Below are 122,672 nucleotides of genomic sequence, written 5' to 3' on the forward strand. Positions count from 1 at the left end.
ATTCTTCAATCCATGCACGATCCACGAGACGGCCAAGAAGAACGAGAAGAACATCTTCTGCCTCGACTGCTGCTCAAGCTTCTGCCCCCAGTGCCTCCCTCTTCACCGCCTTCACCGCCTCCTCCAGGTTTTCTTTAATCCAATTTTCTTGGAAAAAAAATTAGATTTTGAAGCAGAAAAGGATACAGAGGCACGATTCTTCTCTTTTCTATATCGTTTTTTTTCGATTTTTTTTTTGTGGTAGATTCGGAGATATGTGTACCACGATGTTGTTCGAGTCGACGATCTGGAGAAGTTGATCGACGGTTCTTCCGTTCAAGTAAGTGAACAGGATTTGCTCTTTTCTTTTTTTTAAAAAAAAAAGAAGAAAAAGAGAGAAGTTTGGAATTACCTTACGCAAGTGGACGAGAATTATTACTTTTTAAAAGAACGAATTGTTGGAGTCATATGAACCTCTTTGGATTAATTTACTGGATCGTACTGTTGGATTAAATGGGTTATTTTTGTGCTGAATCGCTCGTGGAATTGGTGGCAGTCGTACACGACGAACGGCGCAAAGGTGGTGTTCTTGAACCAGCGGGCGCAGAGCCGGCCTTTTCGCGGCTCCGGCAACGCCTGCCTCTCCTGCGACCGCCCCCTCCAGGACCCTTACCTCTACTGCTCCCTCTCCTGCAAGGTATTCGATCGAATCCGATTCCATTTTGCGAACAATCTAGAGCCATGCAATGCCTTCAATTATTCTTAACGATTCTTGAAAGGTTAGAACCGAAAATTCTCGCTTCCTTCTGATGATTGCCATTCTTGTTGGTCTGAGAGCAGGTGAAGCTGTTGTTGAGGAGCGAGGGAGGGCTGGCGAGGGAGCTCCGGGAGTGCGAATTCCTGCCGCTGCCGAGCTCGTGCGAGCTGGACGAGGGCCAGCTCACGCCCGACTCCATCCTGGAGTCCGCGTCCGCCACCTCCTCCGGCTCCTCCGCCGGGGGCGGCAGCGGAGCGGGGGCCCGGGCCACCCGGAGCACCGCCGGGACTGAGTCCCTCTCCCAGGGGCGGCGGAGCGCCGCGGGCCGCCCGTCCTGTCCGGAGGTGGCGAACCGGAGGAAAGGTGTCCCGACCCGGTCGCCGCTGTTCTGAACCGGAGGTGGGCCCGGTTCCGTGAGGTTCGCTTCGGATGCAACAATTTGGGGACTAAATTTTGGGATATCTTGAGATTTAAAAAGGGAAAAGAATATCTTCCCAATTTTGTAAAGGAGCTTACTCCCCATAATCTTCTCATCTGCAATTTGAAAAAAAAAAGAAGAAAAATTATGCGTATGATGTTCTACCTCCAATCCAGTTCAATTTTTTTTGAAAAAAAAAAAAACTGTCTCTCGTAACAATTTAGTTCAAAAATTCAAACTTTTTATGAAGCGTCTTTCTTTCTATCTCCATTACTCAATCTCTATAATGGGAATTTTTGTTAAGAGAGAGTTGTTTGGGTTGCTCCGGTTTCTTGGAAGAGGAAATGGTGGTCAAAAGGAAAACAGACAAAAATCTAGGGAGGAAAGAAGGTAAAAGAAAAAAAAATTGAGGAAAAGAAGATGTCCGCTTTTTTTTTTCAGCACCTGTTGTGAATGATGTGTACATAACCATACTTTTTTTGTGTGCATGGATTCACGAGCTGGTAGATTTTTATTTTTTGGGAGAAAAGTGGAATACGATCTGTCTCTTGGAAGGGGGAACATGATCTTATGTATTTTAATCAGAAAATATTAGATGTAGTATTTTAATCTGGTTAAGGGTTGCGATTAAAGTAGCAAACAAAATGATGAAAGAACAAGCCACCCTGCTATGCTTGATAGCCTGCTTCTCATATATATATATATATATATATATATATATATATATATATATGCGTGCGTGCTTGCGTCTATATATATCTGTGCGTGCGTGCTTGCGTCTATATATATCTGTGTGTGTGTGTATATATATATATATATATGTGTGTGTGTATATATATATATATGTGTGTGTGTATATATATATATATGTATGTATATATGTATGTATGTATATATATGTATGTGTATGTATATATGGTGTATATATGTATGTATATGTATGTGTATATGTATGTGTATATATGTATGTATATATATGTATGTGTATATATGTATATGTATGTATGTATGTATGTATGTATGTATTATTCGCTCATGCCTTGCATGTGTAAGATTTGAGGCACCGAGATGATTGAGGAGTGGGATTTGAAAGCTATGATTTTTTTAAGTAGAAGTTCAAGTTTAGTTTTATTTTTAAAGAAAGGAAGATGACGATTAATTGCAAATCATATCTCCGTGCCTATGTGATAATTGTGAATAGAAAATCATCGGCAAAATTAAGAGTTTTGATATCATTAGACATTATTTCTTAAATTTTTGAATGTGTATGAGAAACTGTTAAGAGTATGGGCGGATGCTGCTAGCTAGAAGAAACTCTGTAGATTTTTTTGTGCTTGACAAAATAAAATTTTGGATGAAAAAGAAAGATAATGAATTTTTGTCCAAGGAATTGTTGTTACTTCTAATACATAAGCTATTGTCAAATTATTATTTGAAATACAATTTTTAAATAAAGTTATAATGTATGTGTATTTATGTGTGTGTGTATATATGCATATGTACATAGAAAAAAAACAACAGCATGATATGGAGGTAAAGCATGTTAGATGCCAAGAGCAAGAGCATATTAAAGATTAAACAGAAAAAAAAGTCTTGGATCTCTATGATATCATATTCTATGGTAGTGTAAACTATTTGATGAAAAAATGATTGGCACCTTTCAAGCAAGAACCTAGATATTTTTATTGGTTGTATCTTCATCTCAGCTCCATATCAAACCACATATTAAGGATTCATAATTTTAAAAATTTTGAATTCTAAATTTAAAATTTAAAATTTTTAGAATTATGGATTCTCGATGTGGGGCTGAGATGAAGATACTGCCAATATGTATAGACTGCAAGCCAATTAATTTTGATATATAGAAAGGTTTAGTATCATTTTGACTATACATTTTTTTTTATACAACATATTTTTGTCTTTGAATACTTTTAATGGTGTTAAACCATTACCAATTACGTGGATCCTCAATGTGGATGCTCGATTATTAATTACCAATATACAAGGACTAGATATTCTCTCCTTTCGAGAGAAGAATATTCCATCTCTCTCTTTGTGTGTGTGTGTGTATACGTAATTTCTCAACTAAAATATTCAAATTATTTTATATTTTGTTGCATCAACATTATTTCATATCAAATTGTAGGTACGGTGAGCTTCACATTTTTCTTAAGCACGGTGAGCTCCATTCAGCTTCTAAATGACAGCATTTTACCCACGCTGCCTTCCTGCTTACCCCCCCGGAAATTAGGACCCTTTTCGGTCTGTCTTCGTACTGAAACATACCGCTAACATCCATTGTTCGTGCATCATGCAACATGGGGTGACTGGGTGGGATTGACATGTATGTCCCCCCCTTACCCAATCATCCATTGTGAAATAGCATAGAAAATTAGGTGATTGCAAAGAGAATTATGGAAAAAAAGAATATGTGAGAAAAAATATATTGTGAAGAACTTTTTCTACCTTCCTTATCAGATAGTTATCATGTATATTTATAGTTGAAAATGTACAAGAGATTACAACTAAGATGATACAAAAATAGAAAGAAATAATAAATAGATCTTGAGGATCAATCTCAAATTCATGCTATTTGAAATTCAAAAATTAAAATTTCTAGAATTATCGATCCTTGATATATGGCTCAATATAGGGTTGAGATGAAGATACTGGTAATACCCCCCTCCTCGATAAGCTAAGGTGGCTACCACTAAGAGCTTGGAATGCAACTGTTGAAAGCATTGGGGAACAAGACCTTTAGTGAATATATCAGCGAGTTAGTCGTTGCAGAAGATAAATTGGACATGAAGCTGACGACAAGCTACTCGCTCTTGAACAAAATGAAAATAAATTTCAATATATTTGGCCCAAGCATGAAACACGAGATTGGCAATCAGAGATATGGCAAATAAATTATCACACCAAAGTTTAGGAGCTTAAGAAAGTAATATACCCAATTCCTGTAGTAAAGATGGAATCCAAATTAATTCAGCAGTAGCATTGGTAAGCCTTTTGTAATCAAATTCGATACTTGAACGTGCCATAGTGCGTTGCTTTTAGCACTACAGGAAAAATATTGAAGTCACTTATAGAATGCCGGTCATCAGGATCAATGGGCCAATTGGCGACAGAATAGGCATGAAGAGAAGAAAATGGGCTTTTGGTTAAATAAATATCATAGTCAATAGTATGTTTCAAGTAGCGAAGAATAAGCTTGACTACAAGCCTATGGAAACGGGCCTATTCATGAACCGACATATTTAGTTGATTGCAAATGCAATGTCAAGACGTATAAGAGTAAGATACTAAAGCACACCCACCACATTCCGATATTGAGTTGGATCAAAAAGTAACAAACCATCAGACTGAGGAAGTTGAGACCTAGTAGATATAGGTGTCAAGTCAGGCTTAAAACTATTCATGTTTGTACTGAGAAGAAGATCAGAAATATACTTTGATTGAGTCAAATGAAGTCCAGAAGTAATAGTCTTAATCTCATAGACCAAAAAGTAGTAAAAAAGGCTTAGATCCTTTATGGCGAATTCAGTTTATAAAAAAGCAATAAGGTCATCCAATGGAATAGTAAGAGTACCGATAAGAATAATATCATTAACATAAACAAGAAAAAAATGCTACATATTCTTTGGTGCACTTAATAAAAAGTGAGACATCAGCTTTAGATCCATGAAAGCTAAGAGAACGTAAGTGAGAGCTCAACTGCTGAAACCAAGCACGTGGCGCCTTAAGACCATAAAGAGAACATTGTAGCTTGCAAACATAAATGGGATAGTCTAGGTTAGTGAAATCAGGAGGTTGTTTCATATAAATATTTTTGGTGAGATGCCCATAGAGAAATGCGTTTTTGACATTCAATTGCCAAATGGGTCAATCTTCGGAAACTACAAAAGGAAAAACAGTGAGAATTGTGACAAGCTTAATAACTAGGTTGAACATCCTATCATAATCAACACCCTCTTATTGATTAAAGTCTTTAGCAACCAGGTGGGCTTTATAGCGCTCGATAGAGCAATTAGATCATCTTTTGATTTTGAATACCCATTTGCAATTACTAACATGCTGCGAAGGAGAGGATGCAACTAAAAGCCAGGTACTGTTAGAAAGCAAGGCATTGCACTCATCAATCAACGCTTTGTGCCGTTGAGGATCACGTTGAGTTTAAGTGAAGCAGGTAGACTTGGAGGGATAGTGGAAGCCACATATGCCAAAAGGATATTTTGTGCTAAAGTGACGTAGCTTGAGCGTGCCATTTTTGGAGTGGGTGACCATGTGATGACCACCAATGTAAGAAGAAGACGTCATCGGTTCAGGAGAAATACGTTCAAAAGTGGCTATAGAATGTTGGTCACATATCGTGGCTAGATCATTGTTATGTGTTTGTAAAGAACTGTGCTGAGTTTGAGGACATGGGGCTAAAGATGCGGGTGGATCAATGTAGGTTAATATTAATGAATCATTGGGCTAGGGTGTAAGTCATGCTAAAAAAGAGGCATTATGAGGGCTACTGGTTGACTTGGAAGTGTCACTAGAAAAGTTATGTGCATAAGAAAACACCGTCTCATCAAAGATAATATTACGAGATGTGAAAATGAGCCCAGAAGAAGGATGATGGCACCGGTACTAATGGCAACCTGTAGGATAATCCGACCACATGAACCATCATTGTATCAGATATGTTGTTGAGGAGCCACGCTAGAACGATTTGATCATGGAGAAGCCATGACTCATAAGCCGGATTAGAGATTGGCTTCTTTATTATTCCATCATTTGAAGTTAAGACAATCGTTGGAGGTGGAGACGAGGTCATGCCATCTATAAGAACCCATAGTCGGTTGGTTGTTAAGAGAGGTTGGATACGTGCCTTCTAGGTAATCAAATTATCTCTGTTAAGTTGAACAGCAACTAAAGGTAGAGTGGTAGGAGTAGGTATGGAGTTGGAGGAGGATGCCATGGAGGTAACAAATGTTGAAGGCTCTGATACCATGTATAAAAATAAGCATATATGGGAAAGAAAATATTGTGAAGAACTTTTTTTTATCTCCCTTATGAGGTAGTCATCATGTATATTTATAGTTGAGAATATACAACAACTAAGATGATACAAAAATAGAAAGAAATAATTAATGGATCTTTAAGATCAATTCTAATTTATGCTATTTGAAATTCAGAATTTAGAATTCAAAATTTTTAAAATCATGGATCCTTAATATGTGGCTAAGATGAAGATACTAATAATAATACACACACACACACACACACATATATGTCATGATCAATAAGGTGGATTCTCAATTTTAATCATTTTTTAGATGTTTTAGCATAATGGCACGATAAAAATTGTCTATTTTTGTACCAACTTAAGTGATATATTGGATACCTCATAAATTAGTGACTTTAATTTCTGTACAATATTATCAATACATATTAGAATCAATGGTGTGAATTTTTGATTTGGTTATTTGATTATTGATTTTGGACATGGTAGGATAGACACTCCTAGTGGATTGTAGATTTGCAGCCTATCCGATATATATTTATATATTATATGTTTATATTTAATCGAAGAAGTTAGAAATATATTTCAATCATGACACCAATAGTTATTAATAGTTCCTCGTAAAAAATGTATAATCAAGGCTATATTGATTGTTGACCTATGCTTTGCAACCATTTGGCTAAACAAGTTTGCTAGATTTGCTTGTCAATGAAAAGATCAAGAATTAAATATAAGCTATTGTTGAGGAAAGAAAATGCTACAAAGATACATTTTGTTTGCACTATATTTTCTGTCGATCAAAAGCTCAGGAAAAGTCCCATCTTCTATATCTTCCTTTATCTTGTATGGAAAAGCACTGCAAAAGAAGCACAAGTATGATCATCAGGACATAATATTTTTTTGATAAATAAAATAAAAATTTCCTTCGAATCCAATGAGATTGGCACGCAATCACTAAGGATCTGGAATAACTGAGTAAGTTCCAATTGCATACTAAGTAGAATGCTGCATGTGCTATGTCCTTGAGTTCTTTGTTTGAAATCCGTTGCACGGAGGATTTTGTAGGTTTGGCCATCGGTGCAGTTAAAGTTATTTAAACTCATGTAGTTGGGTTCTACTTGTCCGGCCAATAAAATCAGAAAACAAAATACTACATAAAGACTCTGACACCGGCCTGTGATCTGCCCAAGTAAAGCCTCTTGAGTGGTGAGCTGTATAGGAAGCAATTCAATCTGCGGCACAGAGGCCATCCAATCTGCCGCACCTTTCAGGCCATTTTCACGGGACATTTTATTAGCTTGTTAGTAGTTGAAATACTTGCTTAGGTTCACCATAATCAGCATTCCAGATACATTTATTAGATTGGTTACGAATTATTCTGAAACCTGCTTACTATAAGAGATCAAGTATCCATAGCTTTTTCTCGTATAACAAGAAAGGTAATAATAGTTCACTTCATTTCTAATTCAGTTTGTTTGCTTAATTGATATAACGAACAAGGACAAAATCTGTGACCGTACATCCTAAGACAGGTGGTGGTGGTGGTGGTGGTCATCGCCGTCGTCATCGTAGATGAGAAGATCCGGATCGCCATCCTCGAGCGCCCGCACCCGGTGGCGGACCGTCCTTAGCACCCCGTCGATGGCCAGATCCACGGCGTCCTTCCTCGCCCGCAGCCCCGCCGAGCTGCCGTGCCGCCGGTACATCACCCTGGGCGCCAGCTCCAGTACACGCTCCCGCATCCGCCGCACCTCCGCCGGCGGTATCGACTCCAGCACGTCGCCGATCCGGACCCCGCCGAACACCACCTCTTCCTTCGGGATGAACACCGAGAACTCCTCGAACCGGTCCTTGGGCAGGTGCCACCCGTACTGCGCCCGCGCCCCGATCTCCTCGAAGAACACCGGGATGCACCCCGCCAGGATCCCGTCGAAGGTCGACCGCCGGGTCGGCGTGTCGCCGGGCGGCTGGAGGCAGAAGCTGGACCGGAGCATCGGCCGCATGAACCGGATCGGGTCGTGGGCGCAGGACCCATCGGAGCAGTCCACCACCTCGCAGAGGTCGGTCCGGTTCTCGCACTCGGCCCGGATGCTCCCCCGGATGTTGGGGGCGCCCCCGCCGCCACCGCCGGCGAAGAGCATGAGGGTGGTGCGGCGGGCGCGGCGGGCGCGGGCGAGCCAGGCGTCGAGGCGGGCGAGGGTGGCCGGGTGGAAGGAGGTGGGATGGGGTACGGCGCGCTCCTGCCAGGGCCAGGGGCGGGCCTCGAGGGCGAGCACCGTGACGTTGAGGAAGTCGGGGAGGTGGAGGAAGGAGGTGCCCCACAGCGGGGGGTCGGCGTCGGGTTCCTGGGAGTAGTCCCAGGCGGGGCGGGCGAGGACGAGGAAGTGGTCGTGGCCGCCGCGGCGTGCCGAGACGGCGGGGCTGTCGCGGCGAAGCAAGTCGGCGAGGTCGCGGCCGTGGAGGGCGCTGGAGTTGAAGAGCGCCGGGTTGTAGAGGAAGGGGAGGGAGTCGAGGGAGGCGTAATAGGGGAGGAAGACGGCATCGGCGCGGGCGGGGTCGGGGGTGAGGCACGGGTACTCGAGGAGGCGGCGGTGGAAGAAGGGCTCGAGCATGTGGGGGTCGGTGCGGTACCAGCTCCGGGAGCGGTTGTGGGTGCGGGGGCCGAGGCCGTGGTTGGCGAGATAGGGGCAGAAGTCGCCGTCGTCGTAGAGGGGGAAGGCGTTGCAGGATCGGAGGAGGTCGGTGTTGAACCGCGGCGGGAGGTCGCGGATGTGGATCCACCGCCCCTCGCACTCCGCCCGCCGCCGCTGCCGCTGCGCTTCTGCTCCCTCTTCTCCTGCAAGGACTTCCTCCCCCTTTTCTAATAACGGAAGGCCGCCGCCGGTTTTGGGGGAGAATCGGGATTTGGCTTGGTAAGGGACGAGGAGGAGAATAGAGAGGACGAGAAGGGTGGGGCGAGCCATGGATGCGAACGGGACAGAGGGGAAGGGAGGAAAGCAGAATCTTGTTATTTCTTTTCGGCCGCCGTTCCTAAAATTGGAAGTGGACGATTTAGGATCTCTCTTCTCCGGTTCTTGTTTCGATCAATTGATTTATTTACTAACCTGTTTCCCTTTCCGTTTACAGTTTTGTAGGAAGAAGGCATAAGAGGTGGGAAGGGAACGGTTGATGGGGGCGGGTTGGGGTGGTTTATTTTGGGAACGGGTTTAGACTGTGGAGGGTGGACTGGCCCAGAGGAATTGGGTTGGTTCGTGGAGTGCGGCGAGGGGAAGTTGGGTTTGCACGAACTCCGCCGGTTGCGGTGGGGTTTGGGCGAGTGGCGTAGCGAGAAAGGTGAGCGGCCAATCTCCCACACATCACATGCTTGGCTTTGGTTGCTCTCCAACCGGAATTTGGGCGGGTACGGAGCGAACCAGTTACCCGATTTGGGAGCACCAAGGAGAAGAACCCTTTATTCGGAACTAGTGGGTGGGCCTCCTCAGTCAACTGAAAGGGCTGAGGATATTGGTGGTTCCCCACGTTGGGTCTTCTGGGGATTTACTCTAGTCTTATATTTTTCACGCAAAGTATACTTTTTTTTTCTTTTTTTTAGAGAGCAATGTTGAGCTTTTGAAGGGCCAAAAAGCACTTTTTTTTCCCTCCAAAAATACTTTTAGATAAAATAGAGGTGTTTGCTAAATTTTCAGTAAGCTATTTTAGCTTTTTCAGAAAACTAGAATGGCTTTTTGAACCGAAAAAGTACTTTTAGAAATTGTAGAAAAGTTGTTTTAAGTTATAATATTTTTTTTGAACCAAAATACCCATTATAAAATATACTAATTATATAAAATGTCTTTTTATAATAATATTTGTTATGGGGGAATTGAGCCGCCATGCCCCACGTGATCGGCACGCGTATCCAGGAAAGCTACAGCTGCCCTATGATCCAGCACTCCGACCCCGAGTCGGACCTCCTCGGCTCCGCAGCCCGACCCCGGGTCGGCTGCCCTATGATCCAGCACTCCGACCCCGAGTCGGACCTCCTCGGCTCCGCAGCCCGACCCCGGGTCGGCTGCCCTATGATCCAGCATTCCGACCCCGAGTCGGAGATCTTTTGATAACGACAGGCTATTCTCCAGAGGCACGCCGCGGCCTCCTGCTCCACTACTCCCTGCAACGGCTGTACCCGATGCTGCCCACGATCTCCTGTATCAACCGTACAAAGCGGAGCTCCACTACGCCCTGCCATGACCGTACCCAGCGCTGCTCCACGACGCCCCGTAACGGCCATGTCGGTGGCCATTCTATCGTGCCCCACGACGACAAACCCCCCTGAGAGACCTCCCAGCCAGGTATATATGCGGCTGGGGGGAGAAGGGGGGGGTAAGCAATACCTCCCAGAGCACTCTCTCCCACTTGTGATTATCATCTCTCCTCCTCCAATCTCCTCTGACTTGACCGTCGGAGGGCCATCACCACCCTGGTGGTGGTGCAAGGCTTGTTTGCAGGTTCCTTGGCGGAAGGTGGAGCGCAACCAGCACCAACCAAGACAACTCAGGCGGAACCCCGTTCACACCGTCGTGTCAATCGTTCTCGGTTTGGACCACCAGCAACAGTTGGCGCTAGAAGGAGGGCCGAATCTCAGAACGATCGTAATGGCACGGCGAGGTGGTCGCGGAGCTTCCAATGCTTCCGGTCGCGGAGCCTCTCGCGCCTCTAGCCGGGAGGCTGCTGCGTCCCCAACACACTCTCAGCAGCATTCCACCGCTTCTCCTCCCATTCAGACGGTCGAACCTGCTCAGTTCGACCAGCTAGCCCAGCAGGTTCGCACCCTCGCGGAGGCAGTGCAGAATCTGCAGGGTGTGATCTCTCGGGTGCCGCAGCGGGCTCAGGAGCCGCTGCTCCCCGAGCACTCGCCTCTTCCTCACAACCCGCGCTCCTTCCTCTCCCATGGAGAGGAGCGCCGGCGCGGGGAGGATTCTCGAGTGCGGTCCATTCTGCCAGGACCTTCTCATCGGAGCTGCGCGGGGTACGAGAGGCGGACCCGGGCGCGTTCTCAGACACCCCAGTCCTCGAGGGGCCCGCACTCCAGTCGGTCCCCCTCGCGCCGCTCCTTGTCTCCCACCCACCGGTCGCGCTCCCTGGACCGGCGGGTGGACGATCTCCACAGACAGCTCCAGGTCCTGAAGGGCCACTCCAAAGATCCCTTCGCCGACTTGGAAATCTCCTCCCAGCCGGCGCTTGCCTCAAGGATCCTGCGAACCCTAAACCCGCCGGGGTTCAAAATGCCGGCGATCGAACCCTACGACGGGGCGGCGGACCCACGGGACCACGTGGAGAGTTTCAGGACTCTTATGCTCCTCCATGGAGCATCGGATCCTCTCCTTTGCAAGGCCTTCCCGGCGACCCTCCGCGGCCCGGCAAGGGCGTGGTTCGCCGGCCTGGAGGCTAATTCCATCCAGTCCTTCCACCAGTTCACCCGTCTCTTCATCAGCCATTTCGCCGTCAGTAGCCGGCGAAGACTGGTCTCCGACTCCCTCTTCGATGTCCGGCAGAACGAGGGAGAGAGCCTGCGGGATTATCTCACCCGCTTCAACAAGGCAACACTGGAGGTCCGGAATTTGAGCCAGGAGGTGGCTCTCTCAGCCCTGAAGCGAGGCTTCCGGAAGGGCAGACTCACCTTCTCCCTGGACAAACGCCTGCCGCGGAGCTTCCCGGAGCTGTTGTCTCGGGCAAACCAGTATGCAGACGCCGAGGAGGCAGCCTCCCACCGGAACAAGGAGGCCGCCGAGGCCCCTCTAAAGCCCGGGAAGAAAAGGCGAAAAGAGGCACCCCAGAGGAGGAGCCCGACGCCTCAACGCCGGCGCAGAAGCCCGTCACCAGCAAGGAACCACGACGCCACACGCCCTCGTTCTCCGCACCGATGCTTCAACCGGTACACCCCACTCCTGGCCCCCCGGGCCCAGATCCTCATGGAGGTCAAGGGGCGGGAGGACCTCCCGGTCCCGAGGCAGATGAAGAAGATCCCTGGGAGGAAGCCTTCTCGGGCGTACTGTGAGTACCACCGAGACCACGGCCACGATACCGAAGACTGCTTCCAGCTTCGGGACGAGATCGAGGCTCTCATTCGCCGAGGGCGTCTCGGTCGATATGTAAACGACCGACGTCCCCCCGCAGACCCGCGTCCAGCCGACCCGGCCCCTCAGGAGCCTCGGGAGCAGAATCGACCCGTTGCGGGAGTGATCCACACCATCACTGGGGGCTGCTCTCGGCCCGTGAGGAACGCAGGGGGCTCGGCGGAAGTATCAGGAGTGGCCGTCGCGAAGAGGCAGCGGGTCGGAAATGTAATCACTTTTTGTGATGAAGATGTAAAGGGGGTTCAGACTCCCCACGATGACGCCATGGTGATCTCTCTCACTATGGCGGACTATGATGTAAGGCGTGTTCTTGTGGATAGTGGAAGCTCAGCTGATATTTTGTATTACGAGGCCTTCCAAAAGATGGGCTTTTCCCGACAATTGTTGCACAAAACATCCACCCCCCTCATAGGATCCACTGGAGACGCTATCTCGGCCGAAGGTGTCATCGAGCTGCCTGTGACTGCGGGCATTGCACCCGCAGAAGCCACGGTGCGGCTCGGGTTCTTGGTCGTCCGTGTCCCCTCGGCCTACAACGCTATCCTCGGACGACCCGGACTGAACGCCCTTCGCGCGGTGGTTTCTACCTACCATTTGCTCATGCGGTTCCCCACAGCGGCCGGGATTGGAGAGGTCCGAGGTGACCAGCCGACCGCACGGCAGTGTTTCCTAGCAACTCTCAAAGGGAAGAAGCCCATGGAGGCCCTAAGCGTCGAGTCACTTGACGCCAGAGACGAAGTGGCCTTGCGGCACGGGGAGCCGGCCGAGGGCGTAATCGAAGTTCCCCTCGAAGAAGGCCGCCCGGACCGCACGGTCCGGGTCGGTGCCAACCTCGACTTGGAAGCTCGGCTCCGGCAACGCTTGGAGGAGAGGAGAAACACGGTCGCGGCTGGGCACAGAGAAACCCCGATGGGCGGCGAGCGACAAGTGGCCGACCAACGAGTGGAATGTCCCGAGGCTCGGCCCTCGGATGCCTGGCTAACCCGATGATCATCCCGGGAGCAGACTAGCCGGAAGCCCCGACCGGTCGCCTCGGCTTGCGCCAGCCTTGGCCGACCAACGAGCGGAATTTCCCTGAGGCTTGACAACCCTCAGATGCCTGGCTAACCCGATGATCATCCCGGGAGCAGACTAGCCGGAAGCCCCGACCGGTCGCCTCGGCTTGCGCCAGCCAAGGCCGACCAACGAGTGGAATTTTCCTGAGGCTTGACAACCCTCAGATGCCTGGCTAACCCGATGATCATCCCGGGAGCAGACTAGCCGGAAGCCCCGACCGGTCGCCTCGGCTTGCGCCAGCCTAGGCCGACCAACGAGTGGAATCTCCCGAGGCTCGGCCCTCGGATGCCTGGCTAACCCGATGATCATCCCGGGAGCAGACTAGCCGGAAGCCCCGACCGGTCGCCTCGGCTTGCGCCAGCCTTGGCCGACCAACGAGCGGAATTTCCCTGAGGCTTGACAACCCTCAGATGCCTGGCTAACCCGATGATCATCCCGGGAGCAGACTAGCCGGAAGCCCCGACCGGTCGCCTCGGCTTGCGCCAGCCTTGGCCGACCAACGAGCGGAATTTCCCTGAGGCTTGACAACCCTCAGATGCCTGGCTAACCCGATGATCATCCCGGGAGCAGACTAGCCGGAAGCCCCGACCGGTCGCCTCGGCTTGCGCCAGCCTAGGCCGACCAACGAGTGGAATCTCCCGAGGCTCGGCCCTCGGATGCCTGGCTAACCCGATGATCATCCCGGGAGCAGACTAGCCGGAAGCCCCGACCGGTCGCCTCAGCTTGCGCCAGCCTTGGCCGACCAACGAGCGGAATTTCCCTGAGGCTTGACAACCCTCAGATGCCTGGCTAACCCGATGATCATCCCGGGAGCAGACTAGCCGGAAGCCCCGACCGGTCGCTTCGGCTTGCGCCAGCCTTGGCCGACCAGCGAGCGGAAGAATTTCCTGATGCCTAACCCTCGGATGCCTGGCTTAGCGCCGGAAGAATTTCCTGAGGCCTAACCCTCGGATGCCTGGCTTAGCGCCGGAAGAATTTCCTGAGGCCTAACCCTCGGATGCCTGGCTTAGCGCCGGAAGAGTTTCCTGAGGCCTAACCCTCGGATGCCTGGCCTAGCGCCGGAAGAGTTTCCTGAGGCCTAACCCTCGGATGCCTGGCTTAGCGCCGGAAGAATTTCCTGAGGCCTAATCCTCGGATGCCTGGCTTAGCGCCGGAAGAATTTCCTGAGGCCTAACCCTCGGATGCCTGGCTTAGCGCCGGAAGAGTTTCCTGAGGTTTAACCCTCGGATGCCTGGCTTAGCGCCGGAAGAGTTTCCTGAGGCCTAACCCTCGGATGCCTGGCCTAGCGCCGGAAGAGTTTCCTGAGGCCTAACCCTCGGATGCCTGGCTTAGCGCCGGAAGAATTTCCTGAGGCCTAACCCTCGGATGCCTGGCTTAGCGCCGGAAGAATTTCCTGAGGCCTAACCCTCGGATGCCTGGCTTAGCGCCGGAAGAGTTTCCTGAGGTTTAACCCTCGGATGCCTGGCCTAGCGCCGGAAGAACTTCGGGAATCAAAAGTCAGCAAGAAGCAACCAAGAGCTAAAAAAAAAAAAAAAAAAAAGAGGACGAGGGCGAGATGAAGAAATATTCAACGTGCATTAATTTTCAGGGCCGAGGCCCATACAATTGGGCAAAACGCCGACATACAAAAATAAAAAAGACAATGAAAGGTACAAGAGGTCAGCTTGGAGGAACTCCCGGGTCGGGAACGCCGGGCTCGTCCGCGGGAGGTAGGGAAGCAGCAGGAGAACCAGCAGGCGATGGCGCCGGAGAGGAGTCCAGGAGGGAGATCTCGCTCAGGTCAACTTCGGGATACTTAGCCGACACCCTTGCCAAGCCCTCCTCGAAGCCCAAGGTGAAGGCTTCGGCCCCCGCGTCCGACGCGACATGGACAAACTCGTCAGACTGGCGATAGGTCCGCACTGCCTCCGACATATCATGGGCGAACTCGGCGGACTGGCGATAAGCCTCTACCGCCTGACGCCCGATTTCCGCCCTCTTCTTGGCCAGCTCCGCCTCAGCTCGCTCCATAATCTGAGCCTTGGCCTCCAAGACCTTCGCCACAATCCGGCCTTCGGCCTCAGAGGAGACCCTCAGCAGATCAGCCTGAGCCTCTTTATGCTTCGCCTCGGTAGCAACCCGAGCGGCCTCGGCTTCCTTCAGGCGCGAACGGAGCTCTTGGACGTCCGTGCATGACTTCTCCAGGGCCGACTCCAGTTCGCCTAGTTTGGCTTCAAAAGAGCGGATTCGGTCGCAGGCGTTGTCGGCAGACCGCTGGGCCTTCTCCCACCGCTCTCGATAGTCCACGATCTTCCGGGACTGCTTTTCAGCCCGTTCCTCCGCCTTCTTGACCCTGCTTTCGAGGCCCGAGGCGGCTTTGAGTTGCTCCCGAGCCTCTGACAGTTGCTCCTCCAGGGCGGCGAAGCCGAGTGCCCGCTCTTCGGCCTCCCGGAGCCTCGCCTCGAGGTCCCCGGTCGTCCTGCCTGCCGCAGCCCGGCCTCCCTCTTCCATTGCTTTCAGCCGGTCCTCGGCCTTCGCCAAAAGCCCCGCCTGTTCCTTGTAGCACTCCTCCAGACGGATCATGTACTGGGCGAGCTAAGAAATAGGAAAAATAAGGGAGTCAGGCGGAGAACAACAGAGCCAATAAATGGTGAAAGACGGCCAGAAGAACACTCACCGACATGAGACAGACGCAGCTGGCGGCCCCAACGTCAGAGACATCCAACTCCCGGACCCGCCGACGGTCCTTCTCCAGCAACACTGTTTCGATGAGATTTCGGGCGCCATCGGTAGTGAAGGCAGACCCCGATTTCTCCCCGGAGCCGGATGGTGGTTCTACAGCCTTACCCTTATCCATCGCCTGGGGAAGAGTCCGGCTGATCGCGCTCGGGGCGGGGGTCGCCCCAGGAATTGATAGGGTCCCGCTCGGCCGGGGCCTCGGCGCGTCCCTCCTCGAGTCATCAGGAGCCGACCGAGTCGAAGGCCGGGTCGGGGACCGATCACGTCCGACCCGTCCGTCTTGAGCAGGCTCAGGTGGCACCTCCGGAGTAGCGGCAACAATGGTAGCGCAAAGGAGAAACTCGAAAATGTCCGTAAAGAAGAAGACGGACGGGGGAGGGCCCCCGATTAAATAGGCGAAAGGGCAAGTGACACCTCGATGACGCCAGAAGACGCCTGGCCGCCGAAGGGTCGCTCGCACCCCAAAGGCGAATCGACACCATTAAGGAAGGATGTCCGCCGAAATCCTCAGGTTGCCAGGTCAGCAGCAACCGCCATACACCATAAAGAAGGCGGGAAGCTTGAAGCGCGCGCGCCTCTCCGAAGGATGGCGGCAATCTCGAAACATCACTCCCTTCACCTGTTCCCCTTCTGGTTCCAGGCTCGGAAGTGGGGGGCTACTGTTATGGGGGAATTGAGCCGCCATGCCCCACGTGATCGGTACGCGTATCCAGGAAAGCTACAGCTGCCCTATGATCCAGCACTCCGACCCCGAGTCGGACCTCCTCGGCTCCGCAGCCCGACCCCGGGTCGGCTGCCCTATGATCCAGCACTCCGACCCCGAGTCGGACCTCCTCGGCTCCGCAGCCCGACCCCGGGTCGGCTGCCCTATGATCCAGCACTCCGACCCCGAGTCGGACCTCCTCGGCTTCGCAGCCCGACCCCGGGTCGGCTGCCCTATGATCCAGCATTCCGACCCCGAGTCGGAGATCTTTTGATAACGACAGGCTATTCTCCAGAGGCACGCCGCGGCCTCCTGCTCCACTACTCCCTGCAACGGCTGTACCCGATGCTGCCCACGATCTCCTGTATCAACCGTACAAAGCGGAGCTCCACTACGCCCTGCCATGACCGTACCCAGCGCTGCTCCACGACGCCCCGTAACGGCCATGTCGGTGGCCATTCTATCGTGCCCCACGACGACAAACCCCCCTGAGAGACCTCCCAGCCAGGTATATATGCGGCTGGGGGGAGAAGGGGGGGGTAAGCAATACCTCCCAGAGCACTCTCTCCCACTTGTGATTATCATCTCTCCTCCTCCAATCTCCTCTGACTTGACCGTCGGAGGGCCATCACCACCCTGGTGGTGGTGCAAGGCTTGTTTGCAGGTTCCTTGGCGGAAGGTGGAGCGCAACCAGCACCAACCAAGACAACTCAGGCGGAACCCCGTTCACACCGTCGTGTCAATCGTTCTCGGTTTGGACCACCAGCAACAATATTTTATATCTTGTATTATACTATAAATATTATATTATATTACATTATATTATAATACATTGATATGTTATGTTAAATAATTTAATATTATATTAAATTATTATACTATAGTATACAATATTATATTACTATATTAAATAATATTATATTGTATTATATTAATATTATACTATATCATATATTTTTGTATTAATGCATCTTATATATTTTATTATGTTCTATTGTATAATTCTATGTAATGTCTTATGGTAATTTTGTTGTACCAAAAGCACTTTCTCGGTTTGTTTACCAAACACATATTAAAGTTTCACAGTACTTTAAAAATGTGATTACCAAACTGCAAACAACTTTTTATAAAAGCTCTACTTCTAAAAGCTTCCATGTAGGCTCTACTTCTAGTACCTTGGTTTTGTTTTCTATTTTTGTTGTCAAAAACCCAAGGAGGAGGAAAATTAAACTGAACATAAAAGTGATAGAAATTCATATAATGGTGTAAGTAGCTGGTTTCTACATCAATCTCCATCCAATTTTTCCCTAATTTGCAAGGAAACAAAAACATAAAAACAGCAATAATACCAAACTGGTCTCAAATTCACCACTTTCCACAAATAAGTCAGTTGCGCATATGATTAACGATTTGTTATTCTATCTCATTCTCCACTTGTGCTCCATCTAAGATTACATAATTACATCTTAATATTATTTCGAAATATTTCAATTGATTTACTTTGTATCCTGAGAGTTTATCTCCTCTCTGCCATACTAGTAGACCTGTTCAAAAGCTGGGAGGCCCACATGAGCCCGGACCCTTTCGAACGGGCCTGAATCTGGTTTTTGATCTCGGTGGGCCGAACCGGGCCTAACATTTAGGAGCCCGGTTTTGGTTCTTACCTTTTTTTTGTTAACTTGATCCCAGTTTTCCTCTAAAAGCCCACTCTTCCCAACTTCAGCATGGTTTTGATATTTATTTTTTTTGGTAACTAGAGCCATATTTTGATTAAGGAAAGGAGGTCACGGCGGGTAGGATTATCATCAGGCTCCTCCTCCAGTTCATGCTTGCCGTCGCCGCCGCTGGCGAGGCCCACCGCACCATCCCCATCCCCTTGTCTATGGGCTCCGCCCTTGCCGCCGCCCTTTGTGATTCGGGCATCTACATGAATCTCATTGAGGTCGACACCAGCCATGACTTCCACTCCCCCAAGCTGCTCCACCCTGGCAACGTCCTCTTCGGCCACGACTACCACGCCGCCGCCGACAACCACCGCATCTGCCAAGCTGTCACGCTCTTCGTCAAGGACATGGGCCTCCAGTTCCGGCCCCACGGCCAGCACTGGGTCCTCTCTCCCAAGCCGCTCCACCATCGGGTCTTGAATAGCAAAAGAAAACCAGCAAGTCCGAAGCCCAGAAGCGCGAAGCCCTTGGACTTGGAAGTAGGATGGAAGGCCGGGCCGAACCGGGCTTAGGCCTAACTAAATGGGCGTTATTTGTTGAGCTAAGCCCGGCCTGGCCCACCCGTTGATCAGGCCTGCACGCTGGCCGCTCGCTGGACGCAGCACATATATATATTGGCGCAAGAACTTAATGGCTATATAAGCCCAACGTACACAGCAAGTTGGGCTCCCTCCAAACTCGTTTTGAATACGAGAGACCCTCCCCCTTCCCTTCTTGCCTCGCCACCTTCCAGGCAAGATGATGAGATCCGCGGGTGAGCTCCTCTCCTGCCATCTCTTCTCCAATCCAAGAAACGAGACCAACCTCAACCCTAACCCTAATTCCAGATTCCTCTCCCCTACCGGTCGCATTGGCCGCAAGAAGAGCTCCCGCCCCCTCAGGGACTTCTACGCCGAGTGGGTCGACGCCCTCCGGTCGACCCTCCTCCCCCTCCTCCGCCACTCCATGTCCACCGCTCCCCTCGACCACCCCGTTGCCCACCGCGGCCTCCTCGGCGGCGGAGCCATGGTCTCCTCCTCCGACCTCCTCTCCACCCACGTCCACGCCCTCCACGCCCACTTCCAGGCCTACTTCCAGGCCCTCGATCTCGCCGCCCGCCATGACGTCTCCCAGCTCCTCTCGCCCGACTGGCGCAACCCCCTCGAGACCCCCTTCCTCTGGCTCGGCGACTTCCACCCCGCCGTCCTTACCACCCTCCTCCGCTCCTTCCTCCACCCTCCCTCCGACGAGCCCCGCCGCCCCCTCCCGTTCGCCCTCGCCTGGACGTGCCCTTCCCGCGACCTCACCGCCCGGATCGACCAGATCGAGCGCGGCCTCCGCCTCATCGTCCCCGCCCTCGCCAGCCGCCTCCGGGAAGCCCAGGCCAGCTTCCTGGAGGCCGCTGCCGCCGAGTGGGCCGCCAGCAGGGGCAAGGAGGAAGGATCGTTGCCGCCGGCCAAGGCAGTGGATGGAGCTACCGGGGCTCAGTTGGAGGAGCTGGCGAGCGTGTTCTTGGACGCCAACAGGCTCCGGCGGAGCATCCTGGCGGAGATAGTCGAGGTCCTAGATGTGTATCAGGCCGCCCTCTATCTGGAAGCGCTGGCCCAGTTCGTGGTGGGGTTCCGGGACCCTGAGCTGCTGCATCATTTCGATCAGTGCCGGATGCCTCCGTCGCCCCCTGGCTCTTCTTGATTCTAAGGATTCTTGCATGTCTTTGGTCGCTTCTGATCTTGAATGGCTTTCTTTTTGAGTCATTTCTCATACGAGCGAGAATTTGGGTCCTTTTTGTTGCAAATTCTTTGTTCTTTCATTGTTTATTCTGTATATCCATTTCTATCACTGTATTCAAATTTTTATACAAAGGAAATCGAAATGTTATTTGTTGGGGGAAATACAATAAGAGGACGAAACCAATCGGACTGAGGCACGAGAATCTCGCTCTCTTTAAGGAGATTCAAGCTCTCTGCGGTTGGCAAAGCCTTTAGTAACAGGTGAGGGTCAAACTTTATATAGGACCTTGAAAAGCGATTACTATTGCTAAGAGGACAAATTTAGTAACAAAAAGAAAGGTTTCTGAAGACTCAGCAGTGGTCTTGTAAGTTCTCTACACCATCTTTGTGAAATTCTTTCTGATTTTATTTGATATTTTTGCAATATTTGAAGGTTGAATGTTGAGTAGTATGTTGTGAAACATGGTTTGAAGTTTTTGACCAAGTTGATGTGAATTTGAGGCATCTTTATTTAGTCCATTGCATGGTATTATATACTTGAAGATATGTGCTTCAACTTTATGTACACCATTGAGAAAATCTTTTGCAATAAGTCTTATATGTACATGCACTTAAAACCATTTGCCCATTGAGCATAAATATCCAGATGATGTGACTGATTGCTTATAATTAGTCAAACACATTAGGTAATAACAATCCTGCTGTCATATTACCTTTGCTAACACGTTTACGATGATAATAAGGGAGAGTAGGCCCTGTAGTGAAAAAAAGTGAAACATCAGCAAGAGATAACAATCATGGTCATCACTTACTGACAGATAATAGAAAAATTTCAACTTCAAATGGTATTTTCCCTCTATTGCATATTTCATTTATTATGTGATTTTGACCAAAATTTGTTATCTCACACACCTTCAGAAAATCCAACTTCTGCTTAATCTACATTTTCATCTTACTGATGAGCTCGAAGATGCCATTATCTATAGTGATTATGTGGAAAAGGGATGCATGTGTTTTCTCAAGCTTCAACAATCCAAGGAGGAATGTAATTGTTTAATTGTCCAAGTATGCAATTCTGATGAATTTGTTTAGTAGGTAGAAATATTACTAAATTGTATATTTTGGATTAGAAGGAAAGCAAACATTGTCCAAGTACTTTCTTTTTAAGCCATCATGCGCATGCTAAGTGATAGTTACAACTAGTTTTGTCTAGAAAATAGAACCTCTACCTAGGAACCTCCATCATGAATCACAAAACAAAAATTGTTATTAGAGCATTAGGGTTAGCAATATCTAAAGGTTCAGAAAGAGAGTCTAGAGTGAAGATTTACCAATGAATGTTTGTAAAAATTAGTTCAGCGACAGAAATCATATTTATCAGGGTTCGGTTATTCTGATCTTGCTTTATATAATTATACTTTATATGCAGAGAATCTAGGAAAATGAATTACTAGTTTGAGTAAATTCTAGTCTAAATGAAGTTTAGTACAGATGTTCTGTAATTTTGGTCTAGCTCAATTATTTTGGGCAAGGGGGAACTTGAACAAATTACATTGAATAAAATCTTGCAGGATTTTATATAATTATATTTTATATGCAGAGAATCTAGGAAAATGAATTACTAGTTTGAGTAAATTCTAGTCTAAATGAAGTTTAGTACAGATGTCCTGTAATTTTGTTCTAGCTCAATTATTTTGGGCAAGGGGGAATTTGGAACAAATTACGTTGAATAAAATCTTGCAGGATTTTATATAATTATATTTTATATGCAGAGAACCTAGGAAAATGAATTACTAGTTTGAGTAAATTCTAGTCTAAATGAAGTTTAGTACAGATGTTCTGTAATTTTGGTCTAGCTCAATTATTTTGGGCAAGGGGAACTTGAACAAATTATGTTGAATAAAATCTTGCAGGATTTTATATAATTATATTTTATATGCAGAGAATCTAGGAAAATGAATTAATAGTTTGAGTAAATTCTAGTCTAAATGAAGTTTAATGTAGATGTTCTGTAATTTTGGTCTAGCTCAATTATTTTTGGCAACAGGGAACTTGAACAAATTAAGTTGGATAAAATCTTGCAGGATTTGGAGGACAGTGGGGAACCTGAATCTGAATTATCTTTGGTTGGGGCTCAAAAGGATTTGTCACCCTTCCCTAGACCTAGTTTGCTTTGTACAAGACTGCAAGGCTGGGGTTCTATAGCAGCATATTATTCATGCCATTATTTTAAGCCATACTAAGCTCTTGCTCTGCCACCATAATGAAGCTACTTGTGTCCGAAAGGTGTAATCTCCAGGATCAGTTAATCTAAGATGCTTGTTTCTGTACTGGACTGAAACCATAATCTTGTCTGGCTCAATTAATTTAGGCAAGGGAAACTAACAAACTGTCTTAAATGAAATCTTGCAGGATTTGGAGGCGAATAGCCAACCCCAACTAGTTTGGGATTAATGCTTAGTTAAGTTGAGTTGAGGATTTGGAGGTCAACGGGGAACCTGAATCTGTTGGTGGACTGAAGTTGGAAGGTTGGAATGGCTTTTTATGGGCATAGGTTTGGTAATAAAGGGTAAATCAACTAAATTCTGTTTCTCATGGCTTACTGTTTCAGGAATCTAGAAACAGTGAGGAATGGAATAGACTGTATGAACCCGTCTCTTAAGTATATTTTCTGTCATTATGGCGAGGGCTCAAGGGGGCTTCCACTAATCTTGCTACAACTTGGGTTGTGTGCTAGAGGAATCAAAGCAACCACTCTGTTAGTGCCACTCTATCAGAGAAATTGCCATATGATATTTGTCAATGTAAATTTATGAAGAATGGGCAAGTAGTTTAGCTGAGACGTGCTTGCTTAGTTAAACTAATTAATGACATGCTGATCTTGGCACATTACCCTTCTCTTACTTATTGGCTACCATAGAGAAGGTCCTAATCTTCTAATGCTAAATGGAGAAGCTGTCCTTTTTTAATTGAGCTGTACAATATTGTAAACTCAGATAAGTCTATCATTATTATATTATGAGAAGTGTCATCTATGCTACCCTGATTTTTTTTTACCAGGCTACGAATTCTCCACGAACAGGAAATGACACTTGTAATTAAGCTTACAACAGAATACTGTGCGAAAGAATCCCAATACTGACCCATGCCAAATCTCATGAATCTGCTATAGTGCTATCTGCTTCTGTTAATATGCTAATCATCTTGAAAACTAATTAATATCTGACAAAAAGATTAAATTTACTCAAAGAACTGGAATAATTATGAGACATTGATGGTATAACTTTTGGTTGATTGATTCTTAGTTAATCATTATCGTGCTTTGGCCAAATATGCGTTTTTTTGCCGATATTTATGATAGTGCCCTGGTCTTTGAATATCAATATACATGCTTTGGCTAAATCTTTTTCACTGATATTTATGATGGTGTCCCGGTCTTTGAATATCAGTGGAAACTCAATATTTTGCATAACTGATACCCGATTCATAACTCGAGCATGCAGCCGATCCTGGATACAGAACTATAGAAAGTGTGCAGTGAGGGATCTTTATAGGTAGCCATACTATATATATGGATTGATTTTAATATTTTAAAAGTTCAATATTGTAACAAAACTGTAAGTTCTTTAAAAGGTAGTCATTTTTAATTTGGGAGATTTAACTTTGAATTTAATGGATAGAAAGATTCATTCAATCAATTCACTGGGGTTCTCTGTCAAAGAGTTGATAAACAGTGATGGCACTAGTTTTTATAGCACAATGGGGGCATTAGAGTGTTGCCATCAATAATGTGTTGGTTGTTAGAGTTTGGCACTAATAGGAAGAATACTGCACATACATTCAATGAAAGTGGGCCTAATTTTACCTTGCTAGAAGGTGATTGAAATGATTGAAAAGATTGGAAAATTGACAAGACCCTGTAGGGCCCAAAGTGTGCTGCTGCCTCCTTTGATATTATAGTTTAGAATCTTTCCAAATTTGATCAGAAGGGAACCAACTAATTGAACTATGACTTCCATCTGCCTTTCTGTGACTCTCTTTTGCTTGTCAAATTTGGGAGATCAATGCAGTTGTGGGACTTGGGTCCAATCATGGCCATGAATTTGCTATCTGTTACTTGCGGTGGCCCTAACAATTATGAGTGTCCGAGCAGTCTGTCTATCAACCAAACAACTGCTTCTTGAAAGCCAATGAAGCAGTAAATCTCGTCTATATAAAGCAAACTCTAGGGCGTGGAGACAAAGCATCTCCTTCCCCTACCTTTTCAACTCCACTTGCATGGGTTATTGCTCTCCAACAAACATATTCTACAGGGAGAGTGTTAAAATCATATGATTGACTAGAATCTTGATTTATTTGTAATTGATTGTGCCAAACTTAGTTAGGCTTTACTAAATTTCACCTCGATTGATTTGTAGTTGATTGTGCCAAACTTAGTCAGCCTTACTAAATTTCGTCAGCCTCCTAGTTCTATATAAACCTCCTAGTTCAATATAAAGGCTACTCCTATATATCATAATTAATGGGCAGAAGTACAATTATGTTCTCTCTTTTTTCTTTTTCAATAGAGCGGACATGCACTTCTCTTCCCTCTTTTATTTACTCCCTCTTTTTTAATTCAGATGTTCTTCTTTCTAAATTAAACGACAGAAAAAAGGACAAGGCATCATAACAAATGGAAAAATATCAAATTTACTTGAACCAAATTGATTTTTGATGTCACAGTTGTCCATCAGATACTCCCTTTCCTTGGATAAAGCACATGAGACAATACATGGCAAATGCTCCTGTAAGCAACCCATATGACATTGGTTTCCAGGTGCAGTGATATGTCTACCCATTTAGTTTTCTGAAAGAAGAATGGCTCTGTCTTTGGTCCATAGGTGATGCTGCCAGGATTGTTTGTTTTAGATAGCTGGCTTGTCATGGCATCCAGTGATGGCAGTTGTCCCTTTATTGTCAGCTGATTTGAACATCTTATGACCCTTTGTTTTGTTTTTTTTTTTCCTTTTGTTCTTATCTTGTGCTAATATTTGAAGCTATCTTTTTTTTTTCAAGAAAAAAAAATAAAGTCATTTTAAATTTGCAAATATATCTAAGCCAAGTAAAGGCAGATGGCTCCCAGAAAAATAATGATAAAAATACCAGGCAATATCTTGCGCTGCTTTGTTGGGGACTTGCAATCTCATAATCTTTGCTTTCTTGTTGCAACCTATGTCGACATTGGCACTTCTAACTACCTGATTTTAGGTATCTTAGTGCAGAAGATCTGATATCAGATCTTTGATTGAAGTATTTTTGGTACCTGGGATCTAAATCAAATGTCCTGAGCTACCACATTAGGAACATAGCATCATTGGGTATCTCCCTGAACCATGTGATGTCTGTTAGAACCTGGCACTTCCAGGGAAAGCATTTGGACATGCACTCAAAACAAAATTTGACTATGTTTACCTTAGCCAGAAGATGATTGAAAAGATCTAAAACAACACCGAACATTAAGTGAAAGATTACAAAGTGATCCATGATGTTGCTGCCCCTTCTGATATTTTGGAAAGAAATCTATGGATTATCATTTTTATTGCACATAAACTGCTGCTGGGTCCACACATTGCACCTGTACTTTTTCAACACCATTTGTACGTATCATTTGTTTCCAGCGAACACTCTTTCCAGTGAGAGCAGATGTGCACTACTTTTATTGTATATTCATCAAATTTACTCTATCTAAATTCATCCTTGGTATCATAGCCATCTATCAGATACTCCCTTGGATAAAATAAGTACTTATTGAAGCTATCTTTGCTTCTTCTTTTTTTTGAAAAAAAATATTTTTTGAAATAATATATTCGGAAAGCTATTTTCAGTGTTTTGAACATGATCCTTTACTATTTCCTTCTACTTTCTTGTAAAATTGAAAGCTATCTTGATTTTTTTAAAAAAAAATATATATTTAGAAAAAGTATATCTTAGCCAGCCATGGGCAAATGCCTCAAAATAAAAAACTCATAAATATCAGGCAACGTCCTGTGCTTGTTTATCGAGGGCTAGCGACGGACTTTGTTGAAGGAAAATATGATGATGATTAATTTGCGATGATAGTTCGTGCCACAAAAGCCCCTTTATGGAATGTTATGTCATGTAATAAGTCGGAACCACCATACACTTTAGAGCACGACCTATATAAGTGCTTGTGAGTTATGATGCAGACCATAGACATGATGAAGCTGTTGATGTAGTTTGGTAGATCAAAGGCTTGATCTATTGAGAAAAAAAGAATATTCATCTTGGGACACTACCTAATATGGAGTTGGGTAAGGTCTAATGTGACATTTGGATTGCAAGCCAAGGAGATGTCTCATTTAGAGGAGGGCATATTTGGTATAGAAATAGTTTATGCAATTAGGTTACATATTCTAGAACGAGTTTAAGGAAATCATGTCCATTGGTAAAAATTTTGATTGGTTATTCATTCAGTCTCCATTTGTCAAAAGAGATGAAATCTTAAAGAGCTCTGGTTGATCTACTTGAACTTTATTTGCCATTGATGAGCATTTGGGTGTACTGGCAAGTAATGTGAGGGTGCTATCAGATATACTGCAAAGGACTTTCAATTTTTAAAGAGATAGATGGACGCTGAAAATCAGAGAATTATCATGATCCTGCATAATATTCAGTGATAGATCACCTTTGGATTGAGTTTGGAGCCTGATGCTATTAAACTTAGTATAAACAACTTCTTGTCGTCATTTGATGCCAAAGTAAACACTAAGATTTTTATGCTTTTACGATGACTTAAAAATTTGCTTAGTGACACTCAACATGTTGCCTTCTGTACAGTCCAGGTACGACTCTGTAACAATTACTTCAAGCCCTATGCGCTATTTATCAATCAGGTAAACTTGCATTCTTCCATAAACTAGGACTAATCATGAATCAAACGTATTAGCAAAGTTAGCTATTCCGATTTCGATTCCAATCCCTTATGATTTTAATTTTAATTTTGATCGCGAACCAAGTGCACTCTCAGAAAATTTTATTATAACTCAAAGTCTATTGACAATAACATGGGACCAAACAGCAATTGCAAATTAGGTACAACCCGGAGTTGGGCCCTGTGAGGGTGTGCCATGCCTCCCTGCTATCGCTTCGACTGTGGAGGGAACGCCATGGTCGTTAAGATGGCCCCGGTGTTAGGTCTCCGTCCGGGTTGAGAGAAATGGAGCGGCCTTTAAAAGACAGTTGGAGGCTTTTGTGGCAACACCTGATTGGACATGCAACAGTGCAAATCTAGACATGCAACAGTGCAAATCTAACTCAATCACAACTCACAAGGGCTTCATGCCATCAGGACAGCATCTCGGACAAGCTTGGAGGAGTTGAGAAAATTCTCTTGCAATATTTCTGGGCCCTAACCGCCAATCTCGGCCGCGGTGTGGTCTCCATATGAGCCACTGTAGCATTAGGTGGTGGCCTCCCGGTAGCCACCCAATTATTTCCATCATCTCACATGGATCAAGGACTCAATTATGGAACTGAGGTTATGGGATTTGTTAGGAAGTAGTTATCAGATACTTCTTAGACAGGTGCATCTACATGCAGCCTTGGTGGCAGCATCTCCTTCAAAGGCAAACTATTTTCTGGATCTTTATTTTTTTTTCTTCTTCTTTTCCATGAACTACAGCAAAACATGGGAATGTGGTAGTGATGGGGCATGCGGTATAAATTCGGATTGGCTAGAATTAGAATTGGAAAGAGACTTGAATAGTAAAGAAGAGTTTAGATTGAGTTTTGGAGGAATGGGCATCTCCATTTCTGTCGGGATCGGAATCAGAATGGGAGGCACTTATTTCTATTTCTATTTTCATTCAAGAGCCTTTGATTTCATTTTGAGAGGAGATTGGCCGCGTATATGAGCCAGAGAATAACGCTGGATATCACGTGTATTTGGGATATAAAAAAGAAGTGCAGTCCCCCAGACTAGCTGTAGGAAATAAGGGGATCCAATGTTGGAGGCCGGTTCTAATGTCACAGTGTACTTGAAGCAGTCCCCACCTATAATAATGAGTAGTCTTCCGCGCACTTTGTACTACAGTGATTTGCCATCAAAATTATGTCATCAAGATATGCCAGCCCAAAAACAAGAAGGCCTTCAAGGCATGGCCTTTCTAGTTTTGTCTCTCTTCCTGTTTCTGTTTTAAAATTTTTCTACAGGATGAGCAAAGCCCTAACAAGCAGGAGGCTGTAGGAGCCAACCATTAAAATTGACAAAAAACATGTGAAGACGAATGCGACCATTCTCACTGTGGGACGCAACGTCACATGCCGGTGTTCTTCACCTGTACGTTGGAGTTGATATTGATATGATTTGTAGGCACATCAAGTATGGCCGTTTACACTATCTAGTACTTCTTCTGGACCTCTATATTCATAATATCTTTTAATATTTCTTTGTTTTTGTTTGCGGACAAATCTTTGAGAAACGTACGTTATCTTGGAAGTGACGGCATATCTTAATGTTTCAGTCATGTCTCGTCATGGTAGGGAAGGTTTGTAGGCCCGCACGAACTATTTTTCGTGTGGGTCTTACCACGCCTTTCGGTAATTTTTCGCTTGTCCTTCTTCTCATACGAGGACGGAAAACAACTCCATCTCTGAAACTAGAAGCATAGGATGCTCTACTGGTCATCTCTCTTTATGGTACAAATTATTACGTTATGCGTCATAAGGCTTGCAGATCCTAACTATGTTAGCTAACATGTCTTGTAAGTGCTGTACTTTTCTTTTGTCCATATTGGTATGGTGAAGCATTAGTATACTGGTGATTTGTCCATACTATCACTTATTGTTGCTGAGAAAAAATCTCTGTTATTTTGACCTCCGAAATATCTAGATACTATAAAGTAAAAAAAAAAAAAAAAATCGGACAAGTGCACTACGGTTCGTCTGCCAATTATTGTGTGATGGGTGCATGGCAGCAGCCATTTCTTAAAATTAATCTCACTTAGTTGTTTACCATCCTATTGTCTCAAATGAGGTCGGTTCAGTCGCTAAAGAAAAACCACCAGGCTAACTTTCCTAACTCTTCTGTTACAAATCACCACTATACTAATGCTTGCCCACATTTTGTTAGACAAGTGCGCATGTTAATTAAAATAATACACACTTCCATGGGGCAAGGTGCATCTTTTCTGCTTGTATGCCATGGGTAATTGGTGTTTAAATTAAGATTTTCATGCACTAATGGTAATGTGTTCGATTACCTCCCGCTGATCCAACTCCATGTCTCAATAACAAGACAACTAGTGGCAGCCTAACACCCTACACCTTTAATATTATGCATGTCAAAACCTTGTTGTTCCCATGCGCACGGTGAGTCCCCCATGAGTGCAATGTGCGCACTTATCTGCACACTTATTGATTCGACCTACCGGTCAGATGTGCACCGAATTATTGGCGCACTCAAACTAGTTCCAGATATCAGTTGATATGTTCAATCGCAACATTTCGAAACAATCATCGGGCCACCATGGTTGTTGCTGCATCATTGGTGACAAGTCTACAAGGCCTTGTGAAGCTTAAGGTCATTGATTCAATCATGGCCATTAAGGTCTGATGATGCTCTCGGTGGCAATTTTACAGACACTTGCATGAGGCTTCCATGAAGTGGTTGCAGGCCTTCCTTTGTGGACTTGACCTCAAGTGATTCCTGAAGGCGACTCAGAGAATCTCCGCCCTGCATAATTTGTGGTAATTGTCACCAGACGTGACCGTAAGCGGAATCAATTCTGTCTTCCAAGTTCCAACTTGCGATCATTGAAGCGTGTGGAATTGGAAGGGACGCGACGACTTTTGGTAGGAGTCCAACTGGCGTTGGTCCACCTCAGCTCCGAGCCAAGCGGGAGCTGCGCGCTGCCACGTCATCTCGACAGCTAAGTCTGGGTGGTGGCGGGGCCCAGCGTGGTAGTTAGTTAGTTGGACGCGCCCGCGGAACGGCGAGGTGGGCCCATCGCGCCACGTAGCCTGCCGTACACGGTGGTCGAGTCCCAGATTGGGCGTGCACGAGGACAATTGGAGACAGGACGAGTGGCCAGTGGGGCCCGGCGGGTCTTGTCGATCCTCGGTCCACGACAAGCTGGCCTCGTGGATCCGAGGTGGATCCGAGGTCGCCTCCCTCCGCCCGTCGCCAATTGTCGGGCGTTTATATGATGACACCCTTGTTTAATCTCATAAAATGCAGCTGTTTGGTGACTTTAATCACCAGTTCTCTTCTTTCTTTTTTTCCCATCTTTTTCTTTATCAGTTGTTTCATGTGGTTTCAAGAGTGGCGGCGGATGTTACGTCACATGATGGACAGGGCTGGCTGGAGTTTTGCATGTGTGTCCGTTGAAAGTTAGTAGCGATTCAAACGCATTCTGTTGATTAATATACTATTTTTTAGTGAGATCTTGGTCTAAAACCAAACTAATGCTATGGGTTACGTGGAAGTAAGTATCACCATGGCTTGGACATCCGCTAAGTGGTCATTTCATGATGTAATTGTGGATTTACTGCTTCTTCTGTTTTTCAGTTATTAAGAGTTTGGATAATTCTATGCATCAAAAAAAATTTAATTTGCTTAATTTTATATAACCGAATAATAAAATTAATACGAATCTCAATGATATTAGGCTTGAATACAATTTACTTATAGCAAAGCCATTCATAAACTTTTAGATCAAAATTGCTTTTGCAATATCTTTATATCTAAACCATGTGGTGCCTCAGCACATGCATATCATATAGAACAATATATCTATATTAATTAATCCACCTTGACAATAGAGACACATGAATGCCAAGTCAAAGAGTGCATGAACAACATCCCACTCCGAAAAAATTAAAAGCTACATTTGTTAAAATATTAGCAACCCTTCAAGTTGCATTCACATAGAGGATCAAGTCAATAAATGCCTTTTAAAAGGACTTGCCTTGTAGGTTTACATTTTGCCATAATCAAAGTTGAAAAGGAATATTAAAGTTTTGTTAATGATATAGTACAGTAGTACTTCACCATACATTCATAATATATAGAACAATGCAAGCATGAGAATGGCAAAGTCAAAGGGCATGCGAGTAGCATTCTACTCCATAAAAATTGGACATTGACAAACATTACCAACTCTTCGTATTGCTTGCACATGGAGGAATAAATTAAAGTATGCAATGTAAAAGGATGACATTTATGTATTGCCATATCAGGAGTTTATAATAGGCATTCAGGTTTTATTATATATCAACATTGTCTGGATTTTATGTCCATGTTAGATAAACTTATCATCAAAAAACCATGAGAATAGCAAACAAAATATTTTTACAAGTGCAAAAAGAATATTTCGACCCTTTTGCCAGGAGTAGCAACAAAGATAATGCCGACCCTAAGACCTTCTATCACTTCTACGACCTCATCTCCCTCTCCATTATACTATAATTTTGGTGAAAATATTTGATAAATTGCATTGAACAAAAATGTGGAGAGAACAAGTTCACCTTGCACCAAACCCAACACTTCAACTTCTTCACTTTGATGTGTATTATCAAAATCTTGTTCTCAGCACCCACCGCATATTTTAGTTATCAAACATATCTAATACCAATTCATCCTCACTTATCTACCATGCCACCAACTAGACTAGCATAGATGTTCATCTTGCTAAGATAACCTATCACTTTGCATATCCATGTAAATATTCATGAGATCAATACATAGCCAAAATTGATTAGGTTCAGCCGATATGGTTTTTCCCTCGCTTTAGAGTGGGTATTTCTTGTATTTGAATGTAAAGGGGAGCAACGGTAATCCCAAGCTAGATAATTATGTCCTATTGCTATTGACAAGATATTATAACATTTTGTCCACCATCTTAAATTGCGTGAGGATAGTGAATGAAAGGAAAGTTTACATTATCCCAATGATGCCCTTGAGTGTCTAGACCACTTCCTTTATCTCCTCGTGATTTTTCGTCGCATTTCAAGGTAGGGAAAACTTGTAAACTTCTCAAACATTGCATACCTTGTCTTCATTAACAAGCAAGGAAGATTAAGAAATATTTTGAAAAAAAATATATGATTTGATGCACATAACTTCATTTGAAAGGCCGGAAAAAGAAATACTTTCTCGTGGCACGTCCGTCTCCGCAATATAGGCAAATATCCACGAAATACTAATCAAAAGAATCATACTTATTTATTAACAACGCCGTCATTGATGATTGAAGACTTGGTTGTGCAACATTATGATGTCTTACCAACTAATCAGATGACATGAGAAAGGTGTTTAGTTAAAAAAATAATTTTTCCTAATCTAATAATTGCATATGCGTAAGCCTTCTTCTATGCTATGATTGTAACACAACAATATTTTAATACGGAAAGGAGCTTAAAGTCACTCTCCCTAAACTCGACAAGGTCATCGGTTTAACAAATCCTAGTCCGGTAAATCCAATTTTTCCACATGTGCGGCAGCACCGACACCTATACCACCCAAAAAAGTTTGGTCAAACCCACTCTTTCTTTGCCAAGTTTTCAATTGAATGCGTCCCAACCATCCTCTTTTCCCTAAGGGCTCGTTTGGTTCGCGGGAAGCATTTTCCCTCCTAGGAATATGATTCCTGGGAAACAAATTCCTAGGAAAAGGATGCCTAGGAAAGTACTTTTGGCAAGTTTGGTTGACCATGGGAAAATGGCAAATTTCCAAAGTGCTTATGTTTGGTTGGCCATCCACTTTCCTAGGAAAGTTATGTATAATTCCTATTATGCCCTTAATAAAAATTAGGTTTTTAATGCTTCTTTAATGCTGAAGGGACTTTTTGGGAAAAAGTAAAAATGGAGTAATTCCTGCCTCATGGGAAAGTAACTTTCCCATGTTTCTCATGGGAAAGACTTTTCCATGAAATGTGGGAATCATATTCCCATGGAAATTCAACTTTCCCTTCTCTCTCCTTTGAAAACTCCAACCAAACAAGAGGCATCTCATTACTTTTCCGTTGACCACACTTTTCCCCCTTCTTTTCCCGCGAACCAAACGAGCCCTAAAAGTTCCTCAAAATCTCAGTGAAAACTGAAAAGAAATTGTCCGGTACTTGGAGCCCTCCGTCCCTTTCGCGTGCCTTTTTAGAGGAACAAAAGTCCTCCGGGGCATGTCTAGGCCGTGTGAAGCAATTTTTCTTTTTTAACTATTTATCCTATAGTATTGGAGTCAACATGAGACTAGATTTGTACTAGTAAAATCCATCCATTTTGTGACTTGAAAAAAAGAAATACGTAAAACATTGTTCGTCAAGCTATCCATCTATATTCCTAATTTCTTCCTCAATAAGACATCTTTTCCTCTCCATCCATCTATGAGATCTTCCCCCTTCTCTCTGAGTCCCCTTCTTCTCTTTCGAAATTTGAAGTCCCTTCCTCCCCGTGGCCATGTACTATGTTCACCAGTATGTAGTATATGACTAGGTGATGCACATCTAATAAATTAGTCATCCAATAACTCATACATATCTCTAAGCAAATTGTTGCACGGTTTCTAGAATATCGAATTCATCGGTACATTGTACATGTTTAGGCGATATATACTCAACAGGTTTTTGATATATATTTTAAACTTTTTTATGTATATCTAACAACGATCTATTACTGTTACGGGGGAACTTAGCCACCATGCCCCACGTGACCGGCACGCGCGCCCAGAAAGACTACGGCTGCCCCTTGATCCAGCAATCCGACCTCGGGTCGGATATCTTCGGCTCCGCAGTCCGACCCCGAGTCGGCTGCCCCTTGATCCAGCAATCCGACCTCGGGTCGGATATCTTCGGCTCCGCAGTCCGACCCCGAGTCGGTTGCCCCTTGATCCAGCAATCCGACCCCGAGTCGGTTGCCCCTTGATCCAGCAATCCGACCTCGGGTCGGCAATCTCTTGACAACAACAGACTGTTCTCCTGAGGCACGCCGCGGCCCCCTGCTCCACTACTCCCTGCAACGGCCGAATCCGGCGCTGCCCCACGATCCCCTGTAACAACCGTACGAAGCGGAGCTCCACTACGCCCTGCCATGGCCGTACCCGGCGCTGCCCCACGACGCCCTGTAACGGCCATGTCAGTGGCAACCCCATCGTGCCACACGATGACCAATCCCCAGAAAAACCCCCCAGCCTGATATATATGGGGCTGGGGGGGAAGGGGGAGGGGGAGCAAGATTCTCCATAGCATCATCTTACCTGCTACCTCTCCTTCTCCTTCGATTCCCTCTAACTTGATCGTCGGAGGGCCCCCACTACCCCAGTGGTGGTGCGAGGCTTGCTTGCAGGTTTCCCGGCGGAAGGTGGAGCGCAACCAAAGCAATTCAAAGGAAACCCCGTTCACACCGCTGTGCCAATCGTTCTCGGTTTGGACCCCCAGCAACAGTTGGCGCTAGAGGAAGGGCACGGATCTCAGAGCGATCGTAATGGCACGGCGAGGTGGTCGTGGAGCTTCCAATGCTTCCGGTCGCGGGACCTCTCGCGCCACTGGCCGGGAGGCCGCTGCATCTCCAACACGCTCTCAGGAACACTCCACCGCCCCACCGCCCATTCAGATGGTCGAAGCCGCCCAGTTCGACCAGCTAACCCAGCAGGTTCGCACCCTCGCGGAGGCGGTGCAGAATCTGCAGGGTGCGATGTTCCGGGCGCCGCAGCGGGCTCAGGAGCCGCTGCTGCCTGAGCGTTCGCCTGTCCTCCTCAACCCGCGCTCCTTCCTCTCCCATGGGGAGGAGCGCCGGCGCGAGGAGGATTCTCGAGCACGCTCCATTCTGCCGGGACCTTCCCACCGGAGCTGCGCGGGGTACGAGAGGCGGGCCCGGGCGCGTTCCCAGACCCGCCAGTCCTCGAGGAACCCGCGCTCCAGTCGGTCCCCCTCTCGCCGCTCCTTGTCTCCCACCCACCGGTCGCGCTCCCTGGACCGGCGGGTGGACGATCTCCACCGACAACTCCAGGTCCTGAAGGGCCATTCCAAAGATCCCTTCGCCGACTTAGAGATCTCCTCCCAGCCGGCGCTCGCCTCGAGGATCCTGCGGACCCCGAATCCGCCGGGGTTCAAAATGCCGGCGATCGAGCCCTATGACGGGGCGGCGGATCCACGGGATCACGTCGAGAGTTTCAGGACCCTTATGCTCCTCCACGGAGCATCAGATCCCCTTCTCTGCAAGGCTTTCCCGGCAACCCTCCGTGGCCCGGCGAGGGCATGGTTCGCCGGGCTGGTGGCTGACTCAATCCGGTCCTTCGACCAGTTCACTCGCCTCTTCATCACTCATTTCGCCGTCAGTAGCCGGCGGCGACTGGTCTCCGACTCCCTCTTTGATGTCCGGCAAAACGAGGGAGAAAGCCTGCGGGATTATCTTACCCGCTTCAACAGGGCTATGCTGGAGGTCCGGAACCTGAGTCAGGAGGTAGCTCTTTCAGCCCTGAAGCGTGGCTTCCGGAAGGGCAGACTCACCTTCTCCCTGGACAAACGCCTGCCGCGGAGCTTCCCAGAGCTGTTGTCCCGGGCGAACCAGTATGCGGACGCCGAGGAGGCGGCCGCCCACCGGAGCAAGGAGGCCGCCGAGATCCCTCAAAAGCTTGGGAAGAAAAGGCGGAAAGAGGCACGCCAGAGGAGGAGCCCGACGCCTCAGCGTCGGCGCAGAAGCCCGTCGCCGGCGAAGAACCACGGCGCCCCACGCCCTCGTTCTCCGCCCCGACGTTTTCACCGGTACACCCCTCTCCTAACCCCCCGGGCCCAGATCCTTATGGAGATCAAGGGGCGGGAGGACCTCCCGGCCCCGAGACAGATAAGGAGGATCCCTGGGAAGAGGCCCTCCCGGGCGTACTGTGAGTACCACCGAGACCACGGCCACGACACGGAGGACTGCTTCCAGCTTCGGGACGAGATCGAGGCTCTCATCCGCCGGGGGCGTCTCGGTCGATATGTGAGCGACCGACGTCCCCCCGCAGACCCGCGTCCGGCCGACCCGGCCCCTCCGGAGCCTCGGAAGCAGAATCGACCCGTTGCGGGCGTGATCCACACTATCACTGGGGGCTGCCCCCGGCCCGTGAGGAACTCAGGGGGCTCGACGGAAGCGTCAGGGGCGGCCGTCGCAAAGAGGCAGAGGGTCGGCAATGTAATCACCTTTTGTGATGAGGATGTAAAGGGGGTTCAGACCCCCCACGATGACGCCATGGTGATCTCCCTCACTATGGCAAACTATGATGTAAGGCGTGTTCTTGTGGATAGTGGAAGCTCAGCTGATATCTTGTTTTACGAGGCCTTCCAAAAGATGGGCTTGTCCAGATAATTGTTGCACAAAATATCCACCCCCCTCATAGGATTCACCGGTGACGCTGTCCCGGCGGAAGGTGTCGTTGAGCTGCCTGTGACTGCGGGCGTCGCACCCGCAGAAGCCACGGTGCGACTCGGGTTCTTGGTCGTCCGTGTTCCCTCGGCCTACAACGCTATCCTCGGACGACCCGGACTGAACGCCCTTCGCGCGGTGGTCTCTACGTACCACTTGCTCATGCGGTTCCCCACGGCGGTCGGGATCGGGGAGGTCCGAGGCGACCAACCGACCGCACGGCAATGTTTCCTAGCGACCCTCAAAGGGAAGAAGCCCGCAGAAGCCCTAAGCGTCGAGTCCCTTGATGCCAGAGACGAGGTGGCCTTGCGGCAGGGGGAGCCGGCCGAGGGTGTGGTCGAAGTTCCCCTCGAGGAAGGCCGCCGGGACCGGGTGGTCCGGGTCGGCGCCAATCTCGACCCGGGAGCTCGGGCCCGGTTGGTGGAATTCCTCCGAGCCAATGCCGATGTATTTGCCTGGTCGGCGGCCGATGTACCTGGGATCGACCCGGAGGTCATTTCTCACGCCCTCAATGTCGACCCGACCCACCGGCCAGTGAAGCAGAAGAAGAGACACTGTGCCCCGGATCGGATCCGGGTGGTCGACCAGGAGGTAGACAAACTCTTGGAGGCAGGATTCATAAGGGAGGTGAGTTACCCCGAGTGGCTGGCAAATGTTGTACTTGTCCGGAAGGCGAGCGGGAAGTGGAGGATGTGCGTCGACTATACCGACCTAAACAAGGCGTGCCCTAAGGATAGCTTCCCGCTTCCGCGGATAGACCAACTGGTCGACGCGACTTCCGGATATCAGCTGCTGTCTTTCATGGACGCCTTCTCCGGTTACAACCAGATAATGATGGCCCCACAGGACGAGGAGAAAACTGCCTTTATAACGGACCGGGGGCTGTACTGCTACAAGATAATGCCCTTCGGTCTGAAGAACGCTGGCGCCACTTACCAGCGCCTCGTCAACAAAATCTTCAAAGAGCAAATCGGCCGGAACATGGAGGTATACGTGGACGATATGCTGGTGAAGAGCCACCAGGCAGACCAGCACATCGTGGATCTGGAGGAGACTTTCACCACCTTACGGAAGTTTCGCATGAAGCTGAACCCAGCGAAGTGCGCCTTTGGCGCTTCGGCCGGGAGGTTCCTTGGTTTCATTGTCAACCAACGGGGTATCGAAGCCAACCCGGACAAAATCAAGGCCATCCAAGGTATGTCCCCTCCGACCAAAGTAAAAGAAGTTCAGGAGCTCGCTGGAAGGGTCGCCGCGCTCGGACGATTTGTGGCAAAATCGGCCGAACGCTGCCAACCATTCTTCAAGGTGTTAAAACGCCCAAAAGACTTCCTCTGGACGGCCGAATGTCAAGCAGCATTCGACCAGCTCAAGGAATACCTGGCGTCTCCTCCCCTACTGTCCAAGCCGCAAGAAGGGGAGATGCTCTACCTCTATCTGGCGGTCTCCCCAACCGCGGTCAGTGCGATGCTGGTTCGGGAAGAGGCAAAGCTCCAGAAGCCTGTGTACTACATCAGCCGGGTCCTACAGGACGCCGAGACGCGGTATACGAAGGCCGAAAAGATCGCCTTCGCGCTGCTGACCGCGACCAGGAGGCTCCGCCCCTATTTCCAGGCCCATTCTGTCACCCTCTTAACTGATCAACCGTTACGACAGATCCTCAGCAACCCCGAGAATGCGGGACGGCTGGTGAAGTGGGCAGTAGAACTCGGTGAGTTCGACATCCGCTACCAGCCTCGACCCGCCATCAAGGCCCAGGTGCTCGCGGACTTCCTCGCTGAGTGCACGGTGCAGGAGGCGGAACCTAGACCGCCGGAAACGCCCAGCCTCGACCTCCCGACCTGGACGCTTCACATCGATGGGTCGTCGAACCCCAAGGGTGGAGGGGCTGGGCTGGTCCTTACCAGTCCTGATGGAGTGATAGCCGAGTATGCCTTGAGGTTTGGATTTCCAGTTACCAACAACGAGGCGGAATACGAGGCCCTAGTCGCAGGACTCAAACTCACCGGGGAGCTCGGCATCCGGCGTTTGAAGGTCTTCACCGACTCCCAGCTGGTGGTCGGGCAGGTCCGTGGGGAGTTCGAGGCCCGGAGCCCGACCATGCAGAACTACGTCCGGAAGGTGCAAGCACTCATTCCCGACCTCGGCAGTGTCGACATCCAGCAAGTTCCCAGAAGTGAAAATGCCAGGGCCGACAGGTTGTCCCGCTTGGTGGGCGCAGAGGCGCACAACTTGTCGAGGGCAATCTACCTGGAGACCCTGGATGCCCCGAGCATCGGCGAGGCTGGAGCGGTGATGGCGATTGATCCGGAGCCGTCTTGGATGGACCCGCTCGTCGCCTACCTCGCCGAAGGGATCCTCCCTGAAGACGAAGATCAAGCTCGGCGACTCGTCAAGAAGTCCGCCCACTACGTACTCTATGAAGGGAGGCTGTATCGGACCTCGTTTACCGCCCCCCTCTTAAGGTGCCTCCGCCCCTCGGAGGCGGCCTACGTCCTCGGCGAAGTCCATGAGGGCGTCTGCGGATCGCACTCGGGGGCTAGGTCCTTGGCGCACAAGATCATGAGGCAAGGCTATTATTGGCCTACCTTGTTGGAGGACTCAAAGGATCACGTACGGAAATGCGACGCCTGCCAGCGCCACGCCAACGTCCAGAGAGTCCCTTCTGTCCCCTTGGCATCAATCACCGCACCCTGGCCCTTCGCACAGTGGGGAATGGATATCCTCGGACCATTCCCCGTCGCTTCCGCCCAGCGGAAATTCTTGATTGTTGCAATCGACTACTTCACCAAGTGGGTGGAGGCAGAGCCGCTGGCCACTACAACGGAGGCGCAAGTCCGGAAGTTCGTGAAGAAAAACATCATTGTCCGATTTGGGGTACCCCGGGTCCTCATCTCGGATAATGGTCGACAGTTCGACAACAAGCATTTCCGTGACTTCTGCGAGGAATTCGGGATCGAGCATCGGTTCACATCTGTGTCGCATCCCCAAACCAACGGTGAGGCCGAGGTGACAAACCGGAAAATCCTCCAAGGAATTAAGGCGCGAATCGGTCGGACGGGGCAAGCTTGGGTCGAAGAACTCGAGAACGTCCTTTGGGCGTATCGGACCACGCATCGGACCCCTACCGGGGAGACGCCTTTCAGCCTAACCTATGGCACGGAAGCGGTTGTCCCCGTGGAGCTCGGACTCCCCTCGCCCCGGGTGGCTACGCACCGACCCGAGGCCAATTCGGAGCAACTCCGAGGAAACTTGGACCTCTTGGAAGAAGCGAGGGAAATGGCGCAGGTTCGGATGGCGATGTATCAGCGGAGGGTGGCCCGATATTATAACTCCAAGGTCCGATCAAAACTTTTCAGAATCGGAGATCTGGTGCTAAGGCGAGCCAAAGCATCTCAACCCGCGGAAGGTGGGAAGCTGGCGCCAAATTGGGAAGGCCCGTATAAGGTTCGCTGGGTAAACCGACCTGGCTCCTACCAGTTGGAGGCCCTAGATGGTCGAGAAATTCCAAGGAGCTAGATTTCCGCTAACCTACGGGTGTATTACCAGTAGAAAGACAAAGCCAGAAAGACAGTTCAAAAAATGTATAGTCCTTTTCATTTCAATAATTCCTGGTCGCAATGGCGTGTTCGTGTGATTACAAAGAATTCCCAGAGGGGGATTGGGGAGTAAAGAAAGTAAGGAAGAGGTGGGGACTCCGTAGAGTTGAAGATCCGGGATCCCGAACCCTCCACCCGAAGCAGCTGCAATCCCACCGGGCGTGGGTGCTTCTCCCCGGAGGCGCCATCGACGCCTCACGCAAAAGACGAAGAGCCGGCGCGGACGAAGAAGAAGTGGACGAAGGAGGAGTTCACACTGCTCCTAGAGGAACGCCACCTCCAAAGGATATTCCGGCCCTCCCCAAGAGAAGGGGAGGGAAGGAATACAAGGGAGAAGAGCGCGAGGAGGCGCGATCCCGGATGAAGTGTCTGGCGCAGAGCTCAATCGGGAGGTGGGACGGAAAAGAGGGGGGATGTGATCCCGGATGAAACGCCTAGAGCGGAGTTCCACCGGGGAGAATCTCCCCGTTGATCCCAGATGAAACGGCTAGTTGGCGGAAGTCGCGAGGGGCGCACCTCCTGTTCTTCCGGCAGGGGCTTCCCAGCCACGCACCGGAGAGGAGGTCCACGATCCATGGCAACCTGAACAGCTCCGGCTTGGCAGGCTCCACCGCACCTGCACTTATATTTATAGCCAAACTGTGGCCCCCCGGTCGTTCCGATGCGGGTGGCTCCAATAAATGCGGGCGCATCGAATCCGGAGCCGTTCCGGCTCTCGAGGCGTATCCTCCCACGACCTCCTAAGCGTCGTTCTCCTTAATTGCATTCTTCATGCAGGACACTCCGGGCGGCGTGTATCCCACGGCACACGTATCTCCGCACGCGCCCAGGCCGCATCCGCCTCGAAGAACGCGCGTATCGCGGCCGCTTAACTGGCACTCCTCGCAAGCAGCAACTGGCCGATCCGATTTCCCAGGTAACGCCTCAATTAGCATTTAATAGCCTTCTGGTGTTCCCCAGGCGACGCGTCGAGAGGAGGAGAAATACGATCGCAGCTGGCCACGGAGAAACCCCGTCGAGCGGCAAGTGATAGGCGCGCGACCAACGAGCGGAATTCCCCGAGGCTCAGTCCTCGGATGCCAGGCTAACCCGATGATCATCCCGGGAGCAGACTAGCCTGAAGCCCCGACCGGTCGCCTCGGCTTGCGCCAGCCTTGGCCGACCAACGAGCGGAATTCCCCGAGGCTCGGCCCTCGGATGCCAGGCTAACCCGATGATCATCCCGGGAGCAGACTAGCCTGAAGCCCCGACCGGTCGCCTCGGCTTGCGCCAGCCTTGGCCGACTAACGAGCGGAATTCCCCGAGGCTCGGCCCTCGGATGCCAGGCTAACCCGATGATCATCCCGGGAGCAGACTAGCCTGAAGCCCCGACCGGTCGCCTCGGCTTGCGCCAGCCTTGGCCGACCAACAAGCGGAATTCCCCGAGGCTCGGCCCTCAGATGCCAGGCTAACCCGATGATCATCCCGGAAGCAGACTAGCCTGAAGCCCCGACCGGTCGCCTCGGCTTGCGCCAGCCTTGGCCGACCAACGAGCGGAATTCCCCGAGGCTCGGCCCTCGGATGCCAGGCTAACCCGATGATCATCCCGGGAGCAGACTAGCCTGAAGCCCCGACCGGTCGCCTCGGCTTGCGCCAGCCTTGGCCGACCAAGGAGCGGAATTTCCCGAGGCTCGGCCCTCGGATGCCAGGCTAACCCGATGATCATCCCGGGAGCAGACTAGCCTGAAGCCCCGACCGGTCGCCTCGGCTTGCGCCAGCCTTGGCCGACCAACGAGCGAAATTCCCCGAGGCTCGGCCCTCGGATGCCAGGCTAACCCGATGATCATCCCGGGAGCAGACTAGCCTGAAGCCCCGACCGGTCACCTCGGCTTGCGCCAGCCTTGGCCGACCAACGAGTGGAATTCCCCGAGGCTCAGTCCTCGGATGCCAGGCTAACCCGATAATCATCCCGGGAGCAGACTAGCCTGAAGCCCCGACCGGTCGCCTCGGCTTGCGCCAGCCTTGGCCGACCAATGAGCGGAATTTCCTGAGGCCTAATCCTCGGATGCCTGGCCTAGCGCCGGAGGAATTTTCTGAGGCCTAACCCTCGGATGCCTGGCCTAGCGCCGAAAGAATTTTCTGAGGCCTAACCCTCGGATGCCTGGCCTAGCGCCGGAAGAATTTTCTGAGGCCTAACTCTCGGATGCCTGGCCTAGCGCCGGAAGAATTTCCTGAGGCCTAACCCTCGGATGCCTGGCCTAGCGCCGGAAGAATTTTTTGAGGCCTAACTCTCGGATGCCTGGCCTAGCGCCGGAAGAATTTCCTGAGGCCTAACCCTCGGATGCCTGGCCTAGCGCCGGAAGAATTTCCTGAGGCCTAACCCTCGGATGCCTGGCCTAGCGCCGGAAGAATTTCCTGAGGCCTAACCCTCGGATGCCTGGCCTAGCGCCGGAAGAATTTTCTGAGGCCTAACCCTCGGATGCCTTGCCTAGCACCGGAAGGATTTCCTGAGGCCTAACCCTCGGATGCCTGGCCTAGTGCCGGAGGAACTTCAAGAGTCAGGAGTCGGCGAGACGCTACCAAGAGTTAAAAAGAGGAAGGACGAAAGTGAAATGAGGAAACACTTTGTTTGCATTAACTTTCGTTGCATCAGGGCCGAGACCCATACAACATGGCAAAACGCCAACATACAAAGAAAAGAACAAAGAAAAAGTACAGAGGGTCAGCTTGGAGGAACCCCTGGATCGGGAACGGCGAGCACGTCCGTGAAGGGTAGGGAGACGGTTGGAGAACCGGCAGGCAATGGCATCGGAGGGGAGTCGAGGAGGGAGACCCCACTCAGGTCAATTCCGGGGTATTTAGTGGACACCCTTGCCAGGCCTTCATCGAAGCCTAAGGCAAAGGAGTCGGACCCCGCATCCGACATGTCACGGATGAACTCGGCGGACTGACGATAGGCCTGTACCGCCTGACGCCCGATTTCTGCGCTCTTCTCGGCCAGCGCCGCCTCCGCTCGCTTCGTAGTCTGAACTTTCGCTTCCATGACCTTTGCCACAATCCGCTCGTCCGCCTCGGAGGAGACCCTCAGCAGATCGGCTCGAGCCTCCATGTGCTTCGCCTCGGCAGCGATGCGAGCAGCCTCAGCCTCCTCCAGGCGCGAATGAAGCTCCTGGTTGCTCGCACGAGTCCCCTCCAAGGCCGACTCCAATTCGGCCATCTTGGCTTCAAGAGATCGGGTTCGGTTGCGGGCGTTGTCGGCCGACTGCTGGGCCTTCTCCCACCTCTCCCGGAAGTCGGCAGCCTTCCGGGACTGCTTTTCGGCTCGCTCCTCCGCCTTCCTGATCTCGCTTTCGAGACCCGAGGCAACCTTGAGTTGCTCCTGAGCCTCCAACAGTTGCCTCTCGAGGGCGGCGAAGCCGAGTGCCCGCTCTTCGGCCACCTGGAGCCTTGTCTCGAGGTCCCTGGTCGTTCTCCCCGCCGCAGCCTGGCCTCCCTCCTCTACAGCTTTCAGTCGGCTCTCGGCCTTCGCTAGGAGCCTCGCATGTTCCTCGTGGCTCTCCTCCAGACGGATCATGTACTGGGCGAGCTAAGAGACAGAAAAAATGGGAGCGTCAGACGGGGATCAATAGAGCCTATAAATGACGAAAGCGACCAAAAGAACACTCACCGACATGAGGCAGACGCAGCTGGCAGCTCCGACTTCAGGGATCCTCATCGGCCGGACCTGCCTACGGTCACCCTCCAGCAGCACCGTCTCGATGAGGTTTCGGGCGCCGGCGAAAGTGAAGGCCGACCCCGACTTCGCCCCGGAGCCGGACGGTGGTTCTGCGGCCTTACCCTTACCCATTGCTTGAGGGAGAGTCATGCCGACCGTGCTCGGGGCGGGGGCCGCGCCAGAAATCGACAGGGTCCCGCTCGGCCGAGGCCTCGGCGCGCCCCTCCTCGTATCATCCGAGGCCGACCGAGTCGAAGGCCGGGCTGGGGACCGACCGCGTCCGACCCGGCCGTCTCGGGCGCGCCCGGATGACACCTCCGGAAAAGCGGTAGTCTCATCACCGGAGGGCTGATACGGCGTCAACTGTCGGTCCGAGCCCGTGGCGTCCCCCTGATCGGTGGGCCCGGACCCGTCTGTCGGCGTCGGAGTCGCCTGCTGGCGGGGCTTCTTCGCCGGTGGGACCCCGCTCGGAGGAGTCCGTTTCTTCCTCCGGACCGCTTCCAGTAGGGACGCCCTACTAACAGCCATTGCCCTGTCCGACTGCATGACGTCATCGATTTCTGCAAAAAGAACGAGATAGTTAGAAACTGAGAAACTGATGGAAAGAAGAAACGAAAGAGGAGAAAAGAGCTAAAAAAGAAGAAGTGATGGCGGGCTCACGGTCGGCGGGGACCGAGCTCAGACCGACGTTCACCAAGGCATCCTCGGAAATAAGGCGAGCCACCGGGGGGAGCCGGCCCTCGGCAACCAACCCCCTCAAAACGGCGACGCCATCGGACTCCTCCCTTGACAACCTCGATAGGCCGATCGGGGACTTCATCGGCGTCTCCCAGGTTGTCCCGATTCCCCAAGAGGGATCTACGTCGATGAAAAAGAAACGCTCCTTCCAGCCATGAATGGAGGAAGGAGCCTCCTTGACGAGGCCGCACCCTCGCCGCGCCGCAAAGCACCACCACCCTCTGTCCCGGGGGTGGCCGTTCAGGCCGTAGCATTCCCAAAAGACATTCAGGGTGGCGGGAACCTCGTGCATGCGGCAGAGAACCTGGAAGGCCGTCAGGGTACGCCATGAGTTCGGCACCAGTTGCGTCGGCGCCACTCTTAAACCTCGAAGCACCTGCACGACTAAGTCCGAGGGAGAAAAGCGGAACCCAGCCCGAAGGATGTCCTCATTAATGGCGACCTTCCCTGGAGGAGGATGGGACATCCTCTCCTCAGGCCCCGGGAGCGTAACGTTGCAGGCTTCGGGAAGGTGGTACCGGGCCACGAACCTATCTAGGTCTTCGGGGACCAGCTCCGACTGAATGCGGTCCGCTCTTACTTCGTCCATCCCTAACGGCCAGAGAATCTACGGTCAGGACGGGGTCAAGAGGGGAGAAGGGACCGGAACGACTGGGGTACACTAATACGAAAGGAGAAAGTACGGAGAGCCCTAAATTGAAGAGTGGGGCAACTCACCGGAAGGGAAGGAAGAACGGCTCCGATAGCGTCAAAGGAGGAGCGAACGAACAGTCCGACGGCAACGGCAACAGCACAAGGGAGAAACTCGAGGATGCCTGTGAAGAGAAAGGCGGACGGGGGAGGGCCCCCGGTTAAATAGGCAGAAAGGCGGGTGACGCCTCGGTGACGCTAGAGGACGCCTGGCTACCGAAGGATCGTTCTCGCCCCAAAGGCGAATCGACGCCATTAAGGAAGGATGTCCGCCGAAATCCGCAGACCGCCAGATCAGCGACAACCGCCATACGCCATAAAAAAAAAAGGGGCGGGGAGCTCGGAGCGCGCGCGCCTTTCCGAGGGATGGCGGCAATCTCGAAGCATCACTCCCTTCACCCGTTCCCCTCCTGGTTCCAGGCTCGGAAGTGGGGGGCTACTGTTACGGAGGAACTTAGCCACCATGCCCCACGTGACCGGCACGCGCGCCCAGAAAGACTACGGCTGCCCCTTGATCCAGCAATCCGACCTCGGGTCGGATATCTTCGGCTCCGCAATCCGACCCCGAGTCGGCTGCCCCTTGATCCAGCAATCCGACCTCGGGTCGGATATCTTCGGCTCCGCAGTTCGACCCCGAGTCGGTTGCCCCTTGATCCAGCAATCCAACCTCGGGTCGGATATCTTCGGCTCCGCAGTCCGACCCCGAGTCGGTTGCCCCTTGATCCAGCAATCCGACCCCGAGTCGGTTGCCCCTTGATCCAGCAATCCGACCTCGGGTCGGCAATCTCTTGACAACAACAGACTGTTCTCCTGAGGCACGCCGCGGCCCCCTGCTCCACTACTCCCTGCAACAGCCGAATCCGACGCTTCCCCACGATCCCCTGTAACAACCGTACGAAGCGGAGCTCCACTACGCCCTGCCATGGCCGTACCCGGCGCTGCCCCACGACGCCCTGTAACGGCCATGTCAGTGGCAACCCCATCGTGCCCCACTGACATGGCCGTTACAGGGCGTCGTGGGGCAGCGCCGGGTACGGCCATGGCAGGGCGTAGTGGAGCTCCGCTTCGTACGGTTGTTACAGGGGATCGTGGGGCAGCGCCGGATTCGGCCGTTGCAGGGAGTAGTGGAGCAGGGGGCCGCGGCGTGCCTCAGGAGAACAGTCTGTTGTTGTCAAGAGATTGCCGACCCGAGGTCGGATTGCTGGATCAAGGGGCAATCGACTCGGGGTCGGATTGCTGGATCAAGGGGCAACCGACTCGGGGTCGGACTGCGGAGCCGAAGATATCCGACCCGAGGTCGGATTGCTGGATCAAGGGGCAGCCGACTCGGGGTCGGACTGCGGAGCCGAAGATATCCGACCCGAGGTCGGATTGCTGGATCAAGGGGCAGCCATAGTCTTTCTGGGCGCGCGTGCCGGTCACGTGGGGCATGGTGGCTAAGTTCCCCCGTAACAGTAGCCCCCCACTTTCGAGCCTGGAACCAGGAGGGGAACGGGTGAAGGGAGTGATGCTTCGAGATTGCCGCCATCCCTCGGAAAGGCGCGCGCGCTCCGAGCTCCCCGCCCCTTTTTTTTTATGGCGTATGGCGGTTGTCGCTGATCTGGCGGTCTGCGGATTTCGGCGGACATCCTTCCTTAATGGCGTCGATTCGCCTTTGGGGCGAGAACGATCCTTCGGTAGCCAGGCGTCCTCTGGCGTCACCGAGGCGTCACCCGCCTTTCTGCCTATTTAACCGGGGGCCCTCCCCCGTCCGCCTTTCTCTTCACAGGCATCCTCGAGTTTCTCCCTTGTGCTGTTGCCGTTGCCGTCGGACTGTTCGTTCGCTCCTCCTTTGACGCTATCGGAGCCGTTCTTCCTTCCCTTCCGGTGAGTTGCCCCACTCTTCAATTTAGGGCTCTCCGTACTTTCTTATTTCGTATTAGTGTACCCCAGTCGTTCCGGTCCCTTCTCCCCTCTTGACCCCGTCCTGACCGTAGATTCTCTGGCCGCTAGGGATGGACGAAGTAAGAGCGGACCGCATTCAGTCGGAGCTGGTCCCCAAAGACCTAGATAGGTTCGTGGCCCGGTACCACCTTCCCGAAGCCTGCAACGTTACGCTCCCGGGGCCTGAGGAGAGGATGTCCCATCCTCCTCTAGGGAAGGTCGCCATTAATGAGGACATCCTTCGGGCTGGGTTCCGCTTTCCCCCCTCGGACTTAGTCGTGCAGGTGCTTCGAGGTTTAAGAGTGGCGCCGACGCAACTGGTGCCGAACTCATGGCGTACCCTGACGGCCTTCCAGGTTCTCTGCCGCATGCACGAGGTTCCCGCCACCCTGAATGTCTTTTGGGAATGCTACGGCCTGAACGGCCACCCCCGGGACAGAGGGTGGTGGTGCTTTGCGGCGCGGCGAGGGTGCGGCCTCGTCAAGGAGGCTCCTTCCTCCATTCATGGCTGGAAGGAGCGTTTCTTTTTCATCGACGTAGATCCCTCTTGGGGAATCGGGACAACCTGGGAGACGCCGATGAAGTCCCCGATCGGCCTATCGAGGTTGTCAAGGGAGGAGTCCGATGGCGTCGCCGTTTTGAGGGGGTTGGTTGTCGAGGGCCGGCTCCCCCCGGTGGCTCGCCTTATTTTCGAGGATGCCTTGGTGAACGTCGGTCTGAGCTCGGTCCCCGCCGACCGTGAGCCCGCCATCACTTCTTCTTTTTTAGCTCTTTTCTCCTCTTTCGTTTCTTCTTTCCATCAGTTTCTCAGTTTCTAACCATCTCGTTCTTTTTGCAGAAATCGACGACGTCATGCAGTCGGACAGGGCAATGGCTGTTAGTAGGGCGTCCCTACTGGAAGCGGTCCGGAGGAAGAAACGGACTCCTCCGAGCGGGGTCCCACCGGCGAAGAAGCCCCGCCAGCAGGCGACTCCGACGCCGACAGACGGGTCCGGGCCCACCGATCAGGGGGACGCCGCGAGCTCGGTCCGACAGTTGACGCCGTATCAGCCCTCCGGTGATGAGACTACCGCTTTTCCGGAGGTGTCATCCGGGCGCGCCCGAGACGGCCGGGTCGGACGTGGTCGGTCCCCAGCCCGGCCTTCGACTCGGTCGGCCTCGGATGATACGAGGAGGGGCGCGCCGAGGCCTCGGCCGAGCGGGACCCTGTCGATTTCTGGCGCGGCCCCCGCCCCGAGCACGGTCGGCATGACTCTCCCTCAAGCAATGGGTAAGGGTAAGGCCGCAGAACCACCGTCCGGCTCCGGGGCGAAGTCGGGGTCGGCCTTCACTTTCGCCGCCGCCCGAAACCTCATCGAGACGGTGCTGCTGGAGGGTGACCGTAGGCAGGTCCGGCAGATGAGGATCCCTGAAGTCGGAGCTGCCAGCTGCGTCTGCCTCATGTCGGTGAGTGTTCTTTTGGTCGCTTTCGTCATTTATAGGCTCTATTGATCCCCGTCTGACGCTCTCATTTTTCCTGTCTCTTAGCTCACCCAGTACATGATCCGTCTGGAGGAGAGCCACGAGGAACAGGCGAGGCTCCTGGCGAAGGTCGAGAGCCGACTGAAAGCTGTAGAGGAGGGAGGCCAAGCTGCGGCGGGGAGAACGACCAGGGACCTCGAGACGAGGCTCCAGGTGGCCGAAGAGCGGGCACTCGGCTTCGCCGCCCTTGAGAGGCAACTGTTGGAGGCTCAGAAGCAACTCAAGGTTGCCTCGGGCCTCGAAAGCGAGATCAGGAAGGCGGAGGAGCGAGCCGAAAAGCAGTCCCGGAAGGCTGCCGACTTCCGGGAGAGGTGGGAGAAGGCCCAGCAGTCGGCCGACAACGCCCGCAACCGAACCCGATCTCTTGAAGCCAAGATGGCCGAATTGGAGTCGGCCTTAGAGGGGACTCGTGCGAGCAACCAGGAGCTTCATTCGCGCCTGGAGGAGGCTGAGGCTGCTCGCATCGCTGCCGAGGCGAAGCACATGGAGGCTCGGGCCGATCTGCTGAGGGTCTCCTCCGAGGCGGACGAGCGGATTGTGGCGAAGGTCATGGAAGCGAAAGCTCAGATTACGGAGCGAGCGGAGGCGGCGCTGGCCGAGAAGAGCGCAGAAATCGGGCGTCAGGCGGTACAGGCCTATCGTCAGTCCGCCGAGTTCATCCGTGACATGTCGGATGCGGGGTCCGACTCCTTTGCCTTAGGCTTCGATGAAGGCCTGGCAAGGGTGTCCACTAAATACCCCGGAATTGACCTGAGTGGGGTCTCCCTCCTCGACTCCCCTCCGATGCCATTGCCTGCCGGTTCTCCAACCGTCTCCCTACCCTTCGCGGACGTGCTCGCCGTTCCCGATCCAGGGGTTCCTCCAAGCTGACCCTCTGTACTTTTTCTTTGTTCTTTTCTTTGTATGTTGGCGTTTTGCCATGTTGTATGGGTCTCGGCCCTGATGCAACGAAAGTTAATGCAAACAAAGTGTTTCCTCATTTCACTTTCGTCCTTCCTCTTTTTAACTCTTGGTAGCGTCTCGCCGACTCCTGACTCTTGAAGTTCCTCCGGCACTAGGCCAGGCATCCGAGGGTTAGGCCTCAGGAAATTCTTCCGGCGCTAGGCCAGGCATCCGAGGGTTAGGCCTCAGGAAATTCTTCCGGCGCTAGGCCAGGCATCCGAGGGTTAGGCCTCAGGAAATTCCTCCGGCGCTAGGCCAGGCATCCGAGGGTTAGGCCTCAGGAAATTCCGCTCATTGGTCGGCCAAGGCTGGCGCAAGCCGAGGCGACCGGTTGGGGCTTCAGGCTAGTCTGCTCCCGGGATGATCATCGGGTTAGCCTGGCATCCGAGGACTGAGCCTCGGAGAATTCCGCTCGTTGGTCGGCCAAGGCTGGCGCAAACCGAGGGGACCGGTCGGGGCTTCAGGCTAGTCTGCTCCCGAGATGATCATCGGGTTAGCCTGGCATCCGAGGGCCGAGCCTCGGGAAATTCCGCTCGTTGGTCGGCCAAGGCTGGCGCAAGCCGAGGCGACCGGTTGGGGCTTCAGGCTAGTCTGCTCCCGGGATGATCATCGGGTTAGCCTGGCATCCGAGGGCCGAGCCTCGGGGAATTCCGCTCGTTGGTCGGCCAAGGCTGGCGCAAGCCGAGGCGACCGGTCGGGGCTTCAGGCTAGTCTGCTCCCGGGATGATCATCGGGTTAGCCTGGCATTCGAGGCCCGAGCCTCGGAGAATTCCGCTCGTTGGTCGGCCAAGGCTGGCGCAAGCCGAGGCGACCGGTCGGGGCTTCAGGCTAGTCTGCTCCCGGGATGATCATCGGGTTAGCCTGGCATCCGAGGGCCGAGCCTCGGAGAATTCCGCTCGTTGGTCGGCCAAGGCTGGCGCAAGCCGAGGCGACCGGTCGGGGCTTCAGGCTAGTCTGCTCCCGGGATGATCATCGGGTTAGCCTGGCATCCGAGGGCCGAGCCTCGGGGAATTCCGCTCGTTGGTCGGCCAAGGCTGGCGCAAGCCGAGGCGACCGGTCGGGGCTTCAGGCTAGTCTGCTCCCGGGATGATCATCGGGTTAGCCTGGCATCCGAGGACTGAGCCTCGGGGAATTCCGCTCGTTGGTCGCGCGCCTATCACTTGCCGCTCGACGGGGTTTCTCCGTGGCCAGCTGCGATCGTATTTCTCCTCCTCTCGACGCGTCGCCTGGGGAACACCAGAAGGCTATTAAATGCTAATTGAGGCGTTACCTGGGAAATCGGATCGGCCAGTTGCTGCTTGCGAGGAGTGCCAGTTAAGCGGCCGCGATACGCGCGTTCTTCGAGGCGGATGCGGCCTGGGTGCGTGCGGAGATACGTGTGCCGTGGGATACACGCCGCCCGGAGTGTCCTGCATGAAGAATGCAATTAAGGAGAACGACGCTTAGGAGGTCGTGGTAGGATACGCCTCGAGAGCCGGAACGGCTCCGGATTCGATGCGCCCGCATTTATTGGAGCCACCCGCATCGAAACGACCGGGGGGCCACAGTTTGGCTATAAATATAAGTGCAGGTGCGGTGGAGCCTGCCAAGCCGGAGCTGTTCAGGTTGCCATGGATCGTGGACCTCCTCTCCGGTGCGTGGCTGGGAAGCCCCTGCCGGAAGAACGGGAGGTGCGCCCCTCGCGACTTCCGCCAACTAGCCGTTTCATCTGGGATCAACGGGGAGATTCTCCCCGGTGGAACTCCGCTCTAGGCATTTCATCCGGGATCACATCCCCCCTCTTTTCCGTCCCACCTCCCGATTGAGCTCTGCGCCAGACACTTCATCCGGGATCGCGCCTCCTCGCGCTCTTCTCCCTTGTATTCCTTCCCTCCCCTTCTCTTGGGGAGGGCCGGAATATCCTTTGGAGGTGGCGTTCCTCTAGGAGCAGTGTGAACTCCTCCTTCGTCCACTTCTTCTTCGTCCGCGCCGGCTCTTCGTCTTTTGCGTGAGGCGTCGATGGCGCCTCCGGGGAGAAGCACCCACGTCCGGTGGGATTGCAGCTGCTTCGGGTGGAGGGTTCGGGATCCCGGATCTTCAACTCTACGGAGTCCCCACCTCTTCCTTACTTTCTTTACTCCCCAATCCCCCTCTGGGAATTCTTTGTAATCACACGAACACGCCATTGCGACCAGGAATTATTGAAATGAAAAGGACTATACATTTTTTGAACTGTCTTTCTGGCTTTGTCTTTCTACTGGTAATACACCCGTAGGTTAGCGGAATTCCAGCTCCTTGGAATTTCTCGACCATCTAGGGCCTCCAACTGGTAGGAGCCAGGTCGGTTTACCCAGCGAACCCTATACGGGCCTTCCCAATTTGGCGCCAGCTTCCCACCTTCCGCGGGTTGAGATGCTTTGGCTCGCCTTAGCACCAGATCTCCGATTCTGAAAAGTTTTGATCGGACATTGGAGTTATAATATCGGGCCACCCTCCGCTGATACATCGCCATCCGAACCTGCGCCATTTCCCTCGCTTCTTCCAAGAGGTCCAAGTTTCCTCGGAGTTGCTCCGAATTGGCCTCGGGTCGGTGCGTAGCCACCCGGGGCGAGGGGAGTCCGAGCTCCACGGGGACAACCGCTTCCGTGCCATAGGTTAGGCTGAAAGGCGTCTCCCCGGTAGGGGTCCGATGCGTGGTCCGATACGCCCAAAGGACGTTCTCGAGTTCTTCGACCCAAGCTTGCCCCGTCCGACCGATTCGCGCCTTAATTCCTTGGAGGATTGTCCGGTTTGTCACCTCGGCCTCACCGTTGGTTTGGGGATGCGACACAGATGTGAACCGATGCTCGATCCCGAATTCCTCGCAGAAGTCACGGAAATGCTTGTTGTCGAACTGTCGACCATTATCCGAGATGAGGACCCGGGGTACCCCAAATCGGACAATGATGTTTTTCTTCACGAACTTCCGGACTTGCGCCTCCGTGATAGTGGCCAGCGGCTCTGCCTCCACCCACTTGGTGAAGTAGTCGATTGCAACAATCAAGAATTTCCGCTGGGCGGAAGCGACGGGGAATGGTCCGAGGATATCCATTCCCCACTGTGCGAAGGGCCAGGGTGCGGTGATTGGTGCCAAGGGGACAGAAGGGACTCTCTGGACGTTGGCGTGGCGCTGGCAGGCGTCGCATTTCCGTACGTGATCCTTTGAGTCCTCCAACAAGGTAGGCCAATAATAGCCTTGCCTCATGATCTTGTGCGTCAAGGACCTAGCCCCCGAGTGCGATCCGCAGACGCCCTCATGGACTTCGCCGAGGACGTAGGCCGCCTCCGAGGGGCGGAGGCACCTTAAGAGGGGGGCGGTAAACGAGGTCCGATACAGCCTCCCTTCATAGAGTACGTAGTGGGCGGACTTCTTGACGAGTCGCCGAGCTTGATCTTCGTCTTCAGGGAGGATCCCTTCGGCGAGGTAGGCGACGAGCGGGTCCATCCAAGACGGCTCCGGATCAATCGCCATCACCGCTCCAGCCTCGCCGATGCTCGGGGCATCCAGGGTCTCCAGGTAGATTGCCCTCGACAAGTTGTGCGCCTCTGCGCCCACCAAGCGGGACAACTTGTCGGCCCTGGCATTTTCACTTCTGGGGACTTGCTGGATGTCGACACTGCCGAGGTCGGGAATGAGTGCTTGCACCTTCCAGACGTAGTTCTGCATGGTCGGGCTCCGGGCCTCGAACTCCCCACGGACCTGCCCGACCACCAGCTGGGAGTCGGTGAAGACCTTCAAACGCCGGATGCCGAGCTCCCCGGTGAGTTTGAGTCCTGCGACTAGGGCCTCGTATTCCGCCTCGTTGTTGGTAACTGGAAATCCAAACCTCAAGGCATACTCGGCTATCACTCCATCAGGACTGGTAAGGACCAGCCCGGCCCCTCCACCCTCGGGGTTCGACGACCCATCGATGTGAAGCGTCCAGGTCGGGAGGTCGAGGCTGGGCGTTTCCGGCGGTCTAGGTTCCGCCTCCTGCACCGTGCACTCAGCGAGGAAGTCCGCGAGCACCTGGGCCTTGATGGCGGGTCGAGGCTGGTAGCGGATGTCGAACTCACCGAGTTCTACTGCCCACTTCACCAGCCGTCCCGCATTCTCGGGGTTGCTGAGGATCTGTCGTAACGGTTGATCAGTTAAGAGGGTGACAGAATGGGCCTGGAAATAGGGGCGGAGCCTCCTGGTCGCGGTCAGCAGCGCGAAGGCGATCTTTTCGGCCTTCGTATACCGCGTCTCGGCGTCCCGTAGGACCCGGCTGATGTAGTACACAGGCTTCTGGAGCTTTACCTCTTCCCGAACCAGCACCGCACTGACCGCGGTTGGGGAGACCGCCAGATAGAGGTAGAGCATCTCCCCTTCTTGCGGCTTGGACAGTAGGGGAGGAGACGCCAGGTATTCCTTGAGCTGGTCGAATGCTGCTTGACATTCGGCCGTCCAGAGGAAGTCTTTTGGGCGTTTTAACACCTTGAAGAATGGTTGGCAGCGTTCGGCCGATTTTGCCACAAATCGTCCGAGCGCGGCGACCCTTCCAGCGAGCTCCTGAACTTCTTTTACTTTGGTCGGAGGGGACATACCTTGGATGGCCTTGATTTTGTCCGGGTTGGCTTCGATACCCCGTTGGTTGACAATGAAACCAAGGAACCTCCCGGCCGAAGCGCCAAAGGCGCACTTCGCTGGGTTCAGCTTCATGCGAAACTTCCGTAAGGTGGTGAAAGTCTCCTCCAGATCCACGATGTGCTGGTCTGCCTGGTGGCTCTTCACCAGCATATCGTCCACGTATATCTTCATGTTCCGGCCGATTTGCTCTTTGAAGATTTTGTTAACGAGGCGCTGGTAAGTGGCGCTAGCGTTCTTCAGACCGAAGGGCATTACCTTGTAGCAGTACAGCCCCCGGTCCGTTATAAAGGCAGTTTTCTCCTCGTCCTGTGGGGCCATCATTATCTGGTTGTAACCGGAGAAGGCGTCCATGAAAGACAGCAGCTGATATCCGGAAGTCGCGTCGACCAGTTGGTCTATCCGCGGAAGCGGGAAGCTATCCTTAGGGCACGCCTTGTTCAGGTCGGTATAGTCGACGCACATCCTCCACTTCCCGCTCGCCTTCCGGACAAGTACAACATTTGCCAGCCACTCGGGGTAACTCACCTCCCTTATGAATCCTGCCTCCAAGAGTTTGTCTACCTCCTGGTCGACCACCCGGATCCGATCCGGGGCACAGTGTCTCTTCTTCTGCTTCACTGGCCGGTGGGTCGGGTCGACGTTGAGGGCGTGAGAAATGACCTCCGGGTCGATCCCAGGTACATCGGCCGCCGACCAGGCAAATACATCGGCATTGGCTCGGAGGAATTCCACCAACCGGGCCCGAGCTCCCGGGTCGAGATTGGCGCCGACCCGGACCACCCGGTCCCGGCGGCCTTCCTCGAGGGGAACTTCGACCACACCCTCGGCCGGCTCCCCCTGCCGCAAGGCCACCTCGTCTCTGGCATCAAGGGACTCGACGCTTAGGGCTTCTGCGGGCTTCTTCCCTTTGAGGGTCGCTAGGAAACATTGCCGCGCGGTTGGTTGGTCGCCTCGGACCTCCCCGATCCCGACCGCCGTGGGGAACCGCATGAGCAAGTGGTACGTAGAGACCACCGCGCGAAGGGCGTTCAGTCCGGGTCGTCCGAGGATAGCGTTGTAGGCCGAGGGAACACGGACGACCAAGAACCCGAGTCGCACCGTGGCTTCTGCGGGTGCGACGCCCGCAGTCACAGGCAGCTCAACGACACCTTCCGCCGGGACAGCGTCACCGGTGAATCCTATGAGGGGGGTGGATATTTTGTGCAACAATTGTCTGGACAAGCCCATCTTTTGGAAGGCCTCGTAAAACAAGATATCAGCTGAGCTTCCACTATCCACAAGAACACGCCTTACATCATAGTTTGTCATAGTGAGGGAGATCACCATGGCGTCATCGTGGGGGGTCTGAACCTCCTTTACATCCTCATCACAAAAGGTGATTACATTGCCGACCCTCTGCCTCTTTGCGACGGCCGCCCCTGACGCTTCCGTCGAGCCCCCTGAGTTCCTCACGGGCCGGGGGCAGCCCCCAGTGATAGTGTGGATCACGCCCGCAACGGGTCGATTCTGCTCCCGAGGCTCCGGAGGGGCCGGGTCGGCCGGACGCGGGTCTGCGGGGGGACGTCAGTCGCTCACATATCGACCGAGACGCCCCCGGCGGATGAGAGCCTCGATCTCGTCCCGAAGCTGGAAGCAGTCCTCCGTGTCGTGACCGTGGTCTCGGTGGTACTCACAGTACGCCCGGGAGGGCCTCTTCCCAGGGATCCTCCGCATCTGTCTCGGGGCCGGGAGGTCCTCCCGCCCCTTGATCTCCATAAGGATCTGGGCCCGGGGGGTTAGGAGAGGGGTGTACCGGTGAAAACGTCGGGGCGGAGAACGAGGACGTGGGGCGCCGTGGTTCTTCGCCGGCGACGGGCTTCTGCGCCGACGCTGAGGCGTCGGGCTCCTCCTCTGGCGTGCCTCTTTCCGCCTTTTCTTCCCAAGCTTTTGAGGGATCTCGGCGGCCTCCTTGCTCCGGTGGGCGGCCGCCTCCTCGGCGTCCGCATACTGGTTCGCCCGGGACAACAGCTCTGGGAAGCTCCGCGGCAGGCGTTTGTCCAGGGAGAAGGTGAGTCTGCCCTTCCGGAAGCCACGCTTCAGGGCTGAAAGAGCTACCTCCTGACTCAGGTTCCGGACCTCCAGCGTAGCCCTGTTGAAGCGAGTGAGATAATCCCGCAGGCTTTCTCCCTCGTTTTGCCGGACATCAAAGAGGGAGTCGGAGACCAGTCGCCGCCGGCTATTGACGGCGAAATGAGTGATGAAGAGGCGAGTGAACTGGTCGAAGGACCGGATTGAGTCAGCCTCCAGCCCGGCGAACCATGCCCTCGCCGGGCCACGGAGGGTTGCCGGGAAAGCCTTGCAGAGAAGGGGATCTGATGCTCCGTGGAGGAGCATAAGGGTCCTGAAACTCTCGACGTGATCCCGTGGATCCGCCGCCCCGTCATAGGGCTCGATCGCCGGCATTTTGAACCCCGGCGGATTCGGGGTCCGCAGGATCCTCGAGGCGAGCGCCGGCTGGGAGGAGATCTCTAAGTCGGCGAAGGGATCTTTGGAATGGCCCTTCAGGACCTGGAGTTGTCGGTGGAGATCGTCCACCCGCCGGTCCAGGGAGCGCGACCGGTGGGTGGGAGACAAGGAGCGGCGAGAGGGGGACCGACTGGAGCGCGGGTTCCTCGAGGACTGGGGGGTCTGGGAACGCGCCCGGGCCCGCCTCTCGTACCCCGCGCAGCTCCGGTGGGAAGGTCCCGGCAGAATGGAGCGTGCTCGAGAATCCTCCTCGCGCCGGCGCTCCTCCCCATGGGAGAGGAAGGAGCGCGGGTTGAGGAGGACAGGCGAACGCTCAGGCAGCAGCGGCTCCTGAGCCCGCTGCGGCGCCCGGGACATCGCACCCTGCAGATTCTGCACCGCCTCCGCGAGGGTGCGAACCTGCTGGGTTAGCTGGTCGAACTGGGCGGCTTCGACCATCTGAATGGGCGGTGGGGCGGTGGAGTGTTGCTGAGAGCGTGTTGGAGATGCAGCGGCCTCCCGGCCAGTGGCGCGAGAGGCCCCGCGACCGGAAGCATTGGAAGCTCCACGACCACCTCGCCGTGCCATTACGATCGCTCTGAGATCCGTGCCCCTCCTTCTAGCGCCAACTGTTGCTGGGGGTCCAAACCGAGAACGATTGGCACAGCGGTGTGAACGGGGTTCCCTTTGAATTGCTTTGGTTGCGCTCCACCTTCCGCCGGGAAACCTGCAAGCAAGCCTCGCACCACCACTGGGGTAGTGGGGGCCCTCCGACGATCAAGTTAGAGGAAATCGAAGGAGAAGGAGAGGTAGCAGGTAAGATGATGCTATGGAGAATCTTGCTCACCCTCCCCCTTCCCCCCCAGCCCCATATATATCAGGCTGGGGGGTTTTTCTGGGGATTGGTCATCGTGTGGCACGATGGGGTTGCCACTGACATGGCCGTTACAGGGCGTCGTGGGGCAGCGCCGGGTACGGCCATGGCAGGGCGTAGTGGAGCTCCGCTTCGTACGGTTGTTACAGGGGATCGTGGGGCAGCGCCGGATTCGGCTGTTGCAGGGAGTAGTGGAGCAGGGGGCCGCGGCGTGCCTCAGGAGAACAGTCTGTTGTTGTCAAGAGATTGCCGATCCGAGGTCGGATTGCTGGATCAAGGGGCAACCGACTCGGGGTCGGATTGCTGGATCAAGGGGCAACCGACTCGGGGTCGGACTGCGGAGCCGAAGATATCCGACCCGAGGTCGGATTGCTGGATCAAGGGGCAACCGACTCGGGGTCGGACTGCGGAGCCGAAGATATCCGACCCGAGGTCGGATTGCTGGATCAAGGGGCAGCCGACTCGGGGTCGGACTGCGGAGCCGAAGATATTCGACCCGAGGTCGGATTGCTGGATCAAGGGGCAGCCGTAGTCTTTCTGGGCGCGCGTGCCGGTCACGTGGGGCATGGTGGCTAAGTTCCCCCGTAACAAACACCATTTTTAATTTTTGTTACAGGTTGATGGAGGTTGCAAGTACTTCCAATGGTTAGAACCCAAGTAGACCCGACATGCATCTAAGATAATCAGCAAGCCACATAAAAATTGACAAGTTGGAGGTTGACAGGCGAATGGTCCAGATTGAGAAGGAAAGTGTAGAACTGAGAGAAATCTTTACTTGGAAGTCATCTTGCTGAGCTAACACACCAATCTGAGTTAAGGGAAGGGAGAGGAAGATGCAACCGATTTGCAGCCATATCTTGTTTGATCATGATTATTGTGATTTTCCTAGCATATAGGCCTAATCCATCTGTTTGTCAACCCTACCTACCATGACAATGTATTGACTTCTTGTAAAAGTTGTTAATAGCAATGCAAATCAATTTCATGCATGTTCTGCTTATGGTGCAACTGGATTGATGTCTATTTATAAAGCCACTTAGTTATAAAGACAGTCTATACAAAGCCAATTACATTGCAAAGCCGATCTATTAACACGTCAGTTGTTAAGATCTGATATGAAGCATGTAAAATGGTTTCCATTCATATCGCAGCAATATAAAATCTGATACATATAAGTTAATGTGATATACATCCTAGGATCTGATATGTAGTACATTAGCAGCACTTTAACTGCTAATCCAATACAAAGATTGATATATTAGTTAAATAAATTCACATTATTCAATTTTAATCTTTTTTCACATCACTAAACAAATTGGACACACATTCAGGCTCTACCATTGTAATCACAATCTTAAGCATTCACTTCCAACATAATCAATTCAACATACTGTTAGGCACTTAAAACCTGAAACAATGTATTACATTCATAATACATACAAAACCAGTATATCGCATTCACAATACATTCAAAACCAGTGTATCACATTCAAATTAAATGCACTCACAATACATTAACAATTACATGACATTGTCCATCACAAAACAGTATATCATATTCACAAGACATTCAATCATATGTTCACAGCTCATTTACATTCACAAAATATTCAGAAGCCGTAACAATCTCTTAGCAGTCGCTATCTTCTTTCAGAACCATGTGCAGTGATGTCTTGAGTTAGTGCAATGCTGTCTTGACTTGATATGATGCCTTGATGGCTTCTTACTGGTCTTGTAACTGTGCCCAGACTGCATATAGTTTGAGCACCTCACAGGATGCTACCTAAGTCTCACCCCAGCCTATTTTTTAGGCTCTTTAGGGCCTCTCTTCCTACACTTTTTAGGCCTTCCAGGTTGCTTCTTCACAGTAGAAGGATCAAGAGATTTGAAGTTTGTTTCACCTGCTGTTCCTCGCTAGGAATAGAATATATCATAGGCTCATAAGCTTTTATATAGGCCTTCTTCCTATATTAATGGCTAATATACATCTCATGCTGCTGCTTTGAGGCATATATTGCAGCAATTGCATGCTTACAAGAGGGACTCCTGTGAGTTTCCACTTGGAACACCCAGAAGACCATTTGTTTAGATCAATACAAAATGTCCTATTGCCACAACTCACTTGGTATACCAAATATTCAGCATATGTAGGCAAACACAGATTTGAGGCTGATTTCTCATTGAATGCTCTAACTCCCATCTCTTTTCACCTGAAACTCTGCATAAGGGCAGTTCTAATCCACTCTGCCGTTGTGAGGATTAGCTTATCCTTTGCCTCCAACATGTAACAATTAAAAGACTCACATAGGTTGTTCACTACTAAATCTACCTTGCTCCTTGTGCTGATTAATGTGTATCTTGCCCATGTCTCCTTCCTTATGCCGGCCGGCCACATAAGCATAAGCTGACTTGGATTTCATTTTCAGCTTCTTCATGTCCTTGTTGAAATCAAACTGTGTGTATGCATATGCTAACCAGCTACAAGTCATCTTTCAAAGCTTTGCCTCTCTGCCCTCTATCCATGAAGTTTGCATACATATACCGTATGCATATTATCTATTATGCTACAGGAATCACACTTTCAAAAGTCTCTTTCAAACCCTGCAACAAAACACGAGAAATTAGAAGATATTCATGCCATAAACATCAAGCGCTAAAAGCCTAGTCTATACCTTCAATTTATCTGACATGAAAACCCATCCATGCTGCTCCACTGGGCCAATGCAGTCCAATGAGCACTCTAGAAAGAACTCCCATGAGCTTCTTGTCTCGCCTTCAATAATTGCATATGCTAGAGAGAAGAAATTGTTGCTGCCATACTTTCCCACTGCACTAAGAATTTGTCCATCAAATTCATTCTTTATGAATTAAGCATCCATCCAAACCTATGAAGGGCCTACACCCTCCTACGACTGCTCCATGTTATCTCCATGCACATCCTCCACAATTTGCTTCTTTGCTCTATAGATCATATGCCTGCTCACATCTGCCTGGTACTCTTTCTTAACTTGATCCTTGAAAGCTTAGATTTTCCAATCAGAATTAGACCTCAAGTTCTCCATATATTTCTTGCTCAACCACTTTGCTATTACCTGTTTGTTCGTAAAACTTCTTCCATAGTTATGATCACTACGAAAAGTCTTAATCGGGAAGGACATCTCCTTGGTAACTTTGGAAGCATGAAGCCTCTACCCACATCACTGCTTGCACTCAGCAGTTTCTCTCGTCTTCTCATTCTTGATGAATGCTATATCTCTACCATCTGTGATAGTGAAATTTTTCGATGCTTCCCTCAACTAATACACATCTTTGAACAATAACCCCACACATAACTAATTAAGGATCATCCATGTTTCTTAGATCAAATTCAATATCCTTGGGTCCCCTAGGAGTATTATGATTAGAAGGTCGTGGAGTACACAACTCATCACTTAGGGCTTCCTCAGCATTTTCATCTACATCTATGTACCCTAGGTTCTTTACCCTTTTCTTCGCAGGCAGTGGGTCTCCCACCCTGTTGTTCCTTGACTCGACTCCCTGACCCACCATTAGGACCAACTGAGGGTACGTAATTCAGCTGTGTCCTTGGCCCTTGCATCAAATAGATCCTCATTCTCACTTAATTCTTCAGTGAAGTATATCCCATTGTCATCAAATTGCTCACTCCCCCCACTATCTTCTTCAGTATCCTTATAACCCACTGCATCGTTTTCGACATCCTTATCAGTTACTCGTTTTTCTTACTTTCTTCTTCTTCATTATCACCACCTTCTTCTTCATTGTCAGCATCATTGTCACTTAAACTTTCTATCCCACCTAGGTCCCTATCAGTCACTCTAGGATTTACAATTACAGCAGATTTCTCTACTTGACCTTGACTCATAGACTGAGCGAACTATCCATAGATATCAATCCACTTCCTACCTTTATGACAAACTCGCATCTCCATGTAGTCCTTTATCATCCCTAAAGTAAAACAGCTGATCCCCTTTTACATAACTAAAATTTTCTATAATAGCCCCAATCTCAAAATATGAAACTTAAGTCTCTGCCAAAATCTTGCTAAAATCCTCTCAGCAAACTTTCCTCCATGATGCACTCGGAAAGAGATTACGCTAGGATCTGACAAAACTACAAGAACACAAAAGGAAGCACGTAAACATGTCACAAGAAGACTAACATAACCTAGGACCATAGTGCATGAAGAATAAATAATTGTCACATGTGGACCACAACGCCATAGTATGAGCCAAAGTATGGGATAAATAATTGTGGGCAAAGCACTAATCATTATTATAAGAGACCACTAATGCCCGTCGTGCCCGCAATGACCATAGTGCCCATAATGAGCATATTGCTCACTAAATCAAACTTGTATAACCCCCCATAATGCAATACTCACGTGCAATAACAATCAAATTCATGCAAAACAAGCAAAACCAATGCATACATAGATCACGAACATAATAGAAGGATGCGGACAAAAAAATCCAATTTTAGAAATTATACTTTAAAAAATTACAAAATATATGAAGCACAATTGTTGTCGGCAAATACACACCAAATAGAGAACAAAACTCTAAAAAATTGTCGGATTATTGTAGGATTATTCATTGGAATTGTAAAATTAAAAATGCTTGCGGGACCTCTTTTTAGTTGTCCGAAGCAAATGGCGTACCAAATAGCGAGTATTTTGAGTGAAATTTGAGGAAAAAAGATTTTTAAATAAAAAGAACCAATATGTGAAGTTTGCTGCTTGAAGTTCATCCGAGACTGGTTTTCTTGTAAAATTAAAAATAAAAGATATCTTTCTTAGATCGCACTGTAGGTGAGGGATATTATAATAAATTAAAAAAATATAAAGTTGGTATTACAGTAATTAAAAATACAGTAAGTTATTTGGAAACTATGTAGGATGTTACTTATTTTTTATAAAAAAAAAAGTATGCGGATTTTCCGTGTGCTTCGGGACCGGCGGTTTCCTCGGGAAAAAAAGGTGATGACACTAGCTGGCGCCACGTCTTCCCAACACCATTCGTTTGGCCCCAATGTTTCGATGACTATGTCACCATTCATACGTGAGGTTAAAAATATGCCACGTTAGTTGGTCACGTTAATTTGGGTCTAGAGCCATTCGAGTTGGGGAAGCCCACAATATGGAGATTTGGTCAATATTTTATTGATAATTTGATACAGTGAACATTTTTATAGATTTCCCGATTTTTTTTTTCTGATATTATATTTTTGGGCGTATGTGATCCCTGGTGTTGGTGTTTCCTGGATCGGCAACCGGGTGCCTTCTCGAGCACGTCTCCTGCGCGGCAAAACGCTATAAATACTACGTCTCGCCTCGCCTTCCCTTCTCCTCTCCATCCATGCTCTCCCTACGCTTGCGTTGAAGTCGCCCTCGCCCTCCGCCGCAAATCTCTAGGGTTCGTTACGACGACCCCTCCCCTCCCTCTTGACCACTTCCGCTCTCTCTTTTTGTCTAGCCTCCTTATTCTCTTCTTTGATTTGATTCTTTCTTTGTCTAGCCTCCTTTGTAGGCTTTGGATTCTCTCCGAGCTCTTCAAATCTCTCGCCGCATCGCAAGAACCCGATCGCGTTCGATCTCGATTCCGCGGGAATAAGCTGGTGTATAGCCTTTTGGATTCTCGATCAGGTATTCTACGTTCTTGTTCGTCTTCCTTTTTTTTCTGATTAGAGCCTTTTTTTTGTTTCTCTCTATATCCGATCCACCGGCGATGGCTTCGGTCTTTAGTGCAGTAGGTTCGGATTCATGACATTTTCTTGATTTCTTTTTCGAATCTTCAGTATTTTCATCAACTGTTGATTGTTTTATTTAATAGATCTAACCTATGATAGTTTGTTTGGTGATCTGGCATTGCTTTGATTTCCTTTTCTCCCTTTTTATGAGAGTTTTTCTTGTTTGTTTGATGGGTTCTTGATTTCTATCTGATGTCCTATTTGGATCTGGGTGGCGAGATCTTAATATTTCGTCCCTTACTCGATCTCTTTTTCCGCCCCTTGCTTTATCACGGTCGGATGCGGGGCCTCGGTAGATTTCGTGAAATCTGGGGTACTTTGCACAGTCTATGGTTGCCGGACAAATGTCGCCTTGCGGCTTTTGCTGTATACAGATCGGAGCGATGTCTAGCGCTCGCGTTGTCTCGTTGTCTTCGTTCTTCTTGGGCTGCCCATGGTTTCCTTGCATCTCTCGTTATGGGTGTATGTACCTTTAATGGACAAAAGGAGAGAAGCCCCACCGTCCCCATTTTGTCCCAATCTGTGTTCCCTGATGGAACCCCAGCGTCTAAAAAAACAGTTAGAGAAATATAAATCGGATGAAATATTACCCCTTATGTAATGCTTATGTTTCTGTACATAGATTATTATTTCTTGCGGCTGTAGCAGGGTGCCTAATTATTATCATCCGTACCCTTTGTTAAGTCGTTTAGTAGCGTGTTTTACCTTGCGTATTAACGAAACTTGTTTGTTTCGGCCGTTGTTCATGGTTCTGTTACATCATTCTTTATCACATGTGATGTGGGCCTTCTTGGCATGTCCCACCGTTTCCAGCCGTCTCTTTTTACCATTGTTGCATTTGATTTTATGGGGTTTTATTTGGCGGGTTTTACCTTTTGTTGCTAATATTTGCGTGGCGTATGGTGTACGACCGAATAATGTCCAGTTTTTCTCACACCTAGGCATACGTTTTTCTTTTCAAGGATTTGTTTGAATGTGTACCATCTCATGAGAGCTGTCATGTTAGCGATCAATCAATCATAGGGTTTTTTTTTTTATTTTATTTTCAAGTCGCCAAATTATATTCTCGTGAAGGTCGGCTATCATTTTAATCATTTTTAGTCGGGGTCCGCTCACCATTTTCATTGGGGGTGTTAGTTGTGCTGGGACACTATTATGGAGATGATTTGATCTAGTTAGGTGCAGCAGCTGGTCGTCTAATGTTCACGATAGCATGGACCTTTTACTTTGTTTGTTTAAGAATATATTAACAGATTTTCTATTTTGACGGTCTAGAATCCAGATGAGCTGAAGCCAAGTTGTCCATCTCATTATGTTAATATAAGAGAACTGTCTTCAAAATTGAGTTGTCTTTCATATGTTATTTTTTTTGGGCGATCAAGATGTATTGGCATTTAATTGATGCCATAAAGTGGTGTGTTCTCATTATGTATCACCGGAAGAGTGCAGGGACCTTGGTTTGCCTCATTAGTTTCATGTGCCATTATCTAATCTGACAATATGCATAAACACATGTAGATTTGTGAAGTTTTTATTCATAGCTGTCACCTGCATTCTGACTCCGAGCTTGATGTAATATTATAAATTAGTGAAATGGTTTGTTGGCCTATATTAAATTTTCTGGATTGAGCATTAGATTTGCTAATGACAGCTCTCTAGTACCAAGACTCATTATTATAATATGATAATGGGGCCATCTACACTTCTTAGGGATTTGACTCTAAATATAGATTGGTTACCTTACATTTCACTCGCCATACTGCTGAAAGGAAACATAATATTGGGAGGAAAATTGGTTTTCTTCCTCCTAATAACTTTTGTATGTTGCATTTCTATTTTCTTTTTTGGGCCTCCTTATATATGAGTGCCTACGTTAATAGGTTAAGAGGAAGCCCTCGAATGTGCAAAATAAATTTATTGGAAAAAGAAGTTTCTTTTACATTGGAATATTCATGTTAATTTTGTGAAAAATAAAGTACTTTAGAGTTACATGTGACAAATTTACTTCTTTGAGCTGTGATTGTGTGCTAGGGAAGGCAAATTTCAGCTGTATGATTCATAAGATAAGTCTTATGTTAGGTAAGCGACTTTGTTTTGGTGTTTGAGATAATTCCTGCTAGTAATGACATTCAGGGGATTTTCCTTATTTTCAGTGTCAGTATGTTAGTATTTTTAGTTAAGATGGATATCTTGCTTATGAAATAGTCTTTTTTTTCGCCTGAGGATAATTATTATGCCACTTCTCTGGTTCTAGGTTTCTGGTATGTTAAAACATATATGTTTTCTTCAATATTGGCATAAAGATTCCTCATAGCATTCTAGCATCACTTTGCCACTGTTTTTCCCCCTAGACTATAGATATTTGTACTCATCTATGTCCAGTAGCTTACATTTTTTTCTTCTTTTCCAATATATGCAGTCAATAATTTCATCCGGTCAAGGTGATAGGCTTTTGTAGACCACTTCCAACTCAGATGTTTGATTGCATGATCTAAATGCTCTTTAGTTCTGGCAATGAGAAGGTATATCTTCTGTTGATCTTAGATTTTTATGCATCTTTTTTTGCCACTATAATGACATTTTGGTCATCAGTTTTCAGGAAGCCTTCGCTTAATGGACTGCACTCACAACTGCAGTGACAAGAAGACACTAAAGAGGTGGTTTTTCATTGACAAAAGGGTTGGTTAAATAACAGGAGCAGAGAAGGTGATTTAATAGCTTCTGAGCTAGCTGTTAGATATCATTAGTCCGTTGAGGATAATTTTGGCAGTGGTCTGGATTGAATGGATTTGAAGCCAAAACATAATTCCCCTGTTCTGACCGACCCAGTGCCTGTAAACAACTCAAGATTAGGATTGCCTTCTAATATTACACCATATTCACCTCAAGGACCTGCATATCCTTCTTCTAGCATGTATTTAACAATTTCCAGAAGAAAGCCCATGCCCAGTAAGCTCGATGATGTCCGCCATGGTGGTTTGCCAGATGCCATGGGATCTTCGTCACCTCCTCGCAAAAAGCTAAACAAGGATTTCAGCTCTGAGTCTGCTTCAGTTGAACAAGATGCTGCATATCGTACCTGGATGGTATGTACAATTTGCTCGTGAATATGGAAATATCTTGAGTATAAACTTTATAAACCAATGCATATAACAACTTATGGAACTAAACTCTGTTCACAGTTGAAATACCCATCAGCATTAAATGCACTAGAACATATCACCACTTGTGCCAAAGGCAAGAAGATTGCGTTGTTTTTGGATTATGATGGAACTCTTTCACCTATTGTGGACAACCCTGACCATGCTTATATGCCTACTGCGGTAAACTGATTTCCTACTGAAATTATTACAAGGCTAATTAAGTAATAGTTAATTTGTTAATATATCTATAGTTATCTTCTTTCTGGTGCTTGAGCTGCAATTATTTGTCATTCTAACTATCTTCTTTATTTTCAGATGCGTACTGCTGTTAAAAATGTTGCAAAATATTTTCCAACGGCAATTATTAGTGGAAGGAGTCGTGATAAGGCAATGCTACTTGTTTTTCTTTTTTATTTAATATTTCTCACACTTCTATGCGTATTAATTTGAGTTGCCTGTTCAATCTGAAAGCTTTTAACAGGCTGTATTCTTTCATCGTTTTTTGGATATTCTTCAGGTGTATGAATTCATAGGACTAACAGAATTGCATTATGCTGGTAGTCATGGAATGGACATTATAGGCCCAGTCAGAGAATCTAAGTCCATCGATGACCATCCAAACTGCATTAGGTCTACTGACAAGCAGGTGAAAAATCCCTTATATATATGTTAGGTTACATCTTTAAGTAATCGTGATTCCTTTGACCCTCTCCCCATATTGTGCAAATGTTATTATTTTTTTAAAGGAAGTCATCTCTTATGATGACCTGCAAAACTAGAAACTCTATGAGATGCTTTGTGGTGTACGCAGTGTGAACCAGAGATTTGGTGATATGAGGTCTAAGACTATCAAATCAAATGCCTGCTCTGATGATATTTTCCTGATACCTTATCACGGTCATCAATCAAAAAGATGATAATGATAGGTTGATTTATTGATATAAATGTATTTTATTCTTGATTAAGAATTCATGATTTATCGATATAAATGTATTTTATTCTTGATTAAGAATTCATGCTTCCTATATGGATCTCAGTTCGTATATCTATTCATTGCTGTCTTTTTTGTGCTTTCCTTCTAGGGTAAGGAGGTAAATCTCTTCCAGCCTGCTAGTGAGTTCTTACCAATGATCAACGAGGTACGTGATCCTTGTTATCTAAGGCTACATGTCATCCACCACATTTTATGTTGAACCACTGAATCCTGAGTGCATATTCGTAATGATTAGGTTTTTAGATCCCTCGTTGAGAATGTTAAAGATATAAGAGGTGCAAAAGTTGAGAACAACAAGTTTTGTGTCTCTGTACATTACCGCCTTGTAGATGAAAAGGTAAATGCTAAATTTTTATTGAAATGACAGTTTGCATGTTGCTGCGCTTGTAACTTGATCGAAGCTTTTCTTTGTTGGTCTATGGTTTCCAGAGTTGGCCTGCCGTTGCACATTGTGTGCGCGATGTCCTAAAGGACTACCCTCGTTTGCGATTGACTCATGGGCGGAAGGTAAGAAGAAGACAATATACCAAGTAAATATTTGCTTTGTATGTTTCCGCCGAAGCCAATCTTCTCTGCATTTGGCCCCTTATTATTCAGGTTTTAGAGGTCCGCCCTGTGATTGATTGGGACAAGGGTAAAGCTGTCGAGTTTCTGCTTGAATCCCTTGGAGTAAGCAATTGTGATGATGTGCTCCCGATTTATATTGGGGATGACCGTACTGACGAGGATGCATTCAAGGTAAAGGAAAAATGATTGATTTAGAAGTGCAACTAAATAATTTGCCAGAGTATATTTCCCATTGTGAACACCATTGGATAGGATGGATATTTATTCTTGATGGTTCGTAATAGGTTCTAAGGGAGAGAAACCGTGGCTATGGTATTTTAGTGTCATCAGTGCCAAAAGAATCCAAGGCCTTCTACTCTCTTAGAGATCCATCTGAGGTATATCTATTCTCGCTTTCAACTTCGCGTCGCCAACTTGCCGAATCTATGTTTATTTTTTTTCAAAAAAGAAATTAATAACCTCTACCATGGCTTTCATTCTGTTCTGCAGGTAATGGAATTTCTGAATGCGCTGGTGAAATGGAAGAAGTCGGCAGCATCATAAGAAGAGGAATTTCAAATAATTCCACCCACAATAAATGTTTATAAATATATATAAATAGTTGTGTCTGACAAATAAGCCAAGGCCCAAATGTGATTGAAGGAACTGAGTTTTTACCCTGCGGGCCAGAGTTTGGCATTTGATTTTCATTTGTTATTATTTTATAGGGCAATGCGTTTCTCTTTTTGCAAGCTCTCCCATTTTGATCCGTAGTAGATTCTCTAGTTATTTGCTCATCTTCAGTTCATACTGCATATTTGTTTATTCATTCATTGTTGACAGTTCAAAGCTTAATCGATTGTTGTTTTGTGAAGTATTCTGGTTTTATTAAACTTGTCTTGCAAAGCGTTGGAGAGAAAATGTTTTTAGATTTCTTCTCTCCTCCAGTTAAAAAACTCAGGAAACTTTTTATCGGTCGAGATAATTGTTGGTTGGACAGTGCAACTCTCGATCTTGCTCATAGGCCACCGGTGCTGAGCTGTACTGATGCTCCGCGATTACATTCTTGGGCTGTCACTCATAGCATCAGTGAGAAATCTGAGTGTTTGAAACTACGAGTAGAGACAGGTCAGGATTGTGGACTGTATTAGGATATAGACAATGCTCTCTCTCTCTCTCTCTCTCTCTCTCTCTCTCTCCCGCCCACCCCACCGCCCCGGCTTCCCACTCTCCTTCAACAAGTCCTATCCCTGATGAGCAACTCGAAAACTGACCAGTGTCTAATTGGTTTTTCTTTTAAAATACTATTAAAAATCCAATCAGTCAGATTGCCAGGGGAAGCCGCATCCTGCCATGCAAGCTAATTAACTCCTCTCGCCAGCATGAAATAGAAAAGGAAAAAATGCAAACAAAATGTTTACACCGACCAGGAGATGCTAATTTTACATAAAATGTTCTTGATATATATGCAGGACCTTGAAGGAAATTACCACACACCTCAAGTCAACCAGTGAGAATCTTAATGTTGCAGGATAGTGGTGGCTATTTTAAGCAGGTGGCAGTTTTCATCTGCGTTACTTAAGAGATGCCCATTTAAAGGACGATGCAAAAGTTACAGCCCATGCAAGAAGCTTAACTTGGGCGAACGACCACTGCATTCCAAGCCCGAGCAGAAGCAAGCCCTAAATCTTACAGCATAGATACTAATGTACAACAAAGGAGCGTACAATTGCTGCCTATGGCACCTTACCATGTTCACCAGATCAATCGCATCCTGAGTTCAAACACATTCGAGCATTTATGAAGGTAACATTAGAAAATTGAACTCCCTATATCTATTACCTTTTCGCTCTATGAAATGCCAAAGCTGATGTAGATTGTGCTCCACAGTACAACTATGCAGGAGTTTTGCAGAAGTTCATTGTATTTGCATTTTTTGCAAAATTGAATCACTTTTATTGTGCAAACACCATCCATTTCTAGCTTTTTTGGACTATGATGCCCTGCACTTAAATGAGAACATGCTCTTTAGTGCATAACACCGTACTCAATATACACATATTGATAACGCATGCCCAGATAAATACACATTGATGCACAAATAAAGATATTGTTATAGCCATGGGGATGGGTATGACCATCCAGTGCAATCCAACGGAAACTGTTTCCGAAAATAAATAAGTAAAAAAAGATAAATGAAATAAAATCTTGCTTGTTTCTGCAGAAATGAGAACAAAGTGATTTATCTTGCATAATTCTGGCCGGAACCCCTAAGTGCATAAAGTTATAATACACAAATACTTCATTAAAGCCTTATTATTGACATGAGGAAGGTTAATATTATTTAGCTATATTACATTATATAACAAGCTCACATGGGACCACTAAAAATAAAATGATGATAATATGCCAGAGCCTAGAATTAGAACTCCATAGGATGGTCATCAAACTGAAGTGGCAACTTAAAAGGTTATCTGCATGCTCATAAGAGAGGATCACATTCATTGCTTTGCGAGAATAATCAAATTCCAACAATCTCCAATCAGATTCATGGTCTCTTGGGCAGCACGGGTTTCATCATAGACCTGGGGAGGAAAGTCTGGTTTCAAGTACTGAGAAAGAATGGCTGCATACAATTCCCATCTCTGTAGCATAACAGATGCGGTGCAAGATGAATCAGGAGAAGAAAAATGGATAGAACCATAAAAATGCCCAAAATCTGAATGCTGGCACTTCCCATCACCAGAAGTGAATGGATTTGGAAAGACTTCACTCGCTACACGATTGATCGACCCAACTAAGTAACTATTTGCTATTGCAGCATTCCAAGCCTGCAACATCACAAAGATTGACAATTTCTTTCTTACATAAAGCAATTAAGGACATTTGATCCGCGACCAAAATCTGAATCGGAATCAGAATGCATAGTAATAAAAACTGGAATGATCATATCACTCAACATATTTGGTTCGTGATTGGAATCGAAATCGGAATAAAATTTGAATATTAAAAGAGAGTAGGATTGGATTTGGGAGGATTGGGGCATTTCTATTTCCTCCCGAAATCGAAACTAAAATGAGACACCTTCTATCCAAACGGCCAGAATAAGAGTCACTCATTTCCATTTGCATTCCGGAGTCCAACTCCCGCCACCAAATATGCCATAAACTGTGAAACCCATGAAAAAGGGGAAAAACTAGTAAGACGGGAAAAGGAACCAAAGTGCAAATACCTCAATAGGCCACATTGGTTCACTTAGTTCTCCAGCTGTAGCAGAGGGGTTGAAAACAATCTCAGCTCCCTTGAGTCTAAATGCTAACCAATTTAAAGGATGGTGCCTTCCATAACAAATGTTTACAGCAATCTTCCCATAAGCAGTTTTCAAAACGGGGTGCCCATTATTTCCTTCCACACAGTATGTGCTCTCATTGGAATCCCCAACCCTAGGAATGTGATTCTGATGAAACTTTTATAAGAGATATGTACATGGAGACAGGTGATTAATAATACTACAGGCAACAATTGAATAGCAGCATTACAGTTTACCTTGTGATGGATGCCAATTATGTTACCATGGTTTTTCCGATTATGACAGCAGTATTCCAAACTATTTCTCCATGGTTTACATCCCTTTCGAGAATTGGATTCACAATTACCATGTTATATTTCCGTGCAAGGTCCTGAAGAAATTGAGTTGACTCTCCATCAACAGGCTCTGCAAATTCACACCATCTGTTCTCATGGGCGCAGAAGGCAAAGGGCATCATCCAAGCCTCCTACATTCATAGAGACAAAGCTAATTTCAGGATAACTTCATTAAAGGGATAAGTAATTAATCTGGCAAGAATTGTAACTGTCAGATCTAACATTTTTTTAAAAAAAAAAGAATGATAAACAATAAGGAGAAAAGGCTCAGAATGGTGTGTAAGTATTAACGATAAACTGTAAATTAATTGGAAAAGTTGCTAAGTTTTCGATATCGGGATTTTCCTGATTCAAAATAATAAAAGGTAAGAAAGATCTGATGAAAATTGATAGCATCTATACAATGTGTACAAAGCAAAAAAGACTACTTTCAGAATTCATGAAGGGATGAGGGAAACCTAAACAGTGCATAGAACTTACTTGCAAGCATAAAATGTTGACACCAGAAGCACCAGCTGCATCAATCATGGGTTTTACTTTCTGCATGATAGCTTTCTTCTGGTGTGCAAAGCGGGCAGTAGTTGGAAGGGCAATAGAGTTCTGGACAAGACCCATACGAAAAATTCAAGCTTGCCGCAATAATTCTTTGTCAGCATGGAAGCAGTAAGCCCATGAAAAAAAATCAAAAACCATGTAGATGTATCTCCTTCCCTAGGTACCACTTTAGTTACAATCAGTGAGCTAATAGTTGGCTAATGCTGCAAGCCTACAACTTCTATCAGTGAGCTAATAGTTGGCTAATAGTGAGCTAATAGTTTGGCATCATATTCACGTAAGAATCGCTAGCCCAGAAAAGTATAATCAGCTTTGCATTTATTCAGACCCAACATGAAAACTAAATGATTTTCTTTTCCGAATAAATCAGGTGGCTTTGCCGCCATTCCTAAAAGAAATGTTTTTCTTTCCCAAACTCAGTGCATTTTAGGAACATCTTGCTTATCGGTGGAAGACGGTCATGAACCAATGTAGAAGTGATAATCACAAGTTTTAGTATCTAGACAAAAATCTTTCATGTGAAAGAGAGGAGGCAAGGGAGGGTAAAGTAGAAGTGATCTGGCAGTCTTTCAAACCCAAGATTCTCACCATCAGAAATGATCTCTTCGGTGATCCCATATCCTGGAAATCCTGGGGTTACATTTGCAAGATCAATGGCCTTAACAATCCTTCAATCCGGTTACCACATCCATACGATATTTCTGACATGAGTTGGAACTTGTTAAGAAGAGGAGGCTGGAGCTATGGGCAGGAATAGGAAAGCCATTGAATCCGGAATCTTAAGATTCATAAGATATTGCAAAGCAGATAAAGAAAGGGAGAAGTAGGAGGAACTGGAAAGTCATTTATCCTACAATCATGAGACTTTCAGGGTACTATAATCCATTTTGATGGCGATTCCTGGTAGCTTACATAACTTGAGAATGCATATTGATGGCCTTCTCAATCCTTTCTGCTTCAGTCTACTCCTACCTTCAACCAATCCTTACTCATGCATGAGATACAGAAAGAATATGGAAACCAGGAACACATACTTGTAATGGCCATCCATGGCTTTGCATATGCCTAGCCACTAATCTGTGTGATATCTTTTAGATGGCGATTCCTGGTAGCTTACATAACTTGAGAATGCATATTGATGGCCTTCTCAATCCTTTCTGCTTCAGTCTACTCCTACCTTCAACCAATCCTTACTCATGCATGAGATACAGAAAGAATATGGAAACCAGGAACACATACTTGTAATGGCCATCCATGGCTTTGCATATGCCTAGCCACTAATCTGTGTGATATCTTTTAGATGAGTGGAAATTAGTTGCAGTGAGAACGTGGAGGAAGCCAAAAGGAAATGGTAGGAAAAAGGAAGGACATTAGATTTCAGTAAGCAGGATTTTGTTATATCAATGTTCATCTACAGATGATTTTGAATGAGACAAATATCTTGGGATCAGAAGATCCATGGCATTCCAATCCCTTGTACTACGGTTGGGCAAACAGGCCTATGAAAGGTGGAAGCACAGAGGAAGAGAGAAGTTTGAGGAGGCTGGCAATCTCTTAATCTCAAGATTTTTGACATTCATAATCCATCAAAAGAATGATACATGGTATCTTGAAAAAATTGAATTTGCAAGACCATTGGTCTACCCTGATCCTCCCCGACTCCCATCCTCTTGCTTCATCTTCTAATACCTTCCAAGAGATATCACACGGTTACATTAGCAAGATATCTTAATAGGTCCTTGAAGAGCTAAAGTAGCTGATGGCGTTATCTTCATTGACAATCAAATTGTATAACAATAGATGAATAGATAAGTTAATAAGTCTATAGAGACATGCAGCTAGAATGGCTAAATGTACAACCTAGAGCCCAGAAGGTGGGTGCTAATCATTGGACAGAAGCTTATGCCCATTGTCCTAAACATGGTTAGCACATCATAGATTCATATTCTAGTTTCAGTTTTCTAATTTTTTGTAAACAACATTTTCCACATGAAGGCTTAACTTTGTATATATAACTTCATATCAACATTAATCATGCTCACCTTTGTTTGTAGCTTTGTAGCCCCTTCTATCAAAACCAAACACTACATAGCTGGTCCCCTCGAAAAACTATAGTCACAAGCTTGTATTCGGCTACAAAATCAATTAGTGGATCTTACAGTAAGATAGTCCCCCAAAGAAAGGGATTTTCTTTCAAGGACCAATAAGAACTCCATCTATGTTTTGTACGTAGCTGGTCCCAAGCCCGGATTGGGGAGGAGGGTTGCAGAGTTGATAGCCAGCATAAAACTATAGTCACATCCTATGAACATGAATCTATATATGGTAATAAAAAAAGATAAAATAAGAAATGAAGATATTCGTAGAAAGGTAGAGATAGAACTAATTGACGATAAATTGAGACAATAATATCTTAGATGGTTTAGACATGTAGAATGTAAACTATGAATCAGGGAAAGAAAGATAAAGATCGACTAAAAATTACATGGAGTGAAGTAGTAAGGAAGGACCTGATATCTATATATTTTTCAGAAAGTGTGGCCCTAAATAGAGTGGAATGGAGGAGAAGGATTCATACAGCCGAACTCGACTAGTTTGGGATTAATGTTTAGTTGAGTTGACTTTTCAAGAACCAACAAGTATGGGCCTTCCAGCTCGACAAAGAGGTGAATGAGAATTATTTAGACATCCTCGCAATACTGAATATGCTGAAGCAAAGAAGAGAGACCTCGTCCGGTATATGTTCAGAGATTTGATTCTTTATATACTAGCATAAGAATATTTCTCTGACCACAGTTCTCCACATCAAGGATACTAATGAGTAATGATGATAAGTACTTGAACTAACATCATTAGATAGAAACTTTTTTTCTTTTTTTTGATCAAATCCAATTAAGACTCGCTCCTAATTTTATTTGTGTTTGGACGTATTAATAAAGAAATAAAACATCAAATTCAACACTAATTCCCAACATGCATCAACTACCGAAGAAAAATCCTAGAATCAGATGGAGTACCCACTCAACTTAAACAAATGCTAGTGATATTAGTATTTGATTTTAGTCCTAAACCACACCGAAGAATGTATCTTGAGCAAGCGCCCTAAAACATAAATCTCGATCGTAGAATACGAGGGGAAAGACAAGAATTAAAAGCAAGGGTATGAGAGAAGACAAAGAACCTGGAAGACTTGGGGTTTTAGATTGGCTTCGAGAAGGCAATGGAAGGATTCAAAGCCATGAATCGATCCATCCGCTCAGATCTCTCCGTTCCCCTCCGCTTCTCCGTTCTCCTCTCGGTGCTGGCCGCTCGGTTGGGATTCCATTTATTTTATTTTTTTGTTCTTCTCGGAAGCTGGCGAGAGAGAACGGAATCGAGGTTCGCCGCAGCGAAGAAGCCAAGAAGGTATAAGCATTTAGAAACTTGCTCGTATTCAACCAATCAAGCCTTGTGGACGGCTAGGATGGTCTGGACGATGTGTCGCTGTTTGGTACTGTTCAGCAAAACGGCAAGCGCGGTGGGTGCTTATTTGGGTACGATTGGGAGTCACAGACTCCAAAAAAAAAAAAAAAATTCCAAAAAAAAAAACAACTAAGAACTAGGGAAATGAACTCCTGTTCTGTCAGCTAGAACAAGAGTTCTTATTTCTGGAGGCAAAAGGGAGGCAGAATAGACTGTTATTATAATAGTTTAGGACTTAAAAAAAAAAAAAAAAAAAAGAGAAAGAAAGAAAGAAAAAGCAGCAGCAGCAGCTAGTCTAAAGATATTATTTGAATTTTTTGATTCTATATAAATACCCAAGATTTACCCAATAAATAATCAATGTGTAACTAAACATAAGCCTGCACACGTCCTCACATACTTCTATTGTTTAAGTCCCAACATCTTTGTCTTGCTAACTGTTCAAATTCATATAAATCTGATCACAAATACTACAATTGGTCCGTGGTCAGTTCCAATGGATCCATGTTGCAGATCTGCAGTGTCCTCTAGTATACACAGGTTAATAGATTATGGGTCACATCCGCTCTGATACTATTAGTAATAATTCAGAATTTCACTTAAAAAGATTAGCTGAAAGATATTATTTGGATTATTTGATTCTATATAAGTATTCAAGATCTACCCAATGAATAATCAATATAGGATCAAACATATGTCCATATAAGTTCTTATATAAATACCTTTCCGTTGGTCATTATAGATGAGGTTCTGAGTTGTTATAACTATCTTGGAGATCAGAAATCCATTTGATCATTATAGTCGAGTCTTCTTGTAGCCAAAAATTGCTTTAAACCCAAACTGTTGAACGGGGAAGTTCAGCAAGGGGCACAGAAGATATTCGACTCTTTCTTGAGGTAGCACATAGCGCCCTCCGCTTTCTCTCCAACCCCCATACCAGCGCCGCCCAAGATGTCTCTCTCCACAACGAAGTCAGTTCGCCAATTGGCCACTCCTTTTCGTGTCGTTCCCTCTGTCCTCCTATTCTCTCATCGTAGCTCTGTTCCTATTTTTGCTGATGGCGATTCAATTCCAGGTACTCGTGGAGGGCAAGGCGAGCGCAAGGGCAGCGATCCTTAACAGGCCATTTGCTCCGAATGTTCTCACGACGAGCATGGTATTTGTTTCTTGAATCCCATCCGTGCTTGGTTTTGTGATCGGTTCTTTTTCTTTTTATTTTTATATTTTCCTCTCTCGCCCCTTGTATGCAGTTGCGGCGTTTGATTTGTTGTCTCAATGAATGCGGAGTTAGATTTGTTTAATAAAAGGTCATATATCGGTGATGATTATTTTTAGGCGCTTAGGTTGAAGAAGCTGTACGAGTCGTGGGAAGATAATCCTGATATCGGGTTTGTCATAATGAAGGTAGGATTTCAGTTTGTTTGGATGCTAGGTTCCTCTTTTTATCTTAACATGGGTTTGTTATGTGTTAAGAGAACTCATTTTCTCTAGCAGTATGAGGAGAACTTAGATGTGGTTTTAATTTCTCAAGTGCAGAGCATTCTGTGCCAGGGGAGATGTTGTCGCCCTCTACCGATTGCTCAGTGAAGGTCAGTATCGCTTTTAGTTAATGGCTTGCTGTTCTGATCTAGATTGAAAGCTCATTTTAATTTAACATTTATAATTGGTACATGTAACGTGATATTTTGTGCTCAATGTATATGGTTCTATTATTTTATATATGAATTCATGAGATGCATCAAAAGGGACAGAGGATCTTTCCAAGTATTGCTAGTTCCATCTGCTAGAACTCGAACATGTCTCGAAGAATCGCATCTAGGAGCCTTGTATACGATTTTGGAGTATCACCAATCAAACAAAAATATAATGCAAAAACTTTCATGTATAATGTTTTAAACTAGTTTATGATCCATATAGGAAGAGCAGGAAGATACAATAGTACATGCCTGAACAAAGAGAAGAAAATGGTACTAAGATTCAAGTGATACCTTCCAACACCTTAGGCTAAGCATCAATGATATAAACTTGGGGCAGGGGGACGGGGAGAGAATACACTCTTTTTTTTATTGGATGGGATAGAAAAGATGGGGTGGTTTCTTTTAGTAGCGGAGATAAAGGAGAGTGGAAATGGATAAGAAGAAGGTGATGAAGAATATTGAAGGATTAGCAAGATAATAATAAGAAGGGAGAAGCAGAGAAAAGAGAAAAAGAAGAAGGAATTAGTGGATAGAAGGAGGGTTATAAGGAGAAGAGATAGGAAGAAGTGAAGGAGAAGTAGAATAGAGTAGAAGAGGATGATGAATAATGATGATCTGGATTCATTTGGGAGCTGGAGGTTGTTGAATTGTGGAATTCAAAATGACCACATGAGATATTAAAGTTCCACCTTGGAAGCTTTGTTTAGGAGGACCAACATGTGATGATATCTACCATGGTTTCCCTTAATGCATTTAATACCATGCCGATTTGTTACATCTCAGCCTATGTTTCATGCCATACCTTAATAGGAGGCCAAGGCAACAAAGGTTAAAAAAAATTTATGCATTAAAATTAAAATTGTTTGGCTAGTTGGTAAAAACAGCAAAATAGTCAGAAAAGAACAAGATGACTTATAACTTATAAGCATATCTAAAGTCATTCCATGTACTTCAAAAAGGTAGAGAGGATCAAGAGGGTAGTCTAACTGTTGGCTCTAATCAATAAGGACACTCTATAACTTTCCCACAGAAAATGGTGTTTGGATCAGACCTAATGGTAGAAGCTATTTATTAAGATAACATGCATAGATAGGGAAACTGTTAATGGAAAAAAGGAAAAGAAACTGATGCTTTACTCAGAAGAGATAAACTATATTTATCGATCCCATGTTAAATATTTATCAATAACCAAATGCAGAAGTATGATAGATGAAAACTTATTCATGTACAGAACTAATTTTCAGCCTGTTTCTGATATTTTGTTAGTCCGAAATTTTAATTTTGTCTTATGCCATCTGTATAAATTAACCGCTTATAAGTTTAGTCCCCGGAAACTGCCATTCCTCTTACATAAAAGGTTCGTTTGGTTCGCGGGAAAATAAGGGGGGAAAGTGTGGTCAACAGGAAAGTAATGAGATGCCTCTTGTTTGGTTGGAGTTTTCAAAGAAGAGAGACGGGAAAGTTGTATTCTCATGGGAATATGATTCCCATATTTCATGGGAAAGTCTTTCCCATGAGAAACATGGGAAAGTTACTTTCCCATGAGGTAGAAATCACTCCATTTTTATTTTTCCCCAAAAAGGCCCTTCAGCATTAAAGAAGCATTAAAGACCTGATTTTTGTTGAGGGTATAATAGGAATTATGCATAACTTTTCTAGAAAAGTGGATGGTCAACCAAACATAAGCACTTTGAAAATCTATCACTTTCCCATGGTTAACCAAACATGCCAAAAGCAGATTCCTAGGCATTCTTTTCCTAGGAATCTGCTTTTCAGGAATCATATTCCTAGGAGGGAAAATGCTTCCCGCGAACCAAACAAGCCCAAAATATTTTACATGACACCCACTACACTTGTGGCTTTGCATGTTTAAATTATGTATTGTAGCTTTATTAGATCAATTGTGCTTATCATTTGACTGTATTACAAGTTATTATTAGTTGTATGCAGGGAAGGTGGAAGATTGCAAGGATTTTTTCAGGAACCTATATATGTTCATTTACATTTTAGGCACATATTTGAAGCCTCATGCAAGTTTGTAGCTTTCCTAAACCTTCAGATGTTGGAAATGTGTTACTGAATCAGGACCTTGGAGTGTTTTTTTAACAACTGATACAGATATTTAATGTAATATTAATTATTTGAAATTACATATAACCAGATCTGTAGAATTCCATTTATTGTAGTAGTTGGACTGTAAGAATTACTCTCTTTTTTTTTTTTTTAACCATTTTGCTTGCATATATGTAAGGCTGTGCTCTAGCCATAGCCAGAGGATCAAGTTTTAAAATGATTTTTGACACCCAAGTATTAAATTATATCATTTTTCAAAATTGAATTTCTATTCGTATGTAGTAACATCACTAGTATGTACATTGAGAATTAGTTACAAAATTGGAAATCGTTTCCTCAACTTAAGTTTGAAGTTGATTAGGCATTACATGATTTTTGCTCTGTGCAAATCTGTTTTTTTATTTTTCTTTTTTCCAGTGCTGTGAAAAAAAGAGCAACAGATTCTTTTTCTTCCTATGATAATTTTGTAAAGCTCTATGAAAATAGGAAGAGGAGAATCAACTTATTAGCCCATGTAATTTGCACCGGCTTTGCTCTCTTGATTAAAAGTAGTAAAATTAAATAGGGCCATCAATTATGAAGAAAGTTTTACATTTCAAATTCCCATTTCTTGCTTTCTTTTGATATGGCATGATGGCAATAGAAATTGTTTTCCTAATTTTAATCATAATTCGACCATCAATTATGAAGAAAGTTTTACATTTCAAATTCCCATTTCCTACTTTCTTTTGATATGGCACGATGGCAATAGAAATTGTTTCCTGAGTAATGAGAATCTTAGATGAGAATAGAAGAGCTCAGAATGAACTATGACTTGACCACTTTGAAGTCAGGTATACACATAATATTGTTGTGGTTAGTTTTTGTTTGCACAAGCACTAAATATGCTCATCTACAATGCTTTATAGTGCATCTCTGGTTTTAGTTTGTACAGATGATAATATTTTCTACTTCCCTAGAAAACTGTGAATGATCATGGTTTTCCTCTTCAAAAGGAACTAGATGTATTCATATGTGGTGGATCTGTTATTCTTTCTTTCTTTCTTTCTAGAATATTTCGCAGAAGACATTTCTTCCCCTCCTATAGCATTTAGTTGATATAATATTTTAACAAATTGTGTAGAAATATTTCCCTTTCTAAATAATGCTATTTGCTAGACATTCATTTTGCCATTCAACAGTTTGGCTGCTATGTTAAGTTTTACTTACCTTATTCCATGAAAGTGGCCATTTTGGATGGTATTACCATGGGGGGTGGAGCAGGAGTTTCAATTCCTGGGACATTTCGTATTGCAACTGATAAGACTGTATGAGTAATATATATCTGCTCCAAAAAATTGTAATGATATATTGTTTGCTTTTGTGCTCAAATTGTCAACAAATAAGTAAACAAGTTTCAAGCATGTGATGTTATATAATTCTGGAAGCATGCTACATGATTGTTCTTTCTTCTGGTTAAATTGACATGCCTTCTGTCTGGGTGACTCCATGGAAGAGCATATAGATACTTATGTCACAAGCAAACTAAATGTTGTCTTAAAATGAAGGTTATAAATATTTTGAGGTTTCTTATACAAGAAATGAAATAGGCATAACGACTTGATGGGGACATCAGAGCCGTTCGTTCAAACAATCGAGCCATCAGAGCCGCTCGCTCGCGTTCGCACCACGGGATGACATCATTATGGCTACGAGAGGATCCTGAGCCACCGGATTGAGTCAGGCCCAGATTGGGTCCATTTGAGTCTGCTTTATTTTTTGCATTTTGCTCTTGTTTAAGTCAAGTCAATTTGGTCAGTTGTTTTGTTATTAGACAAGTCAATTGGGTTAGCTGTTAAGTCATGTAATTAGGTCGAGTGATTGGATCGATTTCGGTATATAATCAATTGATTGACTTAGTCAATTAATTGAAGGGTCCAAGTTTGGTTAGTTGTTAATTGATTGATTTGGTCAATTCAAGATGTAAGGCCTATATAAAGGCACCCCTCTCATGATTTAAGCATTGAATGATTGAATAAAAAAAACCCTAGCCTCCTCCTTCTTCTCTTCTTCCTTCTCTCCTTTGATAGGAGTCCATTTAATTTCTTTACATGCAAAGTTAGCAAGACCCACATATCATGTATATTGGTATTTTTTTCCCTTGTTGGAGTTTATGCTATTTCTTCATATTGGAGATCAAGCCATCTTTTTCTTTCCATTTTCTCATCAGGTCCGTATACTGGACAGCATAACATATTATATTCCCAAGCAAAAATTAAAATCACCAAAATGGCATCACTAGTAAAGATCTGACTACATTGACCTTTCTAGTCAAACTAATGTTTATGCAACATGCAACAATTGATCAACAGTTAAATTGCCATGTTTCTGTTAGTAAATATATTTATAGACTTTCATTTGCTTTCGTCAATGTTTCCTTTTTGTTTGAATGTTCTCATGATTTCAGCCATCTTATTCGTTAAAGAACTATTATGCTGTTTCCTCATTCTAACAATTGTGGAAGGTAACAGTTATTTAGGGTATATGGTCAGAATCATTTCATAGAGGACTTATTAATTGACTTAATATCAGGGGCCTACCATCATTTTGTGGCCATTAGAGGACTTTGTAATTAACTTGTACAAGTAATTTACACGTGAGAGCGAACTACTTGTAACTAAGGTCTACAATCTTGGTACCGGGCACAATACCTGTACATTATGATTCAGTACGATATGGGCCGGTATGGTACATCATGTATCTCGTACCGAAACAGCTCTTAAACTATTTTTCTTACCTTTTATGTCAGTATTGCTCAGTATAGATTAGTACATTTCTGTATGCACCTTCGTACGTCTCAGTACACACCTTAGTACGTGTCGACACCCTTTGGTATGGACAATATGAGGCTTGTACCTATTTGAATATGAGTTTCATACTAGTTCCGACCTGGTACGGTATGGTACACCCTGTATCGGACAGTTCGGGGTGGTATGGCAGTCTATGTAGAGATGGGCACTGGGCCGGGCCGCCCATGGCCCGGCACGGCCCGGCACGAAGCGGGCCGTGCCAGGCACAACCCGCTTGCTACAGTAACGGGCCGTGCCAGGCACAGCCCGCTTGCTACAGTAACGGGCCGTGCCTAGCACGGCCCATAAAAGGGGGCCGGGCTGGGTTACCACTTTCTGGCCCGTGGGCCGAGCTCGGCACGACCCATAAGGGCCTGGGCTGGCACGACTCGTGGGCCAAGCACGGCACGGCCCCGCGGGCCAGCCCGGCACCACCCATAAGGGCCTGGGCCCGGCACGGCCCGCGAGCCAGCCCGGAACGGCCCATAAGGGCCTGAACCGGGCCTGGGCCGGGCCAGGCACGGCCCGTCCCCCTTAAAATAAATGAAAATAATTTTTTTAATAAATTAATAAATATTGAAAACTAAGGATTTATTAATATAAAGCCACCTTAATGGTGGGAGGTTTGGTATAGACCCCTACCAGTTTATTAATTTAAATCAAAATGGTACATGAAGGGAGGTTTGGACTTTGGACCTTTGTCTGACCTCCAGAATACAATAAGAAAGGAGAAAAAATAGAGATGACTCACTTTAACAATTAAAAAAATAAAAATGTACAATTATAAAAAATTAAGAAATCTTACTAATCATCAGTGATTCAGTATTCACTATTCAGTAGTGTTTGTATCATCATCATCAGAGGATGTTGTATTATGTCCACCTTTATCTTGAAGTCTCGCCTCAGCATCCAACCAATCTTTGAAGCAGAGAAGCATCTCAACCGTTTCGCCAGTCATCCTACTTCTCTTTTCGTCAAGAACACGCCGACCTGCACTAAAAGCGGATTCCGATGCTACTGTGGATATCGGCACAGCTAAAATATCGCGTGCCATTGCAGACATAACAGGATATTGATTTTTAACACTCTTCCATCAAGATAATACATCTAGACTCTCTATTTGATTTTCATCATATGCAGACTGAAGATCATTTCGTAAATAAAATTCTAGTTCACTACTTAAAGATGAAGAAGATGAAGATGAACTTGAAGCATGTGTGTGTTTTCTCTATGCAATGAATGAAAAAATAGATGACGAACGAGAACTACTAGAAGAAGAAATAGAGCTTTGTACGGAGAATCTAGATCCACGAATTTTTTCATCATATATAGCATAAATATCATAAAGAAGTTGTTTTACCTCAATTTTAGTAGGTTCAGGATCTTGAATCATATTTTCACAGTATGCATCAAGTAAAATTAGCACGCCATTCAATTTAACTCTTGGATCAAATACAGCAGTTAAGTTATGCATAGGACATATCTTGTCCCAATACTCATTCCATTTAGATTCCATTTGTTCAATAATAGGCATTAAAACATCATCAAATCTATGTTCTGCAAATTTTTGACTAATTATATATGCTTGTTGTAAAAATGAACATGAAGTTCGATAATAAATACCAGAAAGAACATTAGTAGCATTATAAAAACTAAGCAAAAAATCTTCCAAAATTTTTTCTTTATTCCAATCAGTTTCAGTCAATGTATAGCCTAATCCACGATCATTAATATATGCACTTAATAAGTTTTTATATGGGTATGCATCATGTATCATGCTATATGTTGAGTTCCAACGAGTAATTACATCAAGTTTAAATTTTTTAAAACGTTTACCATGATTTATACATAGTTCCTTAAATTCTTGAAGTCTTGATCTTGAAGCATGAATAAAAGAAACTGCATTTCTAATTTTTGAAATCACATCTTGAATCATGCCCATGCCAGTTTGAACAGAAAAATTTAAGATATGACATGCACATCTAATATGCAATAAATTTTTATTTAACATGGGATGCAATGAGTCCTTTAATAATGTAACAGCAGAATTATTATTAGATGCATTATCAAAAGTAATAGACATAATTTTATCATTAATATTATATGAACATGCAGTTTGATAAATGGCATTTGAAATTTGTTGCCCAGAATGTGGAAAATCAAAAGCACGAAAAGCAAGAATACGTTTGTTTAATTGCCAATCATTATCAATATAATGAGCAGTAATGGCAATAAAACAATTACTACCTATAGATGCTGACCAAATATCAGAAGTTAATGAAATTTTTACATTTAAAGTAGAGAGTGTTTCAATTAAACTTTGTCTCATTGCTAAAAAGTTAGTCATAGCCACTCTTCTAAATATACGCCTACTAGTTCTTTTGTAAGCAGGTTGTAGGTTTAATTGAACATATTCTTCAAAATTAAAAGATTCACATAAACTAAAAGGTAATTCATCCTTAACTATCCATTTTACAAGTGCTTTTCTTTGAATTTCATGATTATATGCAAAATTACCTACAAGTGATCCCCCTTGTATATTAAGGGTACTTTGAGCATGAGAATCATGTATCCTATGACTCTCTTGATGTCTTTTAAATGGCCTGTTCCCCCACTACTACTACAACTATAAAGTTTGGCACATTTTTTACATTTTGCTTTCCAGACTCCATCAACCATAATTCTATCAAATTCATTCCATACAGCACTAGTCCTCTTACGAGAAGAGGTTTGATCTTCACTCGGTTCACTAGTTCTAGAGGAACTAGGAACATGGGGTTGAGGATTAGTTTCTTCTCCCTCAGAAATAGGAGGAATGCCAAAATGACTTTCCTCAAAAGATGACATATCTAAATTGATGAATGCAAAAAATAAAAACTAACCACAAGAAGGAATTGAGTAGAGGGTCAGAGGGCAGAGGTAGAGCTGAGATTTCTGAGCTTCCTCTTGTGCTCTCAACAGGAGTGACATTCTCTTCTCAACAAGAACCTCCTCTTGTGTAGCACTTGAACACTTGCTAAATGCAAACTAAAAATTAAATTGCTATAAGAGCACTTTAGAAGAGAGAAATAGTAGTAGTAGAGAAGGAGAGAATAGTTGGTTTGGTGTGGTGAGAATGAGGGAGGAAAGGGGTATTTATAGGACTCCAAATATTTTTTTCCCAAAATACCCCTCAAATTAGCCGTTTTGGACTGTTGGGAGGGGTATTTTGGGAAAAACTAAAAAATAGCCGTTTGGAAACGACTATTTTCTTCCCCCTGCCAGACGGGCCGTGCCAGGCACGGCCCGTAACGGGTCCAAACGGGCCGTGCCAGGCACGGCCCGTCTTGTGCCAGTCACGGCCCGTAACGGGCAGATTTTTTTTGCCAGACGGGCCGTGCCAGGCACGGCCCGTTTGGACCCAGGCACGGCCCGTCTGGCAGCCCGTGATGGGCCGTGCCTGGCACGGCCCATCTCGTGCCGTGCCGAGCACGGCCCGCCACCCCACGGGCCTAGGGCCAGGCCGGGCCTAGGTTTTAGGCTAAGCGGGCCGTGCCGGGCACGGCCCGTTTACGAAGCGGGCCGGGCCAGGCACGGCCCGTTTATTCTGTGGCCCGGTGGTTCTGGGCCGGGCCGGCTCGGCACGGCCCGATGCCCATGTATAAGTCTATGCTTCCAATGCATTAGCAGAATTCAGCTTAAGCATGTGTTCTGAACTCAGATTTTAGAGCATTGCATTACCTTGGTTTAGGCACATGGTTTTTGTGAGAAATTGTTTAGCTGCATGTTGAATGATATGCATCTGATATTATGCTTATTTGCGAATTAATAGCTCCGTGATGAACTGGAAATGGTTTTGTGCAGTATATACGTTAGGATATCCTAGTTGTCTGCATGCTTTTGAGTTAAAATGAATGTTTATAAAGGTGTTGTCTTGATTTTGTCATCTTTAGTTGAACATAGAATTTATTTAAATTACTTTAAGACTATATGAACAATTTCATATCTTCGCCACTCCTGAAACTCAAATTGGCTTGCATCCTGATGCTGGGGCTTCCTTTTACCTGTCACATCTAACTGGTCATGCAGGCAAGTCCTTGGGATGAAATCTGCTGAACTTGCTTATGACTTAAAAGTTCATGAAAAAATTATTATTATAGTCCACTTCTTGAAGGTATAGTCATCTGTCAGTGTCTGTTACTGCTTGATATTTGAAGCTCACACAAGCTTGATGTGGATGCCCATTTTGACACTATGATATATTAATTTGATGAAAGTTAAATGATAGAGCAAGTTTTCAAGTCTTGCTACTGATGTGGCTGGAGACAAAATAAGATATGTACTTCATTTCATAACTCTCACATTTTCTGAAGAATGGAATGCTTTTGACACTCCAATTAACAAATCCAGTGTAGCTATTTTACTTAATCCTACCAAGTAACAAATTCATATTCGTTTTTCTCTTTCTAAGGTTCCTTGGGTCAGTCCATCATTTTGCACCCGAAATCAATTCTTTATTCTTTACCCTGATCCTACTTGTGGTATATGCTGGATTATACCTATAATCTACTCACTGCATATCAACATGTTGCTAGCATTTTATTATTACCATCTATTGGAATTATGGTTGAAATTGATTTCTCACATGGGTACAACTTCTGGAAAATGTTTTTCCATTGTCTCACAAGTCCAAGAACTATTCCTTCTTGTAATCTAAAAACTTTGGGTGTATAGTTCACTTTTCTATGGTTTATTTTTCTTTTTAACAGGGTTTTTTCTGAAAACTCTTAATCCTTGGCCTCAGATTGCTGATGACTTTGACTTCTTACTGTGAAAACTTTGGCATACTTATTCACGTTTACTTTGAATATGATTTCAAGTTTCTTTTTTTTAATATAAATTTCCAGAGTATCAAGTGGTACTTGGCAAACCTTGAAATCTATGTAGCCTTGCCATCATATACCATAGCAATACAGAAATATATGTTAATAAAAAATTTAATTGTCATATATAGATGATTTCAACCAGCCTTATAAAGATGAAGCAACATGTTCTGAGCCCTCAGAATACATGATTATTTTTTATAAGCATATCATCACAGTGCTTCATAGTGGACATGTGTTCTTACTGAAAAATATCACTGGAAATGCGCGAACCACCATATCAACAGCTTTCAACTAATGCAGATTTGTCCAAGTGCAATTCAATAAATTTTAGGTTAATCACTATTGACTAATGTTATCCAGTATGATAAAGAATGATAATAACTGATAATATGTCCATACATGTTAATATTTGGCGACCTTAAACACATGTTAATATTTTGAGGCATGAGTTGAGGGGTAATGCCAGGTATTATTTACAACATACTATATATTGCATGATAAATTCTAGGGTACATGTGATTTATTATTAGAAAATGTATTCATGTTTCTGTTTTTTTCCTCAATTAATATACATTTATGTATTTGAGTAGTTCCTACACATAGTAATTGATTAGACTAATCTTTTTTTGAGATGAAGTGGTCTATCAATTCTCATCCAAGATGAATCTCTGCCTTAAGTTGCATTTCTTGTCCCCATTGTCATATGCCTCTGCGTGCTTGTGCAGATGTTATTGAAGCATGTACAGTGGATATTAAGAATTCATCCAAGGTGCATGCTGGCGAGACATAATCACCTTGCACCATAGTGACTAATTTTGCATTCAAGGGAATCTATTTTTGTATTTATATTTTCTTTCATAAACACCATCAAAACCTAACATTTCATTTTTCTAGGGCTGGCAAATGAGCAAGCTATTTGCGAGCTGGCTCAAGTTCTGCTCAAAATTTGGTTTGAGTTTGGCTTGCTTAGTTAGGAAACAAGTTGAGTTAGAGTTAGTTTAACTCGCTCGAGATCGGCTCAAATTAGCTCTAAATATAAATATATAAATATATAAATAATGTATATTATAATATATTATTATTTAAACTATTATTATATATAAATAATTATTTTATAATTATTTGCTATAAATTAATACACGTTATATAGAATAGCATAAATTTTAACTATAAAATTAAAATATAATCGAGCTTATTACCCCAAAATATATAAATAATTTTAATTTTTTTACTTCATCCCTTAAACAAGTTGTTCATGAGCAGCTCGAGCTTTGCTTGATTATAAAATGAGCCTAGCTAGAGTAGGCCTTGCACAAGCTCATGTTCGGCTTGTTTGCACCTCTTCATTTCATATTGTTTATCTTTTGCTTTTAATGACTATCTTAACTAGTGTTTCTCTTGCAGCATACTCGTTGCATTTGTTTTCTCATCACTGTTGTGCAAATTGGTTCCCTGTATTCATTTTGCAGGGGAATATCTGGCTTTAACTGGTGAAAGGCTCAATGGGATAGACATGCTTGTAGTTGGCCTTGCTACGCATTATTCAATGAGTGCTGTTTGTTCCTTCAGTCCCTACTATATTTTGGAACTCTATATCTAGAATTTCTAAGATAGAAATATCTTCTTTCACCTCCGTATTAATGCTTTTTTTTTTTCTTTTAACAGAGGCTTAATTGATGATCCTTCTGTCATAGGCTCTTCTCTTGCACAATATGGTGATATTGTGTATCCAAATAAAAAAAGAACATTTTGCACAGGTGATGTTCATATTTTAAATTCTTTGCAGTTCTTTATTATATCAAGTGATCATTAAGGACAATCATTGCTATCAAGTAGAACAAATATTTACAAATGCAACTTTTGCAATCTAAACATATAATGTCACTTTATTTTCTTGTTTGAACACTAAAAGTTTGGTGTCAGAAATAGAGAGTGGAAATTTAAGATGACTGATGTAGATGTTCCGCAAGTTACATAAAGTTTGTCTGTTTCTATTATGTACCATAATGTCCATGTTCCCATAATTTTAGCATCACCAAACTTTATGCTAAAAAGACAAAAACCCAGAAAATATTATTGATTCTGCCCCGATTAGTAAAGAAAATGCTCCAGGTTCATTTCTTTTTTTTTCCTCATATAATAGCCTGCACTTTATCAATATATTTTGTGAAGCCATAAGTAAACCCAAAATGGCTGCTTCATAGATTTCACAATTTGTGCAATCAAGGTCAGAGAACTCGATTACAATTGGGCCTGTGGAATTTCAACTCCAAAAATTTTGACAGTTTAAATAGTTCTCCATGTTGTGTATTTTTGGTCAAAAAAGGGGAAAAGAAAAAGGAACAAAATTAGGATTAAATTGAAAGAAGCCAAGCTATTATATAACATTTTGGACTAGTTCATGTTGTTTAGGTTCTTTCATTTACTTATTGGACCTAAATCATTCAAAAATTTATTATGTGTAACAGCTTTGAGCCCCTTAGCACCTAGTGTCAAGGCTTGCCATCTTGGTACCGGACCCTATACCGGTGCCACACTAGTATTATGTTGGTACAGGATTTTTTCGGCGTATCGAGTACCAATACCGAACTGGTATGGTACGGTACATCCTATACCGCCCGGTTCTGTCCGGTGCGAAGCATGCCTAACGTATTATTGAAATCTATTTCTAAATAATTTTGGATAGGACATGCAAAAATCCTGTATTTGATCACTTTATTCTCATATTTTTTGAGGTTTTCTGGCGATTTATTTGAATGCATTTAGTTATGGAACATTTATTTGTTTTATGTAAAAACATGCCTGTTATTGTAGTGATGGTGTTTAGAATTCGGTTGTTCACACTAGTCTCTTTAAGGCACTGTAATAGTGGTTTACTGTGATTATAAGACAAATCTTGTATAACGGCTTTTGCCTGGAACCTGCCTAAACTAACTGAAACATGAAAATGTGTTTCTCAGTTTGGCCCAGGCTAAAACCAATCTGTCTCTCAGCCGAAATGGATCAGTTTCACTGAAACGTTGAACCTTCTAAATTATGACCTTTTCTCTTTATGGATCAATTTCTCAAGTTAGGAATAGCGTCTTTAATTGACATACTTTCTGCGTATATATACTAATTCTCTGATATTGCCATTTTTTCAGAAAAAAATGAAAAAAATCTATAACTGATAAAAAAGATAGACCTTGGTTCAATTTCATGTCTTCAACAAGTTTAGTAATAAGCATAACAACCCTATTGTTCCGATGGAGAGAAGAACCTATAACTTCTTTATGTATTCATGACTTTCACTCCTGAGTATTTCATGCATTTTTAAACATCAGATTTATTCTTATATCACAAGACTTTAACATTTTTTACTGATTTAAGTTCTTATTATTTATTAAGCTAGTAGCCTGACCTAGTTTCTCTCATGAGTGAAGACAATTCTACTTCACCATTTTAACTTGATGAAACAAGAAGTCATTTCCTGACTTTGATTCCTCTGAACAAATACCTTTGGCAGAATCTTCATTCAATATTTTAGGAAATAATTTATCATCCATCTTGCTTAAGATTCCTCTTCTATCACAAAAAAAATGCTACTCTACTTTAACACATTCATTTGTATGCCTCTGGTTTTTCTTTCTCTCCCTCGAGATAGCTAGTTTGTAGATTTCTTTGTTGCCTTTTATATGGTTCAATCCATCCAACTGATTCAAGATTTATGAGAATAGTCTTTAATCATCTTGAATACCATTAAGAAAATCTAAACAGTAAAATACTTCCAGGTCTGCACGTGATTTTTGTTAAATAGAATATGTTGCCTATTGTCTTATCACCCAAGAGTACAATTAAACAAACCTTTTTGGCATATGCAATGCAATTTTTGTTTAACATTGTTTCAAAAAGGAGTCTTAAGTCTTGAATATTTCCATTTTGTTTCTTCTTTTGCCTGTAGCCTAAACCTGTGTCAACTCTGTAAGATGCCTTTCGAACGTAGCATTGGGATCCATCTGCTGAAGTGGCAAGCTTATTCTGGATTCTCATACCTGCACCCACTTCTTGTCACATTATGTTTTCTAACTTAGTCATTGATGACATGTTATACAAAAATCAATCTCGGTTCAGATGGTGCTTTCCTGAAATTTTGATTATTTATATTATCTTGTTTTTTATGAAATAAAATAACTAAATTTGCTTATAGTGAAAAGCTATTCACAAAGGACATGTCTTTAATCTTTATAGAAATCAAATAACTGCAGAAACACTGCCACTTCCTAAAAATTTTGAAGAGCTCTGCTTCCATGCTCCTGAGACTGATCCTAGTCTGGATTATTACTTTGAGATTCTATCAGCTACTTGTTTGAGAATTCAGGCATGGGAATTGGCCCAAAGCTTCGGAGGGACAACTTACTGACTAAAAGATGATCAAGACTCTTGCATTTCTGATATAAAACCAAATAATAAGATTGAAGAAAACCCTTTTCTTTCTACTTCTTCTGTTGATAGTTTCTGATGCAGAGACTTCCTCATAAAGAAAGCAACCATGAATAACTTGCTTGTGCCAAAATTTAACTGGTAATAAGCATGGGTTGCTCTGTCTTCATAGTATAAAATCAAGCAACTATCTTCGTAAGTTGATATTTTCTTCCGGAACGGTTAAAGGTCATTGAGAAGTCTCTGCTACTATTGACAATGAGTCTGCTACCTTGTAGTTCCTGCTTTGGATACTTAAATCATTTTCCTTACTGTATTAGCACTCATCTGCAAAGGTCATTCAAAGGTATTGCAGATTTTAAGATATATATACATATATATGTAATATGTATATATATGGTATTATATCTGGAAATATATGAAAAGGGTTGCCAGCTGCTACTGAATTTGTATGTTAAAAACATATTAAAATAAGATTTTATTTCCTTTTGAATATATTGCAGATCATGCTTTTGACCCATTATCCGTAATTTCATATATATTGTCTGTGGCATGTTTCTCATGTAGAATATGTAGAATTTTTATCAATGTATTTTGGGAATGCAATCAGTTTTCGTGCTTAGTCTCTCTGTCAATTCTGTAATATTAGGAAAAAAAATTGTTGGATATGATATTTGGTATGTTGACTTTTGTGGTGTATTTTGTTCAGGCTGGGGGTCATCGATAAGTGTTTTGGCCATGATAAAGTTGAAATTGTGGATGCTTTGGTGAGTGTTCCTGTTTTATCTATTAATCTCCATAGGCTACTGACAACTTATGCAAGTGTCATTTTGCTCTTAGCATCATATTTCAGTTTATTAAATTAGAGGTGAAAACAAAAGAATGATGAATGCAACCGTGGTAATGAATCTTAGATTGTTAGGATCACCACTAGAGTTCTATTACAACCATTTTTTATAGGTCATACAAAAATCAAGGTTTGCCATGCCGTCCTGAACCGCCTAGTTTGGGGTGTACCAAACTGTACCTAGGGCGAACTAGTATGGTTTTGTCCCTCGGTTCGAAAAATGCAATGAGGAGGGGAGAGAGGGAAGGGTAGAGAGGAAGAGAGGGGGGGGGGGGGAGAGAGAGAGAGAGAGAGAGAGAGAGAGAGGAAGGGAGCGAGGGAGAGATAATGCTTGAAAGCCCTCATCTCATCCGTTGTTTGCTGTCCATTATTTGACTTTAAGTGAAGTCATAACAAAATTTATGGCACAACCCTGTTTCGAATGAAATAGGGGCGACCCTCTGCCAACGGCAGACGACCGACAAGATGAGAGCTTTTAAGCCCTCTCTTGGGCTCTCTCTCTGCTCCCTTTCCCTCACTCCCTCTGTTCCTCCCTCTCCCTCTCCCTCTCTTTCTCTCTCTCCTTCTCCCTCTCCCCCTCCCAATGCTGTACCATACTGTACCGCTGAGCAACTAGTATGGGTCCCGGTTTGGTACAACCAACCTTGCTCTCCATCTTTGTGGTATGTATTTTCTCTATCAACTTCCCTTTCCAGGCATTCTTAACACCCTTCGAGTGACATGCTTCAGCCTGTATGTGGTCCTTTGCAATGAGGAAACCAAGTCATTGTTTCTCCAGCACTGTCTTTTTATAGAAGAATCTCTGTCACTTTATTATATTACTTAACAATTTACTTAAAGCCTTTTTTTGGAAATGCACTTTTCAACTGTATAATTGCCTGGGTTTGTTCTCATCATATAAGCATTCTCATTTCTGCCTTGTTCCTTTATGCATGATGTGACATGCCTATTAAATATGTTCTAGCAAAGTGAATTTAGTGTCCCTTTGATTCTCTCAAAAGTGAACAACTTTTGCCAAATCCTTCAGAAATTACTGAAAGAAAATATGGTCTCAACTTCTCATAACTCATTTGGAAGATTAGCCCAGCTTCAGCAGAAGTCATTCTGGTGGTCACTCAGTGGAACCTTGGTTCTTTTATGCGTAGATGACATTTTACACAAAGGTGAACCTAGAGAACAGGAAACTTCGGCATGTTTGTTATGCACCTGGTTTTGTTTAAGCATAAGATGCAATAGTCCTCTTGTTGTGCCACTTAAAAATTATTCTTTAAGTAACATGCGACAGGAAAGTGAGGCAGCTAGACCAAATCAGGATCGGTGTCCATCTGCAGTCAAGAAACTCAAAGAAGCCTCTCCTTTGAGTTTAAAAGTTACCCTGAGATCTGTAAGCAACTTGAGCACCTTTTTAGTTGCTTCTTTATTGTGACATGCCTGCTGATAATGCTAGTGGTTGCTAAATAGATACGGGAAGGTAGATTTCAGACTCTGGATGAATGCCTTGTTCGTGAATATCATGTCTCTTCATGGTATCTCAAAACAGTTTTCTTAAGAATTCTGTGAGGTATTTGGAACTATTCATCTTGATGAAACATGATATAGTTTGTTCTTTAAAATTACTGACCTACCTCCTGATTCTATAGGGTGTTTGAGCACGATTAGTTGATGAAGACTTGGCTCCAAAGGTATGGACCTTGATTCCTTGATCTATTTATTTGTTTATTGGTGTATTTGATAGGTACGTTTCTGATTTAAACCTGATGCAGTGGGATCCTCCGACTCTGGAGCAAGTTCCAGATGACATGGTTGACTACTTCTTCTCACCTCTTGGTGAGTTCGAGCCTGAACTAAAGCTACCCACCCATTTGCGAGAAGCTTTTATCTAATTGTGGATGGTGGACCTTGGCTCATCATACATCTCCTAAGCAGAGATGGGAGCAGAGAATTTTTTTTTCCCCCATGTCAGTTCAGAAAATATATTGTATTATAACCTCGCTGCTGTGCTGATGAAAATATAGATCCTTGAGCTATAGTTTGCATCAGAGCATCATCGTTACTAGATTTCAGCACGTGCAGTGACATGGTCATTTATTGGAGAGGAGTGCATGTTTGGGAGTGTATTGGTATGGGATATGTTGATGCATGGCTTGAGGGAGACATCCATAAGAAACCGATGCGAGTCTCAAAGTAGGTATTTTCTCTTCCTGTCTCGAGGTAATGGAACTCGAATGTTTCACGCGTAATTGAGAACGATCAGGTGTTAAATACTTATCCCGTGCTTTCTTCCACAGCTAGGCTTTGTTGTAGTAGGAGAAACTGCGAGGCGATTTTTTTTGCATTGAAATAAAAATTATCTATGGCCTCATCCGCCGTGGTAAAGGATTTTCTTAGGTTGCGTTTCTTGTTGCTCAACATTCCAGCAATTTTTTTAAAAAAAATATATAAAAAATAAAAGCTTTGAAATCATTCTTTTATTTTATTTTTAAATCATCTTTCTGTTTTTAATTTTATTGAATCTATTTATTACAGTAATATATAATCTATCTGTTCTATGCTATATATATATATATATATATATATATATATATATATATATATATATATATATATATATAGATTCCAAGGACGTAAGCACTTCTTGACTGGTGGTCACCTCGTTTAAGATAAAAAATTACAACCATCCATCAGGATGGCAACGAACAAAGGGTGGAAAGAGGGGGAAAAAAAAAAGAGACTATGGGCGGCAGGTCAGCCTTTGTAATTTATTCTGCTCTTTGGTAGATTATAATGGCTTTCCAAGACTCAGTTGCATCGCTATGTGCTGTTACATCATTTAATCTATATTATCTGATTCCAAAGTAGGGCATAACAGCAGCAATCAGCAAAATTATTATAGCGATCGGATTGGCGTCTCTCAGCTGAGCACCGGCGAGCTGCGGAAATGGCCGTCTCCCTGCCTCCTTGTTCGTCCACTCTCTTCACCACTTCGAAGGTTTTTATCTCATCTCTCTCTCTGTCGCGCGCGCGCTGGGATCTAAACCGTTTCCTATCTTTTTGGGACCGAAACAGTTCGCGAGATGCAATGTCTCCCTTCGGCTGCCCTTAAATCTAGTCTCGACTCTGCGACGATCTGTGCCGAGGGTGTACGCCTCCATCAGCAACGCATCCTCAACAATCGATACTGGTTAAAAATGCCCTCCTCCCTCATCTCTCATTCTTTTTCTGGATCGCTTTATTTTTCTAATTCCACTCTCTCGATATCAAGATTTGACCACCGAGCTGGACGCCGTGTCCAGTTTCAGCGAGATCGTTCCGGACACCGTCGTTTTCGATGATTTCGAAAGGCAAGATTCTCTCTTCCATTTCGTCAATTATTCTCGCTTCCAGCCTCTTCTGTCTTCTTGACTAGTTATCTAATTCTTTAAATGGGGTTATAGGTTTCCACCGACAGCCGCCACTGTTAGTTCTTCCCTCCTCTTGGGTATTTCCGGCCTTCCCGACACCAAGTTCAGGGTGAGGAGAATGCTCAGGCTTTTCGGGAATTAGTTGTCGATAACTGGATGTTAGTCATCCAGGAGAACTTAATTGGCCTCTCCTATTAATCTTGTGCAAGAAAAGAAGGGCTTGTTTTTTGATTGGTTTGACATGGATGGATTTTTGGGTTGTAGAGTGCTATAGAGACTGCATTGGTGGATAGCGAATGCTATGAGCAGCAGAATCCCAATGACAGACTGTCCTGCTTCTATGATAAGGTCAGTGGCTGCAGTTTTGGGTTTCTGGTGATTTAAGGAAGACATTTAATTCTATTGGCTTGCAGGCGATGGTGAATGTTGGAGCTGACTTGGTTAAATTAGTCCCCGGTCGGGTATCAACTGAAGTGGATGCTCGTCTGGCTTACGATATACATGGCATTGTTCGGAAGGTATGGTTACAAACTCTAGACATGCTTCTTCAGCTGTCCCCTTATTAATGGACTAATCCAAATTTCAGTGTAACTTGATAAGAGTACATTATTAGGTGTTTATTACTTTAATAAGATAATAAGTAGCTTTTCTGTGAGCCAAAAAAAGCTGGATCAAATTGGTTTAGGTTACATCAACCCTACCTAATATTTTTAATTCCTTCTTTTGCTGATCATAACTGTACTAGCTTTAATAGGGCTTCACGAGATGGCTAACTCAGTTTGTTATTTTACTGACCATTATTGGGCCATGAAAAACATGACAACTGATATTACTGTTCCACAATCCAGTTTTGGCAGCTACAAATCTGTATGCTGCTTATTTTTGTCTTCAACCATTATCTGTCTAATACAAGCCCAATTATGCTATACTTCTGTTTAGGCCATTTATCTGACATTTAGGAATGAGATTATTCACATAAGATCATGGTATGCCATATTGTACCGTACCGGACGGTACACAATGTACCGTACAGGGCTCGTTCAGTTTAGTGTTTGGCGAAATCATTTAATTAAACCAACGCGGATGGTACACAGTATACCATACCGAACGGTACACAGTGTACTGTACCGTACCGGTTTGGTACTGGTACATGGTGCAGAGGACGTACAGACATTCAGTATGCCAAACTAGCCCGCCATATTGGATGTATCGATATAGCAACAAGGTGGCACCGGTAGGGAGCTTGGCACTGAGACGGCGTACCTTGTCTAAGATTTTAGGTATTCGTGATCTCCTATCTCTCACCTACTTTTTCAATGTTTGCAGGATTACAGTAAAATCAATTGTATGTGATACATTTGATCTCAAAACCATTTTCCACATATTTTTCCAGCTGCTATTTGACAGATAATTTAGGTGGATATAAGTGTTGGTTTACCATTTTTTGTTTGGAAGCTATAGAAAGGTCTCTGAGATCAGTGATGTGGTGGGTGTCGATAAGGTACTCTACTTGTAGCAAAAAAAGAGGTTAGTTTTCTTGGTTGGAGGAAAAGATGAAGGTTGTATGCACATAAATGGATAAAGACATTAAATAGACACACATGGTGCATTGTCATGTCATATATCATTGTTCTGTTTTGTGTTGCTTCCTAAACTACTTTTGCGAGGTGTCTTTTCAAGCTCATTGATAGAAAAACAATTAAAATGAAAATGCTCTTCACTTTGAAGCATGGTTAGTAGTAAAATAATGCAAAAGAGCATACGAGGTAGATTGTTACAAGACTTTTGTAAATTTATAATCTTTGACTCGGTAAGTTGGAATTTTTGACTCAATTGTGTGTTTGCTTACTTTTTTGCTACCCTCAATTAGATTTGCAAGAGAAAGCATATAAATAGAACAGCATGGGTTCATTATTAGAAGGGTGGGGAGTTGGGAGGGGGATCAAAGGTATGTGGACTGACAGAATCAATCTTTAGATTATTTCGAATCAAAGTGTCATTTGATCATTTCAGTTATGGTTGTGAGTTCAAGATTCTAAAGGAGCATCATTGTTAATTTCACCTTCAAAAATATTATGAAATCGGAGTGGTAGACATACACCGATGTGTATGCAGAACTCATTCACTTGCAATGAGAGCTACATAATTCACTCCCTTACAATGGGCCTTGCATCTAATTCATGCACGCATCACATTATAAGTGGGAATGTGTGGTTCATGTTGGCTCATTTAGGTTAAGCCATTTCCATATAATGATCATAGCAGGGAACAATATTTTGGGGTTGAATGGTCGAAATTGTTTTCAAATATCTTAAAAAACCTGAAAAAGTTTTGTTATTTCCTGAACATTGAAGTAGCACTTTCTGGATGGGAGATTGATCTTCTACAATGGACATGTAGCAATCTTTTCATAATAATGTTTTATTTCAGGTGGTAAGCTAGTCAATATCCGTCGGGCCCTAATATGTAGCTTCTAGTCAATGGAATTGTTAGCTTTTCTTTTGTCTTTAGTTCATTCCACTCGCTAAGCAGCCCGTATGATGGATACATTTTACATATTGGCCATGTGAGGACTAAACTAATTTTAAACTACATTCTAACCATGGTATATTACAAGGGATTGGTGCCTGAGTTGCATTGCACCATGTATAATCATGTTAACCCCCACTATCTGGACTGCTGACTTGGCAGATTGCACTCCCATCACCTGCATTTTGAATCATGCACACTGCACTATGATTCAAAAATGGAACCTCCCCCTCTCAGTTGCTAGGCTATTGCCCCTGCAGCAAAAAGTTCTTTAACTGGTTTAGGAAGATTTCATTTATTACTTGGTTGTCTGACAACTATGAGACCTGCAATTGTTGTCGCTATGAGTATTGAAAGTCTATTTACGTATGGACACGTAACGTCTAATTTCTGAAGCTCTAATTCACTTATTGAGGGATCTGAAAATGTGTTCCAGGAAGAGGGATCTTTTATAAGGCATTATATGTAATGAAGACTTGGGAGATTCTTCAATGGATAGAAGACCAATGGCAGGCTGTTGTGTATTTTGGGGCTGACTACTCTCACAAGTGCAAAGAAACAGGGTGTTGTTGCTTATTCAAATGTAAAGGCTGAATAGTAAGCCACGGGACATGCTGCACGCAGACTGTGAGCATCTTTAAAAATTTGTTGTTTGGAATGAAAATTTGGATTGGATGTCATTACTTCTGTAATAATCAGGGTTTCACTACATTGGACGACTATTCTGACACTACTTGAGAAAACCAAGCATTAGGAGCTTGATTATCACTTGTCCTGGTAACATATTTGAAAAACAAGAAGTTTCCACCCATGTTTTAAGTTTTGGATTTAAGTTTTCAATTTGTTAAGTTGGGAACTTCGACAAGGCAAGTTATACACCTTGGCAAGCTGAGATGGTTGGTCTTTCGGGGGAATTAGTTGAAATATTGGTAGCAATTTTTTTATTAGTGGGTTTATAATGTTCATACTCTATGTAATTTTGGAAGAGTTATACTTGAGGTTTTCCTCCCCTGGGCAAATACATGATTTATTTCCCTTTAGTGATCGATTAATCTGTCTCTTAAGCAGCTAAGTGATTTCCTTAGCTTTGTAATAAAAGAAAAAGGGATATCTAGAGTGTGAGACCAAACTGTTTCTTTAGTCTCTTTCCCCTCTTTCTTTTGTCTTCTCTTTTGTTTCTATTCTTTAATATGTTTTCTCTTTTTCTTTTTTTCTTTTTTTCTTTTTTATTGTAGCTCCTCCCCTGAAGGACATTGTTTAGAAATTTTGGTTTGTTATTCACCTCTATAAGAGTGTACTGGATTTGATTGCAAAAGCCAATACAGGGATATTTAGAGTATGAGACTTGGATCACAATGGGTAATAGCTAGGTCACAGTACTCAATTAGTCATGGGTGAAGACTGTAATGCATGGAAGAGGCAGAGGGTGCTGGATACTGCTGGGTCATTGAGAAGTTGAACTGGTTTCCCCATTTTGCTTTCTGAGGAATAAACTTGTTTTAGAGAAAGTTTATAGGCCATGTTTTTTTAGAAGGCATACTAAGCAGCCACTTTTTCGTTGAAGTGACTGGCCCTTCTGTTGCACTACGCGTCATGCAAAAGTGAAATTTTAGGCTTTTGAGAAAAGAATACCAAGTTTAAATAAAGAAGTTTCCATCATCTTCTTAGAAAGACTGCACTTTTCCCATTAGCAAAGCGGCCAACTTCTCTGATATGTCTTGCACGATGCAATTGACATAGTTTCAGGTTAGAAATATTAAAGATTCTTGTGCCTAGAAGGATAGAAACTTGGGTTGTTTGGCCAAACTCGTTTCTTTCATGCAAGGTTTGCCATCTTTGTACTGGACTCCGTACCGGTGCCATGCTGGTACAGTGTTGGTACGGTACGATACATGATTTTTTTAGCGTACCGAGCATCGGTACATCATCCGTACCGAAAATCGATACCAAATTGGTATGGTACAGTACATCTCGTACCGCCTGATTCGGGTCGGTACAGCGTACCATGCTTTTATGTGACCCCAACACTTATGGCTTCCTGAATTCATTTATTTTCTTTATTCTCGGGGCTTTTGTATGATACCAGCTGTATGAATTTTTTTTTGGATACATTTAGGTATATAAATTTGCTGTAAGAGTTCCTCAAGAGTAAATCCGATCAGAAAATAAAAGGTTGCGATTGACCCTCTCTAGACTCTGTATTCTAGCAGATGCAATACTTCGCATCATTTTTAAATATATATAAGAAAATTAGAGAATTTGCTGCTTTGACCAGCACAGAGCCCATATATAATAACGATTTCTTCTAAATACTTCGGCGATGACTCCTGACCTTCGATGGTTGTAATGACTCCATTAATTGGCTGTCAAATGTTTTTCGCTATTAATTCCTGTTTTCTTGATTTCATTCCCTGTTTCACTGTGAAACCAATCTAAACATACGTTCTTGCAAGAATGAAAGCTATACCTAAATCAAAATTTCATGGTGCGATACCCTAATTTGCATTATTTTTCCCACCTAAATAAAAAAATCCTGGTATGATATCCTAATTTACAATAATTTTCGCAAACAATATATAGTTAAACTCAAGTGTTCCTCTACACTGAAAACTTTCAAAAAAAAATGACCTTTTGCCCTAGTTTTATTATGACCTTTTGCCCAAGTTTAGGATAGTGTTAGGCTTCTTAATTATACCTTTTGAGTATTTTTATTGCATCTCTTTTACGGGTAAGACAGATGCTTTTGTTACATTTTGGTCTAAACAATACAAGTTTGGCTATAATCTTGTCTCCTTGCTTGCTAACCAAATTTTTAATAGAATGTACTAAAATAATCTACTCAAGGGAAATTTTATAAAATTCTGCTCATTATTTTTCTTTAACCAAGGCATAGTCATGTTTTATCATGTTAAAAAAAATTTCAGGTGCGTGATCTAATGAAGTTGTACTATGAAATAGATGTCCCTCCAGAGCGTCTTCTCTTTAAGATTCCTTCAACTTGGCAGGTGAGAGATACCTGTCATTCATTCCCTAATTCCCCTAGCTTGAAAGGTTAAAAATATGTGACATGGTGTAATTTTTGATCTTTGTCTGTTTCATCTATAACCTAAATCTTCATTTTCGACTCAGGGGATAGAAGCTTCACGGGTTCTGGAATCTGAAGGAATACAAACGCACCTGACATTTGTTTACAGGTATTTGTATGGATTTTTAACATATAGTTTTTTTTGTATCAGAAAAAGGCAGTTAAAACTATTCTTAGTTTTCAAGTATATATTCCAAACATGATTCGCTAACAAGTGGAAACATTTGTACCCTATTATCTCCTTTTGATGACATCCATATTGATTCTTGATTTGCAACTTCACCTTATCTCCATTGCTCTGTAGTGGAAGTAAATGGAGGGTTTGCTGACATCAACACTGCCTTTCTTGTAACATCCATGAAATAAGGTGCAGAAGTTTATATGTTTAAACACTTGAAATAGATCTTATTTGCCCTTGAGGTGAATTAAGGTGTAAGTTGGCAGGATTGCTGATGCTTGGTGGCAGAAAGGTGCAGAAGGAACCAGGGAAAGAGGTCCATCTATTCGTGTTTGCAGAAAACCTATCCAGCTTAGCCACAAACTTTTTTTCCAGCTCGAGATTGTATAAAACAAATTTATTCAATGCCAGGCTATGCCCATGTACGTCACCAAGGCAGATAACGATTCCATTCAGATGGCTTATCCTTCTGAGTCTTGGTAGTCATATCAGACTCCTCACTTCTACTTGTCTATGGTTTATCTATGGTTTGAAGATCATCTGAATCACAAAATGCAATGTCCCAATTTGCCCTCTGATTTTAGCCCTAGTTGACATCATCCGTTACTGCCTGTGAATCTTAAGCTACTCGAGAATGCCTTCAGATCCTTTCATAGCTCAGCTCTTTCATGAAGAAGGTTAATATAATTAAGCATTTTGACGGAAAAAAGTTAATATAATCAGTGCTAGTAATCATCTAATTATCGTTGTTGATTACAGAAATGCCTTTTTTGACAAATTACAATTTTATTTACTGTGTCCTTCCAAAAATTTCTTGCTTTAGAAGACCTTTCCTGCCCATACCTAATGTGCAGTTCTTAGTGAGTTTATCACTTGCCTTCTTCCTACATTTCAATTGGGACCTCTTGACATTCCAAGACCTATTGCAACGAGGATAATGAGAATGAGCAGGCCTACCATGGCTAGCAGTTCCTCTGGTCTTTACTGCAGGAAGTGATAATCCATTGTCTCCTAGTCTCACCCTCATTTTTCTTCTCACAACTATTATGGAAAAGAACATCCCAATTTGCTGGTTCGAAATATGGAAATTTGTTATAAAGGTTTTTTCCTGTTAGAGTTCTAACATGTTTTTCTCTTTCTAACCTGCCTCCAACACTTAGTAATCACTTCATGTTTCCATGCCTGACTTCTATTTTTCAAGATGCCCTTTTGCAATTTCAGTATTGCTGAGCAAAGTGAATCTCTTACAACCTAAGATAGCAGTAAGCTCAGATATCTGCATGCTTTATCCAATTTTCAATGACTTTACTGCTGTAGATTCTGCAATCATTTTTGCAATGTTGTGTATATGACATTATTGTGAGGACTTTCTTTCGGTTCAGCTGATTTGGTCTTGTATCTTTTCGCATATATTAGATGCCCTTACCGTAATATTGCCTTGCCAGTTTGCCTTGTGCATAGGGTCTTTATTGGTCTCTCAGAATTTTGTAAGAACCATTTGGGAATCTTCTGTTCCTCTAAATGTTGAATTTGAGGATGCTAAGCTGTCTTTTTCCCAAAGCATCTTTTCTACCATTTTAACCCTTTCCTACTTCCATGGCATTTTTTTGCATGTCTTAGCAGATAGGTAGAGCTTCTTTTCCTGATTGCTTCTCAATCCACATTAGGGTGCTACCATGCTAGGATACCTCTTGCTTGATAGTACACATTCTTTACAAATTGGTAATTCAAATGATGATCTCTCATACCTCATGTTCACTACTTCTACTTCTTCACCATCAAATTCTATAAAAAAGAGATCTAGGAGTTCCTTTAAAGCTTTCACCTTCAAATAGACAGATAAGCAAATAACTACCTCATGCTTCTAGAGATCTGTTTATTCGTGTATGGGGCAGACATGAGACTCTCAGTAATCTGCATATGTTGGTTCTAATTAAATAAGCAGAGATAGGTTTGAGAACCTCGACCAATTAGTTATAGTGCTCCCTTCAATTTCTGATTCATAGTGGCTCCACATTTCACATTCATTCCGTTGACATAATGTTCATCAGCATCCTGGTCCTTAGATTTCATCCTAGAACAAACAGCAATTTTTTTACTCCTCGCCCCTTGAAAGAGCCAATATAGTGCGAATAACAGCCAGAAGGTTGTCCAAATTGTAGAGCATCTAATTATACTTCCTATATGGGACTTTATTTATGAAGCTTTCTCTTATCCCTTGGGTCGTAGAAGCTTAATCTCCTTAGCAATGGTTCAGTCAACATATGCTTCTCACCGAACCTTTTCTTATTAGAGGAATTGCTTTTTTTGGTGTTTGATAGCTGGCACTTATTCCTTTACTATATCGATATCATAAACGGGCATTTACTGTATTTCATGCCTATACATGTTGCTAATCCATTTTTTTTAATCACATCTTGCATGTTATCTACAGATTTGTCAATCTTGTTACTTTCTAGGGTGCAATTGACAGTAATTTCTTATTAATATTGTCAAAAATGATGTCATATTCATATTCCTACATATGTCAATTATTTCAGCCATAACTAGGGCACCCTTGATGCACTAAAATAAAATCATAGATCTGACAATCATATAGCTTGCACTGCCTTCTACTTTCTCTTAAGCTTACTGAGCATTCAAGGTAGATAACAAGTGATGTAATTTCCAGGCACAACTTAATATTTCACAATTTGTACATTATGGTGAACTATTTAGTAATTGACTGCTTCAGTCATCCTGGTAAGGTGATTGGGTTTTACAATAAGTAACTCTAACTGAGCTTGGAAATTTTGACGATCATGTTCCCTTGATGTTTCTGTTTTCTGAAATAGTTCTAATCGATACAGTTCTTGATGTCCTTGTTCTAATGATGGTTTCAATATCCTTGTGCAGCTTTGCTCAAGTAGCAGCTGCAGCTCAAGCAGGCACATCTGTCATCCAAATATTTGTCGGTCGCATTAGGGTAATTCTTCGTATCAATGTGTGCATATTTTAGATAGCGGTAGAATATAGTTGTGATGAGATTTATTGCAGGATTGGTCTCGCAATCATTCTGGTGATCCTGAGATAGAAGCTGCTTGCAAGAAAGGAGAAGATCCTGGACTGGCTTTGGTCAGTTCCATCTTTTTCTTTTTTTAGTTCTTGTTATCTCAAAGATGCATTTCTGAATTCTTTGTATAATATATATTTTGCTTAACAACTTCAAATAGGAAGATCCATTCTAATATGCCGTTTTGGAGCTTTTTTCTCCACATTAATTCATCATGCTTAGTAGATGTAGTGGTACTGCTAATTGGCTTTCTAACTCTGAAATGAGAATTTCATGTAAAGTGTATATCAATTATGATGTGAATTTAATTTGGGAAGAAGTGGTCATCTACTGGGTAAAAGATTTATAATTGATGATTGTGCATGCTCTTGTGTGCATTTGCAATCACATGTTCACCAAGATAACTTTTATTAATGTTCTTCTATGCTCCAGCTCCATCACCAGCCACCCTTACATTCATGTATGTTCTTCCTGTGGGGATCGCATTTAAGACTGTTGCATCTTATAGTGTATAATAATCAGGTTACTCTGGGGTTACACTGGATGTAGTTGTTCTCATCTGATGAAAAGTTACCCAGTGTGCTAACAAGGATGGGGGGTGTTCAAAACAACTCTTCAAAGGTGATGAATTATGCTTGCTGTTTTGTATGATGAGATAGATGGGATGACTTCTAACATGATGGTACAATCTATCTAAATTGTATAGAGGAAGCACTTAAATAGGCTATGGACCATCATGCATTAATTTGCTTCAAAAATATGTTCTAGTAATAGCTCCATGAGTAGGGCAGTGAGTTTACTTATTCAGCTTAAAGTAGATTTTTGAATATGTAACCATGGAAACGGCCAAAAAGACAAATTTTTGGCTGAATTCTCTTTAGATTTTTGATTGTCTATTTATGCATGTTTAGGTAACAAAAGCATACAATTACATTCACAAATATGGGCATAGATCAAAATTGATGGCAGCGGCAATCCGCAACAAACAGGATATATTCAGCCTTCTTGGGTAAGTTCAGTTCTCATATATTTTGTTTGTATGTTGCAATTGTTGTTCTTAGAGTTCATTATGAACTAAACTCAGTTCTTTGTTGTTAGGGTTGATTATATAATTGCACCTCTGAAGATATTGCAGTCTCTCAAAGAATCTCTCACCTATCCTGATGAGAAGTACTCATTTGTTAGGAGGATGTCTCCTAGTTCTGCCACCGCATACAGTTTTAGTGAAGAAGAGGTAAGATTGGTTGTCTTTTTCAATTTTGGAAAGATTCCTAGCAGTAAGTCTTTTATTTTCGTAAGATTCCTAACAAGGGACCACCTTGATACATACCCTACATTGATAACGACCCCATTCAAGGAGGGAGCTTTATCGTTTTATGACCAATGTTTGTAATACACAACCATTGTCCCAACAAATTAGCAGGTTCATGTTGCAAAGTTTTCTGGTTCTGAAAACAAGTTCTGAAAATGTAGTCCTACACACACTGAAAGCAAGTTCTGAACATGTAGTCCTACACAGTCAAATTTCTTTTCCTTGTTCACACATGCACACACGCACGCTGGAAACAAGTTCTGAACATGAAGTCCTACACAGAGTCAAATCTCTATTCCTTGTTCTGCTATGCTGTTAGCGTGCTGTCTGACTTCATATTGTCTACAAATAAAGACTGAAGAAATTATGTTCTGGCAAACCAACATGCCATGAGTCAGGCAAACACTGTCTGAGTTCGTATTCTCTAGAAATAAAAACTATGAAGAAATTATGTTCCGGCAGACCAACATGCCATGAGTCAGGCAAATACTGTATGAGGTCGCATTCTCTACAAATAAAAGCTATGAGGAAATTTTTTTCCGGCAGACCAACATGTCATGTCATTATTTGCCTGATCACACACACACACTGAAAACAAGTTCTGAAGATCTAGTCATTTGAGACACTCATTATTTGCCTCTCAGAGTTTATATTCTGAACAAATAAAAATTATGAACAAACTATGTTCCAGGCAGACCAACATGCCATGAGTCATTATTTGCCTGATCGCTCTCGACACATACACATGGGAAACAAGTTCTGAAGATCTAGTCATTTTAGACACACTCATCTCTTTTCCAGGTTCCACCATGCTGTCAGAGTACTGTCAGAGTTCATATTTTGTACAAATAAAATCTATGAACAAACTATGTTCTGACAGACCAACATCCCACGAGTCATTATTTGCCTGACCACACACATGCAAAGCACATCCAAGATAAGGCTGACCAATTAATCATTGGTCTAACTACAGCCTGGGGCCCGTGCTTTCATTAGATGTGAATGTGTAATTGGTAGAACCTAGAATTTTATTGCCATTTTTGGTACTGCTTCACACATCCGTGCGTGCCCATGCGCACATTTATATAAAAAGCACATCCAAGATAAGGCTGAATAATTAAGATTATGACTCATTTGTCCTCTAGTGTGGGACCTGTGCTTTCATTGGATGCCAATGTATAATTGGTAGCACTTAGAATCTAATTAGCATTTGCTCTCATTAAGGTACAGAATCACATTGCTCTCCTTTTTTTGGTACAGCTAGTGAAGTTGGACCAAGAGAGCTTTTCAGCAGCTATGGGACCTGGGGCTAAAGAGCTTTTGGCTGCCGGACTGGAAGGGTATGCGAACCAAGCACAGCGCTTGGAGGAGCTTCTTGGGAAGATATGGCCGCCCCCTAATGTGTAGTTTCTCTTTTATGGGAGCTCTGAGATATTAGTGGAAATAATAAAGTGACTTGGCCTGTCAAGATGGAACTCTTCTTGGCGCTGCTCAGCGTCCTAGTTGCCTTTCTTCTTCCGCTGTATTAAATTTTTGATTACACACCATGTGTTACCAGAGAACAATCACTCTGATGTAATTCACCACGGGATGTTGCACTACAATGCTTTATTTTACGAGTAACTCATTCTTGGCGTTGGGGCATTTTTAACCCATTCAGGATACAAAGATTATCTCAGGTGAAAGAGTGATTTCTGTTTGATTGAATTCAGATTTTAGACCCAGGCACAAGAAAGACATGAATTTAAAACGAAAAAATCATTTTATTTGCTGTTGTCCAAGACCAATTATTTGTCGTTGATTGAGCATAGATTCGATGAACATAATTGTTGCTGCTTCGTGGAATTGTGGTAGTTTGCGAGGTTTGAAAACTCTTGATTCAGACTTGACGTGACCGCTACTGATTGTTTTAGTGGGCAAGCCAACTCAGCAACTCTGATGAGCTATGCTTCTCCATGCGTATCGATGTGGCTAAATTGCTTAAATCTAGAAATATCATTTGATTAAAAGAAATGGAAGATTGACAAGTTTCAACTCAGATGGGTCATTCTAGACTTGGTATGTTCGGCTATGCTCGGTTAGAGCCATGTTTCTTGTCCAAAGTCAACCAAGTCGCATTATTTTTAACTAATGAGACTGAAAAGGGATGATTCAAATTAGTTGTGTCATGAGTGAGCTCATCAAAATTTCCAACCTTAATACTGTGACAACAAACTCCATAGCCTCTGTTTTCAGTTACCCACATGTGGGGACCGGCAGCATGATGCTTCTTCGTAGCCGGCTCGTTCATTCAGCTAAATTAAATTGCTAGCAAATCAGTGATGGCTCCTGATTATTTTAAAAACATTTTTTGTGGGAACTTTAGGTTCGACAAGATGGTGGAATAATTTATGCCCAAAACTTAGCCGGTCATTTGCCAACTATAGATAATAATCAAACATATTAGATCAAGATTTGGTTAATTAATTTATATATATATATTGGCCACTTGACACCCATATAAGAGGTCGGATATTTTTTTTTTTTGCTGGAATTAATTTCCTAAGGATGAAAAATGCCTTCCTTAGGATGAAAAATCGTTGGCCTGCTTCAATTGATGAGTATAGAGGTGGGCGAATTTTGGGTGGCTGAGCTTCCCTACAGCTCAAAAGAAAGAGAGAGATAGAGAGAGAGAGAGAGAGAGAGAGAGTATAGAGGTGGATGAAAGAGTACAAAGCCCTAGCTCAATAATTGAGCTAAACACTGGCCATATTGAACAAGCCACACGCAAATGGAATAACAAGACCTCACAAGAAAGAAACTACTGGTTCTGGTGATGCCCAGTGGTACAATTATTGCCTAATATTCGAGACTTGGATTCTTCTAAACAAAATTATGCACGTCCCACTCTGATGTTAGTGGCCTGTTGAAGTCCAAACCTCTGGGTCAGGTATATGTGCTGTAGTAGGATCGAAATTCCAGCTACGCCAGATATAGATCTAGTGGAATTGGACCTGCCCTATGGGAGTTGAATGTGGCTAGATCTAACAATAAAATTGCTGAAAAATTCATGGCATTCGGATCCAATTCTAAGCTGGATTCGTTGTCCACGCCTCATGCCTTCCCCCCCCTCTCTCCATCCTGGCTCTTCTACGTGCTCTGTATATGCATTCAAATCCGTACGTAAGTTGTGGGGTTCGGAAGGAAATCAAGCTAACATGGAAGTATCATAGGGATCAGTTTCATTGCCCGAATCCTCCTCGTGGCTTCAATGTCAGAAAAAGATAGTACTTGACACGTGGCAAATGACAGGGGTTGGGTTATCCGCGTGGACGGTGGTGGCCATGGCAGTCGATCTCTCTTAGCCCCGTGCATCGGTGTCAAGATCTTATCTCCGTATCCACCAAAAGATATGGAAGCGATATCTCCACGTCATGCCAATAGGCCCGCTATCATTGTGTTAGGTTCTTGGGATCGACTTGAGAGAGAGAGATGCCCTGGAAACTGAAACTACATTTCTGCACTTGTGACCAATCAAGAAGGACTACAAGTCTACAACTGCAGAAATAACCCAGCCAGCGTGCAGTAGATGATCCATGAGAAAGAGAGAGGCTTGTAAATTAAGAAGAAAAATTTAATATCTGTTTTTTTTTAATTTGAGTGCCATTTGATAATTAATACAGATATAAGGTTGTTCTTATGTTTTCATCCAAAAATTAACCGATAAACTGTAATAAATGATCCAAAGTATAAGGTTGATCAAGATTTCGTCAATCATTTCAATGCCATACTTGATTTGCACTCAACTACTCTTTTCTGCAATCAATTTTACGGGTTGCTTCTTCTTGTTTAGCTGTAAGTTATTATTTCTTCTTTTGTTTTCTTTCTTTATGATGTTCTCATCCTTATTATAATTTTTAAATCTTTAAATGCTTGCGATCTTTGATTTACCAATTTTGTATTTTCAGAAAGCAAGTTATTAAAGATTCAGGCGTGGTATCATTAGAATATTAGATGTAATTTATAAACGGACTAGGCTAGCTCCAATGACTTTGGGATTAACTCTAGCTTTTTTTTATTTTCTATTTCATTGCCATTGCACAGGTGCAGACACGTAGACAGGATTTGATATATAAAAAGTAAGCGTTCTATTTATCCAGTCCATATATGTGGCCCGCTTTCGGATTAAGCTAGGATAAGGTCGGATTATCCTGAAATGTTGTTCAAATGAAGGCACGTCAGCCACATGAGAAATGCCGGGGAGCGTCGGCGGGTCCCACGAAAAAAAGCTTCTCGCCAATAAGTGACCCTAATTCGGTGTTTTTAGAACAGCTCATCTCTCAATTATAGCAAGAGCTCTCGTGTACGTTGTGCCAATCCTCCACTTGTCACAAGACCCATGAATTCCTATCATATGACTGAATAACGCCAGGGAGCATACGTGGACGTTGGCCGACCTGTCCCTCCCTGACTCTATGATTATTGGACAGCCCTCCGGCGGGCGACCAATCCAAATCCAATCCGTTGCAATTATCGCCATCTTTGAGACCTGCCGGGGCATCAGATGACAAATTAGGATTTTTTTTTTTCCTTTTTATTTGTATCAAGTTCGCTTTAGGATGGTTCCAACTTCTTCTTCTTTTTTTTTTCTAATAAGTGTGCGTTTCTTAACAGATTTTTTTTATGAATATCTATTTAAACATCGAATTTTATATGAATATTCTTTCAAAATTGATATATGCATTTTTATCCTCATAAAACACTTATTTTACTATTTTATCTATTTTTTATTCTTAATTTTGCATACATACCCACGCCATCTAACACCATTAAAAAATTAACAGTTTCAAATTAAAATAACTAAAATATTTTTAATGGATAGATGTGTAAAAAAAAATATTTATGAAGTGATCGCAATGAAGAATAAAAAAATAATTTTAATATTTTATTTTATTTTTAATTAAAATAATATGATTTTTATTAACGGTGTACATTTATACAAAAATAGTATTTTATATAGATATAAAAATAAATATAATTTTTTTTAAAAAATATTAATATAAATTTAATTTTTAGAAGGTAATAATGCAAAATATATATATATTTTAAACAACCGTAAGTTTCTGAATATTTTATACTCTCCTTCCCCTCTTATATGGCACATGCCTTCTTTTTTTTCTTTTTCTTTTTTTTTGTGGTACATGCGACATGCCTATTGAAACGGCCCGAACAGCCAAGCTGGCGCCACGTGAAATTGGAACCGTCCCAAGCTCGCAGCATTTATGCAGAAGAATTATTTTAAATTAATTTGAGCCAACGACTAAAGACAAAGTCTCAAGGCCGCTTTGCCATCCATGTGCCCTCTACAGTCTACTTCCAGCCTATAAAGCTAGCCGAGAACGTACACTTGAACCGGCTCCTTAATTGGTCCCCGTGCACCCGGAGAGGCAACCAACCAGTTCACGGCCCTCGTCTTTCTCTCTCTCTCTCTGAGAGCTTAATTCTAGCGATCACGTCCCCCTTTGTTCTCCAATCTCCACCACTCCCAGTACTCATTCTCTCTGCACATAATATATATGTTCTCATACTGCTGCAACAACAATATTATAGTCTAAATTTACACCTGTTCCTTCTTCATCCTTCCATATCCATGGACGTCGCAGATCTCGAGTCCCCCATCTTCATCCCCTATTCCTACCCTCCGTTACCACAAGTGGAGGACTGCGATGACTCCACCATTCCCAACTCTTCTCATAAACCTCCGAGGGGGGCCTTAAGGCTGGTCTTGCTTGGCATCACAGCCATAACGCTGCTGGGCCTCGTCTCTCTCTTCTACCATGGCGGCGGACTGAGAGGGGAATTGGAGTTCGATCCGGCACGAGAGACACCCGTGGACCGGTGGACAGTGTCCCGGGGCACGGCCGAGGGCGTGTCGGAGAAGTCCAACGGGCCGATCCTCGGCGCTACCCCGGCCTACCCCTGGACCAACGTCATGCTCGCCTGGCAGCGCACAGCCTTCCACTTCCAGCCCCAGAAGAACTGGATGAATGGTTCCTTCCTTAACTTTCTTCTCCCTTCTCGTTCCCTTCTTCCTTCTTTACTTCAAAAATAAATAAATAAATAAACAGAATAGGAGATGTCCATACTAATTCTTATCTTTTCTTCTTCGCTTTTCATCTCCCATCTCCGGGGAATCTCACTCGCGTTGGCTTCCGTGCGTCAGACCCTAATGGTAAGAAGATTTAATAAGAAAAAGATGAACTGTTTTCCACACCTTTTGGTGTACTGTTTTTTTTTTTTTTTTTCTTTATGGGATTTGTGTTCTGTTTTGGGGATGGAATCATGGGAATGAATTGTGACCGTCGGATTGGATTTGATTGTTAACTAATGGATCGCAGGGCCGATGCTTTACAAGGGGTGGTACCACCTCTTCTATCAGTACAACCCGGAGTCGGCCGTGTGGGGGAACATCACGTGGGGGCACGCCGTATCACGTGACCTCGTCCACTGGTTCTACCTTCCCCTCGCCATGGTTCCCGACCACTGGTACGACGCCGGCGGCGTCTGGACCGGCTCCGCCACCCTGCTGCCGGACGGCCGGATCGCCATGGTCTACACCGGTTCGACCGCCGATTCGGTCCAGGTCCAGAACCTCGCCTTCCCGGCCGACCAGGACGACCCGCTCCTTATAAGATGGAACAAGTACGAGTCCAACCCGGTTCTCGCCCCCCCGCCGTGGATCGGGCCGACCGACTTCCGCGATCCGACCACGGCCTGGTACGTGCCGACGGAGTCGGCCTGGCGGCTTGCCATCGGAGCCAAGGACGCGGACCACAAAGGGATCGCGCTGGTGTACCAGACCAAGGACTTTACATCTTACGAGCTGCTGCCGGGCTTGCTCCATGGGGTGAACGGGACAGGGATGTGGGAGTGCGTGGACTTCTACCCGGTGTCGACCGGGTCGGCGGTGGGGCTGGACACGTCGACCGGGCCGGGGCCGGCGGTGAAACACGTGCTGAAGGCGAGTCTAGACGTTAACAAGCGCGACTACTACGCGATCGGGACGTACGACGGCGACAAGGGGACTTGGACGCCGGACGAGCCGGAGATGGACGTGGGGATCGGGCTGAGGTACGACTACGGCAAGTTCTACGCGTCGAAGTCGTTCTACGACCCGGTGAAGGAGAGGCGAGTTCTGTGGGGTTGGACCGAGGAGACCGATAGCGAACGGACCGATCTCGTGAAGGGCTGGGCCTCCCTGCAGGTAAAAGTGAACGTCCCTTTTTCGTTAAGATTTTGTCCGTGTTTTACTTGGTGGATTCGCGAGGTGGCATGGGACACGGGTCGTATCTTTCGCGCGAAAGAAGGATTCACCTTCCTTCGCCAGAATCCACCGTTGGATCCCGCAACGGGGGATTCGAGATCTTTGCAGGTGGATTCATGGAGGAGTTCGGATGCTTTGAGATGTATGCTGGGCATGATCCGACGGTCATTCTTTCGCACGAAAGATACAATCCGAGCCCGGTAATATGTCAGCTTGAAAAGTCAAAATATCGTCAATCCGTCGTCCTTGTTTCTTAAAAATATTGAGGCCCGTGTTAATAAAGAAAATAGGCGGATTAGACAGACGTAGGAAACTGAGACACTTCAATTTGCTACCTTGTGCATGCTACACCTGGCACGCTATGAATACTAATCCTATCTACCTAGTTGATGGATAATAATTTAGAAATGGACCTCTTTGGCCGCCTTTGAAAGTGAAATAAAAAGTTTAGGATAACTAAACTAAATAAATCATGTGGAAGGAGAAAAAATATAAATTATTTTATTTTTTGTTTGATTAAACTATTTTTGGAATTAGTGGATCAATGATGTAGTTGGAGACAAAGTAAAAGATTTAAGTTGCATCATTTTTTTCCAATTTTGTCTTTTCTAGAAAAATTGTTCCATATGTTTAAGTGATCTGTTTGTCTAAAAGACATGAAACATGTGGGTGAAGAGATTTATATTTCTCTTTCTTCTACTTCGAAGGGCAGCATTAGTATTTGACACGTACACGGTAGATAAGTAGATTCTTACCTGATCGGCGTGTCCGGCCATATATGACTCTTTTTTAATTGGATAGAATGCCGTACAAGTAAGTAGATAAGTAGATTCTTACTTGATCGACTTGTCTTGTTTGAACAAGCAATAGATAAAATTATTTAAAAATAAATCACCATACTCTTCCATGCTGATCAATTTTCTTTTTCTTATTTAATTACAATTTTATGGCAATTCCCACAGGCTTTGCATTAGGCTTAATTGTTATCGAATCGAAGGGTTTTGATTGCAGTAGCAAAATAACTAGTATAGTATTTATTTATTTTTGAATCAATAAGTTTATAGGCTTTGTCCAATGTACCGTCGTGGGCGATTATGGAATCGGATAATTGTCAACTCATTAACTTCCAAACATAACTGGTAGATAGACGATGAGTTATCATCATATTCTTCCTAGTGAAGTGATACTCATCATTTTTGCACACTTGATCCCCAGTAATTAGTAACTATAACTTTACCCCGTCAAACTGGCCGGGACTGCAGTTGTCGCCCGAAATCCATGATTCCCCATGAATTATCCCTTAACTCTATCTAGTTTGACACCACAGGCCATTCCAAGGACGATCCTATATGATGACAAGACGAAGAGCAACCTAATACAGTGGCCAGTTGACGAGGTGGAGAGCCTAAGATTGAACAGCCAAGAATTCAGCAACATCAAACTTAGCACAGGATCGGTGGTGCCATTGAACGTCACCGAAGCCACGCAGGTAGTAAATCTTCATGCGCTCTTGTGCTAATATCTCCTCGTGTCACTCCTGATCACGGGTAGGCAATCTGCATCGCAGGTGGACATCGAGGCCGAGTTCGAGATAGACTCATCGGCCTTGGAACGGGCTGTCGAGGCCGACGTCGGGTACAACTGCAGCACCGGCGGCGGTGCTGCCGGGCGTGGTGCATTGGGACCCTTCGGATTGCTTGTGTTGGCTGATCCGGACCTGAAGGAGCAGACCGCAGCGTATTTTTACCTCGGCAGGAGAACCGATGGCAGCCTAAGGACATTCTTCTGTCAGGATGAGCTGAGGCATAGTTCCTGCTTGCTCTTTTTGTTGCTCCTTGATATATATACATATATACACTAATGGGATCTGACTGTTGGTAATTTGCTAAAACGTTCGCAGGTCATCGTTGGCAAATGACCTTGTGAGGAGGGTTTACGGCAGTGCGGTTCCCGTGCTCGATGGTGAAAGCTTGACAGTGAGGATTCTGGTAAGCTGGATTCTTTGGATAATGAATCTGTGGTAGTAATTGGTTTATCTTTAAATTTTCTCCCATGGTTGAAATGGAGAGCTGTTGCTCGGCATTTTATCAATTAGCTTGGATGGTATCACCGGCAGGGATTCAATTCACAGTATGCCACGGTTTCACGAGCATTAGGCTAGGTCTGCTCTAGGATTAGAGTTTTGGCCGAGATGAAGGGGTGCAGCTGTGAAAGGGTAGGCTGTGGAGTTAGGAACCCCCTAATCATTCTCCAAAAAATAAAAATAATAGAAGTAAACATGGATCTAGACATCAGCATTGTGTCCATCAACTGTTCAAATTTATGTCTTTCTGGCACTTTTGGTTGTCTATGCTTAATAGAACGTGATGTGTCAAAATCAGGACACGTAGCATAATATTTTTAAACCTACAACCTTTTTCTCATCCCCGTGGGTTAGGACAGTGGGCCATCTTCTCACCTACTAGGGTTTATGAAGTTGATATCAATCAGTTACAATCAAATCCTTCATAAAATTATTGAGGCTAAAAAAAAAAGTCTTGCCACAAATCCTAATAACATGTGTCATGCATGACACATCATGCTATCTTGTTTAATGGCTGTCCAGGTAATAATTTATTAAATGCTGCATATTACTGTATGGTGCAAATCACTACCATTTGTCGATCGGCAGGAAAGATATTTCTAGCATTTCCTAAACTATAACACGGTGGAAGGTAAAGTCTGGTTTAGGAACTCCATTCATCTTTGGTACAAAACATAAGGGGGTCCACTATTCTTGTATCTAGTTAGAAGCTAGCATCTCACTGCCCGCTGGTAAACAGCTAATTAATGCTTGAAGATAGGATGAGTTCTCACACCATTTCAATTCATCATAGGTGGATCACTCCATAGTAGAGAGCTTTGCTCAAGGTGGGAGGACAAGCATCACATCACGCGTCTACCCAACGAAAGCAGTTTATGATGCGGCGAGAGTATTTCTTTTCAACAACGCGACCGACGCTTCCATGATCGCCAGATCACTCAAGATATGGCAGATGGACTCTGCATTCCTTCATCCGTACTCAGCCCAGACTGAAGAGCTCGCGATTTAATCTCCTTCAGCCTTCAACAGCTTCAGTTCTCCAGCGAGCTACCAAATAATCCATGTTCCATGCATGTCATCTCGTTATCTGCATCCGCTAATGCCATTTGTCGAGATATTCATAATAGAGTTGTATATGGTCCCATTGGAAAAGCCTGTAGAGTTTTTTTTTTTTCCTTCCTTCACTTTGGCAGTATTTGTAAGCCTATTATATATCATATTTGTCCTCAGTCCTCTCACCTTATGGGTCAGAGTCTGGTGGCAATTTCCTTTACATATGTTCCGCTTTGGTCTTGGTGGATTGCTCAAGCGTGCAGTTTGATTAAAAAACATTTATTTCGCATTCTATAATTACACATGCCTTCAACTGATGTTTTAAGTGGGTGAGTGAGAGAGATTTGATAGAGCTTCCTCCTCTAGAGAGGACTATAAGCGAGGGTTCTAACATAAATATTTGATATTAATTCCTTTTCTAGGGTTCTTGGTGCCCTAATTAAATGTCAATGAGACTAGCATTCATGATGGTGATGCATTATTCTAGTATCTAGCTTGAGTGAATCTTGTTAACACGTTTTCTTTTCCGTACAATAATACAAAGTGGGCACTTTGCTGAAATTAATTATTTCTATATATTCGTGCTGTCGTGTGAGCTGAGTCATGCCATGTTGGTCATACGTATCTAAGGAAATAGATGTTTTAAGTTTTATATCATTAGTGGTGTACCCTAATTGCTTACAGTCCATTCTTGCTTCGTCAAAGTGAATAGGAATGTTTGTCCTCGCCCAAAAGACTAATGTTTAGGACCACATCACGTGTCACATGTGCTGATGGCTGCAGACCCAAAATAATGGAGGCCAAACCTGACGTGCACGACCCGTGTTCCTAAGGGGGCGTTTGGTAACCCCAACAGGATCCTCACGGTGATTCAAGATCCCCGGTGATTCGAATGCTGGGATGATTTGATCTCCGGTGATCTAAGATCAATGTGCTTGGTAGGTCATGGTCCAGTGATTAAAAATTTCTGGATATCCATGAGTAACTTGTTTGGTATGGTGCGGAAATTCAAGATCACTGGCTACATAATACCGTAAATACCCTTGATATATCTTAGATGAATTTTTTATGTATTTTTAATTCTCATGAATTAAAAATATAAGTCAATATACTAATTTCTATAATAGCTCCATAATTTTATCACATATTCTACTTTTAGTAGCCCTTATCATATATTTATTAATCATATAAAATATATTATAATAAAATATTAATATATTTATGAATATATTCTATAAAAATATATTTATTACTCCTATAAATTATTAATCTTATAAAATATGTTATTTTTCATTATAGAATTAATATTTTTATTTATACTTATAATAGATTTTTTAATACTAATATTTATTTTGATTAGAAAAATAAGGTAAATAGGAGTAATATAGTAATATATTAAATATTTTCATTATATAAATATAAAATATAACAATATATTTCTACTAGAATTTAAAATTATTCTTCAATAATAATAGGATAATAATATGATTAGTAATATATTATAATATAATACATATCATTAATATAATATATAATATCAATAATATATATATATATATATATATATATATATATATATATATATATATATATATATATATATATATATATAACATTGATATAATATATTGATGGTATATTGATATATCCATTTTTTTGCTAACTTGAGGGGTATTTTTGTCTTTAACTTTCAATCCAGGATCACTGCCCTGGGGTGATCTTGGATTTCCGACCTCAAGGACGGGTATCCCATCACCGAGTTGGGGGATGATTTGAGGAGTGGAGGTGATTTAAGATCACCGCCACGTAGGATCACCGTGGTGCAACCAAACACGGTGATCTCATCACCTCCACCCACATCACTCTTGATCCTAGGACGATCACCCCATACCAAACGCTCCCTAAGTTTCTAATTCCGAACCTGCTTGATAGCCAAGGAACGCCGATAATTTTGCCTCTCTCAAGCTTCTATTCCCAAATTGACATTGATGCTATTGCACGTAATTGCTGCCTGAGCTAGCGAAAGATTAAAATCTACCCAAGAATTCGCATGATTGGCTGAAACTGATACAAATGGATGAGGCGTCCACGAGTCTTGGGGTAGTGCTTCATGTTTTTCAGATGCTTTTACAAAGAGAAGCAGCTTGGGCTTTCAACATCATAATTTCTGCAAAAACTCCAGCTTGTCCTCGTTTTGTTAAATCTGGACTCCATCTTTTATCGTCTTGTCTGTTGCATATGGAGCTGTCGGATTGGGGGCAATCCCCCCGGTTTTTACTGGAAGAATCCAAAAGACATTAAGACTTAAAGGCCAGGAAATGGAGATAAGGATGAGCTAAAATTAATGCTACTTGGTCTTTTAGAACACAGCCAACTTTGTCAGTTCTCGAACCTCGTCATGCAAAGCTCAGAAAAGCAATGGAGAAACGAATATTTCTTTCCAAAGAAATTTAAGCTTATAAGCTTGGAAGGTGATGGACAAAATATTGGCGACTTCGATCTTGGGCTAGATCGATCTTCTTTATTTCGGATATAAACTGAGAATAACTCCGGCGCCCCTGGCCGAAGAGTCAATAGTCGAGAAGCCAAACATCCGAAGAGAACAATTAGCACATGTCGACAAGGACTGACAATTCCAACAACCGACAGCCCTAACAGCTCGCAGTCGTGGCAGCACCACAGCATGCGCTCGACCAACGCTGCACGTCGCCCACGCAAACTGCTCTCGCGCCGCAATCATACTATCGGTCGTTACCTAACCATCAGCGTATTCCACATCAACCCAGGTAACGACAAAACGAGCTTCCCTATATAAAGGGGCGGCTTGGGGACCTCAGGGGGACAAAGGTAACATAATACACAGAGGATGATATTCTACTGAAATTTCTTCCATCTATACTGTTGTCTAAGGGTGCAAATAGGTCGGGTCGGATCATAAGTGACCCCGATCCAACCCAGTTCCTTATTCAAATCTTAATTGTGGACCCAGACCCAACCCAATAGAAGATCGGGCCGGGTCGGGTCCATTGCTAAATTTTTGACCCAACGGATCATTCGGGTCGGGTCGGTCCATGTATAACTCGGACCCAACTCAAAAAAATCGGATCCAGTTCGAGTCAACCCATCCATGGCTTCGCTCTTCCTGCTCTTCCTCCTTGTCGTCCCCTGCGCCGCCCTCTTCATCCTCCACTTGACAGCCGTCGTCTTCCCATGACGCATCCGGATCCCCATCAAGGGCCACCACGTCCTCATCACCGGCAGGTCTAGCGGCACCGGCCTCGCCCTCGCCCTCGCCCGCCGCGCAGCTGCAGAGGGCGCTCGCATCTCCATCCTCGCCTGCAACCCCCACCCCCACCCCCCACCCCCACTACCGCCCGCTTCCAGGAGGCCCACGACGTCATCCAACTCGCCACTAGCGTCGATGCCGCCGCCCTCGCCACCAACGTCCGGGACCCCACCACCTAGCTCGGGCCCTTGAGGAGGCTGGCCCCATCAATGCTCTCATTTGCAACCAGGGCGTGCTCGTGCTTGTGCCCCAGGAACTGGAGGCCGGGTTGCTAGAGGACGCTTCATGGTGGAGCCGTGGAGGTCAACCTCATAGGCTCTCTCCACCTCATTAAAGCCACCCACCTCGATCGCCATGAAGGCTAGAGCAGGGAGACCAGCTTCCCTGCCTCCATCGCCCTCATGTCCTTGCAGACCGGCCAGATCCCATCTACAAGCTCTCCCTCTCTCTCCCTCTCCCTCTCCCTCTCCCACCCTTCCTCTCTCTCCCGTGCCTTCGTCGCCCATCCGATTGCCCCTCCCCCTTGCCTAAGCCTCCTTCACGGTACTAGAAACCCTCATGAGTAGTGAGTCGCGGGCCTCGCAGCCTCGCTTTCTATTTTATAAATGCTCATTCAGCTTTGGGCCTTTGGCCTCTAAGGCATGAGCGTGATTTCAATGTTTACATGGATACAGAGCTTGTGCTAGGCCTTAAGAGAACTTATTTGCACCCATACAGGCCGCAGCTCATAGGCCTAAATAATTTTACAAATTCGAACCAGATCGTGTTGGGGCAGGTCGTAAGATTGAAAACCTAAAATTACTCAAATTTCAAATGGGTCGGATCGGACCCAATTTAGTAAACTCAGACCCAACTTGAAAAATAGAATGGGTCCTATTTTAGGATCCAACCCGGCTCCACAAGTTTTCCAAAATAGATCGGGTCATGGGTCAACCTGACCCATTTATAGCTTTACTGTTTCTCTCTATTCTGATTTAGATATCAGGGGGTCCTCCGTCGGAAACTCTCCGACAAACGGACTTCCACCTTTGGAGGAGTTCCACTTTTTCGTATCTTAGCCAGCTTGTTCAGCTCGTCTCTAGTTGACCTCAAGGTCGTTTAAGCTACACTCCGACCTTGATTCCAGATAAGAGATAAGAAAAAGTAATGATTACTTTTCCAAGATCCTTCTCTTTCAAGTCGGAAAGCCTCAAATTGTGCTCTGATTTTTTTTGCTTAAAGTACAGCGAATATGATTGTCCGCGAGATGCCTTGTGTTGATAAGATCTTCCCGCCGTTTACATAGGCACCCGTTCTTAAAGTATACAAAGTTGGGGATTGGCTACTAGTTTATGTGGGATTATCTGGAGCTCCCCCACAAACAAAAATGGCTTAAACTTCTGAAACTTGAACACTGTGAGCATGCAAATCCTCTGTAGCTTCTCAAGCATGAATATTTACACATCACCGATGGTTGGTGTCCAACATAACACCAATACACACTTAATCAGAGGGTTACCTTAAAGCATTACAGTTCTCAGAATTATGCGTAATCTCGTCTATTATGTCTATTATGGCATATACAATATTGGATATCATAACTGCTACATATTGCATGCACAATTTTAGTATAATTTTTTTATAGAGTTTTATAAAACACATAATCTATTTTTTTATAATATTTTCTGTGGGATTTTGTCAATTTTTCGCGTCCCATGCTGACATCTCATTAATTAAAAACTTTTCCTCAACCCATCGGCCCTCGCCCCTTTTCTTCCCCCCTAATGCCCTATTTTCTTTTGAGGCTCGGAGGGGCTACTCTCTATGTGTCTACCTTGTGTCCACCTCCCGCTTGGATTAGAGACCAGACTCTATAAAAAGGTTCAGGTTCTACTTTTCGTAAAAAAAATTATTGATCTTTTTTCACGACGTCAACCAGATTCTATCATGCACAGATCTTCAAGCACTTTAAACTCTTTCATTCATCTGTTCACACAAATCTCAAAATAGTAATTGCCCAATCCAATGTTGGATTCACGTGAAGGAAAGTGAATGGTTCATCTGCTCGCGGAACTTGAGGTTTATATATACGTGGATAGAATCGGTGCCTTGCCATGGACTGTACCTTGGGAGCCAACCAATGTTCAGTGGTCCAATTAACAATGTCTCCCCCTTTTCTGCTTTGAAAGGTTTATTTTGGGCGTCAGCCCATGAACCTGCGCTGGTGGCCTGGTGCTGTCCATGCAGCGAGCTTGATGTTGGCCGTTAGGTTACCTTTTGAGGGTCAATTGAGCTCCACTCACCGTTTCACAGTAGCCGTGCTCGTGAGGAGATCTTTTCACGTTCTCTTCCCACTTTTAGCGCTTAAAAGTTAAGAAGACGTGGTTACCTTTTAAATTCACGACCAGAAATGCCTTTTACCATCTTTTCCCACTTTTGAGCAAAGCTGTCAATGACTTTCCCTCAAGTTCACTCCGGCAATTTGCTTAAAAGTAAAGTCTAATGCTGCAAGCTGTTTTGGAACTAAAGTTGTGATGATCCGTACGGACATGTATTTTGACCCACATCAGTTATTTACTAGGTAGATCTTGGATACTTATATAGGATTAAAAAATCCAAATAATACCTACCAGTTAGCCATTTTAGGTGAGATCCTATATTATTACAGATGGTATCATAACTGATTCGGCTTATAACCTATGTGGACTAGGGGATACTGTATCACGAATCCATTGGAACAGATCATAGGCTGATCGTTGTGTTTGTGATTAAATTTGAATGGATTTGAACCCTTAGCCTGACGAGGACGTTAGGACTTAAACATGGAGAGTATGTGAGGACCTGTGTAGACATATGTTTAGTTTCATAGCGGTTATTTGCTGGGTAG

The 122,672-nt window shown here is 45.0% G+C and overlaps 7 protein-coding genes and 1 pseudogene across 10 annotated transcripts in view; 6 read left to right on the forward strand and 2 right to left on the reverse strand.

Annotated features, from left to right (window-relative positions):
- Window positions 1-1,403, forward strand: part of LOC103705159 — a 1,812-nt gene extending 409 nt beyond the window's left edge. For both annotated transcript variants that reach the window (XM_039115448.1, XM_026803870.2), the window contains exons 2-5: window positions 1-127; window positions 245-319; window positions 536-676; window positions 820-1,403. The exon at window positions 1-127 is cut by the window's left edge. In XM_039115448.1, coding sequence (XP_038971376.1) covers window positions 1-127; window positions 245-319; window positions 536-676; window positions 820-1,128 — 652 coding nt within the window. In that variant the 3' untranslated portion in view covers window positions 1,129-1,403. The remainder of the gene's footprint in view (window positions 128-244; window positions 320-535; window positions 677-819) is intronic.
- A 6,130-nt stretch (window positions 1,404-7,533) lies between these two features.
- LOC103705160 (probable xyloglucan galactosyltransferase GT19) lies at window positions 7,534-9,304 on the reverse strand. The gene has a single exon (XM_008788782.4). The coding sequence runs from the start codon at window positions 9,129-9,131 to the stop codon at window positions 7,692-7,694; it is 1,440 nt and encodes a 479-aa protein (XP_008787004.2). The 5' UTR covers window positions 9,132-9,304; the 3' UTR covers window positions 7,534-7,691.
- Window positions 9,305-19,223: 9,919 nt separating this feature from the next.
- On the forward strand, window positions 19,224-20,240 carry LOC103705211 (protein INAPERTURATE POLLEN 1 homolog). Its single transcript, XM_008788847.2, has one exon. It carries the CDS (start codon window positions 19,224-19,226, stop codon window positions 20,154-20,156), a length of 933 nt encoding a protein of 310 aa, XP_008787069.1. The 3' UTR covers window positions 20,157-20,240.
- Window positions 20,241-63,002: 42,762 nt separating this feature from the next.
- Window positions 63,003-69,007, forward strand: LOC103705161 (probable trehalose-phosphate phosphatase F). 3 transcript variants are annotated; one of them, XM_008788784.4, is made up of 13 exons: window positions 63,003-63,116; window positions 63,231-63,346; window positions 65,870-65,972; window positions 66,043-66,536; window positions 66,633-66,773; window positions 66,909-66,980; window positions 67,111-67,239; window positions 67,676-67,732; window positions 67,823-67,924; window positions 68,017-68,094; window positions 68,185-68,325; window positions 68,439-68,531; window positions 68,644-69,007. In XM_008788784.4, exons 4-13 carry the CDS (start codon window positions 66,234-66,236, stop codon window positions 68,695-68,697), a joined length of 1,170 nt encoding a protein of 389 aa, XP_008787006.1. In that variant the 5' UTR covers window positions 63,003-63,116; window positions 63,231-63,346; window positions 65,870-65,972; window positions 66,043-66,233; the 3' UTR covers window positions 68,698-69,007. The 3 variants fall into 3 exon arrangements, with proteins under 3 accessions (XP_008787006.1, XP_026659695.1, XP_008787005.1); XM_026803894.2 differs by having other exon boundaries at window positions 63,015-63,116; window positions 63,219-63,346; window positions 66,050-66,536; XM_008788783.4 differs by having other exon boundaries at window positions 63,016-63,116; window positions 63,219-63,346.
- Window positions 69,008-70,332: 1,325 nt separating this feature from the next.
- Window positions 70,333-75,580, reverse strand: LOC103705212 (annotated as a pseudogene).
- A 1,048-nt stretch (window positions 75,581-76,628) lies between these two features.
- Window positions 76,629-94,903, forward strand: LOC103712166 (3-hydroxyisobutyryl-CoA hydrolase-like protein 2, mitochondrial; the record flags this gene model as incomplete). Its single annotated transcript, XM_039120961.1, is given in 15 exon segments — window positions 76,629-76,766; window positions 76,871-76,951; window positions 77,131-77,199; window positions 77,327-77,384; window positions 79,443-79,522; window positions 80,789-80,873; window positions 86,378-86,461; window positions 88,728-88,817; window positions 88,926-89,000; window positions 92,374-92,444; window positions 93,810-93,908; window positions 93,986-94,035; window positions 94,037-94,085; window positions 94,165-94,206; window positions 94,288-94,903. Coding segments are annotated over 15 exon segments (1,191 nt in total), but the record flags the coding sequence as incomplete, so codon positions are not given.
- A 271-nt stretch (window positions 94,904-95,174) lies between these two features.
- LOC103705163 (transaldolase) lies at window positions 95,175-107,759 on the forward strand. Its single transcript, XM_008788786.4, has 14 exons — window positions 95,175-95,268; window positions 95,384-95,513; window positions 95,591-95,705; window positions 95,787-95,865; window positions 95,959-96,034; window positions 96,190-96,273; window positions 96,339-96,443; window positions 101,379-101,459; window positions 101,584-101,648; window positions 104,613-104,682; window positions 104,754-104,831; window positions 105,681-105,778; window positions 105,868-106,003; window positions 107,342-107,759. The coding sequence occupies exons 2-14, from the start codon at window positions 95,463-95,465 to the stop codon at window positions 107,486-107,488; spliced, it is 1,185 nt and encodes a 394-aa protein (XP_008787008.2). The 5' UTR covers window positions 95,175-95,268; window positions 95,384-95,462; the 3' UTR covers window positions 107,489-107,759.
- Window positions 107,760-111,464: 3,705 nt separating this feature from the next.
- LOC103705165 (beta-fructofuranosidase 1) lies at window positions 111,465-116,744 on the forward strand. The gene is made up of 7 exons (XM_008788789.4): window positions 111,465-112,110; window positions 112,284-112,292; window positions 112,459-113,324; window positions 114,712-114,873; window positions 114,952-115,187; window positions 115,285-115,372; window positions 116,261-116,744. Exons 1-7 carry the CDS (start codon window positions 111,711-111,713, stop codon window positions 116,474-116,476), a joined length of 1,977 nt encoding a protein of 658 aa, XP_008787011.2. The 5' UTR covers window positions 111,465-111,710; the 3' UTR covers window positions 116,477-116,744.
- Window positions 116,745-122,672: the final 5,928 nt, after the last annotated feature.

This window comes from Phoenix dactylifera, chromosome 2 (genome assembly GCF_009389715.1).
Source record: "Phoenix dactylifera cultivar Barhee BC4 chromosome 2, palm_55x_up_171113_PBpolish2nd_filt_p, whole genome shotgun sequence".
Lineage (NCBI taxonomy): Eukaryota > Viridiplantae > Streptophyta > Magnoliopsida > Arecales > Arecaceae > Phoenix > Phoenix dactylifera.

What these genes read in the sequence shown, in the direction of transcription:
- LOC103705160 (XM_008788782.4), bottom strand. Translation starts at nt 9,131, where the DNA reads ATGGCTCGCCCCACCCTTCTCGTCCTCTCTATTCTCCTCCTCGTCCCT.
- LOC103705211 (XM_008788847.2), top strand. Translation starts at nt 19,224, where the DNA reads ATGATGAGATCCGCGGGTGAGCTCCTCTCCTGCCATCTCTTCTCCAAT.
- LOC103705161 (XM_008788784.4), top strand. Translation starts at nt 66,234, where the DNA reads ATGGATTTGAAGCCAAAACATAATTCCCCTGTTCTGACCGACCCAGTG. An exon ending in TCTTACCAATGATCAACGAG is followed by an intron (nt 67,733 to 67,822) that starts GTACGTGATCCT and finishes CGTAATGATTAG; the next exon opens with GTTTTTAGATCCCTCGTTGA. An exon ending in ACCGCCTTGTAGATGAAAAG is followed by an intron (nt 67,925 to 68,016) that starts GTAAATGCTAAA and finishes TATGGTTTCCAG; the next exon opens with AGTTGGCCTGCCGTTGCACA.
- LOC103705163 (XM_008788786.4), top strand. Translation starts at nt 95,463, where the DNA reads ATGGCCGTCTCCCTGCCTCCTTGTTCGTCCACTCTCTTCACCACTTCG. An exon ending in TTCCCGACACCAAGTTCAGG is followed by an intron (nt 96,035 to 96,189) that starts GTGAGGAGAATG and finishes TTTGGGTTGTAG; the next exon opens with AGTGCTATAGAGACTGCATT. An exon ending in ACAGTTTTAGTGAAGAAGAG is followed by an intron (nt 106,004 to 107,341) that starts GTAAGATTGGTT and finishes TTTTTGGTACAG; the next exon opens with CTAGTGAAGTTGGACCAAGA.
- LOC103705165 (XM_008788789.4), top strand. Translation starts at nt 111,711, where the DNA reads ATGGACGTCGCAGATCTCGAGTCCCCCATCTTCATCCCCTATTCCTAC. An exon ending in TTCTGTCAGGATGAGCTGAG is followed by an intron (nt 115,188 to 115,284) that starts GCATAGTTCCTG and finishes AAACGTTCGCAG; the next exon opens with GTCATCGTTGGCAAATGACC. An exon ending in GCTTGACAGTGAGGATTCTG is followed by an intron (nt 115,373 to 116,260) that starts GTAAGCTGGATT and finishes AATTCATCATAG; the next exon opens with GTGGATCACTCCATAGTAGA.